General features: G+C 38.0%; 1 protein-coding gene across 1 annotated transcript; it reads left to right on the forward strand.

The window, feature by feature from the left end:
* The first annotated feature begins 21,494 nt into the window (after nt 1-21,494).
* On the forward strand, nt 21,495-110,673 carry LRRC4C (leucine rich repeat containing 4C). The gene is made up of 2 exons (XM_083353755.1): nt 21,495-21,597; nt 108,642-110,673. Exon 2 carries the CDS (start codon nt 108,684-108,686, stop codon nt 110,592-110,594), a length of 1,911 nt encoding a protein of 636 aa, XP_083209881.1. The 5' UTR covers nt 21,495-21,597; nt 108,642-108,683; the 3' UTR covers nt 110,595-110,673.
* Nucleotides 110,674-144,179: the final 33,506 nt, after the last annotated feature.

A 144,179-nucleotide genomic window follows, 5' to 3' on the forward strand; every position in this document is an offset into this window, starting at 1 on the left:
TCTTCTTATCTCTTGTAAACTACCCATTATTATATATGATTTTTAAAGATAAGTTATAGTAACAACAATAGCAACATAATTCTCTTGTCCTGTTTGGATGCGAGTAGTAAATGAATGACTCTAGAGTAGGCTCTGCATAATCTAGCAATGGATGCAGCTGAATTTTAAGCAGTCTTCAACTCAAACATTACTTCTGGAAGCAAAACCTGAAAGCAGCAGTCCCCAACCTTTACAGCTCTGTAGACCGGTGATGGTGATGGCGGTGGCAGGCAGGAGGGAGAGGGGAAAGAATTGTATGGTTGCAGCTTAGTGTGCTCACCCACCATTTGTCTGGCCTGGTTCCCAGTGGGCCATGGGCCATTATTGCCCAGTAATGGGCTGTGGACCGGAGTTGGGGACTCCTACTCTAGAGCTTCAAGCTCAGATCGACTCTCATAATTCCTGTTTTTTGTCTGAATTATGTTTATAGTCAGTATATAGCAGTGGTGGCGAACCTATGGCATGCATGTCAGAGGCGGCACCCAGAGCCCTCTTTGTGGGCACGCATGTTATGCCCTGGAGATGGCAACTGTCCCTCTTTAACCAACTGCCCGAAGTCCCACATGGCCAGATGCATCCCAGCATGGCTGTTTTCTCTCCCCCTCCCCACCCCTCGTCCCATCCCTCCTGGCCTCGCACACTCTTTTTTTCCTCTGAACTGCTGGCGGTGGGCTGCGGAGCCCCAGAGTGCACCAGTCGAGGAGCTGGCAGGCTGTGGTTGCTGACGGACACCGTCAGCCCCCATGCGCTCGCTGGCCTCTGTGTGTGGAGGCCGATAATAATAATAATAATAATAATAATAATAATAATAATAATAATAATAATAATAATAATAATAATAATAATAATAATAATAATAATTTTATTTGTATACCGCCCTTCTCCGGAAGGACTCAGGGTGGTGAACAGGGCAAACATATAAAAGTACAAGAATACAAACATTAAAAAAGAATTAAACGAGATGCCCAAGTTACAACAATAGATTAAAATACATTTAAAACAACAATAAAATCCAAACCCATCCCCCATCAGGCCAGGCCGGCTTGTTCGAACAAATAAGTCTTCAGATCGCGTCGGAAGGAGCGAAGGTCGGGCACCATCCGGAGCTCAACCGGCAAATGATTCCATAAATCCGGGGCGCCCACAGAGAAGGACCTCCCCCGGGGGCCACCAGACGACATTCTCTGACCGGTGGCACCCTGAGGAGGCCCTCTCTGTGGGAACACACAGGGCGGAGGGAAGTTGACGCCGGCAGCAGGTGATCCCTAAGGTACTCTGGACCCATGCCATGTAGGGCCTTGAAAACCATTACCAGAACCTTGAATCTCACCCGGAAGACAACTGGGAGCCAATGCAGCTCACGGAGCAGAGGTGTAACATGGGAGTATCGGGAGACTCCCAACACAACTCTCGCGGCTGCATTCTGTACCAGTTGGAGCCTCCGGGTGGTCTTCAAGGGCAGCCCCATGTAGAGAGCGTTGCAGTACTCCAGACGAGAGGTCACGAGTGCATGAGTGACCGTACGCAGGGCATTCCGGTCTAGATAGGGCCGCAACTGGCGCACCAGGCGAATCTGGGCGAAGGCCCCCCTAGTCACAGTTATTATGTAGTCTTCCAAAGAAAGCTGTTAATCTAGGAGGACTCCCAAGTTGCGAGCCCTCAAGGGCAGCCCCATGTAGAGAGAATTGGAGTAGTCTAAACGAGAGGTCACGAGTGCATGAGTGACCGTACACAGGGCATTCCGGTCTAGATAGGGCCGCAACTGGCGCACCAGGCGAATCTGGGCGAAGGCCCCCCTAGTCACAGTTATTATGTAGTCTTCCAAAGAAAGCTGTTAATCTAGGAGGACTCCCAAGTTGCGAGCCCTCAAGGGCAGCCCCATGTAGAGAGAATTGGAGTAGTCTAAACGAGAGGTCACGAGTGCATGAGTGACCGTACGCAGGGCATTCCGGTCTAGATAGGGCCGCAACTGGCGCACCAGGCGAATCTGGTCGAAGGCCCCCCTAGTCACAGTTATTATGTAGTCTTCCAAAGAAAGCTGTTAATCTAGGAGGACTCCCAAGTTGCGAGCCCTATCTACGGAGGGTAATAGCTCACCCTCCATAGAAAGAGATGGAATGTTCTGAATATCCCGAGATGCCGGTACGCACAGCCACTCAGTCTTGTCAGGGTTGAGTTGAAGCCTGTTCCTCCCCATCCAGACCTGAATCGCTTCCAGGCAATGGGACATCACGTAGAGGGCATCACTGTGGTGATTTGGGGTCGAAATAAAAAGCTGGGTATCATCAGCATACTGATGATACCCAACTCCAAAACCACGAATGATCTCACCCAGCGGTTTCATGTAGATGTTGAACAGGAGAGGCGAGAGGACCGACCCCTGAGGAACTCCACAAGCGAGAGGCCTCGAGGTCGACCCCTGCCAACACCGACTGTGAACGTCCCAGGAGATAGGAGGAGAACCACTGAAAAATCGTGCCTCCCACTCCCAATCCCCTGAGACGCTGCAGCAGGATACCATGGTCGATGGTATCTAAAGCCGCTGAGAGGTCTAATAGGACTAGGACAGAGGAATATTCCCTGTCCCGGGCCCTCCAGAGATCATTCACCAGAGCGACCAATGCCATCTCCGTGCTGTTCCCGGGTCTGAAATCCGATTGGTACGGGTCTAGATAATCCACTTCATCCAGAACCAGAGGGAGCTGATGCGCCACCACACTCTCAACAACCTTTGCAAGAAAGCGAAGGTTGGAGACCGGACGAAAGTTATTTAACACAGCTGGGTCCAAGGCAGGCGTCTTGAGGAGAGGTCTCACCACTGCCTCCTTTAAGAAGGCGGGGAAACTACCCTCACTCAAAGACGCAGATATAACCGCCTGGAACCAGCCTCATGTCCCCTCCCGAGCCGCATAAACCAGTCAGGAAGGGCACGGGTCCAATAAACATGTGGTGGATCTCAACCTCCCCATATTCCTGTCCACTTCCTCCGGAGTCACAGGATCAAACTCCTCCCAGATAACATCGACAAGACCACCCATGTCCTGATCGTCAGACTCTGCCCAGTCAATGGTATCAGGCAGCAGCTGTCCTAGGCCCTGCCTCACCTTGCCCCATGGCAATGGCACCCCCGCCCTGCCTTGCCTCACCCAGCAGGACGAGCCTCCTGCCCACCGCCCCACCTGCCAGAGACCCCCTGGATCTCCCTCAACTCTGCCCGGCCCCCACAGGCATCCCTCCCCATGAACAACATCAAGGTGGCCATGCCCACTTTGGCCACACCCACCCAGTCTTCCATGTCTACCTCAGCCAAGCCTACCCAGTGGGGCATGTCCCACCTGGCACCCGTCAATAAATAAGTGGGTTTTGGGTTGCAGTTTGGGAACTCGGTCTCTAAAAGGTTTGCTGTCACTGGTATATAGCATCTCTTATAAGCCTACATTTATATAGAATGTTATTACCTATGGTATTAGAAAGAGAAGGAAAAAAAATAAAAAGATTCCATCTGAAGGCAGAATTAACTTTAAAAAAAAAGATGCACCCATGTATTTTAATCTATTTCCCCCTAAGTCACGGTTTTCCAAACTATGAGGTGTACCTCCCTTGGGTTGGTGCAGGCTGAATCCAGACAGAGTCCAAAGAATGTGTGAAAAATCCTTTATCTGTACCTTGTTATGATAAATCCACCTTTCTCTAAATACTATTTTCAATAAATACTATTTTCAATAAAACGATAGGGCAGACGCGCAATCTTTCATTGTTCCTTTTTATGTCTTTGTAGCTTAATTGCGTTGTTTATTTATTTATTGAGTTAATAAAGTTGAATTACATTGTTTACATTGTTGATTTCGATGTTTGGATTTTTAGGGAAGGTTTGTGTACATTAAGATTTCACTAAAGGAGATGTGATGACAAAAGGCTTAGGAAACCATGCCCTAAATTATTTAGCAAGGCTCTCAGCAGTCTTCCTGCTTGTGGAAAGTACCTTCAGAAAATGCCTTTTCAAATCATATTTTATGAAGTATTACACTGAAATAAGAATAAGTGATGATGAGGTGTCCCTAACAATATAGTGGGACTCTAACATAGCTTCCAGAAGATGTTTGATCTGAATGCCAAATCTATACTTTTGAAATATCTGAAGCAATAAAAGGAGATCTAACTTTCAGTTTTATTTATTTTTATTGAATGATCAATAGATGGTGCTCAAAGCATAAAAGTAAAATAATAGAATTAAAATTAATGAAAATTTTCGTTAAAATAATTAAAATTCATTAATGAAAATCCACTTGAATGCCCACATGAATAAAGCCTCTGCTTGCTGACATAAAAAAGGAGGAAGTGTGACTTCCTTTGGTAGGTTGGCATTTCCATCCAATTCACCAATATGCTGATGAACCCTAGCTGTACATACATCTCCAACTCTGGTTGGAGAATCAGTGCTATAGAAGTGTTTACCCAGTACTTGGAGTGCCCTTGGTGTTTATGCCCCCCCCCCAATTCTGGAGCCATTACAACAATAGTTTTAAATAGGGTTACACTCCTCAGCTAGAGTTGGTGTGCAGAGTGGTTTTTCTGGACTTAACAACTCATTCTTCAGAAGCAGGTGGAAGTCATTACCAGGAAAGTCTTCCCATAGATCCATTTTGGGCACTATGCCCATTCCTGTTACAGGGGGTTCCTCCTACTCATGCCTTAGTCACTTACTGTCTAGATTACTACAGCACACTCTATAGCAGAGGTCTCCAACCTTGGCAACTTTAAGATTTGTGGATTTCAATTTCCAGACGTCTTCAGCCAGCAAAGCTGGCTGAGAAATTCTGGCAGTTAAAGTCCACAAGTCTTAAAGTTGCCAAGGTTGAGGACCCCTGCTCTATAGTACGTGCATTCAGAAACTTCAACTGGTCAAGACTAAGACAACAAATACATTGTTGGGTGCACCAAGGTTTCTCTAAGCTGCATTGGCGTCTATAGTGGTACTGAAAAGTTAGTGAGTCCATTTGAATTTTCAATTTTTCTGCATAAGTATGATCTAAAACAGGATCTGTTTTCTACATAAGTCCTAAACTAGGTAAAGAGATTCCAATTAAGCACATCTATTAAAAACATTTCTTATTGTCCTTTGAATGTAGTGTCTACAATCCATAAATAAGCTAAGGTTATGCAAATGTTTTGTGTTAGGAAATGTTGATAAAGGAAGAGGGTGAAAAAAAAACATTCAGAAAAATTTCATTCTTCAGATGCAAAAGTGTACCATTCTTGGTAGGGAATAATTAGTGTTGTGGATAATTTGATGCACCTCTTGGAGAATAATTGACAGATGTTATTAGATTGTAGACTGTGATTATGAGATTTCCCCCAGTGATTCTGTAGCAACTAAACATGGTTAAATGACATGAATGCTAGTGTACCTAATTTATATATAATTTGTATAATGCTCTGTGGATTGAAGCTCTAAATTTAGATCTACCCTATTTGGGCTGCAAAATTCTAGACAATTAACTAGGCAGCAAGCAAGACATGCCCAAGAGACTAACTTTTTGCTTCCAATAAACAGGACTGACATGGTTCCAATAAGCTCAGGATTGACATGTGGAGTCCTTAATGCTCTTTGAGCATGATTATTTGCTTGCAGACATTTCATTACTTATTGAAGGTGTTACCTAGGTAGGTAGTGAAACATCTGCAAGCAACCAACCAAGCTCAGAGAGCATCAAAAATATTCTGTTGCCATCTAGTGGTCAGTGTTTTTCTCTGACTGATTTTGCCTCAGAGAGGCAATAAAATTATTCCCACCTATTTTCTATTCTGGTTTATTTTTAAAAAAATAAAAATAAAAATGTAGTTATTCTTTCACATGATACATTTGATGCTTTATTTGACCGCTTCCCACAGAATATCTGCTAGGACACCTATATGAATAGAGTGATTCAGTATATGCATAGATGCTACATTCCGGCTTTACAAAGTTCAAATTCTATCTCTTTTGTATTAGTCGTCCAATTGTGTATCTAGTAAAAATTACGACTACTACTACTACTACAAACAGAGCTACCATATTTAGACCACAAAAATCCAGACAACCACTCAATGGGTATGTGTGTATGTGTGTGTGTTTGTGTTTGTGTGTGTGTGTTTAGCAATCCCGATGGGCTAGCCCTATCGACAAGTATATTCTAAAAATCTGAGATATTTCCATTCTCTTTTAGATATTGAATGCGATTTTTAAATTGCTGTTGGAAAACTAATTTTGTTTCTTGGTTATTGTGGTTCAAAATTATTTTACAGAGTAAATAGATATATCTAAAATTGGCATACATAATTAATTATTGGTAATGGTAATACTAGAAGAAGTTTCTGTCAAAGAAAAGCCAAGATTTTACAGTTACTAAATGGAATCTTGAATACCGATAGCCTGAGCTGTAAAATTAGTGCAAATTATTCCTAGGTGTCCTCTGATGGTGAGATGTTTGAAAGCATACGTTTCTTTTTTTAGCCTCTTCCCTTGTGAAATCCAGAGAGTAGATTATGTAGCATCATTTCAATTATCCATGCATCTGTAACAGTAGAAATGTTTTATAGATAATTGTGACTTTACTCTTGGCAATTCCAAGTCTTCCAATTTTTTTTATGGAATATAATTTGAAGAAAGAAAGAACTAGGAGTGTTTGTAACAATCGCTCGCTGGCTATTTATTGTGCCTTAAGCGAACCAGTGTAGTATAGTAGTTAAAAGTGCTGGATTTGGTTCATGTCCTCAATCAATATTCATTCAGTTAAATTTAGAGATGATCCAACCCTCAGCAAGTCTGGGAAGCTTACATTTATTGACAATAGAAATAGTAAAATGAATGGGGGGAAAAAGACATGGACATCTACAGTAGAACAATCTAATGCATCCAGAGAAAACTAAGAGGGGCTTGGTAGTTACCTTAAGCCCAGCCTGAGAGCAAAGCTAGGTTTTCAAAGATTTGAAGAACAACTAAAGAGTGGAATGCTTTATGGATCTGCAAGAGGATACTATTCCAGAGGGCAAGCACTGTGACAGAGAATGCATGTCTTTTTGGTTCTGATAAATGTCACTATTTCATAGAAGGGACCTAAAGGACAAGATCTTATTGGGATGGCAAAACTATTGGAGGAAGGTGGCCTTAAAATAAAAAGACCCTGTGCATAGCCAGCACCTTGAATTGCACCTGGCAGGCAACTGGTGAAGCTCATGAAGCAACACATGGGTATAATATGGTGCATCCTTCATCCTCCATACCATTGCATTCTGGACCAGCTGTAGATTCTCAGTGGACTTCAAAGAGCAGCTCCAGGTAAAATGTGCTTGTGTAGTCTGTTGTGAACTTCCCTTTGGAAACTTGGTTCAGTCATTCTCTTTCAGTTTAATGCAGCCCACAGTATTGTTAATGTAGGGATAAAATAGTGGGAGACTCTCCTTCCTCCCAAAGTAAGACAACTTGAAAGTAAGACATCTTGATTGCTTAAAAGTCAGCTAAAATACAACAAATAAATAATTATGTCAACTGCAAGGCATTTTTAAATGCATTTTCCCTTTCTCTTAGTTTTCCTTGGTTATAAGACAACTTCAATAAGTCTATGAGAAATGAGGAGAAATAAAAAAAGTAAGTACGGAAATAAATATCGTAGCTAGGATCAAGAAAGATGATAAAGTGAGAGATGATAAAGAAGGAACTGTTAAATGTATGTTAGGATAAAAACAAACAAACAAAATAGCAGCCTCTCTGACTTAGTGCTTTCCAAATCTGCTGGATCTTAAATTCCAACAGACTTTGATTCTATTCATAAAACTGCTGATGGAACAGAGATGATTTCTGGGTTTCACACAGGCTGCATTGATAAGTAGCCACATAAGAAAGCAGACATAATTTATACAGCTGTGGGTAGGGAACATTTACAGAACCAGCGTGCATTCTATTGCATAGGCCTGAATTTATCCAGAGATCAGCATTCAGTGTATTTTATACTGGGTTTTTACATCCTATAGATTGTAGCACTCAACATGACAATTAATCCCTATCTCTAAATTATGTGATTATAAATGAACTTCCTTCTGGAAAGGGGGGCAAGAGGGAGCTAAAGCAGCATGTTCCTTCTGAAATTTAAAATTATGAGGGACTACAGCTGGTATATTAGATTTTCAGTGATATATAATCCAGTCTGATATAATTTTGTTTCATTTATTTGCAGACATTGGATTGTACTTTGCTTTATCCATAAAGAGGTTTATAATGAATATAAAAGTGATAGCCAATTATATCCAGTAAAATAACAAAGTAGCTGAAACACAGTAGGGCTATTTTATGAAAGTATTTCCCCCCCCTAAATAGTCTTTTCAAAGGCTTGGCAGAAGGAAAGAGAGAAAGAGAAAGAGAAAAGTCAGCTTTTGAAAAGGAGTCAATAATGGTGACTATGAGCATGCTCCCTTAGACAAGGTATTTCAGATTAACAGGGCAATTTCCAGGATTTCTGGATTCAGAGTCCCTAATCCACCAAAGAGTATATCTTGTCAGATTTAAAGCGAAAGGTAAGAATAAAGAAAGACAACCTTTGAGATATTCATGCCACAAACCATTTAGAGCTTCAATGAGACTTATTCTCAAGTAAGCCATGTACACTTTACTGCCTTGCTTAAGTATAGATTCTCTCATAATCATATATAGATTCCATTATATGAAAGTTTAAGATTGATTCATGTTTGTGAAAAATCCACTGATAAATGTAGAAGCACACATTAATGAAAAAGGAAGTGTATTACTATTCTTAAAACATCAGTCATACCATTAACTTATTCATCCAGATTCATTATGTTTGTTCGACAGAATTGTCCATCTACAGGGAATACATCAGATTTGGCAGCAATTTATTTAAAGCAGGAGTCCTCAGTCGCTAGTACTTGTTCATGGCTGTTAGAAACCGGACTGCACATTTGGAGGTGAGCAGCAGATGAGCGAGTGAAGCTTCATCTGTATTTGTTACTGCTCCCCATTGGAAGCATTACTGCCTCAGATCGCCAGGGCTCGTTGCCTTGGAAGAGTGAGGAAGATTCTCAGGGATGACTCACACCCTGGACGGTATCTCTTTACTCTCCTACCATCCGGTAGGATATATAGGAACATAGCAAGCCGTACCAGCAGGCTGAAAAATAGCTTTTATCCGTGGGCTGTTAGGCTTTTAAATGGGACATAATCTTATGCAGAATTGACTTGGGAGGCCGGTGTGTGGTGTAGTTGGTTCACATGGTGTGGTAGGATGGAGGGTTTGTTGTCACTGTGTGTTGGGGGGAGCGAGCATGGGGGGAGGCTCAGCTAATCTCATTGTACACATTTTGTACGTTGACAATAAAGGTTTATTATTATCATCAGGCATTAGATTCTCATAGGAACATGAATGAACCCTATTGTAAACTCTGCATGCGAGGGATCTAGATTGCACGCTTCTCCTTCCCCTTCCTCCCAGGTTCATGGAAAACTGGTCCCTGGTGCCAAGAATGTTGGGGAACACTGATTTAAAACATACTATATGTTTTGGTTTAGTACTTTAAAGCTACTTTTGGTCCAGTGGAAGCAGTTGGGTTTAACTACAGAATGTGCACTGGCAGCTTGACTTGTCTATTCTAAAATGTTTCTGCATAAGTCTCTTACTCTGAGATTACTTTACTTAAATGAGAAAGTTATGTAGAGTCCAGGTAGCATATTCATCTACTTATGTCCTGTACCTTGGAGGAGGATGAGAGGAGATGAGAACGATATAACTTTGTGGTGATTGAAACTTCTAGGAGTCACATTTAAAGGCCAGTTCAGCTGCAGTGGCTTGGGAGACACAACATGAGAATTATGTTGTAGATTATTTTGTCAGCTTTCATTTCTGTAAGAATAGTAGTACTCAAGAAGGACCAGCTTGGATTAGACAAAACCTCTATTTATTCCAACATTCCATTCCCATGAAGGCTGACTAGATGCATGCAAGCACAGGGTAAGTACAAAAGCAGGCTTGTGCTTGGATTTTCCATCAAGTTTTATTGAAATGTCTTCTCTCTACTCAGTTTTTTTTAATTTTCAGATTCATAAATTAATATATTTACTCATTGCAGAGTAGCCTTCTAAGTCACAGAGATGCATGTCATTGTGGCTTGCCAGAGGGTTGTCATCTGGCAGAGATTTTATTGTAACACTGTAAAATACATATGAAAACTGCATATAATTTGGTGTGTTAGTAGCAGGGCATGTGAGCAAGGACCACAGACTAAAACGGAGTGGTTATTTACAGAATTTACTGGATGCAAGACATAGAATGTGATATGAAGTATAGCAAGGTTCCAGATTTAGTCAGCTTTGAGCCATCGTATCCCAGCCATATTTAAAAAACATAATCCATGGAAAGTTTACATATAAACTTGGAGATGGGTGTAACTCAGAGGAGAGGTTTTTCAGTAGAACGTGTTGTTGCAGAAAAGACTGCATGAAATGGCAACCTGTAAGAACTTACATACAGTAGAGAGCAATCACTCCCCTTAAAACATATGTTCTTGAAAATATTCTTCAAACTACTTTGATCTCAAGTTTTTAGGACTTCATGCATCAATATTAACATTTTGAACCTCACTTGATAGCAGACTAGAAGCCTATGCTCATTTTATTATGTTAAATTGATTTCGGTTGTCTTGAACTGTTCTGTACATTCATTAATTGGTGCCAAAGGAATGCAGTGTTTAGCAAAACTGTACATGAATTGAGAGTTTTTGTTTAGCTGTGTTCTTAAATCAGCTTGGTTTGCCACTGACTCCAATAGATCCAGCTTCTGATTTTGTTAGTCTCTACTCCTAATTACACCAAATTCCATCTCTGCAGTTTTATTTAAGGGGACATGTTAAATAAGATTTTTTTTAAGTAATCATTCCAAATATCAATTTCTCAATATAAGTATCTTGGAGAATGATTGTTTTATTTTTATTTTTTGTCTAACTCTTCTATTTCCCTAGCTTTTGTGTCACTATTGCTGCTCATTGCAAATCTGCACTTTGCAATGCTCATTAAATAACAGCTTTCTTGTATTATGTGTATTATGAGCATAGCAACTCATAGGAAAAACAGTAGTATGGGAAATATATAGTAAAGTGGAAGAACACTATTTCAGTGTGTACTAGAAGAATCAAAGAAGCAGTAAAAAGTTGTATTTTCACAGCTGACTCACACAGCCTGTTTACTGAGTTCTAATGGCAAAGGTAAAGGTTCCCCCACACATGCGTGCTAGTCGTTTCCGACTCTAGGGGCCGGTACTCATCTCCGTTTCAAAGCCGAAGAGCCAGCGCTTGTCCGAGGACGTCTCTGTGGTCATGTGGCTGGCATGACTAGATGCCAAAGGCACACGGAACGCTGTTACCTTCCCACCATAGTGGTCCCTATTTTTCTACTTGCATTTTTACATGCTTTTGAACTGCTAGGTTGGCAGAAGCTGGGATGAGTAACAGGCACTCACTCTGTTACGCGGCACTCGGGATTTGACCCACCAAATTGCCGACCTTCTGATCGACAAGCTCAGCGTCCTAACCCACAGAGCCACCACGTCCCTTTACTGAGTTCTAGAGGAATGTTAAAGAAGTTAGTCTAGCATAAAAAGAGAGGAGAAAGAAACAAATCCATGTAGCCTTAAGTCATGAAACATTTAGCAGGATTTCTTCATATGTGCAAATGTTTACCTTCTTTTCCTTAAGGGAGGAAACTATGCATGTCATAAAGAAATACAAAATCAAGGAAGTTGCATTATACCATCTTAATAAAGTGTTTCTAAATGCTTTCTGTTGGTTTGGTGTCATCAGATTGTGACACATGTTCTCTGCCTTTGCACAATAAAGTTTTATTAAGATTTTTTTTAATATTAAAATTAAGCATACCGTGGAATTCTTGGAGTTCCCTCCTCTTTGATTTAATCCAGTTCCAAGCTACCTGTACAAAGACAAATTCCATTATGTGTTATTTCATTTTGGAAAATGTGATGTCAGCTTCTCTGTGAATGAATTGACTGAACAGGAAAAAGAGTGCCCCTACAGTTGTTTCTCTTTGTTTCCTCTACGTAGAACTCTGTGGTATGTGAAGAAGGGTGTATTTTATGCCGCATGAATGTTTGCTGTTCTCATCCTGATAATCAATGAGATGTAAAATTGCAGCAATTCCATGCTGCCTAAAGCCTCTGCTGATAAACCTCATTTGGTTTGTCAGAAGGCATAAACCACTCATTAGACCACATCATTAGCTAAGCTTGCCTTTAATGTGAAGGAAATGTGAATGAGGCCTTTTTTCTCCCTCAAGACAAAGTTTTACTGTTATAACTTTAAAGAAAGTGCATTGAGAAGCTGCCTTCTGCATTCAAAATACAGTGTAAGATGGTGCATGTGTACCCAAATTTTTTTTCTTTGTCCTTCCAACAGCCTTTACTAGCAGGTAAAGTCAGTCAAATATGTGAACAACCGGTTCTCTGTGTGGACGCCACTTCCGGAAGTCCATTCTGGGCCTGGGCAACAAAAAAATTAGCTACTGTTTGTGCAGAACTGGTGTGAAGTGGCTGAATCCCACCACTGGGTAAAGTCTAGGAAGAATGTGAACATGTTCCTGGGATGCTGGCTACAGCTAATAGTATGACAAGAACTGACTTGCAATTTCCTGAAAAATTTCTTTTTTTTTAAAGCTGTGTAAAAGACATCTATTTCTCCTCCTTGTTTTCGGATGCTTTAGAATTTCTTTCTGCAGTCTCAGTAACATCTCTCATTTTCTGATCAGAGTGGGGGGAAAAGATTCATAGGAGGAATTTCCGTAAAATTCAGTTCACGTCTGAGCAGGAAAAAGGCTGCAAAGTGTAGGACAGGTGATTGCTCAGTGAAACACAAAATCTATTAGTACCCTTTTTAATGACTGAGCCATTGCACCACTTGTAACAAAGGGGAGTGTAAGAACCTTTTCTGTTGAGGGAGGGGATGGCTATTTTTTTCCTCCTCCTTTCTGTTAAAGAGTTGAAAAAAATGCAAAAAGCAAATTGGAAGAGCAGGAAGAGTATGTTGCAGTTTAACTGCCTCTCTCCCCCCCCTTAATTTTTTTTTAAAACACATTGTATTTGACACAATCACAATCTTGTCTTCCAAAGATTAGAACACATACTATAACTCTTATTCCCTTGGCTGTTAATATGCTCCTGGATTGGATTCACATGTTCCATTGTATTTTCTTCAGATATTCCCATTGATGTTTTCTAGGAGGTGGTGCAGTGCTCAGTGATCAAGAAGCTGGGTTTGCCAGCTGGAAACTGACAAACCCAGGTTCAAGGGCCAAGGATCACATGATAGGGTGAATTCCTTTCATCGTCCTACCTCTTGCCAACCTAACAGTTCAAAAGCATGCAAATGCAATTAGATAAATATGTACCACTTCAGTGGGCAAGGTAACAGCGCTATGCAACGTCATGCTGGCCACATGACCACGGAAACAATTTTGGACAGCCCTGCCTCAATGGCCCTTGAAACAGAGATGAGCACTATCCCCTAAAGCAGGGGTAGGCAACCTTGGCTCTTTTATGACTCGTGGACTTCAACTCCCAGAATTCCTGAACCAGCTGTGCTCAGGAATTCTGGGAGTTGAAGTCCATGAGTCATAAAAGAGCTAAGGTTGCCTACCCCTGCCCTAAAGTCAGCAACGACTAGCAGAGTAAAATCCATAGAGGCTCATTTATCTTTGCTTTCTTTTATTTCCATCTCTGTTTCTAGAAGGATGGATATGGCAAGAAATCAAAGTGATCTGGGACTGTTTGAGTCCCCTCAAGGGCTAAGCTGTATTGGACCCTAGGTTATAAACCGAACATAAGACAATATTCACTGAGTCTCTGAGGAGAACCTAATGTTCCGTTTAAAAAGCTGAGAAGTGACTAATCACACACAGTCAATCACTGTTTTCCATAAGTTATAAGCGTTCATCAAATTATTCATGAATTCATGAATCATTATGAGTGAGGAAAAATGTTTGGATATTAACAGATTATTTCGTGGAAATATATCAGCTGGGGCAAATAGCTGAATCCCCTGCATAAATACTTGGATAATTTCATTCAGACTATTGATGCAGAATGATATATAAAGATGTTCAGGCATATGGAGAAACACTTTTGATCTTCAGTACCTGGGAATTGATTGTGGTTTCGATGGGTAATTTTTCATAATTTGTTTTACTTCTTACAGCCTTTGTCTTCTTGTCTGTTGCTTCGCTGTTACAGAGTATATTGAGGGTTATTTGGTAGCAGTTTCTAACAAAAAAAGATTTAACCTTTGCTTTCTTGATCCTCCCTGAAGCACTTCTTTCTTGCTTTGCACAAAGCAAGCTATTGTATAGTGCTACTGAAATACTGAAGTTTTTACTGCTGCTATTTATTTTAATAAGAACAATATGTTTCATCTTTTTTGTTGTTGTTGTCCCTAACCTACTTGAATGGACTAGTTGCATTTTGATGATGAATTACCTGCAGTCTGTAACTCTAAACACATTTACCAGGAAATAAATCCCACATAGATTGTACAAACTGCTCCTTAGGACAAACCATTCATTCATTTTCTGAGGTGAAGAAAAATTGATCCAGTTTTTGAATCGGGATATTTTTTGGAACACCCTACATTTTTTTCTTGGAAGGGAGCAAATATGTTTAAATGTATAGTTTTACTGGGACTAACCTCATATTCTTGTAGCAGTTTGAGATAGTAGTTAAGGCATCAGGCTAAAAAGCAGCAGACCGTGTGTTCAAGTTCTGCTTTAGTCAGGAAAGCCAACTGGCTGACTCACTCAGTCACTGGCCAGTCACTCTCTCTAGCCCAACTCACCTCACGTGGTGGTTTTCATGAGGAAAAAAGGAGGAAGGTGTGTTGGATATGTTCACTACCTTAGGTTATTCTTAAAAATAGTAAAGGCAGGATTCAAATAAATAAATACTATAAACCTTTTCTGGACCTGATCACTAGCAGGGTACAGCACTAGCCAATGGTGGGATTCAAATATGTGAACAAACAACCAATTCTCTGTGTGGATGCCACTTCCAGAAGTCTGTTCTGGGCCTGGGCAACAAAAAATTAGCTACCGGTTCTGCCGAACTAGTACAAACCAGCTAAATCCCACCACTGCACAGAATCCAGCTTGCTTAGGGCTTGGATAGATAGAAGAGCTCCACTCTCCCATATACCACTCCTCTAGGCTTGTTTGGAAAGTCCAAAAGCATCTTAAGAAGAAAGCTGGGGCAAATCACTTCTGACAAGATGCCAAGAAAATATCCGGACACCTCCATAAAGTCACCAGAAGTTGAGTTGAATTGAAAGGGACCTTAATTTTTTAGTTTTACTGGAAAAAATGTTGCTATAAGTTCATCTTTGCATTACGGAGCTCTCTGTTAACTACATTGATGCCCAAAGTGACTTGTGAATTGCAAAAGCTATTCATGGCCTATAAAACCCTTCATGGGATAGGGACGGGTTATTTGTGAGACCATCTATTTCAAATTGTTTTGCCCACAGAGAATGGTGTACATGTGCGCTCCCACAGAGAGGGCCTCCTCAGGGTGCCGCCGATCAAAGAATGCCGATTGGTGACCCCCAGGGGGAGAGCATTCTCTCTGGGCGCGCCAGACCTCTGGAACCGCTTACCGGTTGAGCTCCGGACGGCCCCCGACCTTCGCTCTTCCGGCGCGATCTTAAAACATTCTTTTTCGAACAAGCTGGCCTGGTCTGACGGGATGGGGTTGGGTTTTTAAAATTAGTTTTTAACTTAATATGTATTGATTTTATGGGCATGATGTTTAATGGTTTTTTAATGGTTTTTTAATTTTTGTATTTGATTTTTATTGTGTATTGCCCTGTTCACCGCCCTGAGTCCTTCGGGAGAAGGGCGGTATAGAAATCAAATTATTAAATTAAATTAAATTAAATATCATGCGCACTCTCCGGTGATTCTCGAAGTCCTTCAAGCCTGGTTCTGTTCTCATTTGGGAACAGGGTTAGTGTGTTTGTGAACCCCGTGTTCTAAGTTTTTTTTTTAATTATTATGGTTGTTCTTTTTAAGGTAGGTGGTTCTGTTTTTAACAATTTTAGCTGTATAATCCAATACTATAAGGTGAACAGAGCATTTTAGAATGGGTGATTATAAAGTTTTTATAAATATTATTATAATTATAATAGCAAGCGGTACCTTGGGTGCATTGCCAAAACAACTGGAGCACCACTTGAACAACATTAGCATTAGCAAATTCACTATCAGTCAATTGTAAAAGGCAACTTTGTTTGCAATAGCATACATCCTGCAACAATACTTAACACCATCAGACATCAACATCTGCCTATCACGGATCCTTAGAAAGGACTCAATAGGTGGATAAAAAATTATTTATTTATTTTATTAATGGGACTTATATCCCACCCTATCTCCCGAGGGACTCAGGGCGGCTAACAACAACAAAAAGTAAAGGTCTCTGTACAGTAAATTAAAATTTAAAATTGAAATAAATTAAAGATTAGAGTTAAAATTGTAAACATAATTAAAATCCCTGTCAGTCCAGGTCAGCCAGGTGGAAAAGGAGTGTTTTGAGGCCGCGGCGAAAGGACCGGAGATCTTGGGCCATCCAAAGCTCAGGGGGGAGCTGGTTCCACAGGGCTGGTGCTCCCACAGAGAAGGCCCTCCCCCTGGGGGTCGCAAGCCGACATTGTCTAGCCGACGGTACCCTGAGGAGGCCTTCTCTGTGTGAGCGTACTGGGCGATGGGAATTTGTTCCTGGTAGCAGATGGTCCTGCAAGTATCCCGGGCCTAAGCCATGTAGGGCTTTAAAGGTAAGTACCAGCACCTTAAATCTCACCCAGAGGGCAACTGGTAGCCAATGCAGCTCGCACAGGAGGGGTGTAATATGGGAGTATCGGGGTGCTCCCATCACTACCCGTGCAGCTGCACTCTGCACCAGTTGAAGCCTCCAGGTGGTCTTCAAGGGCAGCCCCATGTAGAGAGCATTGCAGTAGTCTATACGGGAGGTAACGAGTGCATGGGTGACTGTACGTAGGGCATCTCGGTTCAGAAATGGGCGCAACTGGTGTACCAGGCGAATCTGGGCAAATGCCCCCCTAGCCACGACTCCAATATGATCTTCAAAACTGAGTCATGAATCCAGGAGGACGCCCAGGTTGCGTGCTCTATCAACGGGAGGTAATATCTCTCCTATAATCAAAGATGGAACCTCTTGGACTAAACGAGATATCGGTATGTAAAGCCACTCAGTCTTGGCCGGGTTGAGCCAGAGCCTGTTCTTTCCCATCCAAATCTGTACCGCTTCCAGGCAACGGGACATCACATCGAGGGCATCACTGGGTTGGTTCGGGGTGGAGATGAAAAGCTGGGTATCGTCAGCATATTGATGATACTTCACCCCGAAGCCACGGATGATCTCTCCCAGCGGCTTCATATAGATGTTGAACAGGAGGGGCGAGAGCACCGATCCCTGAGGCACCCCACAACTAAGGGGCCTAGGGGTTGACCTCTGCCCCCCTGCCAACACCGTCTGCGAATGGCCCGAGAGGTAGGAGGAGAACCATCGTAGAACGGTGCCTCCCACTCCCAACCCCTCAAGACGATGCAGCAAGTGGTCGATGGTATGAAAAGCCACTGAGAGATCTAATAGGACCAGGACAGAGGAGTAACCCCTATCTCAGGCCCGCCAGAGATCATTCACCAGTGCGACCAATGCCGTCTCCATGCTGTACCTGGGCCTGAAACCCGATTGGTACGGATCCAGATACTCAGTTTCCTCCAGGACCAAAGGGAGCTGCCGTGCCACCACGCTCTCAACGACTTTCGCAAGAAAGCGAAGGTTGGAGACAGGATGGAAGTTGTTTAAAATAGCTGGTTCCAATGCAGGTTTCTTAAGGAGGGGCCTTACTACCGCCTCTTTCAAGGCGGCAGGGAAGTACCCTTCACTCAGTGAGGCATTGATAACTGCTAGGAGCTGTTGTGATTCAGGGTCAGCCTGTGGGTTCGGCAGTTGGGTCGGACGACTCAGAGGAGGAGGAGGGGGGTGCTGAAGAGTTTGCTGAGGGGATTGGACAGCTTGATGAGAGCCCCCAGCAAGGCCCCTCTCATCTGGTCACGATGCAGACCCAGCTGTGTGAGCCTGACAGCGTGGATGAAGATGACCCACAGCTGGCCCTGTTCAAGGACGCCCGACGCAGGAGGCAGTCAGTCAGGAGTAAACAGAGGGAGGCAATGGGGCACCTCGGAAGGAGGCACAGAGAGGCCACGCCCTGAACTGTATTTAAGGGGAATGTGTGGGAGGGCTGGTTTGCTGAAGGCAACCGCTTGGATTGTTCCTGCTTCTTAGCTCGTGTTTTATGGTTGGTGTCTTGTCTTGCTGTGTTTTATGTGAATAAATTTGGCAGGCGTAATTTCAGCCTCTTTCCGTTTGTAGAGGGGTTGTCCCTGCCTTTTCTGCAGGGCCAGTAGCAGGCTGGTATAGAACAGGAGCCAGCCTTGTGTAACCTCTCGAGACGCATTGACCAGCCACGAGGGACACGGGTCCAACAAACACGTGGCGGCACTTAATTTCCCCATGATCCTGTCCACTTCATCCGGAGTCACAGGATCAAACTCTTCCCAAGTGTTCTCGGCCAAACTCATCGTTTTCCTCTCGTCAGATACTGCCCAGTCAGAGTCCAGACCAGCCCGAATCTGAGCAATTTTGTCCACCAGATATTTACTAAATTCCTCGGCCTGTCCTCGTAAGGGGTCCTCTCCTATCCCTTGATTTAAAAGGGAGCGGACCACTCTAAACAGGGCGGCTGGGCGGTTGTCTGCGGACGCAATGAGGGTGGTGAAGTAAGTGCGCTTTGCCACCTCCATTGCCACAAGATAAGATCTAGAAAAGGATCTTAACTGTGTTCGGTCAGACTCGGACCGACTGGCTCTCTAGGCTCTCTAGGCTCCTTCTCCGGCGTTTCATCTCCCGCAGGTCCTTGGAGAACCAAGGAGCGAGTCGGGACCTGCACCGGATCAGAGGCCGCAAAGGCACAATGCGGTCGAGAGCCTCCGAAGCAGCCTGTTGCGAGGCATTAACTAAGGACTCGACCGGGCTGTGGGAGAGGGAGGTAGGAATCAATCCAAGCGCCATCTGGAACCTATCTGGGTCCATCAGGCGCCTGGGGCGGAACTATCTGGTCAGTTCCACCTCCTGACAGCGGGGGGTGACGTGACGGAGGCCCAACTGCAGGAGATAATGGTCTGTCCATGAATGGGGTTGAGATGTTGGAGTAACCCCACCCAGTCCGTTAAGCCACTGCCCAGAGATAAAAATAAGATCAGGCGTGTTTTCCCCCTCGTGAGTCGGGTCCTGAATAATTTGGGTCAGGTCCATGGCCGTCATGGAAGCCATGAACTCTCGGGCCACCTCCGATGTGCTGCCCAGGGAAGGCAGATTAAAATCTCCCAGAACCATAAGTCTGGGAAATTCAACTGCCAGTCCTGAGAGGGCATCAAGTAGCTTGGGTAGAACCGTTGCTACGCAGCTTGGAGAGAGGTATACCAGCAGTAGGCCCAACTGACCACCAGGACCCCACCTTAAGAGGAGGGATTCACATCCGTCTATCTGAGGGGCAGTGGTCTCCCGTGGATGGAGGGTCTCTTTGATAACGACCGCCATGCCACCTCCCCTACCCTGAGCCCAAGGTTGATGCAGCACACGGAAACCTGGAGGGCATAAATCAATCAGAGGGCATAAATCAATCATAAATCAAAAATGCTGATGCAGTCTAAACATCTGTGCAATAAACCATAATAATGAATAATGAAAATGGTCCTTGATACTAGTGGAGGAGACAGAAACCTCACATTCATATTATTTGACATGAAATACCTAAATATCCTTACAATAAGATAAATTATTAAATAATAGTTTGATTTTCATTCATGGATTAACTGAATTCATTTCTTGGATGAAAAAGGATTATTATTATTATTATTTAAAAAAGATAACTAATTCTTTGACTTACAGACTTCATTTTTTAAAATGTGTGTCATTGATTTTTAATTAGAACCCATGCCATAAAGGGAATGTTCAGATTTTAAATCCATTGGTTCACTGTGATGGTGGTACTGGGGCTGACATGATGATAGTAGTGATTGATGAAAACTTAATTGTGTTTTGAGTAGACACATTTAAACTGATTTAATTTTGCTAATAATTTTAAGTTTGCTAGTTATTAACTTAGTCCAAATTATTTCAATGAATTTAGTGTAGCATTTCTTTTGAATTTGCCTGCTTTGCAGTTTAATGAAAACTGCACTTCTACACAAAATATTCAATTTTTTCCAATTTTTGAAACGTATCTTAGATATAAAAATGTGTACAAACATGTATTTGCTAGGAAACTGGAATTCTACAACAACCCTATCCTGTATCTATTCTTAACTGCATCTATTTACCAGATTTCAAGCTTTTCTTAACTGTAAAGAACAGCTGATAATGGTCAAAGGTTTTTTTCTGGTTATCTGAGAAAAGCTTTTTTTGTTGTTCTTAGTGCACATGATTTCAATGTGGTTTCTAATACAAGAATGGACAATAAGCATGGACGATAAGCTATTTGTATGCAACTGCTTTCATATTAGGTGTGATTTTTTGAATTTTTGTGGTTGTAATTTTCTTAGAGAAGAAAAGAGATACCTAATAGAATAAGATTAATGTCCCCCTATTAAACTGTGCATCTTAAATTTACCAAAGATTAATATGCTAATTTTGTTTTATATAAGCCAGTTTTGCTTTTATGACATGCAGTATTCTGTTAATCACTTTATCCTTCCTTTTTTTATTGAAGTTTTACAATAGATTTTTGAATACAAAACCCCCCCTTCCCTCTCCCCAACCCCTCCCTCCCCTCCCCCCTCCCCGACTTCCCAGAGCTGAATACAGGGTATAAAAATACAAACAAGCATAATCTAAAATATGCTAGCAACCATAAAACATTAGATTCTATCGCACTTTAACTCTCCATCATCAAAATATTAATAAAATAACTACTAACTACTTATACATCATATAGATCCACTACTTATTCAAATGCTAAATGAAACTTTTTAGTCCCATATTTATTCTGGATATAATCAATCCATCTCCTCCATTCCACAATGTATCTCTGTTGCGATTGGTCTTTCAAATACGCTGAAATCTTTGCCATCTCCGCCAAGTTAGAAACTTCCTCCTTCCTTGATCAAATACAAATATAATTCAGTCTTTATGGATTCTTATACAATTTGCAGTGAATATTATTTTGTACACAATATTGAACTCAATATTCTCTTCCTGTTTCAAACAGATTAAGACTATGAAGAAAGACTGGCACTTTGACACAAGCGGGTTGGCTTCAGTCTTGCTAGTCCCCCCAAAAGAAGTCCTTTGTGTGTGTGACTCAAGCAAGTAGAATTACTTCTAGAATACCTGCTTTACGGGCCAGGAATTAAGAAGGGTAGAAGATGGACTAAGTATTCTGGTAGGTTGTTTGCTTACTCTAGCAATTTCTATGAAATCTCTTGTTTAATTGCCGTACATAATATAATGTCCCAACTTTATCATACCGGTTGTATAGACATATATAAATCATTTACTCATATTATGAGAGAGCCCCTGCCCATCCTAATTTAGTGGCAATTTGGCATTAAGGAAAAAAAATGTTCTTAATGCTTCTCTCTCTCTCTCTCTCTCTCTCTCTCTCTCTCTCTCTCTCTCTCTCTCTCTCTCTCTCTCTCTCTCTCTCTCTCTCTCTCTCTCTCTCCTCCCTCCCTCCCTCCCCCCTCTCTCTCTACACACACACACGCACACGCAATAAAACAAAACAGTGTAGTTTTGTAGCTACATTGTTTATTTGGAAGAAAACCTTACTGAGCCCAGTTTTGACTAGAATATGACATATTTTGAAATTCAGTAAGCATTTGAAGCAAGTATTATATGTTGCTTCATATGAAGCCAATCCTTAGTGATGTGATTGTTCAGCCACTGAAATATAAGGCGTAAGGAGTAACAATACAGGGATCATCAAAGCTTAGAATTGACATCCTGTGGATCTGACACAAGTCTCTGAGATGGACTCTGAAATGATGTTGTTAAGAAATGAGAAACAAAACCTCTGCAATTGATGCTACTTTCTCCTCTTGAATCATCTACTCTGGTGGCAGTGATTTCAGCATCTGCATCTTTATGTATTTCAGTATGATCTCTAGTTTTTGAATTCTTCCTGGAAAGCAGACAAGAAAACCACGCCAACAGAAAACTCTGTCTCTGTGTGTGTGTGTGCTTGTGTATGCATGCACATTAGATGGCTTTTATCTGAAGCAGATGCTAGCATGGAATGCACATTAAACGGGAACAGAAATCTGTAGAGAATACTGACAGATTTGGTTGATGATCTCTTAGAGAAACTAGCATTTTATGTTGTAGCATTTACATGCTCCTTTATCTCATCCTCAGATTAGTGTCATTGATAATAGGTCCAACTTTATTTGTTTGTTTGTTTATATTTCGTGTTTCTTAGCTGCCCATCTCCCTCAAGAGGGTGATGTACCACAGTACATGTTTTTATGAAAAAAGATTCTAAGATTCTAGCATCTCTATGAAAAATTGAGGGGGAAAATTGCATGCTGAAAATTACTGATAATGGTAATTTATTGGTAATGCAGGGCTAGATGAACTAAAGGTCTTCATCTAAACCTTATGTTGTGTTCAGTTGTCCTTGTTCCTTGGCCCCTCCTTCAATAGAAAAACCTCATTATGTTGTACAAGCCTATCAGGAGTGGAAAAAGTGAACATTTCTGTTTGTTTGCATCATCAATATATTTATGCAAGAATGAACATTCTTGAGGGTACACAAGAACAAAATCGAATTAAAGATGGAGGAAGGAGATGATCAAGGAAGGAGTAACATTAAAGGAGGATATGGCTGAAGGATCTGACCTCCTTTATATTGTTTCGAGGACCTGAATAGGTTGAGAGTTGTTGTGCCTAAATGTAAAACCAATATGCTCAAGTGGAGGCTCTTAGCAGATAGCAACATGCTATATGAATGTACAGAGCATGGAGCCCAGGCAATGTGCTGATAGCTCAGCTATTACCAGAAACATGTACTGATAATTACTTACTTTTGGCCAATGACAAAGCCAAGAAGGTGGCTTCATTCTGGCAGTTTAAAGTTTGATTTAGACAAGAAAGAAGAAGAATCAGTGTATTTACATCAATAAATATGTCTGCACTACCAACCCTTTTGAGTAAAAACAGGCTTCTGTATCTACTTTGTCATATACTTGGGAGGAAGCAAATGTTATTACCACTGATTTGGTTTTGGTCAATTAATAACTTCAAAATAATTCAGCCCTAAGGTTTATACTTATAGACAAAGATAGTCTCCTTTTCCTGAGCTTCCCTTTAATTTTCTGGAAAGCCTGCTAAATGTGTATTATCAGCAGTCTGACTTATGAAGAAGAATACTCCCCAAGCAATGCAAAAGGATAAATTAACTCAGATTCCAAATTAGTACATTTATTAAAGGATCCAGCAAAGAGGCACTACAAATGTTTAGCAGCTTTTTAAATTAAAAAAAACACAACATTGATTCTGCAAACTAAAACTCAACTAATATTTATTATGAGCTATAACTTTTAAGGATCTTTGCAAGGTAAGAACATGAGTTTTACTGCTTTTTAGTGTAACAATAGTGAAATTATCTTGAGATATGGATTCATGTATAACCCTGGATATATGTTTCTTTAGAAAAATTATTTAGCAAGTGGCTAAAGAAGTCTGGGTTATTCATGTATATGGATTACATAGGTATCGAGCTGATCCATTTTGAATACTTACATTTTTCAATGATAATGATCTTACAAGAGCAAAGAAAAAGAGACTCAAGATTTTAAATTGGTATCCTTCATAATATTCATAAAACATCTAGAACCCATATGCCAGCCTCCCTACCTGGCTGTTGCTATGCATAAGAATCAATAACAATTCGATGGAATCAATCAATCAATCAATCATATGACCATCTTCCTCTAAGCCTTCACAATCTTTGCTCAGAGTAAGCAACCTGAGGCTTTCTATATATATTGCTGAATTATAACTAAGAAGCATGGCCAAAAGCAAGAATTATTAAAAACTGTCATTCATTAATATATGGTATACCATACCATATTCCTACTACTCTATGTTGCTTCTATGAATAGTTAACCAAATCTGCCTCCCACCACTAGAGTTGTAAATGTAGGATCAGTAAACATAGATTTGCCTTGTGTCAAGATTAGTACCTTGACTGAGGTGCTGCTGATTTTGTAGTCATGGTCCTATACAAAGTCATCTCAGTGGACGTTGGGTTCCTATTCAACAGTATTGGTTTAAGGAGGAAGAATTCACAGATGTTTAACTGTTTCTTTTTTATTTAAAACATGGAATTTTTTTTAAAAAAAGTACTGAACAACAGGGTTTTTTTTTCCTTTCAAGTTACAACATGCTTGGTTATTATCAAAAGTTCAAAGATTTCTTGAGAAACAGCAGATATGAGATGTGTTCTTGCCATCAAAGTTTAATTTCAGTACCTTTTACTAGCGCTGAAACCCAGCAAGGGCCAGCATAAAACAAAAGTTGTCTCTCTTGCTCTTTCCTTATAATTATAATTCTCATCACTTCTTGATTGGAGATCACAGCATAATGTATGTCCCAAGCTTTCCTATTCTTGGAGATTGTGCAGCATAGTTTTTACTTCATAAAAATAAAATAAAGTCCCCTCATAATCTGTACTTTAGAATTTACTTCATTGCTCAGATTCAGAGAACTAAATTCAGGAAGAAGCACAGATCCTTCATATCCATTCTTTTTAATAGATATATAAGGTCTTAGTATTGGATTATCCCGTGGATATTTCTGTCTATTTAATGGGCGAACCTAATAAAAATGTAAAGTTTCAGTAGAGAATTGCCCCATGGATATTTCATTTTGGCAATAGGTGAACATTCCACATATTAAATCAATGGGTGGAGATGTGATTATGTGTGTTAATGTATTTGAGTTGAATTCCATTATTATTTATTTAGCATATGGTGATATCACATTATCCAGGAGACTACAGTGTTAATACATAGTAGTTGTTTCACTGCTAATGGCTGCTAGTTCATTCAGTTTACTCTGACCATGGTATCCAGAGTGTACCACAGGAGTTGAACTAGCTCCACACTTAGGAAGGTTTATCGGCCTTCAGCAGTGTCATCTGGGGCTTCTCCAAAGTCAACTTGCATTCAGGTGTCGCCTTTAGGCAGATCCAGCCCCTGTTGAATTCAAACTGCCACTTGAGGTGCCATTTTCCCCACCAAGTATCTATTTATCTACTTGCATATAACATTCCTTCAAACTGCTAGGTTGGCAGAAGTTGAGACAAGTAATGGGAGCTCAGTCTGTCACATAATGCTAGAATGTAAACCACCAGAGTACAGACCTTCTCTAAGCCCCCATGCCCCTTCTGTCAAACTCTATGATATAAAGCTATAGTTTTTATCACAATTAGTGTTTTTCTCCTTTTTTGTGTGTGGTGCATTTGCCCAGGTTCACCTGGTGCGCCAGTTGCGCCCTTATCTGGACCGAGATGCCCTATGTACGGTCACTCACGCACTCATTACCTCCCATATAGATTACTGCAATGCTCTCTACATGGGGCTGCCCTTGAAGACCACCCGGAGGCTCCAGCTGGTGCAGAATGCGGCCACGCGGGTAGTGATGGGAGCATCCCGATACTTCCATATTACACCCCTCCTGCGTGAGCTGCATTGGTTACCAGTTGCCCTCCGGGTGAGATTTAAGGTGTTGGTACTTACCTTTAAAGCCCTACGTGGCCTAGGCCCAGGATATTTGCAGGACCGTCTACTGCCGGGAACGACTTCCCATCGCCCAGTGCACTCACACGGGGAGGGCCTCCTCAGGGTGCCGTTGGCTAGACAATGTCGGCTGGCGACCCCCAGGGGGAGGGCCTTCTCTGTGGGAGCGCCAGCCCTGTGGAACCAACTTACCCTTGAGCTCCGGATGGCCCCGGATCTCCGGTCCTTTCGCCGCGGCCTTAAAACATTCCTTTTCCATCAGGCTGACCTGGACTGACAGGGATTTTTAAAATGTTTTTAACTTATTATTGGGGCTGCTATTTTAATTCTTTTTTAACTTTTGTATTATTGTATTTTTATTGTTGTTAGCCGCCCTGAGTCCTTCGGGAGATAGGGCGGCATATAAGTCCCAAAAATAAAAAAAATAAAAAAAATATTGTTGAGTTTGTCAAACAATATCAGTCTATAAATGCTATAGTGAGATTAGGTCCCATTTTAATAAGAAAAGAATGTGACAGTCGGTATAGGGTCTCCTGCTTGACAGGGGGTTGGACTGGAAGACCTCCAAGGTCCCTTCCAATTCTGATGTTCTGTATAATGCATATTGAAGTAGTGATTCAGTTACTTAACCAAGCCAACATCCTGTCAGCCCTTTGAGGTAGGCCATGTCAATAGCACATGCAGCAGAGATTCCAAAAATGCTACTTTATCATTATAGACCATATTAACAGAATCTTAGAATTAAGTCCAAAATCTTTCTTTCCCTTTTTAAGAACAACAAGATTAAGGGGGTAGGGGAAGGGAGAGGCTATTCTGAGGTGTTGTTTTTTTTCCCCCTCACATGTTCAAATCTCTCAGGGCTGAGCAACAGTTTCTTCTCTCCCAGCGTCTTCACAAGACAGATCTAAATTTCTTTTACCATCCCATCTAACAACAGGAGTTCTGAGCAATTGCAGATTATATCTCTTAATCCCCAGAATGATACGAACTGATTTGCATTTTCTTAGTTTTATATCAGGATCCATAAACCAAAGCTAACTGGAAGAATTTGTACCAAACCATGACTGTTGTAGTAAGGACGAAAACATGAGAGATGTCAGAGTTAATTTACATATGAAACTTTGGATAGTCAGTGAAGGAATATCATGAATTGTCTTCAACAGCTTGAAAAAAAGAGCAGGAGAAATGCCCCCACCCCCATACTTGTATAGATAAGATATTTATGTGTGCTATGTCTGTGCAATATATTCTCTGTAAAATTTATATAAGATCTTTGTTTTCACTATTTCCTGTCTGTTCCTAATTTGCAAGTGAATGTTTTCTAAATCTCTTTTTTTTTAAAAAAAAAAAAGTATGGTCCTCCCAAATGGGCTGAATTCTTCAGATTTTTTCCATTTTTTTACAGTGCTGTGGTAACTGTATGCAACAATTACTCTTGCTGTGGCAGTAAAATATCTTCAGCATCTGTACCAGGGGTAGGCAACCTTGGCTCTTTTATGACTCGTGAACTTCAACTCCCAGAATTCCTGAGCCAGCTGGCTCAGGAATTCTGGGAGCTGAAGTCCACGAGTCATAAAAGAGCCAAGGTTGCCTACCCCTGATCTGTACATTTCTGAACTAACTATTAACTGAAAAGCAGTTAAAACAGTAATTTCATTGATTTCCATTTCCAGTTTGCTGTTAAATATTACTTACATAACTACTTCAATTCTCGCTTGCCTTGTTTGCATGGGAAAATCAGTTTTAGATTCTTCCATCACCATACATGCAAATAACTGAGTGATGTTCAGTTCAGCGTCTGTATTATAGAATCCTAGAGATGAAAATATTGTATATAGGTCATCAGTGCAGGAATCTAAATTAAATTAAAAGATGAAAGATCGCTATATAGTCTCTGCTTGAACATACCCTGTATAAGGGAGCCCACTGCTTCCCTGGGTAATTGATTCCAATGTTCCAATGTTTCTCATTTAATCAGAATCTCCTTCCTGTAATTTACATCCATTAATCCATGTCTTCCACTCAGAGATCATTATGACCTTCTTTGTGGCATCTTTTATTTATTTGATGAATGCTATCATATCATCCCATGGTCTTTTCTTCTCAAGGCCAAGTATGCTAAAATCCTTCCATCTGTCTTCCTAGAATTTAATTTGTAATCCTCTGCTTATCTCCTCTTTTTTTTATTTGAACCTATTCCAGTTTCTCTAAAACCTTGCTAGAGTGGTCAGATACTCACTCAAGTCTGACCAAAGAATGGTGAACTGGAACAATCAGTTCCTATTATTTAGAAACCAATCTCCAAAAGTAGAAATTATTTCCAGAGAATCATGTCCTGTTCTTTCACCACAATACCTCTTTCAGTTTCTATATATGGCAGCGGTGTGATATTACTCTGTCCATCTTTCCCAGTGGCTTATAATGATCTAGTGTGACTCCTGCTTTCTTCCATTTTTTTGTTGCTTTTCATATTGAAACAAAAGTAAAAGATCTCTAATTGAAGCTGAATTCTTGGTAACTTCAAGGACACAGACATGTAGCTTTCTGGGCAACAATTTGGAAGGGATTTGCCATTGCATCCCTTTGAGATATTTTTTTTCACATCCCCAGTTTAGCCTACAGCTTTCTTAATGCCTAGGGATCTCCCATCCTAACCTAACCCTGCTAGTATTTATGCCCTGACATTTAGTATCTTGATTTCAACAAAATGCATTTTCTCCATGAGACAGCACACCCTTTTAAGAAAAGCATCTGAATGAATATTCTGAACCATCTTCTGCATGCATGCGTAACTTTTTATACTTCGGAATCGTTGTGTCACATTGGACAGAAAATGCGTGCCCTTTTTAAATGCAAACTGGGGGGGGGGGTTGTGCAAGAGCCAATATATTTATATGCAAGGGAAAAGCTCTCCAGATCAATTACAGTTCAAAATTTATTTTCTAATTAGCTGTTTCATTGTGACTAACACTTATCACTGGCCTTCATAAGCAAATTAACGGCAGTTCCACCCAACCTTACAGAAGGTAGGATTTCTCCACATTTCTCAGTGTGAACCCATGTTTTTTAGTCTCATGGGGTGGGCCTGAGGAGAGAACAAGATTGCATTTTTTGGCCCTGCCTTCACAATGCCTTTCCTTTCACCCCTATCTAATGAGGCAAGGCAATTGCTGCACTCTATTAATAGCCATGCTTCACACTGCCATGAAAGCTTGGTATCTCCCTGCTTAAAGGCTGCAGGGAAAAATCCTGGGGGAGAGGAGAAGGATGGAAACAGAGGAGACAGCATTGTGCAGGTCTTGAATGCTTTCCCCACACTTCCTTCTGTGTTTTTGCCAGATGGTATCATCCTAGCCTTCCCCATCTCTTGTTTCACTCTGGATTTATCTGTACCCCAAGAATCTCTTTCCCATTCCCCCAAAGGACAGTCCCTTTTGATGAAAAGGCAGAATCAAAATAAAGCTCTAGGCTTTTCTCCCTTACACCTTGCGCACGATGCAGGATCTGCCGGTGAGTCAGTGATGCGGCATAATCTCTCACCCTCTCCCTCATTCCCTCTCCCCAATGCCTATTACTCAGGAACTGCATGACGACTTGGAAGCAATAACAAAGCACAAGATATTCCAAGATAATGAAAAGTCCTCAGCTGAAATCAAGTGCTCTAAAAAGGGCAAGTCTTATTTCCAGATGAGGCAGTGGCAAGCCATAAATGGGACAGAAAACCAGAATATTATCCTAATAGAGTATGGGCACCAAAAAAGTAATGGGGGTGTCAACCTTTTCAGATCCCCAGCAAATAGAAAGTAGCTGGTATTGCTATTGGCAATGCACTGTTGGGTTGTTTTTTTTTAAAGAGGGGCAGTAAAATACACAGGGTCCAATGTTAAAAGGTGAAGAACAAACACTTCTTTCTTCTTGCAGAAAAGCAACAACAGAAAAGCCAAATCTGTTATAGGCTTTCCAAAAGGAGAGAGGCTGTGGTAGGGATAAAATTCCTCTAGAATAAATATAGACTAAGAAAGCTCTGTGGAGGTTGCTAAGCAGCAGTGGCCAAAGAAGCAGAAAGCAGGCAAAGCTTTGAAGCAAAATTGGTGACATCTGGGTTAACTGAAGTCAGTGCATACTCTCTTGTCTTCTGTTGGAAGCAGGAGATACAGGACAGAGGGTGTTTTCCAAGTTTGATATATCACCCCGGTCCCTCGCTCACACATTCTTTCCTTAGGGAATTGAAGATTATACATGGGATTTTGTGTTTGTTTGTGTGTGTGTGTGTGTGTGTCTGTGTGTGTTAGGTTGAACTTACATATTCATACATGATTTGCCTAATAGTACATCTTACTCAAGTGGCTTCAGATTTTATTCCTCAGATTTGCTGCTGCTGCTGCTGCTTCTGTTGATATTGTCAGATGTATTTCCATAGAGAAAATTCCTATCTTATACTCTCCACATCCATTACTTATAAAGTAACCATCACTTCAGACCTTAGGGACTGAGGCCATGAAATCCAGTCCGAAAGATAAGAACAATTATCTTTGCATAAATCTCTCTGGTGAGCCAGTTGTATTGTTCCTAGACTGAGAGGCCCTTCAAACAATCACTCATGCTCTAGTCACTCCCCAAATGCTACACATGGGACTGTCCTTGAATATTACTCAAAAGCTATAGCCAGTTCAAAATGCAGAGGCACAGGCAGTGATGGGCATGCTATGGTATATCCATAGCATGCCCGCACTATTGCTGCAGTGTGAGATGTGCTGGTTACCAACTTGCTTGTGGGTACAATTCAACATGCTGGTTGTTACCTATAAAGTCCTTCAGAACCTATGGCCTGGTTATTTGAGGGGACCACTTATCTCCAATAACGGTAGTTTATGCTCATCTAGTAAGATTGGATAGAGTGGGCACATTCCAACTACCTTTGATTATACAATACCATTTATTGGGACCTAAGAAACATGCTTGTCTGTGGTCGGACCTGCCCTCTGGAACATCAGTCCCCCACAATTTCTGCATTGCTCTTACCCTGATGAAATTCCAAAGGCCTTTGCCTTCCCAGACCAGCTGATGGGATGGCTATGAAGCACCCATCAGATTGTTTTTGGTAATATTCTTGTTTTTTTTATTTGTTTTGCTTTTTGCTGAATGTTCCTCCTCCTCTTCCTCCTCCTCCTCCTCCTCCTCCTCCTCCTCCTCCTCCTCCTCCTCCTCCTCCTCCAGAATTGCATGAGTTGGGCAGCTTCTAAATTTAAATGCTAGAAATATAGACCTTAATGGTTTTCCTTGAGTTAATAAAATGTAATCATCATAGCATCAGACCCTGAAGAAATAGGGTTACTCCTTATACAGTATGGCTTCTCTTGAGAATTATTTCAGTATGTTGTGGTCCCTTGGACTATTTTCTACTTTTTGCAGGTCTCATTTGTATGAATTAAAGATCTTCATTTTTAAAAAGGAATGTATACCATGTAAGGCAGGGGTGTCAAACTCGCCGTATCACGTGACGTGTTGTGACATACCGTGACTTTTTTCCCCTTACTGGCACGGCTTCCATGAGATGCATCCGGCCCATGGGCCGGCAGTTTGACACCCCTGACTTAAGGTATTCAGTAATATATAATAAGCTAATTGTTGATTTGGCTTCTTTATATATGAAATTTAGGCATTTAAATTTGTCCTAAAATGGGATAATATAAGAGGCTGGAGAGATACTAGAAATAAAAACTTTTCTTCTGGGTAGCAAAAACTAAAACCTTAGCAGACAAAATTGATATAAGGCTAAAAAAAAATCCTTAGCAGACTATACAAAGACCCATCAATGATACACGTTCTTTCAGAAACTGGGAACTTTCAGTTCAATTTCTATTTAATTTCCATGGAGCTAAGAAGTATGAGAAGGGAGCCAAATCTAATCCCCACCCCTGTGCCAAATGAGCCACATTGGAAGAAAAAGACAAACTTCATAGAAATACCAATGGGGTGCAAATTTATTTATTATTTATTTATTAATTTAATTTGTATACCGCCCTTCTCCCGAAGGACTCAGGGCGGTGAACAGGGCAATACATATTAAAAAACAAGATACAAAAATTAAAAATGATTAAACAACAATGCCCATGAATAAGTTAGAACACATTAAAAAGGTTAAAACAAATTTATAAAACCCAACCCCATCCCATCAGGCCAGGCCGGCTTGTTCAAAAAGGTGGGTTTTAAGATCGCGCCGGAAGGAGCGGAGGTCAGGCGCCATCCGGAGCTCGACCGGAAGATGGATCCATAAATCTGGCGCGCCCACAAAGAACGCCCTCCCCCTGGGGGCCACCAGTCGACATTCTTTGACTGGTGGCACCCTGAGGTGGCCCTCTCTGTGGGAGCGTACTGGGCGGAGGGAAGTTGACGCCGGCCGCAGGTACTCCCCAAGGTATTGGTGGCACTATCCAAGAAAAAGAGAGATCACACTAGAAAGCTGACTGAAAGAATCATATTAGTGTGTGGCATCATTGGACAATATAAATATGACATTAATAATTAAGAAAATGTATAAAATAAAACAATGCCATGATGTTTGTTTGGTTTAAAAAAAACAAAAAGTTACCAAAAAAGTTCTAATAACTCAGTTTTGGGGGAAAAAAATCATGTAGAACTGAACAAAAGAGAGGAAAGGGAAATGAACATTTTGGTGAGAGAAAAGTTCGCTGAGGGTGGACTCCAGCACGAAATCTCAGAAGACTAAACCTCTTGCCCCAGTGACTGACCCCAGATTGGATCCTGCAGAAATGATATTAGCATGTAGGTTGGATTGCCACCAACTGATTGTGGTGAAGTTTTTTTTTAAGAATTGACTGTACAAATTAAATTTATTTTGATGACAAGCTATGGAATTTCTTTCTGATAGAGGTGATATATATTCTTGGCTTATTTAGTTGGCTAAACTAAACTGTTTGTTTGTTTGTTTCTCTGATATTGAGCTATAACAGAAATACGCTGTGTGTGACCTTCTAAAAATGCTATTGAAGTCCAGACCCAATTAATCATACCAGTAAATGTGTGGAATGTAGAAAACAAAACCTCTGCACTTACTTATCTCTGAAAGTTGTGGGTTTTGTTAGATTAGATATTAGATTAGATATTTCTTCTCTATAGCTAATGTGATTTTAGCAAGTGAGTTACTGTCTTTCTATCTGGAGCTGTCATTATCACCTGTTAAGGAGTAGTCCACTCTGCCGGTTGTGGTTAAAATTGAAGGATTGATAATTACGATAATGTGGCATTTCTCCAAGATAGTTCATGAGGCAAAAGTAAGAGCAGAATATTGGGCACAGAAATGTATTTATACAGTAAAATGTAGATTTTTTTGTTTTGTTCCACCTGATGTTAAGGTGGTATCCTGAATTTTAATGCACATTTTCTATATTGTTTGTTTTATTGAAAAACCAGTCATATTTTCAGGTTATGTTTGTAAGTGTGTATGGAATCTGAGAACCTGATTGAACACCAATCTCTACATTATTGTTTTAAAAATACCAATGACTGTATATTCCTCCTTCCTTTTGTTTTACTCTAAAGTTAAAAGTGTAGATTTGAACTACAATAGGGCACGACAGATGTAAAAGTAAAAAGTTGACGTTGTAAGGTTGCTATCTTATACTGTGCTAAAAAGAGTCAGAAGTCAACACCTTTTTCTTTCTTCCCTTGTACCTCATATTTTCTTTCTCCCTTTCTTTCTCCCCCCTTAATTTCTTATTTTTATTTTTCTTTGTATTTTATAAATTGATAAAACAATAAAAGTTATACATAGACAGATAACACTCCTTGTCCTTATCATCTTTACAGTTTCTTTCAATAGTTCTTATTTTGGATCAGTATTGAAACAGGTAGCAAAAAATGTTACTATCCCTTGTCCTAAAATCCTATCTTTAGTATAAATGATCTAGCTGGAACAGAGAATGGAGCAATATTTTCATATGAATGGTCTTACATTTAGCTCTTCCATTGCCTGGCTTTTTGGAGATGATTTTTGAAAACTTTAGACTGAAGAAGAGCAACAAAGATGATTAGGGGACTGGAGGCTAAAACATATAAGAAACGGTTGCTGGAATTGGATATGTCTAGTTTAATGAAGAGAAGGACCAGCGGTGACATGATAGCAGTGTTCCAATATCTCAGGGGTGCCACATAGAAGAGGGAATCAAGCTATTCTCCAACGCACCTGAAGGCAGGACAAGAAGCAATGGATGGAAACTTATCAAGGAGAGAAGCAACCTAAAACTAAAGAGAAATTTCCTGACAGTTAGAAAAAATAATCAGTGGAACAACCTGCCTCCAGAGGTTGTGAATGCTCCAACACTGGAAGTTTTTAAGAAGAGACTAAACAGCCATTCATCTGAAATGGGATAAGGTTTCCTGCCTGAGCAGGGGGTTGGACTAAAAGACTCCAAGGTCCCTTCCAACTCTGTTATTCCTATTCTATTCTATTCTATTCTATTCTATTCTATTCTATTCTATTCTATTCTATTCTATTCTATTCTATTCTATTCTATTCTATTCTATTCTATTCTATTCTATTCTATTCTAGAGAACTACTTCCAGCATGTATTGATATTACTTGATTGGATCAAATGTTCAGAGTTCTGACTTAATGTAAGTTAATGTTCTCGTGCGACTTTTTATCGAAGGACAGGTTGGACCATTCCTAAGTGCTGGGGAGGCATGGTGGGAAGGGACGATTGCTTGGAGACACATGGACAGACCCTCCTAGCAATTATTTTATTAAGATCAGCAATCAATCAATATTTATGTGGGATGGATTCTACCTCTAAGATAAACAAAAAAGTTTGACTTTTGTATGAGGGCCTTAGATATCTACATAACAGTACTCCAGTCCAGGCCAAAGTAGATAGTCTTTTATGTGGTACTTACATGATGTTAAAAGTATAACTAGAGACAATCTAGGAAGGAGGAACAATTGTACTATAAAAAAGAATGGGAGACTTGACTCTTATCATTTTGGATAGCTGGATTCCATATTCTCTGCTTCAGTGGAGAGCACTTCTTGAGGGTCTCTGAGCAGAGGTTATTTGCTTTCCTACATCTCATAACCCAACTCAGTAATATCATCTGCGAATGAGTGTGGAGTTTGTTGCCAATTTATATGTAGTAGCTTGCCTTGCCAGCAGTTATCTCCTTCACTTCAGCCAGGCTTTTATCAAGTCCCAAAGTGTGAGAAACACACTCAGCTTCCAAGAATTTGACAGAGTCATTAGGTGAAGCAGCAAGCAGTTTATTGAAAATACGTTCTTGCAAGAGTGGGTGGCTAGCAAGTAGGAGCACCCAAAGATAGATTTCAACAGCATTTTATTCCTTTGGCCCGAAGTGCAAGTCCCTCCCATGTCATCCCATTTGATGAGGATCACATAGTTCACAATCTTTCCGGAACACCTAGTTCCCCCCTTTGGGGAATTTCCCTACCTTTACAGTCCTTCCCACACCTTACCTACTCCCCCCCTTTTGACATTATCTTTGCCCTTTAAGTTAGTTTTTCTAGTAGCAATACATGCGATTTTGCTTAATCCACAGTTCCTGCTTTCCTGAATTTAATGCATAAGCATAAACCGAAACAAGCAGTTTTGTGTGAATTCTTGTGGTTAAAACTGCTAGCTAGCCTGACTTTGGGGCTGCAAAGATGTATAAATCTAAGCCCTATTACATTTCTTAGAGAGGGTCCCTTCAAATGTATGATTTTTGCAAAGACAACATCTAGCTATTATTGCTTTTTCTTACAAAAGTAATCAAGATAAGCAAACATCAGTTATGGAAAGGACTGATAACATTTTTCCTAGCTCTTTATTCAGGACCTTAGGCTGCAAGAACTAAAAATAATTAAAGAAATAAGTATTAGATTGGTGAGAGGAGGAAAGTGGTATGTCTATAAAGAAATGTTTAACTGTACTGATCTCAAAGCGTTGGTTGCAAATAATGTTTTCTTGAATAGCAAATCATAGCAAATAAATGGTAAAACATATTTAACTGAACATATTCCATAATGTATAGAAATTACTAACTCAAAATATACAGATAGCTGTAAACCTGGATAGCAAATAAAGAGGAATACACAAAATAATTCTCTGATTTTGAAACTAAGCAAATTTACAATTAAAAATATTGGTGACATATCTTCCATTCAGAGAACAATATTATTCTATTCAGCAGAAACTGAATTTAGATATGTTGTGCTTTAAATCCTTAGTTTCATTAAATAGTTTCTATATTTTAAAAAGATCTAATTCCTTTCTCAAAACTATCAGAAGAAATGATGCCTTATTTATATATAAGACCGAAATGGAACTGCTACATTAAATACTACAAAAAACATAAAGTGAAACAAAATAGATATTTTATATAATGTATGCTTTTCTCTATACAACAGCTTGGTTTTATTTGTTCCCTTTGAAATACATCAGTGTTGATGTCTTAATTTAATAACATTTATTGGTTTCTGTATTTTTTATTGCAAGAGTATCAGCATATATATGAAACATTTAAGTATATTTATTCAATACATAGCACCTCTAAGAGATTTTTTAAAAATAAAATACACTAGTACAGAATAAACAATACCTGGATCAAGAAGGCGGAAATTTAATTGATCTTCAAATTTATTCAAGCACTTCTAAGTATATTGCTTGGAAGAAAGAGTCCTTGAAATAACCATGACAACTTTTAAGTAACACTTCAGAATAATTGAATAATAATTAACATATAGAATCGGCTTTAGAACTGACATTTGAAAGATTCTCTTTTTCCCCCCATGACTGCTGTACTGCAGATGGCTGCAGAACCTACTTCTGTGGTTAGATTAAATTTATGTTATAGTTTATCTAGTTCCAGAAGTAATCAAGTGATTGGGAATTATTTACAACAGACCTGGTAGCAGGATAAATCAGGGTTGCATCTCCGCTACAGAATTGTAGTGCTGTTATTTGTGACAGTGGCTATAGCATCCCTTCCTTCATTCTTGCTTGCATGCTTGTATTTTTGTGTACAGATTTGTTTCTACAGACCACAAATGACATTCCCAATTGTCTACCAAAATTTCAAGCAGATAAATCAGGAGGGCCACTTCCTTTTCATTTCTCCAAGAGAAATGTGCTACACCGGCCACGGGCTCAGGGTAGGGGCGGAGGGGTGGCGGTGGTTATCAGGGAGACTTTATGTCCGCGGGAGACCACCATTGTCCAAACTGGCAGGAGTGAGACCCTCCTCCTGAGATGGGGCCCTTGGGTTCAGATGGGCTTGTTGCTCACATACCTGGCACCCAGCTGTGTGGCAACAGCCCTGCCCGAGCTGCTCAACACCCTCTCAGGGTTGGCGGTGGAGTTCCCCAGGCTTATGGTGCTGGGTGACTTCAACCTGCCTTCACTGGGAGGGTCGTCGGAGTTAGCTCAGGAGTTCATGGCTTCCATGACAGCCATGGGCCTGACCCAAGTAATTCAGGACCCGACCCATGTGGGGGGTCACACTCTCGACCTGGTGTTCCTGTCCGGACAGTGGTTGGATGATCTGGGAGGGGCTTCACTGGTCATTGTTCCCCTGTCATGGTCCGAGCATTATCTCCTGCGGCTGGTCTTCCGTTATGCTACCCCCGGCTGCTGGACTGCAGAACCGACCAGGTGGTTCCGCCCCAGGCACCTAATGGACCCAGAACGGTTCCAGATGGCGCTTGGGTCTATACCCATCGCCCTCACTCACAGCCCAGTTGATGCCTTGGTTGATGCCTGGGATAGGGCGGCCACTGAGGCACTCGACTGTGTTGTACCCTTGTGACCCCTGACCCGGCACAGATCCCATTGGGCTCCATGGTTTTCTGTGGAGCTCCGGGAGATGAAGCGTCGGAGACGGGGTCTAGAGAGCTGTTGGAGATCCACCCGATCTGAATCTGACCAATTGCAGTTAAGAATCTTTATAAGGTCTTGCGGCAATGAGGACGGCGAAGGCTAATTACTTTGCTGCCCTCATCGCGTCCGCAGATAATTGACTGGCCGCCCTGTTTAGGGTGACTCACTCCCTTCTTAACCAGGAGGTGAGGGAGGATCCCTTGCAGGGGCGAGCCGAGGAGTTTAGTCATCATCTGACGGACAAAATCGCTCAGATCTGGGCCGGTTTGGACTCTGACTGGGCAGAGTCTGACGTGGACGAATCGGACGGTGTTGAGCATGTTATCTGGACTGAGTTCGATCCTCTCATTTGTGAAGTTCCTCAGGGGTCGGTTCTCTCGCCCCTCCTGTTCAACATCTATATGAAGCCGCTGGGCGAGATCATTCATGGTTTCGGGGTGGGGTATCATCAGTATGCTGATGATACCCAACTTTTTTTCTCCACCCCGAACCAACCCAGTGATGCCCTCGCCGTGATGTCCCGTTGCCTGGAAGCGGTCCGGGTCTGGATGGGGAAAAACAGGCTTCATCTCAATCCCGCCAAGACTGAGTGGCTGTGCATGCCGGCATCTCGGGTCAACCAGATTATTCCATCTCTAACGATGGGGGGGTGAGGTGTTACCCCCCCGTTGATAGGGCTCGCAACTTGGGCATCCTCCTGGATTCACGGCTCAATTTTGAAGATCACATAGGAGCCGTGACCAGGGGGGCTTTTGCCCAGGTTCGCCTGGTGTGCCAGTTGCGACCCTATCTGGACCAAAATGCCCTATGCACAGTCACTCATGTGCTCGTGACCTCCCGTTTAGACTACTGCAACGCTCTCTACATGGGGCTGCCCTTGAGGACCACCTGGAGGCTTCAGCTGGTGCAGAATGCGGCCGCATGAGTTGTGATGGGGGTTTCCCGATACTCCCATGTAACACCTCTACTCCGCGAGCTGCATTGGCTTCCGGTTGCCCTTCGGGTGAGATTCAAGGTGCTGGTGATGACCTACAAAGCCCTAAATGGCGAGGGTCCGGGATATCTGAGGGAACACCTGCTGCTAACATCAAGCTCCCTTCGTCCAGTGCGCTCCCACAGGGAGGGTCTTCTCAGGGTGCCGCTGGTTAAAGATTGCCGGCGGACTTCTCTGTGGGTGCGCCGGCCCTTTGGAACCAGCTGCCTGTAGAGCTTAGGACTGCCCTTGACCTTCGCTCATTCCGCCGGGACCTGAAGACCTGGCTCTTCGAGCTTTCTGGCCCAGGCTGAGAATTTTTTAACTTTAACTGGAGTTTTTATTTTTTCTCAGGGAATGATGTAATCTTTTAAAATTGTTTTTAGCTTTTGTATTGATTTTCTTTTAAATATCCTGTAAACCGCCCTGAATCCTTCGGGAAAGGGCGGTATATAAATCTAAATAAATAAATAAAATAAAATAAACAAATTACTCAGCAATTTTTCATTGGTAAGATTTACCATTAGCATCACTGATGAAAAAGCCAAACTGAAGAATTTCCTGTAATGCCTTCTCTTGAGAGCCAAGGTCGGGAAACACAAGTGGTTGCAGCCTGCTGAATATATGATTATGCAATGAAACTGAAAGAAAACAGAATGAGAGAGAACAAAAACACATGAGGAAAAAAATTCTATACCCCTCTTTACCTTGTATGGAACAAAGTTCTGGACTGGTATCACATTGCCCAGAGTTCAGTATCTTTGGACACTTCCTGAATTTCACTTCATGCCATGGTCATCCTGAAAAAGTTTGGCAGATAGAAAAATGTGGCAAATTCTCTTGGCTGCGGACTAATCAGGGAATTCTAGAAAAAAAAAGGTACTGTGTTTTGAAACGTTTTCATATTCACTGCAACAAGAATGTTGAGTTTAAAAAAAATGGAAAGGAAAAGCAGGAAAATTGATGCATGAACAAAGGGAATAAAAGTAATCTTGTTTAATATGAATTTTAGTTCACAGTAACTATTGAAACACAACCAAAACTGAGTGGTAGGACTTTAAAACTGCAATCAACACTGATATTTTCAGTTTTTATACACACACACACACACACACACACACGTGTGTGTGTGTGTGTGTGTGTGTAAATTTTAGATTGCTAACAAAGAATTAAAGGGAGACTGATATGCATTTCAAACTTATTTGTTTTCATCAGTCAACCATACCCTTCTGAGATTCGAACCTGGGCTGATTGCACATTAGGCAGTTCTTTTAACCTCTAGGCAACAAGCTCTATCTTACTTTTGGAACAATTTTTCTATGTTTAAATCCTTATTTACATCTTTTAAATATGATTAAATTAGTAGCTTCCTAGATCAATGAGCTTAGGAGTCCTAATGAAGTATTTAGTGCCAATGAACTATTTTACCTGTTACTGTCCCTCCTGTTCTATGTCTAGGTTTCCAGGCAAACAGTGGCTGCCAAAAGTAATTGAAAGACTGGATATGTGCTTTGGTAGAAAGCTACAAACAACTGTGCTAAGATTGACCAAATTCATTTTATTCATTGGTCTTTATTAAGCCATACAATTGACTGAATCTCCAGAGCTGAAAGCTTTAAACTGTACTTTTTAGAGCAAGAAGAACAATTTTGGATCCACTTGGCTTCTTGTAAATGAGGTTTCAGTTTGATGTGGATCAGTCTGGACAATGGGATTTCTCAAAATGCCAGCTACCCCTGAACAGCATTTGCAACGATAAATACAAAAAAACAAAAATGCCTTACTCTCCTTCACAACACCAATTGTTCATTTCAGTGAATATTGTTAGGGATTTTAGTAAAACAAATGTGCTTCTTGGAAAAAGAAAATTTATTGGATTGATAAAGTCTTGCATTTAAGTGTCTAGGTGTCTGGACAATTGCTAGAATTTGTGTTCTACAATATCTTGTTTTTATATTTTGCCTTATTTGCCACTGACTTTATTTATTTATTTATTTTTTGCTTCCTCCCAATCCATAGCACTTACGCTGTTTTCTTGACATAAAACAATGATGTTTTATTTAATATTATAAGCCGCTCTGAGTCATCTTGTGACAAGATGGGCAGCAAACAAATTGAATAAATAAATAAATAATCAATTTTATAAGTCATATTTCTATACATATTTGTTATCAGTTCAATTCATATCTAATATTTAACGTGAAGAAATTCTTGCAGAATTTCCTACTTTGGGAATGTGTCGTTTATATGAGTTTATATTTGCAGTTAGCAAGTTCCCGTATTCCTTGAAAGCAGAAGTTGCAAATAATCATGGAAAGTCACCTCCAGCATGTCTTGTTTTTGCTTGATCAAATTGAACATTGAAGTGAAGTATTGCTGTAAGATAGCAAATCCAAGTATGTTTTTACAAGTATGAGTAAGTATTCCTGAGTATGTAGGACATATGGCAGCTGACAAGGATTTTAGTCAAGTTCTAATCATGGGCAAATACATAGGGACAACAAAATAAGCAATAATGCTTTCGAGTGTGTCAGTAGGAAGAAAGAGGCATTCACTTAACACAGCAGATGCTTAGAAATTGGAATGCAGCTTTCTGCTATAGAGCCCTCTAACTGTACCAACTAATTTATTCCCCTCCAGTTTGGTGTAGCAGTTAAGGGACCAAGCTAGAAATCAGGAAACCGTCAGATCTAGTATTACTTCAGGCACAAAGCCAGCAGGTTGACTTTGACCCAACATCTCTCTGCCACTCTTAGAATTAAAAAGGTAAAGTTTCCCCCACACATGCGTGCTAGTCGTTTCCAACTCTAGGGGCCGGTGCTCATCTCCGTTTCAAAGCCGAAGAGCCAGTGCTTGTCCGAGGATGTCTCCATGGTCATGTGGCTGGCATGACTAGATGCCAAAGGCTCACGGAACGCTGTTACCTTCCCACCATAGTGGTCCCTATTTTTCTACTTGCATTTTTATGTGCTTTCGAACTGCTAGGTTGGCAGAAGCTGGGACGAGTAACAGGCGCTCACTCTGTTACGCAGCACTTGGGATTTGACCCACCAAACTGCTGACCTTCTGATCAACAAGCTCAGCATCCTAACCCACTCAGCCACCGCGTCCCTACTCCTAGAATTAGGCAATAGCAAATCCCTTGAAAAATTCTTACAAAGAAAGCTGCAAGGACTAGTCCTTACAATTGCCAGGAGTCACCCATAGAAAATAGTGATAATATTATTCCATTTTCAGGATTGAAATCATCTGGATGGATTCTATGTCTGCAACAGAGCAGATAAGGGAATAAGAGTTCTAGCCCCTGCCATTGGGCTGCCTGCTGCTACCAATGAAATTATTTTGGTTACAGGTTACATTGCAATTTTGAGCACTATTTCACCTTCTCTGGAGTAGGAGTATATGCATTGGTGGCTGTGCTTCATTCTTCATCATTTTCTCTAATTCTTCATTATAATTCTAATCTAACGGATTAGATGTGAATGGCCATTATTTTTCATAGCAATGAGAATGTGTACCACAAGGAACATTAACTTCCTTATCGGCTAAAAGAGGAATAGGCAGCTTTGGTATTCAGAGCTCCAGTCTACAATTTGGCAGTTGTGTCAAGAAATCTACCAAGCTTTTGTTTTTATAAGCACTACCTTTAGTGTTCCAATCAGTAACAATTTGTTGAAAAGAAAATGCTGTTGAATTTGTTCTTGACTTGGTAAGAATACCATTGCAATATAGTAGAAAATTCTACTGCATTCTTGCATTTAATTACACCAATTAAATATTGATTCAGTTCTTCATGACAACTAATCATACAAGGAAAACTCCTTATTCAAAGAGGAGAGTTTCTTTATTAATTCACATCTGGAAAGATGTTGTTCCAAGAATAAAAGAAAAAACATTTTTTTTTCACCAACCTTTGATTATACCTACCCCATGACATTCTTTTTTACAAGAGATCAAACTAAATATGTTCTACTGAAGCTTAAGTCAAAGTTCATACTATCCAAGGCTGGACAAGGTCTTTAAAATCTAACATCTTATTATGGTTGATTTTCAATCAAGAGGGCTTCCAATCTCAATAAAGTATTTAAATCAAATGTTTTAACTTTTTCCAGAATTTAAGCTACTTGGTAAATAGACACCAAATGCTCTAAGGATAATACGTTGTACACTTCCAACTTATTTTCATGGCATTTCATGATTATGTGAATTCTTATGAAAAAGTAATATTGTACATTAAAATGTCTGTGCTAAAATCAGCTGTAGATTATGTTTTTTATTTTGCAATTTTCACATTAGCTCTTCCTACATTATTTAAACCTAACTGTCCAAAGTATAGAACTGATATTCCATCCATGATAGATGGGTGGGAGTAAAATGTGTCCAATGTAGATGATTGCATAGCTTTATCCAATTCACCAATATGAGGAGAATGTATGCCAAGTATTTCAAGCTTCAGATTTTCTCTGCTAAAAATGGTAATTACTTAATTCATAACCTCTATTTCTTTTTCTTCCCTAATGTCACTCTCACATGGTTTTCTTCAAAAGTACCTTTTTATTTAAACCTAATATTATTTCCACAACTTGAAAGGAAGATTTATTATCTTTCCATTGATTCTCTCTCTGATCTGTGAAATTTGTACTCTTGATCTCCTTTGATACTCTCTCTCTTTCTCAATAAACATTAATAAATGTTGATGTATTCATTTGCTTCTTTAGATCTGTGTTTCCTTGAATTTGTAACTCATCATATTTATATCCTTTGAAAGCATTTACATTTGCATTCATTTTGTTCCCCTTGCTTTTGTATTCTTACAAGTCATAGGTCCTTATCCCTGATGCTGCTTTAAATAAAGACTGGAAGTTTATAAATACTTTTGTTCCACTTTATTATTCCATTGTCTTGTCATTTCAAAAAGATACTGAGTTAGCTATGGGTTCTTCTGGAGGGCTTCACACACACACCCAAGAGTCATCCTAAAGAAAGAATAAGTGAAGTCAGATTGGATGATACCAAAGACATGTAGGACACCACTTTACAGATATGCACACATATTCAAGCATCCCATTTACATACCATTTTGTTGCTTTGTCCTGATTCCAGTGAAGTGGTGATAAAAGCATAAATGCAATGCTGTGCCACTAGCAAACAGATGACTGGAGTGTGAGGCATTGTGACTCACTTCTAGTCCCAAATGGCTCACAAAATTCCAGAAAATGTAACAATCAACTCTCACAAGTTAGCTCTAGCATGCCACTTCTTATTCTACACAATACATATATATTCATATTTACTCACTTTTGCAATAAGCAATATCATTCATAGTGCAGAAAAGTAGTAAGAAATTGGAAGACACAATTAAAACACAGGATAAAAAATAAGAAAGATTGTTATTGCACATCATCACTAGTCATTATTTTCCATTATATTATACATTTTATTCTTTAAGCTTCTGTTTTCTCTTTTGTGGGATATCATCCATTTCACTCAAGTATTGATTGCATTTTCAATCTTATCCTTTCACTTGGGATGAACCCACCCACCCACACACTTTCTACACATTTGTTTTGAAATTGACTTTTCATATGTTTATTTTTGCAATTCAAAAGTTATTATTCTCATTCATTTTTACACAACTGCTTCTCTGTATTCCGCTGTGTCATTCCCACTCTTCCATTCAGATAACAGAATAATTCCGCCATTTCTCCATTTGAATTGTGCGTTGCATATTTTCCCAAAATCTCGTATGTTTTCCCCCATTATTTTTATTCAATAGACTCTATTATCCATCTATTACTATTATATTTTCATATGAGGTCATAATTTCTAGCATACATTTAACTGCTCTTTTCCATAATGCAATTTACAGCTTCAGTTCCCTATAGGTATTCATCAATTTTACTCCACAGCTTTCAGATTTATTCAGATATATTACATCCTTTAGTTTTTGTCTCTGTAGTTTCCTGTAACACATCAAGGTATTTGTCTTTCATTTTATATGCTAATTTATTGTGGGCACTTGAGGGCACTCCTTTTACCTTAACCTTTTAGCCTTCTGAATTTTTTTAACTTTGATTTTCACTTTTAAATTATACGTTTGTCCATAACTCTGTGTTTTTTACCCATGAGTTTATATTGTTTCATTATGTCCTTGTAAACCACCCAGAGTCACTTAGGTGGTTTGGTCAATCAGGTTTTTTATGAAGCACTTCTTGATAACTTGAAAAATGGACCGTTTAAATTATCTTAATTGCCTCTTGGCATATGCAGCGTTCTTTATAAACAGAAAAGAATATTCCCCACCAATTTAGATACATTCTGCTCAGTATGTCTTACCTGCAAGCAAACCTTGTTTATCCCAAGCAAGTTCCTGCTATGCCATGCAAATTAATCTCTAACCCAAAGACTACCTTAGAAGTTATAAGTTAGTTGTTATTCAATCAACACAGTCCATATACTATATACTCATGATGCCTCTTTTCCAGTTTAACAATATACTCAAATCATTCGAGAAGTCATTTTAGATTTGCATACAAATAATTATTTCCATATGCATAGCTCATGCAGCATTAATTGGTGCATATAGCTCATTAATCATTTCTATTTTACCCACATTAAGCATAGAAAAGTGATATTTTGGAAAGTTGAACTTTTGTAAACATTAGAAATATTTTCTTGGGAGGAAAAATAATGGGTGTTTTTTTTTTCCTTCCAGGCTTCCTAGTCAAATCATACAGTTTTTTTTTACAAAGATTAACAAGCAAGGCATGTTTTAAAAATGCTTGTAAAATAATAGTGGTGCCAGATATATTAAAAAAAACAGAAACATCTTTTGTACTTTGCATTAAAGAAGTTATTTTGTATAGATGTTCTAGCCTTAAATTGATTTGATTGATTTATTGTGTGCCATCTAGTGACTGCATAGATAGAATTTGTCCATGACAATCTATCCCGAACCTGCTATTTCAAGTCTTCCAATGGTGCACTCATTGCCACCATAAATGAACCCATGCAGCTTGCTGCTACTTGTCCTCTTTCCCTCTTTCCTCCCATCTTTCCCAGTATTAGGGCTTTCTCCTGAAAAGGAGAAAAGTCCTTGCATAAAATGTCTGAAGTAGGATAATATGGGTTTGGTAATTTATTCCTCAAATGAAAATTGGATTGATTTTTTCAATAAACTATTAGTTTGTTTTCTTGGCTTTCTACAGTTTGCTCAGAAGTTTTATAAGAAGTCTTATTATAATTTGCAAATATGAATATAACAGAGTAATAAAAATTATGAAAATTTTAAAAAATAAAAAGTGCAACAAAAAAGAAAATTAAAGAGATCGCTCCTCTCTCCTTCTCATACAGCTATTGTTGTTGTTGTTGTTAGCTGCGAAGTCGTGTCCGACCGATCGCGACCCTATGGACAACGTTTCTCCAGGCCTTCTTGTCCTCTACCATCTTCTGGAGTCCATTTAAGCTCACGCCTACTGCTTCAGTGACTCCATCCAGCCACCTCATTCTCTGTCGTCCCCTTCTTCTAGTGCCCTCAATCTTTCCCAGCATTAGGCTCTTCTCCAGTGAGTCATTCCTTCTCATTAGGTGGCCAAAGTATTTGAGTTTTAGTTTCAGGATCTTGCCTTCTAAAGAGCAGTCAGGGTTGATCTCCTCTAGGACTGACCGGTTTGATTGCCTTGTAGTCCAAGGGACTCGCAGGAGTCTTCTCCAGCACCAGAGTTCAAAGGCCTCAATTCTTTGGCGCTCAGCCTTTTTTATGGTCCAACTTTCACTGCCATTCATTGCAACTGGGAAGACCATAGCCTTGACTATACGCACTTTTGTTGACAGGGTGATGTCTCTGCTTTTTAGTGTGCTGTCTGGATTTGACATGGCTTTCCTCCCGAGGAGCAAGCATCTTTTAATTTCTTGGCTACAGTCCCCATCTGCAGTGATCTTGGAGCCCAGGAAAATAAAATCTGTCACTACCTCCATCTCTTCCCCATCTATTTGCCAGGAATTGAGAGGGCCGGAAGCCATGATCTTGGTTTTCTTAATGTTTAGTTTCAACCCAACTTTTGCACTCTCCTTCTTCACTCGCAACAAGAGACTCTTCAGTTCCTCTTCACTTTCTGCCATTAGAGTGGTATCATCTGCATATCTTAGGTTGTTGATATTTCTTCCAGCAATCTTAATTCCAACTTTTGATTCATCTAGCCCTGCCTTTCTCATGATGTGCTCTGCATATAATTTAAATAGGCAGGGCGACAGTATACAGCCTTGCCGGACTCCTTTCCCAATTTTGAACCAATCAGTTGTTCCGTGCACAGTTCTCACTGTTGCTTCTTGGCCTGCATATAGGTTTCTCAAGAGACAAATAAGATGGTCTGGTACGCCCATCTCTTTAAGAACTTGCCACGGTTTGTTATGATCCACACAATCAAAGGCTTTAACATAATCAATGAAGCTTCTTGTTGCAAAGTTTAGGCTTAAACTGAAGAAAGTAGGGAAAAGCACTAGGCCAGTCAGGTATGAATTAAATCATATCCCTGTTGAATATACAGTAGAGGTGACAAATTATTATTATTATTATTTATTAAATTTATATACCGCCCTTCTCCCGAGGGACTCAGGGAGGTGAACAGGGCATATATAAATAGCAAATACAAAAATTAAAAAGAGAATTAAATAATCGCCCAGTAAAACAATACAGTATAAAAACCCATTAAAAGCCCTAAAATCCCCCCATCAGGCCAGGCCAGCCAAATAGATTTAAGGAATTAGATCTGATAGACAGAGTGCCTGAAGAACTATGGATGGAGGTTCGCAACATTGTACAACAGGTAGCAACCAAAACCATCCCAAAGAAAAAGAAATGCAAGAAAGCAAAATGGCTGTCTGAGGAAGCTTTGCAAATAGCTGAGGAAAGGAGGGAAGCGAAAGGCAAGGGAGAAAAAGAAAGATATGCCCAATTGAATGCAGAATTCCAGAGAATAGCTAGAAGACATAAGAATGCCTTCTTAAATGAACAGTGCAAAGAAATAGAAGAAAACAATAGAATAGGGAGGACCAGAGAGCTTTTCAAGAAAATTGGAGAGATGAAGGGAACGTTCAATGCAAAAATGGGCATGATAAAGGACCAAAATGGCAGGGACCTAACAGAGGCAGAAGAGATTAAGAAGAGGTGGCAAAATTACACAGAAGAACTATACAAGAATGAGCTTAACGTCCCTGATAATCACAATGAGGTGGTCACTGACCTTGAGCCAGACATCCTAGAATGTGAAGTGAAGTGGGCCTTAGATAAGCTGAGCAACAACAAAGCTAGTGGAGGTGACAGTATTCCAGCTGAGCTATTCAAAATCTTAAAAGACGATGCAGTAAAAGTGCTACACTCAATTTGCCAGCAAATTTGGAAAACTCAACAGTGGCCACAGGATTGGAAAAGATCAGTTTACATTCCAATTCCAAAGAAAGGCAGTGCCAAAGAATGTTCAAACTATTGCACCATTACACTCATTTCTCATGCTAGTAAAGTTATGCTTAAAATCCTACAAGCTAGACTCCAGCAGTATGTGGATCGAGAACTACCAGAAGTACAGGCAGGATTTCAAAGAGGCAGAGGAACTAGAGATCAAATTGCCAACATACGCTGGATCATGGAGAAAGCTAGAGAGTTCCAGAAAAACATCTACTTCTGCTTCATTGACTATGCTAAAGCCTTTGATTGTGTGGATCATAACAAACTGTGGCAAGTCCTTAAAGAGATGGGAGTACCAGACCATCTTATTTGTCTCTTGAGAAACCTATATGCAGGCCAAGAAGCAACAGTGAGAACTGGACACGGAACCACTGATTGGTTCAAAATTGGGAAAGGAGTCCGGCAAGGCTGTATACTGTCGCCTTGCCTATTTAACTTATACGCAGAGCACATCATGAGAAAGGCAGGGCTAGATGAATCAAAAGTTGGAATTAAGATTGCTGGAAGAAATATCAACAACCTAAGATATGCAGATGATACCACTCTAATGGCAAAAAGTGAAGAGGAACTGAAGAGTCTCTTGTTGCGAGTGAAGAAGGAGAGTGCAAAAGTTGGGTTGAAACTAAACATTAAGAAAACCAAGATCATGGCATCCGGCCCTCTCAATTCCTGGCAAATAGATGGGGAAGAAATGGAGGTAGTGACAGATTTTATTTTCCTGGGCTCCAAGATCACTGCAGATGGGGACTGTAGCCAAGAAATTAAAAGACGCTTGCTCCTCGGGAGGAAAGCCATGGCAAATCTAGACAGCACACTAAAAAGCAGAGACATCACCCTGTCAACAAAAGTGCGTATAGTCAAGGCTATGGTCTTCCCAGTTGCAATGTATGACAGTGAAAGTTGGACCATAAGAAAGGCTGAGTGCCAAAGAATTGAGGCCTTTGAACTCTGGTGCTGGAGAAGACTCCTGCGAGTTCCTTGGACTGCAAGGCGATCAAACCGGTCAGTCCTAGAGGAGATCAACCCTGACTGCTCTTTAGAAGGCCAGATCCTGAAGCTAAAACTCAAATACTTTGGCCACCTAATGAGAAGGAAGGACTCACTGGAGAAGAGCCTAATGCTGGGAAAGATTGAGGGCAAGAGAAGAATGGGACGACAGAGAATGAGGTGGCTGGATGGAGTTACTGAAGCAGTAGGCATGAGCTTAAATGGACTGCAGAAGATGGTAGAGGACAGGAAAGCCTGGAGGAACGTTGTCCGTAGGGTCGCGATGGGTTGGACACGACTTCGCAACTAACAACAACAACAATCAAGAAATAAAGCAAAAGAAATCTCTCCCCTCTTATATACAAATCTTTAAACAGTTATCATCCAGTCCTGTTTTTTTAAAAAAACCTTCCATTGGTAGCTATCAAAAACCACAATTTATATATTTTTTCCTTCCATATATCTTTTTAAAGTCCATCAATTAATCTCATCAAATTATGTCTCGTGTGTTAATTTCTTATCATTTTCTCTTTGCCTCCTCTCAGGAATATCTTCACTACGTTCCTTTTATAAATCCAATATAAGAAAGCTTTCAAAGTTATTCTTCTGATTTATTATTTTTATGTCCCTCTTAGTTATTAAGACAGCTGGTTTCATTTGTGAATCCATTGTGGCATCTTTTTCCCTCATAATCTGGCATTTTCAAAACCACAGCATATTTTCCCCTATCTCTCTTGTATTCTGGCTTTTTTTAAAAAAAAATCCCATTTTCAAATTCACATTGAAGTCATCCTCAGTCTCTATTTTGTCCAATAAAATCTGTCTACTTCTATAGCTTCTGTTAATTCCATTGTTATAGTGGCAGACAATCTTGAAAGAAATTTCTGAGTACATTGTTCTCAGTCAGTCTTAATTTATTCTATAGTCAAATAATATTGTTCCATTTTATTAATAGCTTTCTTGTCCTCTAATTGTTTGATAGTTCTGTCTGGTTCCTCTGGTTAACCTTCAAAGTTCCCTCTTATCTTATGCTTATTTTCCAACCAGCAAAACTTTCCCACTGGGGGATTTCTTACAATTAATTTCAAAATCTTCATACACACTTTTATAAAATATTCCAATATCTAAGAGGCTGCCACAAAGAAGAGAGGATCAATCTATTCTCCAAAGATAAGGAGCAACGGATGGAAACTAATCAAAGAGAGAAGCAACCTGTCAGGAGAAATTTCCTGACAGATAGAACAATTAATCAGTGCAACGACCTGCCTCCAGAAGTAGCTCCAACACTGGAGATTTTTAAGAAGAGACTGGACAGCCATTTGTTTGAAATGGTATAGGGTTTCCTGCTTAGCAAGGGATTGGACCAGAAGACCTCCAAGGTCCCCTCCAAATATTTTTTCAAGTCCCATCTGGCTCCCAAATTGAGGCTAGAATCAACATTTTAGTCTCCCCTTTGCTGATTTCAAAAATCAAAAATGTTCTTATTAATGTGTAAATATAAACTTTAGAAATTTCTTAATGTTTAAAAAATCGGGAACAAAACATTTCCTAAGGTGCTTAAGAAAGGAAGTGGATGAATCCAGTGTCCAAATGAAGGCACTGAACTGTAGCTGAGGCAGAATAATTTTCCTCCAGCTCCCAGAGCAAACATGTGCACAATCCTAATTTTCTCCTTGAGGAGAGGAGTTCTGAGGAGATGATCCCTTCACCGGCACCTCTTTTCACTACAGCCATTGGATCTGTTCTCAAGGGTCTTTTGAGAACCACACTATAAAAATGCTTTCAAAAGCAGTTTGATATTAGATCTAAGGCATAAGTGCATGCTTTGTTTATTCTGGGTGTGAGTGGTTTCAAAGGATTGTGCATGTAATTTAACACAGTCATTAATCCCCAGCATTAATTAACTGCAGCTAATGCAATATATGTAATATTCATTTTTTATTGATTATAGTTATTTCAGATCCCCCTTTAAAATAATTTGCTACTCCTCCCATCTGTAAAAAATCTGTGATTTTTTCACCTGCAGAAGATACAGCCTCTTCCTCTTATTTTACCAACTAACCAACCACATTCCCTGAATGCAAAAGTCAGAGTGCTTGTACTGGAAGGATCTGCGGAGATTTCTGGAAGTGGATGCTTTGTCGTCTTTTCTCAGAAAAAGTCAGGAAATTGGACCTAAAAATTAGAGAAAATAAGAATTAGGAAAAGTGGGGGAAGCAACCACTAATGGTGTGGGGGGAAAACTGAAGGCTGTAGTATAAAGAAGGACAGAAGGAAGAAATAGAACACCAATGCCTGAGCAAATATGTCAAGCACAAACCTTCACATCCAGTAACTGAAACTAAGCAGGATCTGTTTATATCAGGGGTGTCAAACTCAATTTAATTGAGGGCTGCATCAGCATTGCGGTTGCCCTCAGCATGGCCTACTGGGTGGGCGTGGCTAAAGTGTGTATGGCCTACTGGGTGGGCATGGCCAGCTCTACATCGTTCGCATCAAGGGTGCCTATGGGGCCCTGGGCAGGAGTGGGACATATCTGAGGGTCTCTGGCAGAAGAAGGGTCTCTGGGCCAGGGCCAAGGCAGTGGGGGCCGTTCCCTCACTCTTTTCAGGATGGCTTCACGGGCCACATGAAACCACTTTGTGGGCCGGATCCGGCCCCCGGGCCTTGTGTTTGACATGTCTGGTTTATATCTTTCTCACACAAAAATAATATATGTCCTTAATCAAAATATATGTCTGAAAAGTAGTGACTAGACTCATTCTGATTTTTGGCTACCATGCAGACTAACATTCTTCCCTTCCACAATACATGATACGCCAGTAAAAAGGTAAAATCTTGTTGATAATATATTTCTGAACTTCTATTTTTCAAATAGCTTTAAACTATGGAACCTGAGGTACTGTAAAAACCATTTGAATAAATGAGCTTGTTCTATATATGATTATAGATGCTTTATTAGACAAATATGTCATATGGTGTTTGCAAGAAGCATTTAGGAACTTTGAGCAACTAAACAGAGAGTTGAATGAAACCACCAAACATCTATATTATATTCAGAATTCAGTTAAGTGTGTGGATAAAATGCATTTTATTTGCTTAGTTATTTACATACTTATACATTTTTAATGCCACCTATTTCAGTGCTGCTCCTATGAACATTGTAATTTTAATGGTTATCGCATATTGTGTCAGCATAAAACAGAATTTGTTAATTATTCTATGTTTAAGTTTATAGCAGAGTTTAATCCTGGAAATCATGTTAATGAAAGCTGCAAATAGGGGTGACTATATTCCCCGAGATGCTAGAGAATGTAGTATGATCTAGAACAGATCTAACTTTTCTGAACTCCACTTTTCTTTGCTCAGAATGAATTCAGATTCAGACTAATACAGAAACTTGATCTGTAGATGTATACTACACATTTTTGCTAACTTGGTTCAACAAGATTACAGGATAGAAATTGGCACTCATCTTTTTATTTCTCTTCAAGACTGGAATTTTTAATAGGAATAAAGTCCATTCATTGATATATACATTTGCAATTTACCTTTATCAACTGCTATGCATTCAGTCTCAACCTGCAAGTGTTTATTTGCTTATTTGGTTTTTTATGTTGCTCATTTCACTGTTCAAAACAATGTTGGCATGATTTGAACTATTGATTTTTTTTTAAAACAACAACAACAAAAACATTCTCTTACTATCTCCCTTTCTCCCAATTCAAAATGAACAAAAATATAGCACAGGATTTTATAATTTTACAAAATATAGAATATTTTTATTCTATGAAAGGAGTATTACTTTAAAAGGGGGAAAGATAGCCATATCTTGACTTGCAAAATATATATTATACACTGGAACTGTATTTAAAAATGTACATATCTGGGTTTGTGTGTGATACATTCTGTAATGGCTTCTATGTTTTTTGTAATCGTTATTGTTTCTGGCTATTTTCTCTATTTCTCTATTTTGGTTCATCCTTCTATTATGAATTTTGTGATTTTTTTAAAGATTCTCTTGATGTTTCAAGCTAATCTGGGATATGGCAATAAGTATAATAACATTTTTATTTTATCCAGCTAAATGTTTTAAATCTATAGCTATGGTCTGAAAGAAAGTGAATCCAATCCAGATAAGAACTTTGCAACAAGAGATCCTTTGTTCCAATTTAGAACTGTTTTTGCCAGCTTCAGTCAAATCATAACCAAACTGGCCAGATAATGGGATTCATTGTTGGCTTTGTTCTGTAACTGAAAAAAAATGCCTCTAAGGAAGCACTTTTAAGTGTCTTCCTTCCAATGAAAGGATAGAAGTAACCCACTGTATTAAAAACTCTTTTTGCATTTGTGCATTCTTTGCTTTGGATTTTTGAGCAATGGGTTGTCAGCCCTGCATGCCTTTAATGGCCTTGCTGCCTAAAGCTTTCCTTGTCGCTCTTAGCAGCAGGCATTCTGCTCATGTAGCAGCTACTAGTTTTATTCCTTTGTTCTTTCCTGTTGGATGTTACTATTCTTTGGGCTGCTTAATGGCAATTTTACTACAACACTCTATAGGGAAACATATCTCCCAACACTTCTTTAGCCTTGTGCAGGGGAAAAAAAAACAAATTTAAGAGTGTTTTTTTCCCCTCCACGTTTGCCCAGTAGGAGTTTCCTGCTTGCTTTGTATGTCCCAGCTAATTCCCACATATTCAGGGTATGACTTGATTTCCAGGAGTCTACCTAATGAGCCATCACATGGAGAAGCTAATAGCAAAGCAGCCTTATGGCCTTTGCCTGTTGGTGTGCTCTCACTTTTGTACTTGCCGGCCTTGGACTGGGACGGAATAGGATAGCATTCTTCAAAGAGTTGAAAGGAGGTTATGGAGAGAGAGAGAGAGATGGAGACATATTTACTATTTTTCCACATGGCAGGAAATGGAACAATAGATTTAAACTACAGCAAGACAGAGTCCGATTCAGTGTCGAGGGAAAACCCTTTCCAAATAGTGAGAACCATTCAGTAATGGAACCAATTACAACTACTTACTCAAAAGACTGGGTTTGTTAATTATTGGACAACTATGTATTACATACTACGTATTATGTACATTATGTATTTTGTATTATGTAAGTGTTAATTTGGATGTTTGTAGCAAGCAGGGAGTGAAACTGAGTGGTTTTAATGGCTCCTCCCCACTTTACGAATCTGTGATTCCAGCTTTGATTTTACATAACTAAAGTGCATGTTTAGCCATCTGTCAGAACTTGTCTGCCTCTCTTTCATCTATCATTTCTCCCTGCTTGAGCATCGGCTAACAGCTGGAACAATAGCCCGCAGCTCAAACTTACATATAGCATTATATTGTGTGGTTAGTTCATTTTTAAGTGGAGTGCTAAATTCATTGTCTTTGGGATATCCTAGTCAATGTTGGAAAGAAGCCCAAAGCAGACCTGAGAAGCAGTGCACGTGTGTGTGTGTGAGAGGGTGTGCAACTGAGCCCGAGAGAGAGATGTTACTCTGTCTGCTCTAGGCTATTCAGGATGATTCAGATCTTCAAATAGGGTTTGAGTTTGGGGGTTGGCTCAAAAAATCTGGTGGATACATGGCAAGAATCTGCTTGAAAGATCACAATTCTGTCCCTCTGTCCCAAAGAGAATGTCCCTGAAGGACAGTATCCAGTGACTGGAGGATAAGGGGCCTCTCCGCCCCAACCTAAAATAATCAATAGGCTGACCACACTCCCTAGGGATTATTTCACTGTGACACAGAACAAATAGTTAATGAATTGTAACACTTAGTGGCAGCAAAACCATGTTAGAATCCCAACATTTTTATAATATTTGTCCAGATTTTGGTATCACAAGTATCATAAACTAGTCTCGTGACTGTTTCTTTGCCACCGTAGAAATAGGTGAGAGGCCCATGAGAATCTCCTCACCAATTCCTCAGTCTTCCCAGCAACACTAAAATAGCTTTCTACCATTGTGACTGTGTAATAAACACACATTGTTATGTAAACCAACATAGTTTTGTTCTACCTCAATTTTTATTGTGACTGCTGTATCAGATAACACAGGGGTGTCAAACTCAATTTCATTGAGGGCCGCATCAGCATTGCGGTTGCCCGCAGGGGGCGGGGTGGGTATGGCCAGGGTGGGCGTGGCCTACTGGGTGGGGATGGCTAGAGTGCATATGGCCTACCAGGTGAGCATGGCCAGCTCTACATCATTCGCATCAAGGGTGCCTATGGGGGCCTGGGCAGGAGTGGGACAGATCTGAGGGTCTCTGGTGGAAGGAGGGTCTCTGGGCCAGGGCCAAGGCAGTGGGGGCCATTCCCTCACTGTTTCCAGGATGGCTTCGCGGGCCACATGAAACCACTTCGCGGGCTGGATCCGGCCCCCGGGCCTTGTGTTTGACATGTCTGAGATAACAGCACAGTTAACTACTTTTCTTGTTCTGTGTGACTTCATCAACATTCATAAATGAAAAGTATTCATAACTTATTCAGGAATCTCTGCCCATAATAGCCAGTCAGGGAATGCCATAAGCAGGACAAAATTTAACCGGACTTCCTACTCATGTATTCAGAATTACAAGAATTTGTGGAGATGAAATCATTATGACTAGGGGCTGGTCATTTCTTTATTCTCTGGATTTTCCATTATGTAAACTGATCTGACATCATACTGCAAAATCCTGTTTCTTTGACAGCATTCTATAAGTTCTTAAATCTCAAAGTAATTAGATTCATGATGGTAACCAATCTGAAAAATGGAAGAAAATATCTACAACACCTTTCAGAAAAACTTAGAAATAAAATTTGAATTGAAATCACATACATTTTCCTTAGTAACAACTCCAGAAAATGTCCAGCAGAAATGGCTCCTCTATGTAGGATACATCAAACAACAGGGCATGTTTATATATTTGGAATAGAATTCCTAAACCAAAGAATTAAGACAGTAATGAAAAACAATAGACAAATCTATTAGAGAGAAGCCATAATCTCCAATATTTAAAAAGTACAAATACTTAAAGCAGTTAGTCATTGTGAACAGTGGAGGAAAAGTGTCTGCAGAGATTATTAATCATCCAAATCACGGTTGTCCCAAAGGTACTTTTTTCAAAAGGCAACTGGATTTTCTTGGGTTTTTTTTTCTTTGAAAATATTTTGCTTCTCACCCTAGAAGCTTCTTCAAGTCTCCATTCAAACTTCTTGGATGCAAAACATTTTCAAAAGGAAAGAAAAACGAAAAAAAAGTCCAGTTGCCTTTTGAAAAAGCACCTTTGGGACACTGCAAGGGAAGAAGAAAATGTGTTGTTGAAAGTTTCTCCTAATGATGTTTTAATGTTTTGTTGTTGTGGCTTTTAGCATTGTATTCTTTTCTATCAATATTATTTATCTTTTATCATTGGCTTAAAGCAGATTTTCCCAACCTTTCCAGGTTGGCGGCCTGGGGGTGCGGGAGTGGTAGAAAAAAGGGGATGGTTTTGTGGGAGGGGCAGGCATGTATGCGTGTGCACAAGAGAAGCCTCATGCAAGAGAAGCCGTGAACAGCCACAAAAGTGGGGCCCCGAGCCCCCATGATGCTGGTGCAAATGAGGCCCTGAGTGCCTGTGGCGCTCACAAGTGGGGCTGCACACTTGCACACACCAGCCAGTCATTCATGCAGCCCAGCTGTGGACCAGTAGTGGGCCACGTCCCACAGGTTGGGGACCCCTGGCTGAAAGAATGTACACTGGCTATATGCTTGTCATAAAGATTTTTCAACACCAACAATGAAATACAATTGGACTTACTTTCATTCCTTTTTCACAATATTCTCCTTACCTGGAGAGACTGTGTGTTCTTGGATTCATACTCAAGCATATTTGAAGATGTGTAGCATCTGTAAATACAATTTAATAAACTACATTGAAGCAGTTACTTGGAACTGTATAGTGTAATTCATTATTAATTGCTTAAAGCTGAGTTCTATAAAATTGCAAAAGTTTTTGAGATAATTTATTTTCTGTAATGGTGATTTGTCATGTTTTATCACACATATTTTGGTGTCACTCTGTTGCACATTATCTATAAGTCTGAACATGAATACACATAAAAATATAAGTCCAGGTTCTAAAGGTTTATATAATGGGTTTTATTTTTCTTTCTCCTTTTCTACCTAGTCAAATTATCCTTCTACTAAGAACTCCAAATTATGTAACAGACTAATTTTAAAATTGAAATTGGCTTTCTCAAGAATGCACACAAACTATTGCAAGATCTTTAATTTGCTGAGCACCATTATGTCTAATGCAAGCTGGCTAGTTTTCTTTAATATTAACAAGAGTCAAAGGTGGCTAGAAAAGCAAAATAATACCAAATAATAATACAAAACCCAACCAAATGAATTCCATTTTATAGTTGTGTAATATCAATGTGTAATATTTTCCTTAAAATTAAAAAATACACTAATTATAGTCTGAATTACAATATTTAAATTGTTCTCAGAAAATATGTAGACTAAAAACTCCAATAAGTGTAAGCAATACTCCAGATTTCAGGTCAACATCTCTTTCTGTAATTATTATGACAATATTCTAAATAGGTTTTCAGATTTAGGGAATTTTAAAAAGCAACTCTTCAGTTAAGTGAGTAAGGATGTTTGAAGAAAAACTGATAGAAGTGCCTTTTGGGCATTGTAGACACAAATATATACAAGAAATAATGAGAGAAGGAACATTTAGTTACTATAATTCAAGAAACGCTGCTTGGATACCTTTAAGTATTATTTCCAATGGGTTTTGCATAGACCAAGAATGTCCTATCAAGGGCTCTATTTAACACAATTCTAAATCCATTAAAACTGTAAAATTTCTATTCTATGGAACTTTAGCATAAAAACTCAATAAAATAACCATAGTATGTCTCATGCATTGTCTTAATTAAATCTAGAGTTTCTCCTTTGCTTATTAATGTCGCCATGTAACGCCCATATATACACAAGTTCTTGCTTTCTATGTACTTTCTATATAGTTTTATAGAATGTGAACCTTGAAAGCTTTACATCCAAAATGTCCCAGTCCCAAAGGCCCAGATGATCTTTCCTGGAAACTTCATGTAGACATCTCAAAATACATGACAATTTTCCCCTTAAGTTCTAGACAGAGCACTACGGCCTCAGCAAGCTGTTGGTGATGGTTTGTTCCCCAAGCTTTACTATTTGGCTTCCAAACATTTTGGCACCAGGCTAGGTAACATCCTCAGCAGAACATCTGTTGAAGCGTCTTGTTTCAGTTCTCCTTTGCCACCCCAGCTCCAAATATTTTCCATAACCTCAGCAAGCTCTCCTGTGAACGTTTCATGTAATTTTCACTCAACTCATAATAAAAGAGTGTCTTCAAACCTTATGTTAGCTAAGTGTCAGCATCATGGTGTATCTGATCAAGAATTTTGAAAGGATGGGTCAGATTGAGAATAAATGAAGTTTTATGGTGGATAAAAATTCAGATTTTCTCAGAGAAAACTAGTAAAAGAGCTTGAATGCCTTTGGTTCAAAATGAGGGATGAGGCAGAGTATGAACAAGAACTGAGAAACTGAGACCCACAGAACGGATGGATGGAGTCATGAAGAAAACAAAGACAGAGTCACTTGCAAGACTTAATTGCAACTCTTTCCGTACGTGTGGTTTTCCTTTGATAATTCATGTCAGAATGCAGTTCTTCAGTCCATTTTGAAAATGATGTCTATCCTTCTTAAAAATAACATTAATCCAATCCAATAAAACGTTGGAGTACAATTATGCAATGGACTACATTTGTCTGTGATAGGACCTGAAATTCTTCCAGTACACATCTTTCTTTCTCCCTTTAATTTGGATAAATATGGAGATATCTTCTACTTACAGCAACCTTAGAACAATCCTTTTTTTAAAAAAAAGCATCATTATAATCCAATTTTCCATCTCATGATAAAGAAAAAAACAACACACACACACACACACACAAATATAAATAAATAATTAAACATGGCTTCTGGTATGAGTTGGCCTAAATGAAGAATCTGAATGTTTTCCACTGCTTACTAATCAAGCTGAATCTTCATTCCCCTTGATGAAGACAATCTCATGGACCCAGTTAAATGATACACTGTTCTTATGTAGCTGTGTTTTGATTAGGCACAGATCCATTTAATTAACAGTTTGTTTGATCAATTAGAAAATGAACCCTAAAGTCACCTACTTTCTTAGATCTGCTTTGAACAAGGATTTTAATCTTAGTGATGGCTCTTAAAGAAATGAAGAGGAAAGAATGTAATTAAACCATTAATGGATGAGGGAGGGGAAAAGTACTAGCTAGGTATGAAACAAGGCAAGCAAAGTAGACTTACAACCTAAATATATAGATTTCTAAATAAAGCAGAGATCCAAATGGCTCATGAGGTTTGAGCCTCTAAACTGAACCTCTACTATTAGTCTTCCAGTAACTATTTTTTTTACAATTACAAAGAATTGATTGTTTCCTTTTAATGAAATCACTGGTGAAACTCCCATTGACTTCATCATTGGAGCAGAGTTAGTTGCTAATGAAAAACATTATGCAAACTTTATTCTTGACCCCAAATATTTTCACTCTCTGTGACCTCTCTCTCTCTCTCTCTCTCTCTCTCTCTCTCTCTTCATGTGTGTGGTGCATTTTTAACTTAGGCATTGAGATAAAATAATTTTGTTTTCTTCCCTGAATATGTACCAATACATGTACTAAACGTTGTCTCAAGCCATGCTTTCTTTTTTATTAAAAAAATAAAATCAAGAGAAGCAGTGTGTGATTCCAATTAGCTTCAGTATGAAATGTGTGGTAATGAAGCACTGAAAAAGAAAAGGGAAGAACTATAAACTTTTCTAAATCAAGCAGATTTTATCTTTTATTTAGTCCAATGTACACAAGGCTTCATTCCGGAAAGGCACAAAAAATGTTCTTAGGCACTTGCAGCAAATATCTCCTTTGAGTGCAAAAAACCTGTGTAATTAGTTGTCATGCTTAAGGTTTTTTTTACCACTTGCATTCTATATTTACTTAATTCAACGCATTGTCTGGGTCAGGTTCTAGCTTGCTAAAGCTTTTGGATGCTCATACTGTGACAAAGAAAGCCCGTGATGAAGACAGAAGTTCTTGATGGCAATTTTCCACTTGTGAAATCTCGAGTTATGATTGTAATGGAGCCTGCCCATTCCATTCATAAGTCAAAAACTCATGGGAGTGAATCTCGTACCTCGAACGAGATTACTCCCCGTTTGTTAAGATGCATGTGGCTCGTTAAGTGCACATGAGGTGGGGAAGGCCATGGAGGGCCTAATGTTGGAACACTAACACACTAACACACACACCACACACACACACACATATACATATACATACATACATACATACATACATATATAGTTATATATAATATACATATATAGTTATATATAATATAACTTTGTACCCTTTTGAATGTTTGGAGGTTCTGATCTTTGCTACTAAAGCTTATCAAAGCTTCATGTGGGCCCTACAGGAGTCTACATGAATAAATAACACAGATGTGTTGTTTATTTCATATACATATACAAATGAGTAGTGAATACCATGCAATTTCATTTTCAAAGCAATGTACAGATAATGCAGTTTCCATTAAAGTGCAATGAAATTGTACAATGTTGCATAGGATTTTAATCTAAGAACTACGTGTATTTTCTTTGAAAGCATCGCTGAAGAGTTTATACTCATTTGCCATCTTCGAGTTATGGAGTTATTACTATGGCACATGTAACAGGAATGTCGAAAGACTATATCAGCTATTTTAAAGCTACACCAAAAATCTTGTTGAAAAATTGAGAATGATCCATTTTAGAAGCAGAAGAAAATAATTTGTACCTGAAAATTCCTTGCTGAGGTGTATTCACACTCTTTTTATAGGATGCATGTACAGTATATCTGGAAACACACTTTTTTTTCTCCCCAACTTATTGTGGCCTTGACACTGATACAACCAATCTTTTTTTTAAGGAGTCCAGTGTAATATTGCCTACTGTTTGCCTGTAGTGTTGGAGCATTTTATTAAGCTGGTATTTTTATTTTCCCGGAAAGTGATATTGGCAGGTTCTAGAATTCCCTTCCCACAGGCTATCTGCAAAGAATGCTCTTTGCTGTGCCTGAAACTATGTCTTGAATAAGTGCTTCTTTATGCACCGCTGGGAAGGGCTTCCTGTTACCAAGCTGAGACAGGAGAAGCACTCAGCTCAGAGTCAAAATTAAAGGCATGAAAGGAAACACCATTTTGACTTTGAAACATTGGGGCCTCCGGACAACCATTTTGAGTATTTTGATCATGCAACAAAACACGTTGGCTAGGAGAGTGTAAATTAGAGATGAACAAAGAAATGGATATGTTCCTAGAATTTTGTCTCAAGGCCAGATACTGTTTTATTCCAGGTGTGAATCAAATTTTGTGGGTGTTTTTTTTAAGACATAAGGTTTCTAAGTCTGACTATTCTGACTTTCTATTCTGTTGTCAGGGGCCACTTCAAGGTTTCTAAGAAAAACTGGTTACATACAACCAAAGGTAATTGTCTAGAAGTGTTTTATCTGTACATCACTACAGCCTACAGCAATTAGTATTACTAATTGGAAGTAATATTAATCAGAGAGTAACCCCTGACTCTGTTATGCTAGCTATGGTCATTTTTTTCAAGACATGAGGCTTGGGTTTAATCTTTTTTAATTTTTGTATTGTCTTTTTTATATATGCCCTGTGAACCGCCCTGAGTCCCTACCAAGGAGAAGGGCGGTATACAAATTAAATAAAAATAAAAATAAAACTAAACTAAGTCTGACTTTCTGAGTATTGTAATTGGGCTGTTGTCTTCTGGCTTATGATTGGATTGCTTTCCCTTCCTTCCCTGTCCCCAATCTTACCTAATAAATATTTTTGTTCCTAATGCCATTTGTTTAGATGGGATGGTATTGGTAGCAGAGGTATCTAGTAGAGTGGAGTGAAGAGGGGAAAAAAGTTGGCAGTCACAGCCACGTGATTGAAACCTCAACCTTTTTCTCAAAACACTTAAGAAGTGGGACTTCAACTGTCATAGCCACCATGTTGATTTTTTTTTAATCCTCCCATTTGGAAAATCTTGTGTGGGAGTGGGGCGTGCAGATAAAAGCTGTCATGACCAGACAAAAAAAGAAGACGTCAGTTACTGCCTTTTAAAACATTGTTTTGGGATAGTTAGATTTCATGAGAGTAGATTCCATATGTGTTGCAAAAGAAGCACTAGTCTAATTGCATTTTGTTGTACTGTTTGGCTTTTATATGTGTTCTGTTTGGTCCTGTTAATATTGAATTTCAGGCTACATGTAAAAAATGCAAAACTTCTCATTTGTGAATATTTGTTGGGCTTTAATATGTTTTCGCAAATCCTTGTGTTTTGATATTCTTTTGATATTCTTGTGTTCTGTGCATGTGTCTTGATGTCACACCAGCCTTTTTTTTCCTGACAGTAGACACTTCTGTATGCAAGCCAAGCCATCAGCAAAGAGCAACATAGCTGTTTTGCTGCATTGTGCTTAGTAGACAGGCTGCAACACCAACACAGAGATATCAAATCTGTTGCTTTAATCTTGCTAAGTAAGTGAGGTGTCAGTGCCTACAGAAAAATTGGCCAAGGAGGTTATATTTATTTTTATTTAATTTATAGCACTGGAAAATATCACGAGAACAGGAGAAAGTACAATTTGTGTCTGCCTGCTTGCTAGCCTGGCTTTTTTTTTCCCCCAAGCCAGAACTTGTTTCTCTTCAGATCAGGATATGTTCTGATTAAAATAAAACTTTAAAAGATTAGCTAGTTTCTTTGAATCTTAATCTGTTGAATGAACAGTGCAGAAGGTTTATTTAAAGGATTTTAGAAGACCTCTGTTTTCTTTTGAAAAGAGGAGGAGATTTCTGATCATAGGCTCCAATCGAAAGAGTAGACACATTTTTCACCAGTTAAGTAGAACGTTATGTGTTCCATTGTAGCTTATGGTGATTTATTTTAATGTTTTAAAGAATGCTTTTAAATAATTCCATTAGACATGATCTCTGCAATCGGGGTAATGAGTACACTATATGGCCAGCAAGCATTTTGAGTGTGATTTCAACTCATTTTGAGTAATTAATTAGAGTTGACCATATATATAAAAGTTGGGATAATTATTACTATTATTGGCATGATACACAGTCATCCAGATGTTCAAAATGGATTTAGCATTTTTATCCACCTATCCAGTGCTTCCCAAGGACCTGGGATAGGCAAATGTGAATCTTTGAGGATTTTAAAGGTTTTGCCATAGGATGTAAGCTATTCCGAGTAAAGCACCTATTAGTATTGGTACCATCTTTGCTTTCTTTTGAAACAGTGATTCGATTTCTATTTGAAAGTCTTGCATTTTGTTCTCTTTTCTTCTATTCTGCTTTCTTCGGGTATTAAAATATTTCAGCACTAAGAATGAGCTTATTTTATTCTAACCTAATAACAAATGTTTCCTAATTTTTGTGCATCCTTACTGTATACCTTAACTGGGCAGGGCCACATTTGAGAATATCTTTGGATAAGGCTTAATCTTAACAGACGTACAACAGGCTTTAAGAGATGAATGCAAATAAGTATTATAAATAGCTTTTTTTCAAAACAATCTCTCATTTTCCACACCTGTGTATAACTTGCAATTTAATCTTTACATGATATTAACTGCTTGACAGCATAAATGTTATAATTATATGGTATTACTGCAAATAAAATGCATTACCACTGTTACTTTTGTAACTACTGTAGTAGACAGGATTTTGAGATGTACCTTTGCTGGGCTGGTCTTTTTAAAACTACAATAAAACTGACTGATTGACAGGAAAAAAAAAATCAAAATTAACCTCCTTATCTTATATATCTTCAGTGCACAGCATGTTCACTCACTTTAGCATTTGTCAGGGGCCATCTCAAGGTTTCTAAGAAAAACTGATTACATACAACCAAACTCTACAAAACCATTATACACTAATGAAATCCTGTTATCAAACAGTACAGATGGGAAACTTCTGGACAGCTCTAGAAACCTTGAATAAAAACAAAGAAATGAAGCTGAAATGTTATATTCACGGAGAGGCCAAGATATTTGCTCTTATATTTTTTTCATTGCCTACGTAGTTTCAATGCCCTACACTGAAATCTCTGATGGCCATATAGGTTTTTTTAAAGCAGCTTTGGAAAGCCTACCATTCTCATTTGTTTCTGAGAAATAAATATTCAAGCAAGCAAACAAACAAGCTTACATCTCCCGATTATTCCACCAGAGTTGCAAAATCAGGAAAAGAACTTAAAACTGTTCCTATCAGAATGTTAAAAATCTTTGCCAGCGTAATGAGGGGATTTGCATAATCAGGCACCTCTACATGCTTTTAGGATTATAGAATGCTCAATATTCATGGTTGCTTTGAATGAATTTCACATATATTGAATTTCCAAGAACCTGTTCCTTCTTTCTTTCTCCTATTTCTGTTAACTTTATTGTGAAATAAAATAACAATATAGACAAGAATTCAGATAATTCAGTAAATCTTCTCCAGGTCCTTTGTGTAAATACTGTATAACCAATATATAAAATATTTATTCTGTCTGTCTTTCTACTTAGCTATCTTAAAATGCCTGTGCTATATTATCTATATAAATGTCCTCTCCAGGTCCATTATAAATCTAATGCCCTTTGATATTATCTCCATCTAATAATGTCTGTATTATGCTATCTATATAAGTTTAGGTCATTTATTTTTAGTAACACCCAATACAATTAGCAACCTGTTTTAGAAGCATCAGAAGTAAGAACAGAAGTAGATGGATTTAGAATGGGGGAAAAATCATGTAATTTTAAGCGAAAGTAAGAGGTTAGAGTAAATATGTTGTTTAGAGATGGAATAAAAAATGCTTTGCATCTTCATGAACAACATACAAATTTTAGAGTGCTAAATTATTTAAAATTTCTACCTTTCCAAATATTGTAACATAATTTCAGATAAAAAATTCATACAGAAAACAATACATTAAGGCACAAAGATCAAAACTATCATCAGGGTGGGAAATTGTGATAGAGCAAACACCTCCCCCAAAATATCTAAAACAAAACAAAAAACTAACAATCTAAATCCCCCAAAACCCCACCCCCCAAAAAACCCAAATTGAGAAATTTTCCCATGCATATGCTGATGTATAAGTCTTCAGAGTGTATTATTTTAAACATTGAATGCAACATTTTCCTCAGGTGTGCAGCTTACCAATCAGAAAAGAGTCACAAGGCTTATTTTCATAATTCCTCAAGAGAAATTTGGCTTCATCAATAAATGAAGTAAATGTAATTATGTCTATTATGACCAAGGCCTACAAGCTGCAACTGGCAAAAAAAGAGTAGCTTCTATCCTATTAGATCCCACTGGTGATCCCACTAGCTCCACAATCTATCCCACCAGACATTTGGCTTGTTTCCAAACCAGCCACTCAGCTACCCAAGCTTTCCACAAAAGATACTGCTGCATGGGGGCCTGTTGCAGCTTGTAGGCCTTGGTCCACTCCCCATTCAGCCACCCAAGGGTTTTGTGGGACTCAGCCCACAAACTCCATAAAAAAAGGTGACTCCTTAAAAAAAGCAGTGCACTTACAGGCTAGCGACAATAGTAGCTGCTTGCAGAACAACACAAGGTTTCCATGAGGTAGCCTCTGTAGGAAAGCTGAGCCTCCTATTGCATTGTATTAGCCAGGCCTCTCTACCAAAAATAAAAAATTAAAAAAAAATGGGTACTGCTGTGCTCTAGTACTAGGGAGTACTTGTGGTGAGTGCTGCAAGTCCCAACCTGTAACAGGACCTTGCCCGCTGGTAGCTTCTGGGTAGAGATAGATAGATACAGTGATGGGACTCAAATATGTGAAGAACCGGTTCAAAAAATTAGCTACTGGTTCTGGCAAAGTGGTGCAAACTGGCTGAATCCCATCACTGGGTGGACAAATAGACGGACAGATGGATGGATGATGGATGGGCAGCAGACAGACACATGACAGATAACAGATACAATTTTGTTATTCTGTGTATGAGAATGTTCGTATGTACACACATATGACACAATGTACTTGGAATCATACCCTGAATTAGGGCATAAATAAATGATAATTGATCGCCTTGCAGGACAGCCTTGCAAGCTTGAAGCTTACGAGTATCTTGCAAATTAAGGACCCTCAGGATTGCTGCAGCAGTTTTGAAGATAATGGAACACTTTTGTTTTTTAATGCTCAGCATCTACCGTTGTTTTTTTTTTTTTACATTGGCTTCTGTTAGACTATGTCAGCTGGAAAAACACTGCAAAACACAGAAGCATCATAAATAACTAGTGTAACCGCTTCAGGGTCTATGTTAGGAATATTGCTTCATTTCTCATAAGAATAACAGATCTTGTTACAATAGAAAGAAAACACAGAAGTGTTCAGTAAAGGTAAAGAGATGAAGAATGGACATAGTATTTCTGACAACAACTATAATTTTGCCTTCTAAGTAGAGATCTCTATACTAATACTTCATAGGAAAACAGTGATAAAAAACCCCTCTGTTTAACTTTGCTGTTTAATACATGTTCAGTAATGCATCAGCAAAAGCCTTATTCATTTAATGCAGAATCATATTTCTTCTTCCCCAGGGGGCTAAGAGTAGGATGTTAAATATTAAGTAAGATGGTTTTGAGATGAAAACATTGTCTACTAACTCAAAATTCATCCCGAACTTAATCTTACTCAATCTGAACTTGCCGCTATATCAAGACTGGCTAACATTATTTCTGTGTAAAATAGGGAAAAAACCCACACATGTCTGTTAAATACTCTGTTCCATAGGTTCTCATGTCATGTAGAAGCAAACACAGGTTGTGTATAACCTTTCATAGTAAATGGCAATGAATTCTCATGTTGTGTATGTAGGCAAAGGTTTGCTGTTATTTTGTTTTGTTTTGTTTTTTATTTTGCAACTGAAAAATATCCCTATGAGAACCTGAATGAAAGAGCATATTGTACAAATAAATGACTTCCTTTACCAATCAGGGATCTGCAGAACCTTCTGCACTCTCCTTTGAATGAAAGCAATTTCACTGCATAATAAAATTCATGCAGCTTCAAACAATCTTTATATAAATATCTTGCATAGGAGCAATCTTGTGCCTGGAAAAAAGGAAGACTGTGAATTAGCCTTATGACTTCTGCTTATTTTGCTCCTCGGTTATATTGTCATAACAATCCTGTGATTAGGAAAATGTGTGTATCTCTGATATTTCCTAAATAGTAATGTTTCCATGCCAAAGTCTAAGCTTTTTATAAACAATACAGATAGGTGTCCCCATTCTGAATGACCTCAGCCTAGAATGCATTTTTCCCTTGCTTGCTTGATCTACCAATTTATTATTTTCATTATTTCTTGCATCACAGAGATATCCTTTGACACACAGGAGAAATTAATAGTTTGTGACTGCTCTTTTAATGTCCTTTCATCACCACTCAGTCTAGTTTTATTGTCCTTGCTGTAAAAAGAAAGGGATCACGCAAGGTATGGATTGGCAGATAGCCAGCTTTCCTTCCTTCCATCTTGCCGAGTGGGGATTTCCAGCCTTTTGAACATGTATGCATCCCAACTGATCTGTTATCATCTTCAGTACATACCATAAATCCCTGAATCAGTTGTATCATTACACAGAATACAATTTGCACTGCAGCAACTGGTAACAACACATAAAGATTTTACTGGATTTTGCATAGGAGGCTAAATTTTCTTGCATTGGATCAGTCCAGTGTACCATTAAGTCTTACTGTATAAATTGTCTTTGGCCGTAGCCAAACATTGTTGGTTTGAACGAATAAATACAAATACATAGCTTATATGCAACATTTAGGGAACTACTTCTAACACCATTAATACACAGCTTCTAATAAAATTGGAATTATACACAGCATAAATGTAAGTATGCATGAGTGACTGGATGAGAACTGACAGTGTCTATGAAGATTCTCAGTCATCCAGATCATAGTTGGCTTTTTTCAAAAGGCAACTGGACTTTCTTTGTTTTTCCTTGAAGACGTTTTGCTTCTCATCAAAGAAGCTTCTTCCGTTCTGACAGAAGCATATGGCTGAGTGTTAGGAATGTGACATGTGTTGTATGCATATTTTCCAAGTACATATTGGTGTTTAATCTGCAAACAGCAGTCTCTTATTATTTAAAAATCTTTGAAATCAACAGTTCTTTTCTCTCTCTCCAATCTTACTATGTCTGATTAAAGAGTCCTCCTCAAATGAGAAAGACCTCCAATCATGTAATTATCACAGATAGTCTCAGCCATAGCAACATTTATGCGGCATCCAAATCTGATACAGCTGACTCTGGCACTTTGAACCAGATTCATGTTTATCCAGAGCATAGGAGATCACTAACTCCATGTCAAAAGGAAGGAACTAGAGGAATATTGTTACAAAAGGAAGCATCTAACCCAGGCCACTTTCTTGAAAGCTTGAGACTGAAGCTGGAAATTTGGATTAATCAGTGCCACTTGTACTCAAGCAGAAGATAAAGACTTCCTCTAGTCAAGTTGCCACTTAGATGCAGCCAGATGTTAGAATCACTCTTTGAACAATCCAATCTTCTATTTTGTTTTAAACTACCATGCAGGTTGTTATAAAGTTTTCTTGTCCCTGGAGATTTAATCCCTTCGAAGTAAATAGATGTTCTTGGATCAGTCTTACCTCTTCATCCTTCTCCTGGGTCAATACCTCTCCTCTTACCTAAGCTACAGTGGGAGATGAATAGTCAACCATTCACAATAATTTGTATGCTATCTACTCATCAGCCTTAAGGCCAAAACATATTTCAAAGACCCTACCAAAGACAGCTGTTTTTACTCTCCTTTTGAAAGATAAATGAGTGTACAGGTGAAACTCGAAAAATTAGAATATCGTGCAAAAGTTCATTTATTTCAGTAATGCAACTTAAAAGGGGAAACTAATATATGAGATAGACTCATTACATGCAAAGCAAGATAGTTCAAGCTGTGATTTGTCATAATTGTGATGATTATGGCTTACAGCTCATGAAAATCCCAAATCCACAATCTCAGAAAATTAGAATATTATAGTACATGCAATCAATAAAACAAGGAGTGTACATAGAACAATATTGGACCTCCGAAAAGTATAAACATGCATATGTACTCAGTACTTGGTTTGGGCCCCTTTTGCAGCAATTACTGCCTCAATGCAGCGTGGCATGGAAGCCATCAGCCTGTGGCACTGCTGAGGTGTTATGGAAGACCAGGATGCTTCAATAGCGGCCTTCAGCTCTTCTGCATTGTACAGTCTCATGTCTCTCATCTTTCTCTTGGCAATGCCCCATAGATTCTCTATGGCAGGGGTGTCAAACTGCCGGCCCATGGGCCGGAGCATCACGGAGAAACCGCGCCCATGCCATTTTCGGCAATTTTTTTAAAAAATCCCATTTATATCCCGCCCTTCTCCGAAGACTCAGGGCGGCTTACAATCTAAGCACAAATCAATGTGCTTAGCAATAGGAAAAAGCAATGGGAAAAAGTTCTGATACATCGCATGACGTCACGTGACATCGTGAGTTTGACATGCCTGCTCTATGGGGTTCAGGTCAGGTGAGTTTGCTGGCCAATCAAGCACAGTAATCCCACGGTCATTGAACCAGGTTTTGGTGCTTTTGGCAGGGTTGGCAGGTGCCAGGTCCTGCTGGAAAATGAAGTCAGCATCCCCATAAAGCTCGTCTGCAAAAGGAAGCATGAAGTGCTCCAAAATCTCCTGGTAGACGGCTGCGTTGACCCTGGACTTAATGAAGCACAGTGGACCAACACCAGCAGATGACATGGCTCCCCAAATCAACACAGACTGGAAACTTCACACTGGACTTCAAGCATCTTGCAGTGTGTGCCTCTCCATTCTTCCTCCAGACTCTGGGTCCTTGGTTTCCAAATGAGATGCAAAAGTTGCTCTCATCAGAAAAGAGGACTTTGGACCACCGAGCAACAGACCAGGTCTGTTTTTCTTTAGCCCAGGTAAGACGCTTCTGACGTTGTTGTTCAGAAGCAGCTTGACAAGAGGAATACGACATTTGAAGCCCATGTCCAGGATCTCTCTCTGTGTGGTGGCTCTTGATGCACTGACTCCAGCCTCAGTCCACTCCCTGTGAAAGTCCCCAACACTTTTGAATGGCCTTTTCCTGACAATCCTCTCCAGGCTGCGGTCATCCCTGCTGCTTGTGCACCTTTTTCTTCCACACTTTTCCCTTCCACATAACTTTCTATTAATGTGCTTTGATACAGCACTTTGGGAACATCCAACTTCTTTTGCAATTACCTTTTGAGGCTTTCCCTCCTTATGGACGGTATCAATGATGGTTTCCGGCACAACTATCAGGTCAGCAGTCTTCCCCATGATTGTGATTCCTACTGAACCAGACTGAGAGACCATTTAAAGGCTCAGGAACCTTTTGCAGGTGTTATGGCTTAATTAGCTGATTAGAGTGGGACACTTTGAGCCTAGAATATTGCACCTTTTCACAATATTCTAATTTTCTGAGATTGTGGATTTGGGGCTTTCATGAGCTGTAAGCCATAAACATCAGAATTATGACAAATCACGGCTTGAACTATCTTGCTTTGCATGTAATGAGTCTATCTCATATATTAGTTTCCCCTTTTAAGTTGCATTACTGAAATAAATGAACTTTTGCACGATATTCTAATTTTTTGAGTTTCACCTGTATGTAAGAATTTACAGGTATGTTATACTAGTGATTTGAATTAGGCCTTGAAGCTTGCCAGCAACCAATGCAGCTCCTGAAAGACAGGTGTTATTGTGCTATACAGGCTGAAGCTGATCAACAAGCCACATTCTGTGCTAGCTTCAACTTAGAAGTCATTTTCAGGGGCAACTCTATGTGGAACAAATTGTAGTAATCTAATCAGGGTTTGACAAGGATGCAACATAAAGTCTTTAACGTTTCCTAGTGTAGGAAAGAACACAAGCAGAAGACTCACAGAAGCTTTCTTGGCCATATTCTGTACTTATTGCTTTAGCCTTGAGTGCATATTTATCATTACTCTGAGTTTAAAACCTACATTTTTGAATTTCAAAATACATATTCAACTACACACAGCTTTGGTTTCCCTTAAAAGCAAAGACTGCAGCATTAAATGATAGTTTGATATTGTAATGTTCATACTATTTCATTTCTTCAAATAACATGAGAGTTTGTATTTTAATGGATGTCAATATAATTAATCTCCCCTACATGGAATCCAGTGGAACCCATAACATTACAGTGAACTAAAGAAAAATGACATGAATATTATTATGGCACTACTTAAGGACTCTATTTACTAATACTACTCATGTCAACTGTACCCGAACACACACACACACACCCTTACATCATACAGCTTTCTTTCAACAAATATTTGATTGATGATAACAGTAGGTACCAACATAAATATTTATTCATTTCTCCATTTTTTAAATACAGATGCTTTCTTAACTGATGAAGTTCAGTCACTTAGCTTTCTAAGCAGGACTAGATACCTTTAATACAGACTAAATAATTCAGAGGAAATTTCATTTATCTATTTGGATGACTGTGGTATTGGATAATGGAGGGAGTAGGAGAATAATTGTGCAAGCATCATTCAGCTATAGCTATGGCATTTTATCTGCATTGATGATATTTCTGCACTGCTATAGGCATTATAACCTACTTGAATGGAATATAGAGGAATAAAAAATCCGGATTCAAATTCACAAGCTAAAATTCATTCACTGATTACATTCCCAACATATATAAATGCAGACTTTCTCTTGAGGTTTATGTTGCAGGAAGTTTCTGAATATAAAATGAGTACATCTCTAGGATAAGCTTATGAGATCTTCACCAACAAATTACCCAATTTTTGCACCCTTGTGCCTAGATGAACAGTTGGATACATTATAATTGGATAGTACTTGTAGGTGAATGTGTTTATATTCTTAGTAGATTGGACACAGTGAACTCCATCTTTTATGGAGCCTTTATGGTAATATTATTATAGATAATCGTGCAGGAGAAGGCACTCAAATGCAGCAATTAATGTCCAATTTCCTTTTTAGCAGCCCAAGGCAGATCTGTTATGGTTGTAATAAGTGCTTCAGAAACAAAAAAAAGTCCTCTGATTTTTATTTTTTATTTTTTGCTTTTATAAGGGGCATCTTAGCAATCTTTGCAGTTGCCATCACACTATAAAGGAACTAAAATAATAGAAAGATATAGAACCAGGGATAAGCTAAGAAACTGTTTTTAGAAGGATGACATACCACAGCATTGAAACACTTTGCTACCAAACGACAAGTGGAAATGATTACCGATATCCATATAGTAAATACCCCAATTAAGTAAGATGAAGACAGCTGACTAGGAATGGTCTAATATAGCTTTATAAATGGCTTAATATCAGGCTTTGAACACTATGTTGGCAAAACTGAGGTGAGATATAAATTGGAAAGATCTTATTCCTTAATTATTTCACAAGATATAAAATTATCTGAAGATTTATTGTTTTTAACTTTTATATATAACCTCTTTTTTATGTAATTGCCAGTAAAGAACCATCTCTATTTTGGGAATATTCCAGTGGCATTCTTTTCTTGGTCCCTTTGAAAACTATTTCATTTCTATGTAACAGTTCTGATGAGGTGGCTATAAGAGTGCATACACAATTGCTGGTGTTAAGAAAGGAGAATCTCTTCTGTAATTAAAATCTTAGATAATTACATGATTATTGTGCAGCTACAACAACACTTCTCCAAAATATTTTGCATCAAACCTTAATTTGGTGAAATTAATTATAGTACTTGGTTAACAGTTTCCTACAGATCATGGAAGCAGATCAGCCCATCATCATATAAGCATAGTTGCCTCTGTATAGCTTCAAGAGGTAAAAAAATCTTTTATTGTTCAAATATTTTTTTAACCACATTTAATCCTGGAGCACCAGGGAACTAACAGGACTATAAAAGAAATGATGTGGTTTCAATTTTCAAAAAGAGGGGAAAAATGGATCCAGGAAGCTACAGACCAATCAGCTTGACATCAATACCTGGGAAAGTCCTGGAAAAGGTAATCAAGTAGCAGATTTGTACCTAGAAACAAACAAAGCTATCACTGGAAGCCAACATGGGCTTGTTAAAAACAGATCATGCCAGACAAATCTGATTGCCTTCTTTGACAAAGTGATTAAATTAGTGGATCAGAAAAATGTTCTTGACATAGTTTAAAAAGGCATTTAACAAAGCCTATTTCTTGATTAGATAGAAAAATGTGGAATAGACAGCATCACCACTTAATGGATTTGAAATTCACTGTCCAATTGGTCTCAATATGTACTTCTTAATGGAACTACCTTTAAACGGAGGGAAGCATGCAATGTGGTACTTTAAGTTCTCTTAGGCCAAGTAGTCTTCAATATCTTCATAAACGATTTACGTGAGGGAATAGAACGGGAACTCAACAAATTTGCAGACAATACCAAGCTGGAGGGAATAGCCAACACTTTAGAAGACACACTCAGAATAAAGAAGGATTTTGACAAACTTGAACAATGCACAGGTATAGAATAAGTGGCACCGGGTTCATCATTAATGACAGTAGAGGAATTTAGGTGTCCTCATGACCATTTAAGTATGAGCCAGTGGTATACTGCAGCTTCCAAAAAAGCTATTGCACTCTCAGGGTGCATCAACAGAGGGATAGTCTCAATATCATGTGAAGTGATAGTACTGCTTTATATTGCACTGGTAAGACCACATTTGGAATACTGCATCCAATTCTGGTCATCATGATATCAAAAAGATGCTGAGACTCTAGAAAGAGCACAGAGAAAAACAACAAAGATGATAAGGAATCTGGAGGCTAAACAGGATCTAGGCATGTCTAGTCTAATGAAGAGAAGGACTAAGAGTGATATGATGTCTTCCAATACACATGAATCAAGTAGGTGTGAATATAGGGAAGGAAGAGATATGCCACACTAATATTTTGTTACATATTCTTTGTATACAATTGGATTTCAGATTTGAATTCAAAATACATCTCTTTCCACCTGGTTCCTATTGTGCCCACTATGACAATATTCTGTTTGAGATACCTATGTGTTTAGATTTCTCCTTTGGACTTTCGACTTACTACCAGATCTGTTGCATGCATATGACTTGTTTATAGTGTTTATGTCGCATTCAAAGCAATATACTTAATAGCTGCCATTTGCTGACAAGTTTCTAACTTTATAGCAAATACAGGGGTTAAACTGCCATATAACTGGCAAATGAAGTTGTAAGATACAGCCCAAAGATAAAAGCATTCACATTAACAGCAACAAAAAACCCTTTGATTTTCACATACCTTCTACAATTTCTCAGTCTAGATTTTTAGAAAAGGCTATGAGCTGAAAGTTTAGAGAAAGTTGCAAAGAGCAGATTCCAAAGATGTCCTCGGTTCTTGCTTAAGCCCTTTGCTGACTAAAAGCAGGTGCTATTTTTTATAAAACTTCTTTTTTAATGGAAACTTTTTATACAACTTTTTGTCCTAAAGTTTTTGCAAGATTTTATTTGTTCTGCATAGAAATTGTTAGTGTCCTTTTTGATTTCTGTGACTATAAATTCCTCCATTCAAGCCAGCTATATTGATTATAAATTCTATATTGCAAAGGAGGAATTATTGTAAATTGTAGGAAGTTGTTGAATTATTAGAGGATATCTATATTATATACCCCCCCTCTCTCCTGTCTGTCTGTCTGTCTGTCTGTCTACCTACCCAGAAACTACCACTGTGCAGCACTCTTGGGACTTGCAACACTCAGCTACTCCCCAGTACTGCCAGGGCACAGCAGCACCTAACTTTTTTTTTTTTTTTAGAGAGAGAGTTCTAACTAATATGATGCAATATGATACTCAGCTTTTCTACAAAGGGTGTCTCATGGAAATCTTGTGTTGTTCTGCAAGCAGGTACTACTGTCGCTAGCCTGTTCAAGAGACACCATTTGTTTATGGACTTCGAGGGCAGAGTCCTACAAAACCCTTGGGTGGTTGAGTGGGGAGTGGATCAAGGCCTACAAGCTGTAACAGCCTCTGTCTGTCTATATCTATCTATCTGTCTATCTATCTATCTATATATCTATCTGAATTGCCTTATGAACAATTTTAAAAGTGGTGTTTTTGTTTTCTTGAAAAACTTTCATTGAGAAGATACACAGTGCTAAGATAGTTAGGGGAACATTCTTTGTTTTAAAGTGTAATTGGTTTCAAATTAGATAAAGCTGGTATCAATATATATATATATATATATATATATATATATATATATATATGTAGTGGGTTTGAGTCAAGAAATATAAAATGAAGGGGAAACTGCCCTCCCCTATTTTTTGAAATATTCTAAGATACATGTTAAGTTTTGTTCTAAGATATAATTTGAAGTCTGGCATACTTATGATCTCTTAATGTAGATTCATTATTTCTTATTGCTGATTGCAAGCCCCATGGTATGGAATCTTTGTTGTTCAGATAATGCATTTCTGAAGGAGCAATTTATGGAAACTGCAGAACTCTGATAAGGATATACATGTTTAAAATAATGTAATGGGTTGTAACAGAAGTGTCCATCCTGAGGCTATTCTTGGAAACTGATAGCATATTTCTACAGTCATAAATGGTGGGTATTATGACAGCATTTCAGCCTTCCTTACTGTGGTTAAGGAAGACTTGCTATTACGGAGTTTCTTGTAAAAAAAATTAACCTGTACTCCAATGTCTTCCCATTTTAGATTTTTTATTAATGATCTATTTTAGGGGATGGGGGAAACACAAAATAGACATTTCTCTTTTGGGAAGAGTCTTGAAAGTCCATTCCAAAAATCTGTTTCAATAATAAATTAGAGGCTTTAAAAAGTCAATCAACATTTTAAAGAATTATTTTAACCATCAATTTCCTACTTTGTTGGATTGTTTTTTTCTTTCTTAAGCAGCATAAATATAGTAGCATGTAGCTATATCCACAAGTACTGGAGACTGTGTAAATGTAGTCTATAATTTTATTTCACTGTTACAACCTGCAGTTGTAAACATTTGGTCCATCTTATTAACTAATGAAGACAAACAGGATCTACACCTGAAAATAATGGTAGCAAATGACACAGGGAGTTCTTGGTTAAGAGTTATCTTGTTTAGCAACTGTTTGAAATTACAACAGCACAAAGCAAATGTAGCTTCACAGCCGGATTCTGAAAGGCAAAATCAATAGAGAAGTTGGCAGTAACTGATGTAAATCTGGTGTAGTCCTATGATTTTTCATTGAATGACTGTGTTACTTAGTGACTGAGTTGTCAGTCCCAGTTGCAGTCATAAGATGAGAACTAACTGTTTTTTAAGTGCTTGGAGTATATTTAACTACAGCCTCAAGTCCTAAAATGCCAGTCATGTGACTTTGAGACCCGAAGAGGTCTCTTTCCATTCCAAGTGAAATATTCCAGGGAATCTCTTAAAATTTAACACACAAGTCATTCCCAATACCTGCATTGTTCACCACTAGCAAGGAAGAAGGCTCCAACTTTTAACTGCTGAATTCTTTCCAATAGTTCTTCTCCATATCATAAGGAAGGCTTATGGTGGGGCTTCCAGAGGAAGAAATGGTATCTGCAGCAAAGAATGAAGATCCAGTGGATAGACCATCTCTTTGTAATTCCTCACCAAACAAGCCTTTTACAAATGGTCCGTACATTTGCACCTTGTGAAGAGACTACAAGGCAGTGGTCTCTGGTGGGTTTAAAGTTCTGGGAGAGAAGGGGTTATCTGATAAGATCAAGATGGAGTCAAAAGTGGATTTAGAAATGACAGGTTATATTTTCTTTTCAAAAGAAACAAAGTTTTAAAGACTTGTAAAAGGAAGGAATATAAAATTGGTTCATTTGATCAAAGTTGAAATAGATATGTTATTTCTGGTAATTCTTAATGGACTTTTACTGACACTGGCACTATAAAATGACAATTCTTTACAAATTTGTTTATAGATGAGATCATTTGTTGCATTTTAAGACAAGATGAAAAGTTACTAAAGTTGTTTATATTTTCTTGTGTAAAGGCAAAAACCACTATATTTTTACTTTCTGTTCTTTTATCTTTCTTTTTTCCCTCACCTGCTGCTCTTTCTTTCTATTCTTTTAATTTGTATTAGTTTTTACTATTGTGATTATAATCATTAATAAAATTACTGTTTAAAAGGAAAGGGTTATAATTTGCAAACTAATTGGCACTATTCCTTTCTATGACTATAATATTTTCCCAACAGTAAAATGTCCACTTTTATAGGTAGAAGATAGAAGTGGCACTTGCTGGATGGCGGAGATTTTTTGATGGAGCTATTTAATGTTAGTGGACTTGTATATAAAATTTTAACATTTGCTTTCTGTTTCCTCCAAGGAGAAACCAAATCATATGTTTCTCATTAACTAATCCAGGAGTAGACAACGTTTCAAGAACAGCTATTTCTGCATCTTCTGATTGGATTGATATCACCTTAGTTGAGTTGGGCTTAGATTGCTGAGGAGAGCAGTTAAGACAATCATACACTTTGCTTTTTTGGGTTATTTGTTATTTAAAAATGAACTGATGGCAATCCTATTATAAGATTATTTTCTACCAAATTTTGATGGGACAATTTGTGTGAGTGTGTGTGGGGGAAATAGAGATTTGCTTAAAGGACTTTGGGAAAAGCGTATGACCTTTGGGCTGTAGATTTCTCAGCTGTGGATTAAATTTCAGATTCTATTTTCTTCTTTCTCTCTAGAAAAGTATATCACTGGAGACAAAAATGAACCTACAGGTTTTTTTTTCTTAAATGTTCAGATTGTATGTTATATTCATTTTACGGTGTGGATGTATGTGCTTCCTATAGTCAAAACAATGGCAGCACATTTGCATTATCAGGATACTGTTACAGAAGGAGGAGGCATTTTGTTTTGTCAAGAGTGATTGAATTTTTAACGTTGCTCAGATATCAGCTACTTCACTGGGGCCAAAATGCCATTAAACACATTGTCTGAGGCAGTAAAACAGATGAACTTGCTTTTTCTGATACCAATCAGCTTCAGTAACTAAATCTGTGAGCTAATTGCTTCATTTCTTAAAACAACCATTTGTCAATCACTTACCGCAAAAATTAAATACACTGTTTAAAGATTTTGATGCTACCTGGGGATTGAATGGAATTCTTCCCTTATGCAGTATCACTAATTAGAAACGTGCTCTTTTAGTTCACTCTGCTGAGATTAATTTAATTTCAGGGAAGACATAATGCTGTTCCTTTGATTTAAAAATTGTTAATACAGATGTTTCTGCAGAGAAAAATATTCTAAAATATCTCCTGGCTGCAAGGTTCTCTGAATTTGTGCTTAGCAGGGCAGCATGACTACATTTTATAATGAAATATAAATTATATATGTATATTTATATTTATATGTATATCCATATGTATATTTATACATATAAATTATATATATATATATAAATATATATATAAATCGTGTGGGAAAGACCTTATGAGATTAGGCGAAGAGATGTTGCCAAAGGAAGAGTCAGATAAGAGACAGCATAGTTTACAACTGGATAGTAGGTGGGGAAATAGGCATGGAAGACACTCTCCCTAGTTTTTCAACCTGTAAAGCAGATGTGGGGGGAGGTAGAGAACATTGTACTTTGAGAGTTGCAAGATGGATGTTGTCCTTGCAGGGTAAACCAGATTGGAATCATAACCAGAGGAGCTAATTTTACATTATTGTAAAGCTACATTGAAATGATTTTTCAAGTCTGAAAGTACAATTCTCCTCAACACACACACACACACACACACACACACAGAGAGAGAGAGAGAGAGAGAGAGAGAGAGAGAGAGAGAGAGAGAGAGAGAGAGAGAGAGAGAGAATCCTGCCTGCTTTGCAGTCTGAGAAAGTAGAAAAGAGTCTTTTCTGAGCCTGTTGCCACACCCACCTTTCAGTTTCAGGCTGTGCTGTCTCTCACCTGACCATTCCCTTGGCAGTGTCTCTCTTCATCACTATGTCATATGACAGTCCTAAAACAAATTGGAACTTTTAGTGACTCGGTCAGCAAGTCGCTTCCCCTTTCAAAGCTTTGTTCATAACCCTGTAGATTGTATTTATCTTGCAATATAAGCATATAAAAATGTTTCAGAATATGTTAACTCATGAAATCAATCACGGAAGATTAGATTATATATGCTTTTGGATGACCTGTTTCAAATCTTGTCCTTTGGGATCCAGACATTTTTTTTAAAATCATAATTACAAGGAAGGGGGCTGGGATTTGACAATTAGTTCAGCAATTGCCCCACTTTTGCATTTTCAAGTGCTTGACCTATTTTTTTTAATCAGTATACCGTAATCATTGATAAGAATTTCTGCTGTTATCAGTTGCTCTTTTTAAAATAAATAATCCTAATTTAATTTCTGATATGTTCTCTTTTATCCCTTTTATATGAATTACTGTCACTACCTTGAAATTAAGGTTGCTAAGGCTAGGAGAAGATGCCTCTCTGTCATGACCTCTGTTTTGTGGAATAGCCTCCTGTAGGAGGTTTGAGCTTTTCCAGCCCTGCTGACTTTTCGGAAGTTGGTCACAAGGGAACACTTCTGAGTGTTCTTAATGTATTAATATAGCATTGTTGCAGTTGCTAATTGTTATCAAGGTACTATTTTAATTTTACGTTAATGATAATGTTGTTATGTTTCTACTATGTGCTTTATATTGCTGTACTGCTGATGTTTTAGTTTTGTAACCCAATAATAGTCCTACGATTGCTATACCCTAAAGTCTAATGAAAATAACTGTGTAGCTAGCTATCCAACTAACTGCACAAAAAATCAAATTCCATACAGAAATGTCCCATTTCCTCTTCAGAACAGTAATTTTTTGAGCTACAAACTGGATTTTTGGGATCAAGATGTTTCACTGTTAAAACTGTGCACCTTTAGTTGTTAAGAAAAGTTTGATGTTGCAAAAATATTTAGAGCAGTGGTACATGGAATGTCAGAAAAATGTGAAAACTGTGAACCAAGACAAAGTGATACTGTCAAAGACAAAATGTTAAAACTGAATGTTGACATTCTTGGAATTAGTGAACTAAGGCAGAGTTGGAATGGTTTACTTCACATTGAAGAGCACCAAATGATCTAATGCTACTTAATTATTGCTAAAAATTCACCTTTTGAAATAAAATAAAATAAAATAAAATAAAATCTATAAGATCATTTTTGGGGGCCTGTGATGCTGAGATATGTGGCTAGGAAAATAATTCCTTTCTTTCCCTTCTTTTTTCAGAAGAAAAAAAGAAAAAGGAAAAGGAAAGAGAGAGCGAGAAAGAAAGAGAAAGAAAGAAAGAAAGAAAGAAAGAAAGAAAGAAAGAAAGAGGGAGGATTCAATGGTGAAGAAGATAGATGTTTAAATTATACTTCATGACATAAAAGGATTTATAAAAACAATACAGAAATAAATAGAAGATTCTGGGCAGAACCACATGACAATATTGGTCTCTACTCATAATTTAGAGTCAATTCTTCTCTAAACTGGTTTCAAGTTGCATAAGGCACAGCATTATTGATCATATAAGAAAGTGAAGATATAAGCAACAAAATAAGCTTATTATGGTGACTTCAGAGACAGATCATCATAACTGTATATACCACAGAACTCAGTTCAGATGATAGTCCTGCTGAAGAGTCTCTCCTGAGGTTTTAACAGAGTTGGAATATAGGTTTCTATATTTAAAACTTCTATTATTCCATTTAAGCTGGATATTTCTGAACTGCTAAAATCAGAAATATTAATACATCTTAATTTTTGCACAGTTCCTATAAGGATTTAGCAGAGGAATGGACAGTGTATTGGCATTCAAGCTTCTGTGCCAAACCAATATTTTAAATGTGGGTCTGAGCAGAAAAAAGTGAGTAAAAGCAAAGATGAGAGATGTTTATACTAAAGGAGGAAAAAGAAAAAATAAACTTTTTCTAGAATAAGATATAATCAAATCAATCAAACAAACAAGCAAGACAGAATAAATAATCAGCTGAATGATTTGCCTCCAGAAGTTGTGGTGTTCCAACATAGCAGGTTTTTAAGAAGAGATTGGACAGCTCTTTGCCTGAAATGGTATAGGGTTTCCTGCTCGAGTAGGGGGTTGGACTAGTAGAGGGGGATCAAACTCGCAACATCACATGATGTGTCGCGACGTATCATGACTTTTTATCCATTGCTGGCAATGGGGTGGCCACGGTTTCAGCATGACACATCCAGCCCGTGGATCGGCAGTTTGACACCCCTGGACTAGTAGATCTCCAAGGTCTCTTCCAACTTTGTTATTCTGTTATTCCATTAAAATAAGTATTCTGATTTTAGAGATGGCCAGACAGACGTTTCTAACAAACTTCCAAGAATGTATTTATGTCTTAGGAGACATACTGGTCTACTCCTAATTTGGAGTCAACTCATCTCTAAAGTGGTTTCACATTGGCACAGCATTTTGATCTTGTAAGAAAGCAAAGGTACAAACAACAAAATGTTGGACTGAAGTACAATTTAATTTATTTTTTAACTAGCCGTCGGCTAGACAATGTCGGCTGGCGACCCCCAGCGGGAGGGCCTTCTCTGTGGGAGCGCCGGCCCTGTGGAATCAACTTCCCCTTGAGCTCCGGATGGCCCCGGATCTCCGGTCTTTTCGTCGCGGCCTTAAAACATTTCTCTTCCATCAGGCTGACCTGGACTGACAATAGGCATTTTTAAATAGAATATTTTTAATATTTTATCATTGGGGCTTGTTAGTTTAATCTTTTTTAACACTTGTATTATTGTGTTTTATTGTTGTTAGCCGCCCTGAGTCCTTCAGGAGATAGGGCGGCATATAAGTCCCAAAAATAAATAAATAATAAATAAATAAATAAATAAAATAAAAATTAACCTTATATAACTCTAACTATTTTAATCCATCCTTTCAGAGATAGCTCTTCATATATTCATATATTACTTTAATCTGAGACTTATTCCTCCAGACGCCTGGAATTAGTTAATTTTGATGTTGCTTTTAGATGAAATGAACTCAAGGTCACTTCTCATCTTTTGTCTTTATTTTAATAAGACAAAGTTTTTCTCTTTAATAGAAAGGGAGAGTGGGTATGTGTGTGTATCCCTGCATGTAAAGCATCCCCAGCTATGCCTTAGTCATCTGTGTATGGAAGTTCAAATGTATTTGGCTACCCACAAATGTAGGATTGCCTCTCTGTTCATTGGAATATTATATAAATGCAGTTTTTATTCACTAGATCTGCAGACTGTGTATTAGATACCATGAAAGATGAAAGAAAATTCTGAGCATATTGCTGTGAAACATCTAATAGTCTAAATTTATCCTTGACTTATTATATTGTGTGGGAGCATTCTGCAGTTGTTGTTGTTGCTTTAATTGCAGTGGCACTGTAGAAATTATTGTGCCTGTTCTTTGCATGATGAGAGGGCTAATTTGGTTGTGAGTATAGGTAAAGTGTGAAATTAAAGACAAAAGATAGCTTCAGTTACAACATCCAAACCAAACTGAAACAACAGGAATATATTCTCAGATTCTAAAAACAATACAATCTCAAATCCTTTTTTTAAAAAAAAAACAGCTCTTTTATTCTCTTCACATTTGGAATAAACGACTTCCATGAAAGGGAGAAATTAATAATCTCTTTAGAATGATGCTATTATTCTGAATAAACTTAAAACAATGGAAAAGTATTAACCACCTCTTGCTAGAGTGATAAATCAGTTCAACAATGCATGAGTGATAGTTCTTCACTCCCTCACAAAAGACTAAATAACAAAGAAAGGAACAAAATAAGAATTTATAAAGTCAGCCAGAATTATCTAGAGACTACTGTGTTTTTCTATACATCTAAGAGACACATAGACTTTCCTATTGTGAAAATGTACATGGTATTCTAAAATGCTTCACTAAGCACGCTACTACAAATTTCCACAGTTTTTTAATATTTAATACAAGCAACAACAAAGGTGCTTTCACAGCCTTAGAATTTTGCAAAGACACGATTGGTTCAATTTTTTGAGAAGGTGTGGTTTGTTCCCATTAACACAACTCTTCCCTATGTTAAAATGATAAATTTATCAGGCATTAAAATCAAATGGAGGAAGACCCTCGCACAGCTTAGTATCATATCATTATTACATGTTTTATCAAGCTTGAACACAATTTATTCTATGTTCTATTTATTCTTCTTGCTACAAGTGACAAGGTTGTAGGTAAGTGTGACGGCTCCCTCCGACAACAAGGAAGAGCCAGTTCTGAGGACATGAGAGACAGACTATGGGGAGCACCAGGGGACATGGAAGGCTCTTTGGATGGATGGTTGAGGCAAATCTATGCTGGGGAAATCAGAGAGAGTGGCTGGATTAACAGCTTGCTGTACAGGCTAGAGAAGAGGCTTATCTGTAGTTGGTCAGCACAGAAGAGGAAGAGTTGCTGTACCCATCTGATCTCAGGCTGCACAGAGCTGAGCAGAGGGAGGTGCGACAGAGGTCAGTGAAGGTACTCACAAAGAGGCAACCGTACCCCTCCTAATGAGGTGCATCGGTTGGCACCTATTTAACTCAGCACTTGGAACCTGATGGCTGTCAGAGACAAACATTTGTAATCCATACATCTATGAATGCTTGCCTTGATCTCATTGAGACTGTGTTGTGCCTTGCTCCCATTGAAGTCAAGTTACTGTCATCATGCTTGAACCTGTGGGATTGTGTGGCCTTTGTCATGCCTTGAAGCCAAGTTGCCTTCCCCATGCCCGGAGTCCGAAGAGTTGTGGTTGCTTTCGTTGGGCCTTGAAATTGGCAGTAGGTGTCATCCTGCTTGGAGTTTATTAGTTCACCTTGCTGTCATCCTGTCTAAAGCTCATTGATTCACTTTGCTGTCGTGTTGCTGGAAGTTCTGAGTTCGTCTTAATGGTGTTGTCCCTGTGCCTTAGGTGGAGAAGAGTCTGTGGTTTGTCTTGCTCCCATTACTTTTGCTATGTCTGGTTAGTGTTTTGGGAGAGATCGTTTGGATCTGACTCTAAGGATACACACAGAGAGTTGGACCAGGATAAGGATTATGGGGTTGCTTGTGTGGAATAAACATGCTTAATCCCACTTGCACTCTGTGTGGGAATCTGGACAAGGCAATACCCAAGACAAGCAGTAATAGTCAGTTTATTTACATACCTGCCTATCTTCCTATAAGATAGCCACCAAATACAGTTGTTGGTCTTACACAAATGTTACAGTGGTAAACTAATGAATTCTGGGTTAATATTACTGTAAGCAAGTGTCTGAGAATATTTTATATTGCTTAACTTTAAAGTCATTTCTTGTTGCAATGGTCTTCACCTGGTTGTAATCTGTAATTTGCGGATGATACTCCAGGAATTGTAACTGATGGGTTTTTTGGCCAGCTATCAATAGAGAGAAGAGCGAGCACGGGGAAATAACATGAAGGGGGAAGAAGTTGAATCAGCCTATATTTTGTAATTAGTGTGATCTAGTTAATGAAATAGACTGGTACAGTTTGTGTTCCACTAAAAGATAAGATACACATATGGTAGTATGTGAAAATAAATGTGAGGATAAAGAGTCACTTTTCAGAATGAGATGTGTAGCATGTAAGTCTAATAAATAAATAAAATTAGACAAATAAGAAATTATGTTTATTTTGATGCCAATCTCAAGGCTATTATTGCTCCCCCAACCCTTCTACAGTGTGTTTCAAGTTGCTCTATTTTCTTACAGCATGATATTGTTTCTGTGTTTGCTTTTTATATCAAGCTTTAGATAAAATAGATCAGAACTTTATCTTTTATGGTGATAGAAGTCAGCAAACTTAATCTTATGTTAGTTGGGTCAATAAACTTATTTATGCTATTTTAAATTGGTTTATTTTTAGGTAGGCTTTCCAATCACATCTACTACTTGTACTGTAACTACAATGACAATATCAGTATGAAAATTGGGAGGAAAAAATACTTACAGTACATGAAACTGAAAAGGATCTGAAGAATGAAACTCTAGTTCCCATTTTGTCCCTCTTCTGAATAGTGTTTCCTATTTAAAACCCACAGGATTCAGTAAAAGTATAGCAGACTTAGGAGTAAGCTGGTCAATCAAATCGACCCTGACATCTGGTATTTACAGGAATAAATACCTGCTACTTTCTTGGCAACATTTTCACAAAGGGCATTCATAGAATCATAGGGCTGGAAGAGACTTTGAAGGTCTTCTAGTCCAAGTCCCTCTCTATGGCAGGAGACCTTATATCATCCCAGACAAATAGTTGCCAAGTCTTTTCTTGAAAACCTTCAGCAACTCAGAGAGGCAAGCTGTTCCATTGGTTAATTGATCTCACTGTCAGGAACTTTTTCCTTAGTTCTAGGTTGGTTTTCTCTTTAACAAACTTCCACCCATTGCTTCTTGTCCTATCCTCAGCAGCTTTGGAGGAATACGTTTGCCCCCACCTCTCTTTGGCAGCCCCTCGTGTACTGAAAGACATCTATCATGTCACTTCTAATTCTTGTCTTCATTAGGCTAGACATACCTAGTTCCCTTAACTGTTGCTCATAGAATTTCTCCTGCAGACCCCTTATCATCATCTCTGCAGACCTGTCTAGGGCTAAGAGAGAGTGACTAGGCTAAAGCCACACAGCTGAATTCATGCCTAAGGCAGAACTAGAATTACTGTTCCCATTTAGACACAAAACTCACTTGTTTTATAGTACTGACTGAGTGTTTTAGGAGTATCCATGTGTAACTGAGTGTTTCTGTGCACATCCAAGGACATTTTTTAAAAAACAGAAAATGGAAGGTTAAAAAACATGTATCTTAGCAAACAGATGAAATCTAAGAGCATAACATGTAGACAATTAGGGTCTTCAATTGGTACTGGCCTTGCAGTTAAACTTTAGCTGATTCTGATGGCTTAAACAGCCTGTTAACAAGGGTTCTACTTCATTCATAATTATTAAGCAGCATTTTGTTCGATATAATCAGTAAGTTCATGAAGGTTTTACCAGGAATGTTTTCCACATAAGCAATTGGCTATAATGACTCAGCTTTACTTTAATAATTAACTGTAAGTGGCTTATTTTCCATCTCCCCCTGACCTTTTATAGAGGAGGGCTATTAAACAGGGGGAGGGAATCTTTACAGTACAACTAATTTATCTTCTGATGCAGTTCAAAATCCTACTGTAATCAGATGTGAACTTGGGAAATCCAATGTCAGGTAGAATTAAGAATTGCACAGTTAGAAAGAACCAATGACCATCTGGCCCACCTCCTCTTGGTGAGCATAACTTATTGCTACAGAATTTGTCCTCTAAGAAATCTGATCAGTGGAGAATCTATCACAGCCATTATATTTCATTGCTAGTCCTTTTCTCATTTATTATTTGTTCAAAGCAGAATAAGGTTTTTATAGTTTTATTTTTGCATTATGTATATTCTTTTTCCAGTGAAGCAATTTAAAATAGCATTGTTTGTTTGTTGAAGTCCAGGCATGATAATGTTGGCCTGTGTGTAACTTGTGGTCTATGAAGACCTGTGTTATATAAAGAACTTAAAACTTCAAAATATTTCTACTTTTTGGTTTTATATCTTAATTGATATAAAATAAAAATTCAAACATGTTAAGGGCTGTGTGTTTTTATAGAAACTAGCTTGAATTACAATTTTGGGATTAAGATACGGCTAAAACATTTTAATTTGCATCTTGCAGTTATGCAAGTATCCCATAATTCATCTCCTACACATACACAAATAATATTTCAATTCTAGTATCAGCAAAATGTCCAAACAGAGTTCTCAATTTTTTATAGAAAAAAAAAAGTCTTGTTTTATTCTTGGTCAAATAAACCAACTTTTTACTCCTTCCTTTTGCTTCTCTCTATCTTAATCTTTAATTCATTCAAATGTTCTTATAGTATTTGATTCTTCTCAGTTTTACTTTTTTCCCATCTCAAGGCTTTAGCAAATGTATTTGGTAAATCCAATAAGGAATAATTATCCAGGCCATTCTTTTAGCTCATCATTTGTATTTGTATTTTACTGTAATCTCTTTTATAATATACATTTTTTTAAAAAAAATCCATTATTTCTAACAATTTTTCTTTTTATTCTTTCTACAATAAATCAAATGAAGTTAGTTTCAGCTCTGTAGATCTTTCAAGGTATTCTCTTTCACATCTGTCATTGTTTAATTGACATCTTTTTGTACAAAGTCCTGTCATAAAAACAGACATCATTGCTGACAGTACAAATGGTACTTTCTGTCCCTATTTTTCAAATATCTCCTGGAATATTTTGGATGTCATACCATTTTCTACCATTTTGTCCAATGCTGACCAAAGACAATCCCCTTTCCCTGTTTCTTTTGCTTTTATGCTCAAATGTCTGAAGAAGGTTCTTGGATGAAAAGCAAAATGTCTTCAAAGAAAAACAAGAAAGTCCAGTTGCCTTATGAAAAAGTTGGGATCTCAAATGTCTGTTACAACAATTTGGTCCACATAAAGAAACCATTTATTTATACACTTATTTCCAAGAATGTCACTTATGATTCAGTAGACATAGGACATGCCAAAATTCTTATTTGTATTTTTAAAGAAGAAAAGATACGTTGATGAGTATTGATAAGGAAAAGCCACAATTTTGGGGTAGATTACATTCCTATGATAATACCTAAATAGGTTGAAACTAATATTCTCCAGAGTTTAAGCATGAAAAATAGGAGTAGAAGACTTTTAGTATTCATGGTATTTTTAATTTCATTTCTTTATTAAAGATCCCAAATTGATTGTGAAAATCTCAAAAGGTGCTTGAGATATATTTTAAGTATTATAACCTTGGAGCATCAAGATATTTCCCTAAAGCCTAAAGTCATAGTTAATCAACACAAATTAATGTGCTTTAATATTCTCTGGGCCTAATTAATAATTTGTTTCAGAGAAGAAAATGTCAGATATTGATCCATGGAAATTCATATGTTACTTTCATGTGTACTATTAACTTTAACTACTGTTAGAATGGTAGACTTTTGCAAATAATAAGAGAGGAAAGTGAAATTGTCAAAATGGCTTAGCCTTTTCACTTCAATGCTATTCAAGTTTGCAAGAAAATAATTGCAGCTAAATTAATAGGTAATTGGAAATTTGATGTTAAAAATTTATCATGGCAATAATATATGAACTCCCCATTCTGTTGTTATCCAATAAAATGAATTTAATTAAAGTTTTGCTACTAAAAACACATTCTGCAATTTTCCTGAAGTTAATTTCTTAATTGTACATTTGTTTTCTGTTTTTCAATGCTGTTTTTAATTGCTGTGAGCCACCCAGAGTCACTTAGGTGAGATGGGTGGATACACAAATTGAATAAGTAGCATAAAATAGCATAAATTAAAATAAAATACCATTCACGTTTTCTGTTCACACTAAATTCAGTGGAACTTTTAACTCGGATAAAAGAGCTTAAGATTTTAATTGTACTCTGCAGAATTAGTTTAGATTCACAATCTTTCAGTTTCTCCTGTGAGTAAAGAGATTGAAGCATGAAAGTTTGAATTTATTGTATTATAAATGCAGTCCTGGTTTCTTTGTGTACTTTGTTCTAGCTGATTTGATGTGTACTCAGTCTCTCCATTGCTAACTCATCTATGAGATTAAACTCTTACACTCAAGAGAATGATAACAGTGAGATATAGAACATTACCTGGAGAGAATTAGTTCCTTATGTTAGATGAGTTTTAATCATCACTCTTCAGAGGTTTCTCCAGGGTTTACCCTAAGCTGGTACCCAAAGAGATATAGGAGCAGGTTGTAACACAAAACAAATATATATTTGATTACAGTGTAGTTTAAAAGCTTCCAGGTTATTTAAATCACACAAATGTATCCCAGAAGTCTTTATCTGCCAATCATACTTTGGCAAATGAAGAAACTTATACAAGAATATCTGTACATCTCAAAAATAGAGTGCCTTCTTCTAAATGGTATGTCATCAATTTAAGTTGTGAAAATAATTGCTATGGCTTCCCATATTCTTTTTTTTTCCTTCACAAGCCCTGTATAACAATTATAGTACTTAAACCCTATGTTATGATAAACCTATTCAGTGACTAATTCTGCTTGCACATGTCCCAAGTTTCTTTCCCCTATATATAACAAGGAAAAAATTAGATGACTAATCATCAGCATCACAAATTTGATAAAAGAAGACATGGTCAATAGCAGAACTGTTAAATCCTTGATAGGAATATGTGCAATATCATCCAATCCTGAGATATTTTATTCTGGAGTCTCCAAAGATCAGCCTTGACTCAGATAAAATAAATAAGCTAGAGATGAGATGACTAAATTAGACCTAAGCTGGGCAATGCATTGCTTGCAGAAAATCTATTGCTTTAATAGAATTTGACAAAAATAATAACCAGAAATATGTCATTTTTGTTTAAATGCATTTTGGCAAATACTAAGGCCAAGGGTATAGTATTTCAGATTCATGTATTTTGATTGAAGAAAAGATATGGGGGGGAATCTAGAAAACAGCAAGCAATTGTTTTTAGGCAATTACAGTTTGGTGAGGGGACAGGCTTTCTCAAGAGTTATGGCCAGTGCCATAATAACGCTACCAAAATGGGGAGAACATAAGTATCAGCACTTTCCTGTGATGGGCGGGAGAGAATATGGGAAAGGATTGTAGGAGATTAAGGGCCAAAATAGGTTCACTGTTTAATCATTTGTTTATTTGTTTAGCTATCAACCTAAACACTTCTTGTGGGTTAAAATCAGTAGATTTGCTGCTAAATTTCAGTCACTTGGTCCAAAAATACTTTGAAGTTACAGAATAAAGATTTGGCAACTGAAATATACACTATTAATGGAATATGTGTAACTCACTACTGATCTAGGGTCCGTTTAGGAAATTTTCAGATTTACTTGTGTAAAAATGTACATCCCTTCTCATGAAATGAAGGGACTGATATACATTAACATTCACCTCTATAGAAGTAAAGACTAGCAATGTAACCTATATGTGTGACTATTTACAAATATGTGAATATTTGATGTTAAGAAGTGAAAGGAGGGAACTCCAAAAACTATGCCATATAATTTTTAAAAAATCCCATAAATGGTTGAAAAGTTATTTTGGGTGACTTTCAATTTTGTTTTCAACAGACATGCTTCCAGTCAATCCATATATCCAAATCAGAGCAAACACACACACACACTCAATTCAACTAGCAACAAAAGTGGCCTTATGTTTTATTTATTGTATTAAGCATTTAAAAAGTGGCAGCAATGCGATAAAAAACAGGCAGCCATTTAAATTATCTGTATCTATCAAATGAACATAAAATTTCCACAACTGCAAAAAAATAAAAATGAATGTTTAGCATGGATAGTCCCAAAGAGTGTATTTTTTATTATTCCAGCTTTAACCCTTTTATGTACAAAATAGAGATGGAAAATAGGATACTGGGTAATTCCTCCTCTATTATGCCCCATGTTACACCACTCCTGCACGAGCTACATTGGCTTCCGGTTACCCTCCGAGTGTGAATCAAGGTGCTGGTAATAACCTTTAAAACCCTGCATGGCTTAGGCCCGGTGTACTTGCAAGACCACCTGCTGCCATTGTCAACCTCCCATCACCCGGTTCGCTCCCACAGAGTCGGCCTCCTCAGGGTTCCGTCGGCCAGGCAATGCCAGCCGGCGACCCCCAGGGGTAGAGCCTTCTCTGTGGGCATGCCGACCCTCTGGAATGAGTTGCCTCCGGAGCTGTGGACGGCCCCTGACCTTCGGTCCTTCCGCCGTGACCTGAAGACGTGGTTGTTCCAACAAGTGGGCCTGGACTGACTACGATTTTTAATTAGGCTTTTACTGGGTTAAATTGTTTTGTAATTTTGTATTTATTGTTTGATTCTCTTTTAAATTTTTTACTCTGTGTTTTTAAATTTTTATTGTGAGCCGCCCTGAGTCCTCAGGGAGAAGGGCGGCATATAAATTTAATAAAATGAAATGAAATGAATGTATGGGAATTATGCAGCAAATGCATATCATACATTAATTACAGCTTTCTCACTTGAATTAATGTTCCTTCTATTTATTTTGAACACATTGTTTGAAATTTTGATTCCTACTCTTTAGAATCCTAGAGTTATGAATTATTCAGATGAAAGTGGGTGAATGTTCCAGAATAGGAAAGGAAAATTAAAAATAAGTGTTAACCAAACAATCTAGAATGATATCTTGTGATTTTCTTAGGATGGGAAATACTAATTCCTCATGTTTCCCTTTTTTATCACTTCTAAATATAAATAGAAAAGAAAGAAAGAAATGTGACAGGTTTTCTGTACTAAGCTCTTTTACCATTCTCAGCTGATATTTGTTAAATTTAATTAAAAAGGAACCTTTTTTTAGAATTTGTGCAAGCAAACATGGAATAAAGCATCCTGAATCATTTCTGTAGAGCTTTTTGGCACTGTACAATTTTAAAATAGCTAAGCAATCTGTAGAGTGTTTAAAGTAAAAAAAAATGTAATGAAGCTGACAACTTGGACAGCAAACCGAAGGTAAATGCAATTTAAAACAGCAGATTTAATATCCTGGTTTTGGAGAGGGGGGAATGAGGTTTTAGATTGGAAATGCTTGGCATATCATTAATTAAACTGAAAGGTGCATTCCTGTAGTACTCTAATACCTTATAGAAAACCCACTGAATTTATGTGAGTATAGAAATTGGTAAATGTTTGTAGCTAATGGTTTCTGGCTCATTATTGCTTAGAACTCCTGAAAGTTCTTGTTTGGTTTGGTTGGAAAGCTTGCTTTCTGTTCAGAGGAAATCCAAAGTAATGTTCCTGTTGTAGAAGGAAAAGTCTTCATCATGGTTCAATCCAAGCCGGGAATAAATAACATGGTGACTGCTTTAGAAAGAAGGTTGCAATTTATTGAAGAAGAGAGAGAGAGCACATGTAGGGAGTGGGTTTTATACCCTCTTGGGCTTTTGTTTGGAGTTGTTTCCAGTTCCAGTATGAGGCTTTGTATTTCCTGTCTCATGTACTTTGACCTGAGTCTAAGTGTGTCCCTTTAGCATCTGTGGGTTAATCCTATTATGTCCTGTCTTAGAGTTTGGGTGGGGTAGCTAGATTTTAAGGTTCTTTGTCTTCCTAAGCTTCTAGCTGGAGGGTTACAACCTTCCTGAATGGATTATTAATCTGCATTTCTACAGAGCTGGTTTCTGCTTGTGGGAGGGAGACTTGGGGCTATTAAGAAAAAACAGGGCATGCTTTTCTGCCTCTTTAAGATCCTTTGAGGAAATATAATTTTCTGCCTTTTTAATATTTCCTTCTCGGGGGGGGTTGACTTCCCACACATAATATTCTTATAGCTAAGGGGCAGCACTTGTTATTAAATCAAGGTTCATATCAGATTATAGTTGTTGGCTTTTATTATTATTTTTACTTCAGTGGCCAAGGATGGAGAGATGACTGTATGGTATCATGCCAGCAGGCAAGGCTGGGATTTCTCTCTCTCTCTCTCTCTCTCTCTCTCTCTCTCTCTCTCTCTCTCTGTGTGTGTGTGTGTGTGTGTGTGTGTGTGTGTGTATGCACGTGCTACATGCTTATATTCTTTTTTTCCTCTTCTTCTCCAAACTAAGTATGAAATTGTGTTGGTGATGTTTGGCAGTTTTCCCCTTGACATTTGGCAGTGCTACCTCCCAGGACTCCAGGAGCCAGAAAAAAAATACTGTAGGGGCACATGCATGTTACTAATTGTCTAGCTGAGCTTGGTATCTATCAATACGTATAACATAAACTACTGCTGGAGGCATTGGGAGCTGTTATTTTCATACAGAAGCGGTCAAGTACATAGGACCCAAAATTATGGTGTTTCGTTTTTTTATTCTTTGCTTACCTAAAAAGAGAGCGCATGAGTTCTTACAAATGAAAGCGTTTGGGTGTTGGTGACATCTTCTCTTCCAATCCAATATGATTTTTAATACAACCATTAATCCATATATGGTGTGATAACAGAGATGCCACACAATTTATCTTCACTCGTGATAAAGAGATGGTCTAACCAAGAAAGCTCACTTCCAGCTAAACCCGATCTCCCCATTTCATGAATACAAATGCCATAATAGCAAGGTTCAGATGTCAAGAGTCATTGTAGCTACAGATAGATAGATTAGGTATCACTGTATGTTCATGTTACTCTTGTTCTCATGTAATAGAATTGTGGACATACGACCTTGAATCCTGATATTGTTATTTGGCTTATAATGAACTGCAGCATTATGTCTGATCAGCACTTGGAAATCACAATGTGCAGAGGAATACAAAGAATTGCAGGAAATAATGTTTTGATTCATTAAGTGCTGCTTCCCCACCTCTTTTAATTAGCCAGGGCTACAGCTTAAAGCCAAAGGACACTGTACCATTTGAAGGACTTCTTTGATATGAGACCCCAAGGCAGCATCTTTAACACTTCAGGTCATCAATATTTTTTGTGAAAATTTATATTTTTAATCAAGTCCTACCATGCTGTTATATTTTCCTTAGTTGCTAATATTAATCTTTTCCCAGGAGACAGGTGCTTTTTAAAGAAGGGGTAACATGATACACACGTTATATCTAACCTAAATAAAAGCTTATGAAATTCCTTTGGGAGGTTTTCAGATTAAAAATGAAAAGCAATTCCCCCCCACACATGGACATTATTGCTCTGTTGTTGTAACTATCTTACCTTAAAAAACTATCTTACCTTAAAAAAGAAGTGTGCAGGGTTTTTTTCAGGCTAAATACCACAATTGGCCTTTAGGTAATGGGTCATGAGACATCCTAAAAAATTAAACAAACAAGGAGGCAGTATAACCAAGAGTTAGAACAAAAAACTGGATTTAATTTGAATGTCATTTAAATTGTTTAATATAGTTAAAAACTATTACTAACAATAGATTAATAATTTTCTCTTCTGGTCTTCCTCCTATGGAATAGGGAAATCTGCCTGCAAAGACTTTTATTCTGTTTTGTTTTGTTTTTAGTACTTTATTTCAGCATAGTTCTTGGTGGCACTATTTTTCAGATTCACAGCCTGTCAGTGTCCAATAGTTTCATAGCATGAAATTCTAAAATTGTGCTTAGCACCCTGCAATTTTGCCAGTCCAGAGATGCTGGCCATGAAGCTCCTGAATCACACAGCATCCAGTTTAGGGACCTAGCTGGCACTGTCTCCTTGTTCCTTGGTATGCCCTTTATTGGGTCCAGCTGATTGTTCCATGGTGCCATGCTAGGACCATGAAAACTTGACAGATTTATGATAATTGATTCCTGCACTTATATTTTTCTTAACTAAAATTCTAGTACCTGTTTTTGTGAACCTCGTTAATATCTTAATTGATGAAGCTGCGTTAGCTAAAATCCCAGAATGTTACATATATTCCGGAGTGCTGGGAGTATTATAAACAGTAGCAGGATTGCTTGCTAGATCTTTTTTCCCCCTTGAAAGGGATTATGAGAAGGAAATGGTCAGGATATACATTAAAGCTGAGAAAAATAAGTTAATGAAGAAGAGCCAATTCATCTAATCTACCACGGGGAGGATGGACCCAGGTGCAGACCGAATTGTTAATTCTGTTAAAACAACACGCAATGATGAACATACTTAGCTGGAGTCTTCATGTTCTACAAGGCACTGAACACTATTTATTCCACCATGATTTTTATTCTGATAGATCCTAGGTGGCCATTATAATTAACACCTATTTATTTTGTATTTTATTACTGCTTTTATTCTGTTCCTTTATTGATATTTGTTGCAAATTGCCCAGAAACATGGATTGCCATTTAAAAGACAGTTCATCTCAAAAGAACCTTCAGATAAATTATCTGAAAAGAAATACATGGTAGTAGGAAGCACATTAAAGTAGTGAAAGCATATGGAAACTAATCAAAGAGAGAAGCAACCTAGAACTAAGGAAAAATTTCCTGACAGAACAATTAGTCAGTGGAACAACTGGCTTCCAGAAGTTGTGAATGCTCCAACACTGGAAGTTTTTAAGAAGAGACTGGACAGCCATTTGTCTGAAATGGTATAGATGATCTCCAAGGTCCCTTCCAACTTTTTATTGTTATTATTATTGATCATCACACAGTCAGCCAGATGTTCAGACTGGATTTGGCATTTTTGTCTACCTATTGAGTCCTTACCAAGGACCTGGGATAGGCAAATGTGGATGTTTGATGGTATTATAGATATTGTTGCAGGATGGAACCAGTTCTTAGTAAGGACGCCTTTTGCAATTGACTAATGCCGAATTTGTTGATGCCATTGGTGTTCAAGTGGTGCTCCAGTTGTTTTGGGATTGCATCCAAGGCACCTATTACTATTGGTACTACCCCTTGCTTTCCTTTGCCACTGTCTTTCCATTTCTATTTGTAGGTCTTTGTATTTTGTTATCTTCTCCAGTTCTTTCTCATCTGTTCTGCTGTCTCCAGACACTGCCACATCCACTATCCAGACTTTTTTGTCTTTCTTATCAACAGTTGTTAAATCCGGGGTGTTATGTTGCAGGTGTTTGTCTTTTTGAATTCCCAGAGCAGTTTAACTTTCTATTTTATGATCCCACCAGTTCTTGTTTACAGGCAAATGATATTTCTTGCAGATCTTCCAATGTACCATTGTTGCTACTTTGTCATGCCACTGCTTGTAGTCAGTCTGTGCAATCTTCTTGCAGCAGCTTACCAGGTGGTCCACTGTTTCTTCAGCTTCTTTGCATAAGCGGCACTTCTCAATTTTGACTTTGTATGCATTTGTCCTTAAGGCTTGGTGTTGTGCAGCCAGAATTAGTCCTTTGGTCTCTTTCTTCAACTTTCCTGCTCTTAGTCATTGCCAGGTTTTGTTATTATCTGCTTTCCCAGATATTCTTTTAATGTACTGGCTATGTAGTGCTTTGTCTTCCAATGCCTCTATTCTGTTCTTCATTTGGTCTTTCTTGTAGGCCAGTTTGGTCTCTCCAGTAGTCAGTAAGCCTTCCTGATATACTAATTTCAATGCATCTTCATCATTGTCCTTCAGATATTCTTCCAAAGCCATTTTTTCTTCTTCAACCATCTGATGTACTTGCAGCATTCCACGTATACCTGTTTGCCTCGGTATACAGAGTCTGTCGATGTCACTGCGTGGATGAAGGGCATGATTCATTGTCATTATTTTTCTGCTCTTCCTATCCATTGCTTTTAGTTCTGCTTGAGTCCAGTCCACTATTCCAGCTATGTATCTAATGACTGGAATTGGCCAGGTGTTGATTGCCTTCACAGTATTTCCTCCATTGAGCTTGGACTTTAAGGTCTTCTTCACTCTCATGATGTATTCACCTCTAATCTTTTTCTTGACTTCACTGTGCTTGATGTTGTCAGCTTGAAGGATACCCAAGTATTTAAACTGATAAGAACAGATACTACACTTGATCTTAGCCAAAAGGCCGAGAAGTATTTGTAGTAATCTTCCTCATCCAGACTCTTAATGTTATTTTCGTGGGCCATCTTGATTCCTTCAGTTTTCACTATTTTTCCTTGTTTGAGAGTAAGTGTGGCACATTTGTCCAAGTCAAACTCCATTGCAATATTTTGGCTATAGATACGGACAGTGTTCAGCAGCAATTCTATTTCAGATGATGTTTTTCCATACAGCTTCAGATCATCCATGTAAAGGAGGTGGGATAGTCTGGCAGATGTTTTTTGATGTTTGATAGCCATCTCCTGAGTTATTCAATATTGTTAACAGAGGAAACAGTGCAATAAGAAATAGTAGTGGTGATAATGAATCTCCTTGAAATATTCCTCTCTTGATATTAACCTCTCTCAGTCTTTCACCATTGACCTGCAACTGTGTCTTCCATTGTGCCATCATTCTTTGCACAAATTTTCTGATGTTTCTACTGACTCCTGTTATTTCTAAACACTTGATTATCCAATCATGTGGCAGAGAATCAGATGCCTTTTTGTAGTCAGATGCCTTTTTGATCTTTTGTTCCTCTGCTATTCGGGCGGTTTCCTTTCTGCTCAGGTGGAAAGAGATTGTTTTCAACTAGATGTTGTTGTATTGCATCAGCTGCCACACCAGTTAGCAATTTGAAAGTTGTTGGTAAGCAGCTAATTGGCCTGTAGTTCCCTGGTGCTGCCCCTTTTGCTGGATTTTTCATTATTAGGTAGGTTTTCCCAGTTAGCCACTTTTCAATTTCTCCTCCTTGTAGTATATTGTTGAACTGCTTGGCAGTGAGTGGGTATATAACAGTTAGATGTTTCAACCAAACCCCATGCAGTTCATCTTCACCTGGTGCTGACCAATTTTTGATCTTCCTTGCTCTTTTTTCTACCATTTTTGTTGTTATTACTAGTTCTATAATTTCAACTTCTGTTTTATTTGCAGCCACCTCTTTTAACCAAGCCACATCCTTGTTGTATTTATTTATTTTATTTTATTTTATTTTATTTTATTTTATTTTATTTTATTTTATTTTATTTTATTTTATTTTATTTTATTTTATTTATTTTATTTTATTTTATTTTATTTTATTTATTTTATTTTATTTTATTTTATTTTATTTTATTTTATTTTATTTTATTTTATTTTATTTTATTTGTTTACCGCCCTTCTCCCGAAGGACTCAGTAGGGTGAACACGGCAATAAATACTAAAATACAGAAATACAAAAATTAAGAAGAGATTAAACCATAATGCCCAATAAAACAGATAAATTACATAAAAACATGATAAAATCCCAAAACCCATCAGACCAGGCTGGCTTGTTCAAACAAATAGGTCTTTAGATCACGTCAGAAGGAGTGAAGGTCGGGGGCCATCCGGAGCTCAACCGGTAAACGGTTCCACAGATCCGACGCACCCACAGAGAACGCCCTCCCCCTGGGGGCCACCAGTCGGCACTCTCTGACCAGTGGCACCCTGAGGAGGCCCTCTCTGTGGGAGCGCACTGGGCGGAGGGAAGTTGATGCCGGCAGCAGGTGCTCCCTAAGGTACTCCAGACCCATGCCATGTAGGGCTTTAAAGGTCATTACCAGCACCTTGAATCTCACCCAGAAGACAACTGGAAGCCAATGCAGCTCATGGAGCAGAGGTGTAACATGGGAGTATCGGGAGACCCCCAACACAACTCTCGCGGCTACATTCTGCACCAGTTGGAGCCTCCGAGTGGTCCTCAAGGGCAGCCCCATGTAGAGAGTGTTGCAGTAGTCTAACCGAGAAGTCACGAGTGCATGAGTGACTGTACGCAAGGCATCCCGGTCTAGATAGGGCCGCAACTGGTGCACCAGGCGAACCTGGGCGAAGGCCCCCCTAGTCACAGTTACTATATGATCTTCTAAAGAAAGCTGTGAGTCTAGGAGGACTCCCAAGTTGCGGGCCCTATCTACGGCGGGTAATAACTCACCCCCCATAGTAAGAGATGGGATAATCTGAGTTTCCCGAGATGCCGGCACATACAGCCACTCAGTCTTGTCAGGGTTGAGCCGAAGCCTGTTCCTCCCCATCCAGACCCAAACTGCCTCCAGGCAATGGGACATCACGTCAAGGGCATCACTGGGGTGGTTTGGGGTCAAAATAAAAAGCTGGTTATCATCAGCATACTGATGATACCCAACTCCAAAACCACGAATGATCTCACCCAGAGGCTTCATGTAGATGTTGAACAGGAGAGGCGAGAGGACCGACCCCTGAGGAACTCTGCAAACGAGAGGCCTCGAGGTCAACCTCTGTCCCCCTGCCAACACCGACTGCGAACGTCCCAGGAGGTAGGAGGAGAACCACTGAAGAACCGTGCCTCCCACTCCCAATCCCCTGAGACACCACAGCAAGATACCATGGTTGATGGTATCAAAAGCCGCTGAGAGGTCTAATAGGACTAGGACAGAGGAACATCCCCTGTCCTGAGCCCTCCAGAGATCATTCACCAGAGCGACCAATGCCGTCTCCGTGCTGTACCCGGGCCTGAAACCCGATTGGTACGGGTCTAGATAATCAGCTTCATCCAGGACCAAAGGGAGCTGATGCGCCACCACGCTCTCAACAACCTTCGCAAGAAAGCAAAGGTTGGAGACCGGACGAAAGTTGTTTAATACAGCTGGGTCCCAGGCAGGCTTCTTGAGGAGAGGTCTCACCACCGCCTCCTTCAAGGCAGTGGGGAAACTACACTCACTCAAAGATGCAGATATCACTGCCTGGATCCAGCCTCGTGTCCCTTCCCGAGCTGCATAAACCAGCCAGGAAGGGTACGGGTCAAATAAACACGTGGTGGAGCTCAGCTTCCCAATAATCCTGTCCACTTCCTCCGGAGTCACAGGATCGAATTCCTCCCAGATAACATCGACAAGACCACCCATGTCCTGATCGTCAGACTCTGCCCAGTCGGAGTCCAAACCGGTCTGAATCCGAGCGATTTTGTCCGACAGATGTTGGCTAAACTCCTCGGCACGACCCTGCAAGGGATCCTCTCTCACCTCCTGGTTAAGGAGGGAGCGGGTCACCCTAAACAGGGCGGCTGGGCTATTATTTGCGAATGCGATGAGGGTAGCGAAGTAATTAGACCTCGCCATCCTCATCGCCGCGAGATAAGACCTAGTAAAGGATCTTAGTCACAATCGGTCGGATTCAGACCAGCTGGATCTCAAACAGCTCTCTAGGCCCCGTCTCCGACGCTTCATCTCCCGGAGCTCCGCAGAAAACCATGGAGCACACTGGGATCTGCACCGGGTCAGGGGCCGCAAGGGTACAACTCGGTCAAGTGCCTCCGTGGCTGCCTTTTCCCAGGCTTCCACTAAGGCATCTGCCAAGCTGTGAGCAGAGGAGGCAAGTGGGGACCCCAGAGCTGCCTGGAACCTCTCAGGGTCCATTAAGTGCCTGGGGCGGAACCATCTAGTTGGTTCAACAAGCCCACGGTGGGGAGTGGTAAAACGGAAGACCAGCTGCAGGAGATCATGATCGGTCCATGACAGGGGCAAAACAATTGGGAAACCCCCACCGAGATCATCTAACCACCGTCCAGATAGAAAAACCAAATCAAGGGTGTGGCCCCCCACATGAGCCGGTCCCTGAATTACTTGTGTCAGGTCCATGGCCGTCATAAAAGCCATGAACTCCTGAGCTAACTCAGATGATCCTCCCAGGGATGGTAGATTGAAGTCACCCAAAACCATAAGTTTGGGGAACTCAATCACCAGGTTATCCCATATCTGCTTCCAGAACTGCACTGTTTCTTCCTTGTCAGGTACTGACTGATTCATTGCAATTTCTCCATTGATGGATTGGTAGAAATGTTTCTGATTGGATTGAAATTAGAGGTTCTGCCTATAATTTGCAATTTGAGCTTCGTATCTACTGATTTTCCTGGCTATAGCTCTTATTTGCTGCTTTATTATTTCCAGTGCTTCCTTGATCTTCCTTGTTTCTAAGTGGTATTTCTTGATTACTTCTTTGGTCTTCTTGTTCTTCAGCTTCTTTTCTTTCATCTGTTCTAGCTTGCTTATATGTGATCTTAACTTGCTGATCTTATTTTCTAGTATAGACTTCCATTTTTGTGGTGCACTGTTTGTTTGTTTTTCTTCTTTGTTGATTTTGCATCCTAGATATTCAGTTATAATTGCAGCTGTGCTGTACATTAGTTGGTTTGTTTCTTGCAGTGAATTGGTGCTTATACTTGATATTGCAGTATTTGCATCTTTTAATGCTTGTGCTAGCTGTTTCTTTGGAGCAAGCTTCAATGCAGGCAGCCTTATTCTGTTGTTTTTATGCTGTTCTAGATGCTCAGTTATTCTTTGTTTCGATTCTTTTATTTCTTTAGAGGGCTTTGTTCTTCCTGAGGAAGAGGTGCCTGGTTTCCAAATGAGAACAGTTGTATATCTCTGCTGGATTCCTTCACTGCCAACTCCCCCTGGCTTGCCTCTACATTCTGAATTACATCTGGCAAGGCTTTTATTTCTTTGCCCTGGGTAAACCTTTGCAATTCGTCCAATTCTGTTTCTGTAAATACTTTATTTCGTATTATAAATTGGCGTTGATCTGCTAGTCTCTGTTCTGTTATTTCTGATTTTGGATGTGGTTCTTTCCAGAACTGGTGCATTCGTTTTAGATATCCCCTTTTGTTGGACTTGATCTGTAATAACAGATCATTATTCTTTGTTTTCAATCACATGTTGTTGTTATTATCATCATCATCTGAAATATTCCCAATACAACAGTATCCATGAGGTAAAAAAGGTAGAAAAAGTAGACAATAAACTGAAGATTAAAGTTTGAACATTCAGTCTGAATGTGATTCAGTCAATTTCTTCCTTTAACTTGGCTTCAAAGTGATTGTATAGTGATATGCTGATTCAACTGGGTGTTTTTAGAATGCATCAACAATTTATAGCATGTATGTGTATGGAAAACAACACCTTTTAATGAACTAAATCAATAATTTAAATCAAAGCTATGCAATTCTAAGATTCACAATGATAATTGGATTTGAGTGGACTCCTTGCCAAACCAACAATCTGAATCCATATTAGATTTCATTTAACTTGTTATCAAATCAAAATTGTGAATCAAATATTGGCACACAGCCTTAGCATTTAGCACAAATAAAGTTGAGTCAAGGAAGTTCATTTTGGCATGAAGCTAGAATATAGTATACTGGTTAAGATATTGTATTGGTTACGGGATCAGACTGAATGGATAACCTGGGGCCAGTATCTATCATTCATACTAAAATCTCACAAAATGATTGTTGTGGGGTTAAAATGAGGAGACCCATCTTCCCTAAACAATCTTAATAACTCAGAAAGCAGGTAGGATAGAAATGTACTAATAAATGAGAGAGTGCAATTAAATATGTAGACAGCCACTTTAATGAAATAATATCTTTCTAGTAATGGCTATCACCAGGTTTCATTCAAATCTTATTTTCAAGATTCTCTTCAAGGAAATCTTAATAACAATTTTTAGGCAAGTCCTAAGAGTTTGATAAGATTACTGAATTCTTTTTGGGAATTTTTGCAAAAAACTATAGAAGGATCAGGCATGTCTTTAAAAAAACAGTGTATATATTTCTTTCTCATGCAAATAGTTTATAAATGAATCATTATTTATACATCAAAGTCTAGAAAAAATATATTTTGTTGATATTCCAAAATTCTGAGATACAGCATGGGATTGTGAGGACAGGAGCAAAATAAAATACCATTGATTATATTTGTAGATGATAGATGATAATGCTAGATAAGATAACTTTTATTGTCATTTTGTTTTACTGTGGGCCCAATGGCACACATCAAAAATAAAAAAAATGTTTGCCTGCTCTCAAAGTGGAACACATACATGACACACACCTAACCATACTATATACTCATATGTATAGATCCACACCTCTACATATACATAACAAATAAATATTAAATACTGTTCATCTTGAATATATAATGGAAGGAGGAAACTTGAGAGTTCACAAGGTTAATGCTGTAGGGAATGAAACTATGGCTGAATCTGGATGTTCTGCGGATATCACAAAGCCTCCTCCCATAAGGTAACAAGGAAAACAGGTCGTGAAGAGGACCAGGTCGTGTAGTGTCCCAGATAATCTTATGGACCCTGCTCAAGCAATGTTTCTGTGCTATGTCCTGGATGGGAAGGAGGGAACTGCCAATAATCTTTTCGGCCATCCTCACAACTCTCTGCACTGCCTTCCTGTCTGAAGCAGTGATGCTTCCAAACCAGAGTGTGATGCTGTATGAAAGGATGCTCTTGAGTGGTCAGGACAGGGGAAGGAAGATGTGCTTTTCTCATGCGACTCAGAAAATGCAGCCGCTGCTGTGCCCGCTTCACCAGTTTCTCACTGTTGAGCGACCAAGCCAAGCTACAATTTTAATTGTTGAAATTATACACTAATTGGAAATGTATCCTCAAATAATAACAATGAACCTCAATCATGATTATTCCTTCAGCATTCTTTGAGAACTTATGAGCATAAAAAACAAATGCAATTGAACACAAATTTTTATTATACATAAATTCTGTGGCTTTACTTTACAGTAAAGTAAAGTGGCTATATTTAACACTATATAGTAGTAATATTGATTGTATAAACATCAGAGAGTATGACCATCAGTTAGTGGGGAAACAACAGGTTTTACCTAATAAATGTGATCCTTCTTGCCCCCATTAATCAACAAACATTTCATTTAAACATATTGCCATTGTTTCTTATGAGATGTTCAGTCCTACATTCACAAAGTCATTTATGAATGTTGATCAAGAAAAAAAATAGAATTTGGATATAATTTCAGTCCCCAACTTCTTAGACTTGGGCCTCCTTTCATATTACTGTAGTGTTGACATTTTCCGATGAGATAAAAATGACTTCCTTTATTAGAATCCAAATTTAAGATGATTTAATTTTCATTAAAATAAATGGGATGCACTTTGCAGGATTAGAATTATTTTTTTTGTATTTACTTTAGTGAAAACTCAAACATTTCCCCTCCCCCTTCTTTTTAATGGGAAAATTGTTTAAAAGGCTTTGAAACTCATCAAATTTAGTACACAATGCATTTTGACACAAACTTTTTTATCCCAGTATTCATCATTTGTGTGGTACTTGACTCACAAGCTAGAACTTGTCAATGTCAGCTGCCTTGTGACGCACTACATTATTCCTTGTGGGAAATGTTGTTTGGTACTCATTGTTTTTGGCCTCATTGTGCCTCCTGGAATCAATTACCAATCAGTACTGAGGTACGACAACATATCCTTTGGCACAGAAATCCATATTTGATATTATTCCAAACATTATTTCTCAAGAAGCTAAATTGTAAGGAAAGTTGTAAACTTTTCTAGTGATGGTTAGATAAACTGAAAATTTGTTATCAGTACATTATTTAGGGAGACTACCTTGATCATTTTCATTAGAAATTAAGTATATATATTAAAGCCCCTCTATGATAGGAATTTGAGAATGAGATATGATTAAAAAAAAAGCTAAAATCAACAATGTAAAAGACAACAGGTTAATAAAACATAAAAAACATTAAGAATTTAATTAAAATGTTTTGTTTATAAAAAGAATTATGTGGCCTTTCTATGAATCGTAGTGGTCTCCAAGAAATGGACACAAAACTATTGATCAAAAAAAGGGCAACACTAATTAGAATATGGATTTCCCTTTTTTAATATGATCAGTGAAGATCCTTATCTTCAACCACACATCTTTGGATCCATCAGTAGTATTATGTATTGTCATCCACCCCAATTTTGAGAGCCACCATCTTTAAATATGCTTTTTTTTGCGGGTTCATTTTCTGATGCTTCACGATCCCTTCTTTCTGATTTTCTTAGTAATTCTAATTTCATTTTCTTTGCCCATGTAAACTCTTCGGATGAATTAATGTACTGTACTCACCGGCAATAATCTAATATCATAAGTTGGAACAGATTTGGCCCCCTTACTAATCCAGGCATTGAATAGTCTTTCAATGTTATATTAAAATTTCTTCTCCTGTGAAAAGATATCTGAAATATCTTAGTAAGTAGCTCTGGCTACAAATCTACAGTGGAGATTTGCATTATCTCATTACAGAGATCCAAATTGAATTGATATCCATGTTGCTGTAGCATAATTTCTGTCACTTAGAGAAAGTTAACTGGCATTTTACCAGTTGTTCCTTCAACCTTTGTACAAGAATCTTTGACATCTATGCTAAGGCCTTTGGCGGGCTTTTCTAACTCCCAAAGAATGTCTCCAGCTTATTCAACCAGCAGTCGGTAGGGTTTCTTCTGAGTTATCACATAGCTTTGATCTTAATTTTATGTCACTTGTTTCCTCAGCTTTTTATGTGGTAATAATCACACGTGTTCACATATAATATGGAGAAGTGCCTGTAAGCTATTCATTGCTCAGCAGTGATAATATCTGTTGATAATGTGCTTGCAGTTCTCACTGTGCTGTACTTTGCAACACCCGGAGTTTAATTGAAAATACACTCTGACCTTGGTTTTCTTCACTGGGCACAGAAAGGACATAATTGCTGTGAAGCTACTGAGAGACATTATTCCAAAATGTTATATTGCTAATTTTAGCAGTAGAAGTCCCTCCTACTAAAAGAAAAATCCCAAAATCCAAATATAAATATGCAATGTGTCACTGTTCTGTATTGATAAAACAAGTATTTTTTTAAAAGAAAAAAATATCTTATTTCTCTGAACCACTTTGTTGTTTTCAAAATGCCATGGGAGTGTATGCATTTCTTTTAGTGATCTATTCCTCATTTATTATTACATAAACAGCTTGTACACTGCAGACCACAAAAATATCTACTCCATTTTACCTTCAAAAGGTTTCCATAGATACAAAGGACAAGATTATAATTAACATTTGCTGGACAGAGGATTCTTAACAGCATTTCCACTTTCATACATAATTGTGATTTTCCTCCCAAATATATTCTGTCGGATAAACTGTGATTTTAATGAATTTTCTATATGTGATTTTAATGGATTTTCTATACTGCTCTGTGAATATGTAGAATGTTTCTATTACTGGAGGTTTTAGAATTCCATGATTAGTTTTCTTACTTTATTTCCTTCATGTATGAATGGTTAGGCATCTAAAACAGTAGAAAGACTTCAGAAGATCAATGCCCTTTCAAAAACTACTGAAATGAGGATTAGATAGGCCAAGGATCAACCATCTATTAGTATAATGAAACAGCTGCTTTGTAACTCTCCCTAATCAGTAGAGATTACAAGTTTACAAGACCTGATTTAAAATGTCTTGCAATGAGGTGGAAAAGTAAGTTATTTTCCAAAGGTCAAAGTAAGAGATACCGGTTAGTTTTGTTGATGACAGTGTTTACTCAATTTTTCAATAGAAGTAAAATCTAAGCAACATATCTGATATTCCTATATAAATTCATAAGTTAATTATTTTTTCTAAATGGATTGCTATCTGAACAGTAATATATTTTCCCCTATTTTTCAAAGTACAAGATTTCTCCCACTGATATAAAATTAAACTGTTTGAAGCTTTAAAGGAAAGTCTTCAGCAGATAATATTTTTGTTCTACTAAACATGTGTATTGTATATCTGTACACTCTGGGTAAGTAATGTGCTTAGAGTTGCTGTAATTTATAAGACTTCACTTTGGGCTGATTTATAGGAAATTTCATTAATCTCTACAGCACAGGGACCTTGCAGTGAGCAATAGATTCAAAATGAATCCAGAGCTGGGTTTAGGTACAATCACAAATGAATCAGCACTCAGAGACTTTGAATAGTAATAATAATTTGTAAGTTGAAAAGTGAAATAACTGAAAGAAGTAATTTTGGAAGGTAACTTTGAAATTGCCAACCCTTTATTTTTGCATTTGGGACACATTAGTAATGACAGTTTCTGTCCTGCAGTGGTCAAAATATGAGGATTGGGGAAAATGTGTAATCACTTCAAACTTTTTCATATCTGTTTTCTGAAGTAAGCAAACAATAAGTATTCTGTCAGCAGATGTATTCAAGAAATAAAAGCGTTTGGACATCCCGTGGCATAAATAATTAAAGACATTTTCCTCCTTGGAGGAAAGATTTGCAAACCTAATCTGATTCATAGAAGAATTTTTCCCCTAAAACAATTTTTTTGGGGTAACTTAACCCACCTCTCAAAACTTCTGAAGAGTACCAGCGTGGGGAAGTATGATATACTAAGTACTTAAATTACATATAAAAGTGGAGTGTATATTAAAAAAATGCAGAATGAAGACTGCATTTAAACCTGCTTTTTTATTTTTTACTTTTGGTCATTTTGTGGCTTAATGAACTAGAGTTAAAAACATCACAACACATTTAAAAATCATATATACAATCAATCTCTTAAACTCTATTTCCCTTTATGTATGGTTTTGCCTATCGGTAATTGCTAAAAAGATTTCAAACCTAAGCATGCATGGTAAGGGTTTTATATTTGTGTGCTTTAGGGCTATGCTTTGTTACTTTTGCATGTGCAAAATGGCATGCTGGCTTTGGCATACACTTGATCATGCATAAAAAGTACACTTGTCAAGGTCTTATTAGACTGATTCATCATTTCTGAATGTTAGGCCGGTATGGAACTTCTGCAATAAGGCTATTATAAGCTATTTGCTCATATTTTTCATTTATCTTGCATCCAAATGTTTAAACAAAGAAAAACTGGTCAGATATTTTATTTTTGGCGGGCATGGACAGTTTGTATGCTAGACTGCTTTACTTGAAATTCTTGCCAAACCCTAGATGAAAAATATAAATCTCATTTTGACAATTCAGTCATCATTTTATCCTTATCCAAAGGTTAATGTTATGGATCTCCATCTTCAGTTTTAGAAGTTCTGCTAAGAATGGGTATTAGTTTCCAATGACCTGTACATCCAATAATTAAAAATCTCTAAAAATAAATTCCAGATAAAGGTTCTGAATATTCTTCTTTAAGTAATGTGATTACAGTAGTGAATTATCCAATAATATACTGTTGTCTTTAAGTTAATTATAAATGTTTTAACAGCCTTTTAAATGGTGTTATAATTAGACTTAGATTTATTAAAATGAATAATTTAATTCTGATAATTTAGCTTAATTTTCAGATTGATTTTATAAGTGGATAATTCAATCTTTGGCTGGTTACCTTCAGATGTGTTGGACTCTTTTTCTTAATTCCCAGCCAACATAATAGTGGTTGAGAATTGGATCAGAAAAGTTCAGTATATCTGGAATGTCTGTTAAAAACAGTGAATTGGCTTAAAGTAATGTTCATAGTTTTGTAATCTTGGCCAAAACAGTAGTTTCAGTAGGCATGTTCCTTAATTGTTAGAATTAAATTTAATTATACACTTTATTTTCTTTTACAAGATATTTTTTACACGCAAAAGAAAAACCTATATTGACCAAAGGGTAATTTTAATTGTCAACTTATATTAATAGTTAATCCCTGAGAAGTTTGTTTCTAGGTAGTTGTATATACTGCTTATGTGTAAACATATTTTTTAAACAAATCTGTGAATACACAATTTTAAATATGAAATCAAAATGCAATATTTGATACTAATATTGCTGTTTTCTTTTTTCTTTAGACTATTGGAACTCCTGAAGGACCAACTCCAAATAAATTATGAATGTTGAACAAGATGAGCTTACATCCACAGCAGATAATGATAGGTCCTAGGTTTAACAGGGCCCTATTTGACCCATTGCTTGTGGTGCTACTGGCTCTTCAACTTCTCGTGGTTGCTGGTTTGGTCAGAGCTCAGACTTGCCCTTCTGTCTGTTCCTGTAGCAATCAGTTTAGCAAAGTAATTTGTGTGAGAAAGAATCTGAGAGAGGTACCTGATGCTATATCTACTAATACTCGGTTATTGAATCTCCATGAGAACCAAATTCAAATAATCAAAGTGAATAGCTTCAAACACCTGAGGCATCTAGAAGTCTTGCAACTGAGCAGGAATCACATTAGAACAATTGAAATTGGGGCCTTCAATGGTCTGGCTAATCTCAATACTCTGGAACTCTTTGACAATCGTCTTAGCACCATTCCTAATGGGGCATTTGTGTACTTGTCAAAATTGAAGGAGCTTTGGTTGCGAAACAACCCCATTGAAAGTATACCTTCTTATGCTTTTAATAGAATCCCTTCCCTGAGGAGGTTAGATCTGGGAGAATTAAAAAGGCTTTCATATATCTCTGAAGGTGCCTTTGAAGGTCTATCTAATTTGAGGTATTTGAACCTTGCTATGTGCAACCTTCGGGAAATTCCTAACCTCACACCCCTTGTAAAACTGGATGAGCTAGATCTTTCTGGGAACCACTTAACTGTTATCAAGCCAGGGTCTTTTCAAGGATTAATGCACCTGCAGAAATTGTGGCTGATCCAATCCCAGATTCAGGTGATTGAAAGGAATGCCTTTGATAACCTTCAGTCACTGGTAGAGATCAATCTGGCCCACAACAATCTAACACTACTGCCTCATGACCTCTTCACACCTCTCCGTCTGGAAAGAATCCACCTGCATCATAACCCTTGGAATTGCAACTGTGACATCCTATGGCTCAGCTGGTGGATTAAAGACAAAGCACCCTCCAACACTGCATGCTGTGCCCGTTGCAACACACCTCCCAGCTTGAAGGGAAGATACATTGGCGAGTTGGACCTAAACTACTTCACATGCTATGCTCCTGTGATTGTGGAGCCCCCAACAGACCTCAATGTCACCGAAGGCATGGCTGCTGAGCTTAAATGCCGAGCATCAACATCCCTGACCTCTATATCTTGGATTACTCCAAATGGATCTGTTATAACACACGGGGCTTATAGGGTTCGGATTTCTGTGCTCAGTGATGGCACATTAAATTTTACAAGGGTGACCGCGCAAGACACAGGCTTGTATACATGCTTGGTGAGTAACTCTGTGGGGAATACAACAGCTTCTGCAACTCTTAATGTAACAGCACAGGAGTGTATTACTTATTTTTCAACCATCACAGTAGAAACTGTGGAACCTTCTCAGGATGAGGCACGGACCACAGAACAGGTTTGGCCCACACCAGTTATTGATTGGGACACCACTAATGCGACAACCTCTCTCGCACCACAGAGCACAAGGTCAATGGAAAAAGCATTCACAATTCCTGTGACAGATTTAATCAATGGGATCCCAGGAATAGATGAGGTTATGAAGACTACCAAAATCATAATTGGTTGTTTTGTGGCAATCACTCTTATGGCTGCTGTGATGTTGGTCATTTTTTACAAAATGAGAAAACAACATCACCGGCAAAATCATCATGCTCCAACACGGACTGTAGAAATCATTAATGTGGATGATGAACTTACAGGTGATACACCTATAGAAAGTCATTTGCCCATGCCTGCAATAGAGCATGAGCACTTAAACCACTATAACTCTTATAAATCTCCTTTCAACCACACAACAACAGTTAACACAATAAATTCCATACACAGTTCAGTGCATGAACCATTATTGATCCGAATGAACTCTAAAGACAATGTACAAGAGACTCAAATCTAAACCATTTACAGATTTAAGGGGGAATTTAAAACAAAAAAAGACAGTTTATTAAAAAAAATGACACAGATGACTGGGCTAAATCTACTGTTTCAAAAAAAGTGTCTTTACAAAAAAAGAAATTTATTTATTAAAAATTCTATTGTGAGCGAAAGCAGACAAAATTATGTGTATTCCTCAGAACCTCTTTTTGCTGCATTTATTTACCCTACTCCTAATTTCCCTTTCCTTCTTTCCCATACCTTCCCTTCTATTCCATTTGCCATATTTTTCATAGAACAACTTGATTCACTAAAGAACTGGTCTAGGAATTTTTGTAAGAATTCTGTTAATGCTTTGGGAATTTTTATGGTGAATTCTAGTGGTGAGATTCGGTCTATTTTGTCTTTTTTTATTTCATTTTCTTCTCATTCCCTTTTTGAAATGGTTCAGAGGGGAAATGGATGTTAGCAGTAGATTTACGAGAACAATCAAGGAACAGAAACAAACAAAACAAAATATTTTTCTTTTTCTTTTATTTTTTCACATTTCTGTATTTCCTGAAGGGACAATTCTGTGAAAGGGGAAAAAAATCCAAGAAATTAATTTTAATGTGAGCATCTATAAAACCCATGATCTTTTAAACAACTCTAGAACCAGGATTTGTAGTTCAAACACTAAAATAAGATTATAAATAAAATATTGTTGGTTTTTTTCTGTACTCATTTTTAGTGTGATGTTAAAATGTCAAAAGGTCGTTCCACATTTTACATTTTTTTTCATTCATCATTCCATGGCTTTCCTTCAAAAACATTCAAAATAATGGTAACAAAAATACTATAATAACATTTTGAATTTTAACTGAAAGTAATAATATACTTTTTTTACTTAATAACCAGCATACCATGCCTAAAAGTTAATGATCACAGACAATAATTCAGGAAAATTACTGGGGTTAAATAAATGAAATGAATTGATTGATGAAATGAATGAAATTTATCTTCACATTTGATCAGAATTTTTTATTAGAAAAGTCATTTTCTCTGTGGAATGCTCTAAAAATTCTTCCTCAAAATTTTGGTTGAGCAATTTGTTCTTGATTGGACACCATAGGATTTGCTTATCTTGTTAACAAAAATATGTGTGGGGGAGCATCCATTTTATATGTAAAGGTAAGAAGAAAAAGGAAGGAAGGAAGGAAGGAAGGAAGGAAGGAAGGAAGGAAGGAAGGAGAAAGAAGAAAGAAAGAAAAAGAAAGGAAGGAAAGAAAGAAAGAAAGAAAGAAAGAAAGAAAGAAAGAAAGAAAGAAAGAAAGAAAGAAAGAAAAGGAAGGAAGGAAGGAAGGAAGAGAATTGAAATGGCATTTTCTATCCAAAGTTCTAAAACCAGTGGTCCAAATAATTTGATCCAGCACTAATCTTAACTATGTGTTGGAGTGTGGCCTTAATTTGTAAATAAAGGTTATAATTAATCACAAGTATTTATCCAACTTTTTCTGGCTTTGTTGGTGTCTTCTATAGCAAGTCAAGGACATCAGCAAAGGGTTCAGATTTCACAAGGCTTGTTTGAGAATATATTATTAACCTATAGTTCTAGCCAACTTTTTGTTAGTGTTCATATGAAATGAAGTTTTCATTTATTTATTTTGATTGCATGAAAACGCAGCTGCAAATATGGATGTTGTTTGCTATTTAGCTCAACTGAAATATGGTTGAGCAAGATAAGCTAACAGATAAAATTGTGACACTGAAAACATCCAGGAACAGTATTCAACAACAGGAATTAATGGGGGTGAAAAAACAGATTCCCTTAATTCTTTTTCCTTTTATCTGATGTAGACCAATGATAAGTATAAGAAATTCAAGTGAGAAGTAAACCTCAATAGGAATTTTCAGCCATGAACTGAATTCCTTAATTAAAACAATATGAAGTGTGTTTCAGAAGATCCATTGAAATTGTTCTACCCAGAAGATCCATTCAAGATCATGCTTTTCCATGCCATTAATGAAGCAGTTATTATTTTTCACAGTTATGATGCAGAAACAAAATCAAAACCCAAGCCACTACAATCCAAATCTCTGAACTCACCAAGGTTTGTCTTAACTCATCAAGGTTCATCCCAACATTTCTTATAGATTAGACCTCAGCTTGGACAGAAAATTGGCATTTCATTAAACCCTTGAAAAGCTGATCTCTGTTTTCCTTTCTCCCTTTGACAAAAATGTTTAAAGGAGGAGAAAAATATGGATATCCATGTAACCAATAATCAAACTTGTGTTAATAATTAACATAAATATGTTTTTAAAAGCTAATCATTTTTTTAAAAAAATGTTCAAATGTTGGGCTTTATGGCTATTCTCATTTGAAAATAGTTGTGGCTGAGTTACAGTACAATAATTTCTCCTCTACAATATCCTTAAATAATACACCTGACTTGGGTAATGGAAAACAAGTATATATTAAAGTTCCTTATAGTAACTGTAAATCTCATATCATATAATAATTTGTTCTTCAGCAAAGTTTGGAAATTTACTTGTGAACTTTTCAAATCTTGTACCAAATAAGATGAGCCTTTAAAAGGCTGAATGTACCTGAAGCATTTATTGTTTTCCTCCCTATTGCACCCTTAAGAACCTTCCTCTACAAGTCATCAAATTTGCCAACGCTTTTTCCTTAAATTTATTGTTTCAGGCAAGAAGAGCAAGTGGAGAGCATGAAATAAAAGAAGCTTTTTTCCTGTTGTCTCTCCCCTCCCCATGACACCAGTATTTTATGTTCATTGGCATATTACAAATTTCCCTTTATTCTTAAGTGAAATTACATCTCCAGGAAAAATTGTTCTTAAACATTGGTTGTGTGTGTGTATATATATATATATTTGTGGCCAATTCATGGCATGGAAAATAGTGGTTAAGGTATTGGAATGGAACTGGGAGAAAACAGTTCAAATCTGCCTTCAGCCATAAAAGCTCTCTGAATGACTTTGAGCCAGTCACTCTCTCTAAGCCCAGTCAACCTCACCTGCTTTTTTGCTGTGAGAACTATGAATGTCACTTTGCACTGCTAAACAAAAGACAGGATAAAAATCAATCAAATCAATTCAAGTGGTTTCAAAATAGAATAACTTATTTAGAAAGTAAGCAGCCACAAGCCAGGCAGACAAAGAAGCGCACTGACAAGGGTAGTGATTTTGTTTTTCTTTGTTCTCGTATTTGAATATGGTCAACAGAATCAAACTAACCACAAGCAAAAAAAAACAAAAATATTCTAAGAAACTTCAGTTCTGCAAAGGAATCCAGATCACTTTAGTTTCAGCATGGATTCTGTTATGGGATTTTCCAAAAATGAACTTTAATGTCTGTATCCTAAATTAACTGTTCAATTCGGCTTAATAACATAGTTGTGTGACTTGCTCCAAAAACCTAATTTGCACCATATCAAGGACTGTTTTGCATCCAACAATTCCAACGTGGTTCATCCATTTGCATCTTTACACAAACCCAGAAGGTCAGTCATAAGCCTAATATTATCAGATACTTGATGTCCTTTAATGAAACTGAATTGTCTAAGGTTTGAAAGATTTCTTGTGAGCCTCTGGCTAGCAGAATGGCTGGCATGCTTTCCTTATATTCTTATGCCACTGAGGAAATTCCAACTGTCCTGGGGACTGCTGAGAGGGGGGAGCAGGGGCTTTCCAAATTTTTTGTTACAGTGACGTCAAATAGTTCAAGGTGCAGCTAACTCTTTTGAGAGAACAAGATCTCTGGAAGATTTTATTCTATCTGAAAAATCATTTTTCTCAATGAGCATGCTTACATTTCTGGAATATAAAGTTTTATTATACTTCAGAAACAGAAAGCTAATTTTGTTGTTGTCTCTGAATTATTCCTCCAAAATCTCTTATTGTGGATATAATCATACTTTGTTTGATTCAATTGTTTTGGATAAGAAGCTAATAGTTTACCAGAATTTTTTTCCTTGTTCCCAATAGAACTATTTAATATACTTTAATATGTATTTAGTATTTAAGAGACCTAATCGATCAAGTTCTAATTTAAACAATCTAACAGGGGGATATGCTTCCAAAGTATGCTTTCTACAGTACATATTAAAAGTTTTATGTCTGTTTCCAGTATTTTACAATATGAGACTTTTATTTTTATCTTTCAAGAGGCATTATTTATTGTCTAATGCTGTACAAATGCTTTAAAATTGGCATTACACCATTCCATCCACCTACCCTAATGATAATGGACTTGTAGTGAAATATCTTACTGGAAAGACCAAATACATTAATCATTTTAATCTTTTGTTTATCTTCCAACCAACCAATTATTTATTGATTTTTTGCCTAGTATGTGGAGAAAATCCATTGGAAATCCAGCTGAAAGTACAGGAACGAAGTCCAGGAATATAATTTCTATCTTCAGCTACAGGACTATATGTTTTCTTAAAATTTCAGTTGAAATACATCTTAATCCCTTCAAGAAAGTAAATCAAAAATCATTTCAAGGAATTTCAAAGTTGGGTTTGTTCCACTGCAATGAAAGCAATATATTCAGTTGCTGGAAATCAACATCTACAAATAACAACATTCAAAATGTGGCCTTGTTATTTACAATAAATTTTCTGTCTTCATTGATTTTCATTATTATGATTCTCATCATCACAGAAGTAGGTTTTTATGTAAAAGGTGAATGTGAGAAAGCCTTATGTTTAGAAATATGAATCTAACATTCCTTTTATTGAAATCAAGTGAAGAATGATTGGATCTATGCCGAGATGACATATAAGGAGAAAATATGAACAATACAGTATAAGCCTGATTGAATCTCTAGGTAAATCAATATATTTCAGTAAGCAGTAAATTGTGGCAATCAAATCTAGTAATCCAAATAATGATGATGATTTCAATGATTTCAAATCTAAAGTTGATTTCAAATTGTTTTATTTTCATCAGTTTAATTTGAATTTCACACAGGTGCTTTAAGAAGAACAGAAATATAACAGAACACACCTATTTTTATTTATTTATTTACTAACTTACTTGCCTATTTACTTTGTATGAGGAGTCATTTGTCAAGGCTGTCTGCCAGAATTGTAAATCTGAAGGTGACAAATCTCATCTGGTACATGATGTCTTTATTAAATGGTCACTCATAAGCTCAGACAATAACTAGCTTTTGTGGACCCCAGATCTAATCAAAAATGCAAAAAAAAAGTCTCTTAAACCTTATAATTTAGTTACATGTATCTAAATCTTCTTGAGCAAGCAGCTATGGTATGTTTTTGAGGTGTGGCTATGAAAATTGTCACAACACAACCAATCTTGAGCATTAGCAAAACCAGCATTTAATAGAAAAAGTTCATCTGCTTGTAATTCAGCAGAAATTTTATGGAATATGTAATTCTGATAATCTGTGATATGAAATGTGTTGCTTCTATAATAAACAGAAATTCAAGTCTGAAAAGGAAGGTAAGTATGAACTATCCTGTACAATAACATAACAACAGATGTTTCAATAGTTTCGTAGAATTTTTCATTTATTCTTGAAAACTAACTTAAATTCCAAGGATTTTAATTTCTGAATAAGTGTACTGAAATCTTTAAGCACAATAATTTCTCTATTTCCTGTATAAGCAATATGTTTATTTTCCTTTCCCACTCATATCATAAAAACACATTCATGGTCCTGCTCAGCAACTGCTTATTCATTCATTTCAGGACTCTTGCTTCTCCAAATAACTAATGCAACTCATATATTCTGAAATCAGTTCCAAAGTTGTTGTCTAAACTAAAATATTACTTTTTTTAAATACTGTGACTTGTTTCTTATTTTCATTACCAATTTTTCTTCTGATTTTACTATTTTGATGTTTCCTTAACATTTAGATTACCCATGTGTAAATTGGTACTATTAGTTTTATTTTTATTGTTGTTATGACCTGCACATTATATAATATGATATAGTATAGTTATAGGCACCTTAAAAAATACAAGTGTTAAGAAAGGAAAGCATTACTGTATCCATAAAAAGATAGCACATCATATGAAGTAACTATATTAGGCAAAATTCTGATCAATTCACTGCCTGGTGAACACTCTCCATAAAGCCAATACAATTGGATGAGATTACAGTTAATCTTGTGGAAGAAAGACAAAAGAACGGCTGGGGACAACCTCAGGAGACAGGTGGAAGGCCCACAGACTATATCACAGACAAACAAATTTATTTATTTGTTTTATTAGACTTATATACCGCCCTTCTCCCGTAGGACTCAGGGCGGTTCACAAGGTTTTTAAAAACAATATAAGAAGTTACAAAAATTAAAAACAATTAAAATAATTACACTAACCTTGAACTAAAAACCCCAATTACAATTAAAATACTATTAAAACCCCAGTTAATACTCTCAGTCCAGGCCAGAAAGCTCGAAGAGCCAGGTCTTCAGGTCCCGGCGGAATGAGCTAAGGTCAGGAGCAGTCCTAAGCTCTACAGGCAGCTGGTTCCAAAGGGCCGGCACACCCACAGAGAAGGCCCTCCCCCTGGGTATTGTCCGCCAGCAATCTTTTACCGGCGGTACCCTGAGAAGACCCTCCCTGTGGCAGCGCACAGGACGAAGGGAGCTTAATGCCGGCAGCAGGTGTTCCCTCAGATATCCCAGACCCAAGCCATTAAGGCCTTTATAGGTCATCACCAGCACCTTGAATCTCACCCAGAGGGCAACCAGAAGCCAATGCAGCTCACAGAGTAGAGGTGTTACATGGGAGTATCAGGAAACCCCCATCACAACGTGCGCGGCTGCATTCTGCACCAGCTGGAGCCTCTGAGTGGTCCTCAAGGGCAGCCCCATGTAGAGAGCGTTGCAGTAGTCCAATTGGGAGGTCATGAGTGCATGAGTGACTGTGCGCAGGGCATCTTAGTCCAGGTAGGGCCGCAACTGGCGCATCAGGTGAACCTGGGCAAAAGCCCCCCTGGTCACGGTTCTTATATGGTCTTCAAAACAGCCGCGAGTCCAGGAGAACGCCCAAGTTGCAAGCCCTATTGACGGGGGATAACACCTCACCCCCCATCGTTAAAGATGGAATGGACTGGTTAGTCCGAGATGCCGGTATGCACTCAGTCTTGGCAGGATTGAGACGAAGCCTGTTTCTCCCCATCCAGACCGCTTCCAGGCAACGGGACATCACAGTGAGGGCATCGCTGGGTTGGTTTGGGGTGGAGAAAAAAAAGTTGGGTATCATCAGCATACTGATGATACCCCACCCCAAAACCACGAATGATCTCGCCCAGCGGCTTCATATAGATGTTGAACAGGAGGGGAGAGAGAACCGACCCCTGAGGAACTCCACAAACGAGAGGCCTTGGGGCGGACCTCTGCCCTCCCGTCAACACTGATTGCGAGCGGCCCAGGAAATAGGAGGAGAACCACTGCAAGACAGTGCCTCCCACTCCCAACCCCCTGAGACGCCGCAATAGGATACCATGGTCGATGGTATCAAAAGCCGCTGAGAGATCTAATAGAACTAGGACAGAGGAGCAACCCCTGTCCCGAGCCCGCCAGAGATCATTCACCAGCGTGACCAATGCCGTCTCTGTGCTGTACCCAGGCCTGAAACCCGATTGGTATGGGTCCAGATAATCAGTTTCCTCCAGGAACAGAGGAAGCTGATGCGCCACCACACTCTCAACAACCTTCGCTGGCTCCAGGGCAGGCTTCTTGAGAAGGGGCCTCACCACTGCCTCCTTCAAAGCGGCGGGGAGACACCCTCACTCAAAGAGGCAGATATTACTGCCTGGAACCAGCTTCGTGTCTCCTCCCGAGCCGCATAAATTAGCCAAGAGGGATGTGGGTCCAATAAACAGGTGGTGGAACTCAGCCTCCCCATAATGGTAACAGCTTGCAGAGCTTGAGCCTTGGTGGAGCAGTGGGCTAATGCCTCCTTAAGTAACACCAGCTGCCTGCAATTAGTGCAGGTTCGCATCCCACCAGGCTCAAGGTTGACTCAGCCTTCCATCCTTCTGAGGTAGGAAAAATGAGGACCCATATTGTTGGGGGCAATAAGCTGACTTTGTAATAATGCCGCTTGGGGTGTGTGTGAAAGCCTTAATAAGCAGGCATATACATAGAATGAAGGCTACTGCTAAGCTTGTAAGCCGCCCTGAGTCTTTGGAGAAGGGCGGGATATAAATGGAATTAAAATAAAAATAAATAAATATGGCAAATGTCTCAGTAGGGACCCTCCATATTTTTTTGGACTGTAAAAGTGAGGCAAGAGAAAGAAAGATTCTGCTAATGTAACTTTACAATGAAGTTAATGACTAGAGAATGGGGAAGTCCAAGTTCCTATCAGAAATCAGAGAAGAATACATTATACAATTTTGTTTCTATATGAGAATAATTATTGTGTCCATAAGCATTAGCAACACAGAAACTCCTTTGGTTTTTGTCCATACATCCTCTCCATATCCATCCATTTGCAACAATCACCTGGATCATTACATTGCAAAATAATAATAATAATAATAAAGAATGGTAATGGGAAGCCCAAATACTGATTGGAATAACTTTTACTTCCTCCAGAAGAAATGGGAGGGGGACCCCACCTGGTTTGAAGGAGAACTTTACTAATTCTGGACCATTAATTTGGCTGTACATTAAAAAAGGAACAGGAAGTAGAAATGATGCAAATGATGTGATCTATTCTTCGATTCACAGTGTTCTGGCATATTAAAATATTATGCTTCAAGACAGAGAATTAGAATCAGAATCAGAATAGAACTGGAAGGGACTTTGAGGTCTTCTAGTCCAACCCCCTGCTCAAACAGGAGACCCTGTACTATTTCAGAGAAGTGACTGTCCAGTCTCTTGTTAAAAACTTCCAGTGATGAAGCGCCCATCTGGAGCTGGATCAATCTGGGAGCTGGATCAATGTAATATTTACAAGTTTGGGAAGCTTCTGAATCTCTTAAACTCTTTGAAATTTTGTTTCTGCCTAGCTGTCTATCACTATAAATGTATCTGGTGCTTTATAAAGTGAAAGGAGTTTGCAATGTAACTTATTATTCAGGGAGAAGAACAGATAAAAGAAGGTAACGAGAGACAGGGGTAAACAGAGAAGTAATGGGTTGTTTCTGATGTGTGCACACCAGCTTAATTACAATAGAACAGCTTCCTTACCTTTGACTACTGCCACACCACCATCTGTTTTATTTGTAATGCATTCCCATAGCACTTTAAAGCTAACCCATGTTTCCTCCACTTTATCTTTACCATGTGCAGATCCAAGGCACATTCTACATTGTATTGCCTTATGCTTCTAAGTCTTGAGCTCACAAAGGACACCATCAGCTGACACATCACTGACACAACAGGCAAAAGCTGAGCCTAGTAGGAAGTGAATTAGTTTCTAGAGCTCCCATTTGCACATATATAGGCAAGAGTCCATATTCTGGTGATTTGCAAAGAGACGCTGCCTGTAGATTGAGATCAATTTTAAAATCTAAAGGTTTGTAAAATACCTTTTCTGCTTGATGTAAAATGAACTGTACTAGAGGATGCCCCAAAGGTGGGAGAAGAACAAAGTCCAGTTGCATTTTGAAAAAGCACCTTTGGGACAACCATGACCTGGATGACTGAGAATCTCTATAGACATTTATATTAGAGGATGTTCCATACACTACCAGGGTAAAAGGAACATCTAACTTTTTACAAAAAGGGCAAGAAAACAAATAATTTGACAGTTTGCAGAATGTCATCATTGACTTGTTTTAGTAGTATATTTTGATGTATGCTAGATCTTGTATAAGCTGGGCTGAAATTACAGTGTCCCGATGTATTTGAAAAGCATCTGATGTAAAAAAGGCTATAGATTAAAATGGAGAATTTGAATGGAAATTTGTGTAGATTTGGGAAAGTAATATTTCTATTAAAATAATCATTAGCTATAGATTTTCTGTTACAAATAAGGGAGAATGGATTTTATTATGTAAAGTTCAGGCCTATGAATGCATTATTTGACAGTCAATAATAGCTATTACTAAGATGAAGACATCCTAAAGAGATAAAGCTAACCTTATTCTTTATCCATAGACTGGCTATCTTGATATTAGTGTTATGAGAGCTGAGAATTATAATTGAAAATAAGACTACACAGCCTTACCTATAGACCAGAAGGATTAAATTCTATTAACAAATATGAAAGGGAGATAAGGCTTCCTTTTCTGTCTGCTTTCTATTTAATTTTTACCTTGAATTTTCCATGGGCTTTCAAGGAATTTGATATAAGAATGCTAGTAACAGAAAAAGGCATGTGGATATGCTTGGAGTGATATACAAGAACAATTTATGTATCAGTGCAGTTTTACTCTTTTTTACTGGCAGAGCTTCCTTGGGTTACAGGCAGAGTCTTTTCTATTCCTTATTTCCAAGATCTTCTTGTGATGATGGCCAATGTTTAGGATATTCCTCACACAAACATGAAAGAAATATTATACATATGTGAATACTTATTTGAGTACTGTAGCTATAACTGTACGCTGCAAGTGAACTTGCTCTAATTGATACACATCTAACAGGATGTGTTAGATGTATATCAATTAGATGTATATCAACTCAACTGAGCAACTTATAATAGGAAGATTTCTGAGATTGTTTGCACCATTCAGGATCCTTCAGGAGCAAAAAATAGAAAATATAAAAATTATATCGGAGGGCATCATATTTTAACTTTGAGAATATCTATGAATGGTCAGATCCTTTTGGAGCTCATCTGATAAAACAGCAAATTCAACATTTGGGGGTAACATAATTCCATCTTTCTAGGAGATACTGTAGATATAGATATACATTAGATATACAGATGATAGATAGATAGATAGATAGATAGATAGATAGATAGATAGATAGATAGATAGATAGATAGATAGATAGATGATAGATAGATAGATAGACAGTCAGACATGTATGCATGCATGCATACAATAATAAACCAGTGAGTTACATGCATACTCCCTATGTCAGTGGAAAGCTTCATTTCCAAGCCTAAATTTGCCAGTGCATTTCCAAATTTTGCAGATGAATATCCATTGTTGCCAGATTAGCAGTGATTGGATTGTGCTTGTTCAGTGGAACATCTTAAAAAACTGATCCTGGACAGACATGTTAAGTGAACGCAAGCAGACAAAGGAATGGAGTAAGTCCAGAAAAACAAAACAGCTTATGAAAATTCCTAGTTGATACCATATTAAAATACTATTTTGATGGACACTGTATTTCAAAATGATATAGGATCTATAAACCATATAAGGCAGCGTGCTTCTGTGGCACAATTTCATGGACCATCTTAAGAGGGACACCTAACATGACATTGGAGTAGAGTTCAATAGGAAGAAAATTATGATCTTAGACACTAGTCAATTAGAAAGATGAAGAGAGAATTTCCTAAATATATTTTGAACAAAAGGATTCTTTCCTGAGAATAAATTATGGGGTTTTTTTAGATGCTTGACTGCTTCTTGCTGAGTAGCAGACACTGCTGTAGGGACTGTGGGGGAATATAAGACATCAGTTTCCAAGTGGCAAGCTCGTTGAGTGACTGAAGAGGGAGATCTAAGAAAGTTTGGAAATACAGTTTGTCTGGGGAATTAAAAGGAATAAATTCCCTCTAATATAAAGAGCACTCAGCTAATCAGATTCCCTAATAAGAAAACAAGAATAAGTAAAGGTCTTTCAATTGTTGCCTTAATAAAGATGATTTGAGTTTGTAGGTCAGAAAGGTGAATATAATTCAACAGATATAAAGGAGAACTGACACAATGTCTTATGTAAATGCTGAAGCTAGCAAGCCAAAAATAGAGTCTTAGGTCACAGAGGTCTGTTATCAAAACATTGCAAGTTCCTTCAACCTCCAAAGCTGAAGACGGGAACAAAAGAATTGTTTTGCTTGTTTTGTTTCAAAACACAGGAAAAGAGTTTTCTCCTTCTCGCAGTACACACTCAGGAGGAATGAAACTCTGGTTTGCCCAAAGAAGAAATGGAAATCAGTTCTCCTGAACAAGCAGGAGAAAGGATGACCAGAAAATCCAAAGGTGGGGAAACTCTGGACTTGTCCACATTGCCCAGTGGCACAATGATTAGCATTTATTTTTTGAAAGCAACAATGAGTGACATTGTCCTTGATTAATCCTACACTCCCAAAACAACCCCAAGCACATTTTTTTCTATTTCTCTTGAGTACTTGACCATCTTATATTCTTCAAATGCTCTTGAACAGAAGACATCAGTTTCTTGCTGGCTAACTCCAGCACTTCTTTGCAAAGGAAGGAATGCTTCCTCAGCTGTGTCAATGCTGTACATATTTTGGAATAGCTTTTGGAGTTACATAAATAGCATGGTGTCTCTAGCTATTGCCTTGTAAATTGAAAGTTGGTGGTTTAAATGCTGACAAAAATGTGTGGGGTTGTTCACTTAAGGAAGAAGGGTTTCACCTTCAGCTCCCAGATAACTCATGGGAAACTCATGAAAGCCTTCTACCTTGACTGGAAAAATGATGTAACTGCACCAATGAAAATATATAGATATTTTAAAATAGTGCATAGAAAATGAAGTCAAGGGAAAGAAAGAAAAAATTGAAAAAGAGAAAATGATGGATTTCTAACCAGCAAGGTTTTACAGAGTGAGAGCCTGTTACTCATCCCAGCTTCTGCCAACTTAGCAGTTCGAAAGCACGTAAAAGTAGAAAAATAGGGACCACTACGGTGGGAAGGTAACAGCGTTCCGTGCACCTTTGGCGTCTAGTCATGCCGGCCACAAGACCACGGAGATGTCCTCGGACAAGCGCTGGCTCTTTGGCTTTGAAACAGAGATGAGCACCGGTCCCTAGAGTCGGAAACGACTAGCACGCATGTGCGGGGGAACCTTTACCTTTACCTTTAAAGAGTTAAAGCCATTGTGCTACTACAGGAGTAATGGAAAATGTATTTCTAAAAAACTATTTAGAAAGTAGTAAAAAGGGCATAAAATCTTGCTGTGCTTGCATTTTGCTGCTTTAATTCTGTTTTAACTACACACACACACACAAACAAACACAGAAATACAAAGACACCTACCTAAATAAAAATATAAATGGCTTTTCTACAGGTAACAAAGTGATTGCCTATTACTTGTAATAGAAAAAAGAGGGGAAAAGGCAGCAAGGACCTATTTTAAGACTGAATGTCTTGCAAACTGTTGTTAAATTCAATCCAGAAAGAATTTTTCTTAATCTAGTTTAGAATTGGCATGAATACTGAACAGAAGTAGCTTAATGGTAAGTGCTGATATGCTATTAAATGGTTGGAATTGATGGCTGGATGGAAAGAAAGGGTGAAATACAACCCTTTCCAATGTCCTTCTTCTATGACCAGTAAAACAAAAGCTCTAAGCTATGGGAGGAAAAGGGAAAAAATAATATGTAGGCTGAAGCTACAAAACTTAGAAGTAAAGGCTGAGACCCAACAAAACTACTGCTAAAATATGCAGAAATAACCTCATTTAAGGTTGAGAAAGGATATTAAAAAAACATTACTAGGTAAATTTAAATTTAATTTTTGTGGCTAGACTTAATTTAATTTATTTTAATTTTATATTGGATTGTTTTTAAATTTTGCCTTGTAAACCACCCTGAGTCCTTTGGGAATAGGGCGGTATATAAACTGAATAAATAAATAAATAATAAAATAAATAAATATGAGAGAAAAAGACACAAGCCTCAGGACTTAAAATATCAACAATAAAATCAACAGTAGCTGATCATACCATAGTGGAAAATTATTTATTTATTTATTTATTTATTTATTTATTTATTTATTTATTTATTTATTTATATCTTTAAATCTTCTGCTGCTAAGTTCATGACTCTGTGTTTGTGCAGTTAGAAGAATATTTATTTAATCTCTAATATCTCACGTGACTGAGATATATCATTTGAAGTACACATTTTTTGAGAAGAATAAAAGTAATAGAGGAGGAGGAGGATTGTTAAAAGTAGCTAAACACATTCCCAAAATCAAAGTGAATTTGGCAGTGCTACATGATGGTAAGATAAGTGGAGGAAGAAATAATAGTATCCATCCAACCAAAAAGAAAGTGTGGAATATATGTTGAGTTCTTGGTGCTCTATGAGCTAGCTTATTTGCTTAGAGATGTTTTATTAGCAGGATAGATAACATTATCAGTGTGCAAGAGAGTGAGGTTAGCTAGGCATTTATACTTGTATATATGCTTACCCTGACCGTCTTGGTTGGTATCTGTTTCCTTTACTATTATGATTATGATTATTATGACTTCCTTGATTAGGGTATTATTTCCTCCCTGGTTATTTATCTGGTGCTGCTTCCTGGTAATCTGGGTGTTGGTTATTAGGGGGGATGGGACGTGTTCTAGGCTAGTTGTTGTCCTCCTAAGCTTTTTTGATTGTGTCTTTTTCTCTTAAGTTTTTATTGATGGCTGATTTCTCTGAATGGCAACCTTCCAGAAATTACTTAGCTGTTTTGGATTATTTTTATTTATTTTTATTTTAATTCCATTTATATCCCGCCCTTCTCCAAAGACTCAGGGCGGCTTACAAACTTAGCAGTAGCCTTCATTCTATGTATATGCCTGCTTATTAGGGCTTTCACACACACCCCAAGCGGCATTATTACAAAGTCAGCTTAATTGCCCCCAACAATCTGGGTCCTCATTTTACCTACCTCGGAAGGATGGAAGGCTGAGTCAACCTTGAGCCTGGTGGGATGCGAACCTGCACTAACTGCAGGCAGCTGGTGTTACTTAAGGAGGCATTAGCCCACTGCTCCACCAAGGCTCTGTATATTTATATTTATAAATATTTATATTTATCTGAAATATTAACACTTACTGGTTTGTATACTACAATTTTTAAAATAATCTATTGATTGACTTTGAAGTGTTTTCAATGTATGGAAGAATTATCTTTCTCATATAACTTCTCTCAGGTTATAATAGTTGTGTTTCAGGGGGTTATGTAGTCATATATATTTGATAAAATTATGTGAGTATTTGTTATGTTGGAAGTCTTATTTCTGGCATTCCAGAATACTACTGTATGTGATTGTTGCAAACCCAAGAAGCTCATAAAATACAAATAATTTAACAGTTCAATCTTGAGCTACATATATTATCTTCAACTGGGTATAGATTATGTTTTCAAAACCAACCTGCAGTTATAAATAATTATAAAACAGTAATGACTGAGCAGCTTAATTATCCAAAATTTACTACCATCCCTACCACCACATGGAAACACAAACTTCTTTCTTGAACTTTTTGACTTCCCTTATAGACAAATTTTGCCTTCAGTGAATGAACGAAGAACAAGAGAATATGCCACTCTCAGTGGCAGAAAGCAATAGGGAAGAATTAATTAAATTAGTGAAAGTAGCATGGATATTACAGGAAAAGTATTCTGATGCCAGAGTTGCTGATTTTAAACAAAACTAAAGTTAAGTGAAGTTGAATGCATACAACAGCCTTTAGAAAAGTTGATTTTAAGAAACTTAGAACTAATTGGTAAAGAACTCAAATTGGGTAGGATGTATTTTTAAAAAAGAAATAGTAAAAGGACAATTAAAAACATTCCAATGAAGAAAAATAATGATTTCCCAATGAAGACATCATAAAAAGATAACATAGCTGCACACAAATTAGTGCAGGAACACCTGTAGAATGGACACATAAGACCCTGGGACTATAAAAGTAGTTACAGTTTATACTGTATATAAAAATAAAACTACCAGATCTGAAATACAACAATCCTATTTATTACTATATGAAACTAAGAAAACAGCCCTATGAAAGGACAAAAGCTCCAAATGAATGAAGGTTGGCAAAGAATGTCAAGAATAATGAAAAGGGGTTATTCAGAAGACAGATCTACTAATCTATTTTGGTTCTGCCTTTTTCCAACAAGAGGGCACCTCTTTCACCATGTGGCTTCTAATTTTGTACCTTATAATTTATATCATGTCTCACAGATCTGAACTGGACCATTGAGGGAAAAATAATGGCATCGATCCCCATCCTACAGATCAGAATGTTTGAAATTAGTCAAGTGAAGCAAGAAGGAGCTAATCAAAGAATACACACAGTAACTCTACTGTAGCAATCTTAGCATCACAAGTAGGGGAAAAATGGCATTACTTTCTGGAAAATGACTGGAAAGGATGTCTAACAATGTTAGACATAGTCACATATTTTAAAGCATTTGCAGAAAAAGAGAGGCTTATATGATTTTGAGCACATCAAGTGTGAAAATGCCCTATTTGCTAGGAACTTGTGATTCATGTTTATATTAGGTTCCAATTTCCTCTTGAGAGAATATTTAGTGGTATCATAAACAAGGACAGAGAAATGTGAATGTTTTTTAATGATTTGGATATATATATATACACTATGTAATTTACTCTGTTAAGTAACTGTGTTGGCTTCCCTGGTCTTTCTTGTAAATCTTGTAAATTTTACATAGTTATACGTAATCCTCTTGTTATATTTTTTTCTTCATTGGAGCATTATGTTCTTTTAAATTCAGTTGTTTTTACTGACTGTATTTTCATGACATGTTGAATCCAAAGTAGCCAACCTAGCTAAAATGCACATTGAACTTAGTTCCTATAGTTAATTTATGGTTCAGTGCTAGTGAATCCAAATACTGGGCTGATTTAGAAAACCTTGATTAGATAATACAAACACAGTCACTTCTAGGTTGATTTTATGGAATTACACTCAGAACAATATGGAAGGAAGGAAGGAAGGAAGGAAGGAAGGAAGGAAGGAAGGAAGGAAGGAAGGAAGGAAGGAATCTGCTCATTATAATCACATTTATTGTAATGTTCCCCTGTTTTCAATTAACATGTTGTATTGGGCTTGAATTTTGCTCATTCTAGAAGATAACTGATAACTTGCCTTAATCGTGTATAATATATTATGTTGACAATTCTATGGAGAGAAAATTTAAAACATAAGTCTGATGTTCTTATTTAGCTGGGAAATTATATAATCAAGTATCTTTGTTTCTGATCATAATAATACAATAATAATATTCATACATAACATAATAATACATAAGATATCTCTCTCTCTTCCCAACTTCAACAACCATTTGATACGCTAAGTGCTTCTACATTAAAGATATATTTAACAGCCTACACACAAATGTAAACTTTACTGAAAGAATAAAATAAAAAGTAATATTTTATTATTAGCATATGTTATTTTACACAGTTATATAAATATTAAAAAGATAGTATGTTCAATAAATTAAGCAGAAAGCAAAAATAACAGCTAACTCCTGTGTGACAATGACATATTTTGCAAAAACAACAACAACCAGGATTAATGATCAGAAAAAACATGCATACCTGTAGGTAGCACATACACTCAGTGATAAATACAACAATTATAACAATTGTATACGATATATATTTTCTTTTTGTTTTGTTTTTTTATAAAATTGCAAAAGCTAAGATTGACCTGTGAGGAAGTAGTACTCCATGGATATTACATGAACTGGATCTTTGCATCATTCAAAGCAGCTTTTTATCCTTCTATGTATCTATAGTACGTTTATGTTATTTCCATAGTAACACAGAGATCTCCCTTGAAAACACTCCCTCCTCTCCTATATGTATAAGCTTGTCCTGCTTTTTCAAAGATATGCACATGCTGAGGAAAAGAAGTATATTCAACTTCTACATTTCCCACTAACAAATGTGAGTCATTTCTCTCGTCTGACTTTCAGAAACAGTATTACTAAGCTGGAGGAGAAGAGATAAAAGATTTTTTTTCCTTGAAAGCCTAGTAATGCTAATGTTTAAATTGGAAAATTGTGTAATCTGCTTATTCAGAAACAATAAATGTGGATAAATAGAGATTGGACATAAGATGCTGGTATTTATGGGCATCTATGCTCCCAATGCAGTTTGAGCTATAATATATTTATTTACTTGTTTGAGAAAGCAGTTCTAAGCTGCTTTGAAAGAGTCAGTTTATGGTCTGGTGTCCTTCATTGCAATATTAAATGTAATTTCCTATTCTTTTCTCACTTCCAGGTGTTGTACCTTGCAAAGCAGTGCTATTATTTGTTTGAGAAAGTTTGTTGTTTGATAAAAGAAAAACATAAATCACTTCAAAGATTCAGCAATTCTCCCACTGAGGCATCATGCTTGTATAATAGGCCATGATTCCCATACTTCTCTGGTTTCTCCATAGCCAAATAACTTAATGGGGTTTCATGAGACATGATCTCGGTATATATTCTTAAATTAGGAATTTCACATTTGAGTGTTAGCCATACCCGTTCCCAAATAATACTGCATTATGTGTTCAAAAATTTACAGTTTGGTAGATTAGATTATCTCCCTTGAGACCATTCTTACCACTTTCAATTGCACATAAAGTCATTTACCCTTTTTCTTTATCTTCCTATTCATAGTCTCTCCTTTCTTCATGAAGTGATTTCTCATACTTGCCTTCATCAACTCTCAGAAAAACTTTGGTGCACAGGCTTGATGAATGAGCTGCAGACCAAATTTCCAAATTTAGATTAACGTTATCTGCAGGATGCAAATGATTCAACTTATATTATTTCCATTTATTTCCATCAATTATATTTGTATATATTGTGATATGTACAATATTGTGATATGTACAATATCAAAAATGACCTCTCCAGTGCTCTTTTTTGTGATTCAGTGGACATTACTTAATAACGGACTTCTCTTTGCCCCATTGGTCTGTCCATCAGTAGTGCCACTATATGAAAATAAAGCTTGGCTCTGAAGAAGCAAGCTAAAAAGATTACTGGAGCTTTTGAACTGTGATGTTGAAGAAGGCTCCTGAGAACACCATGAATACCAAAGGAAACAATTAAATGGATTGTAGAACAAATCAATCCAGAGTTTTCACTCAAGGCACAAATGACTAGACTCAAACAATCGTATTTTGAATACAATATGCAAAGATTGAACTCCCTTGTGAAGCACGTATGTATGTCTCTCTCTCTCTGTGTATACACATTTACCTGCATACACACATAGATACATAGATACATACATATATTTAAACACCTGGTATTTTACGGCCCATGTAAATGTCAATGTTTTATGACATACAGCTAGACTTTCTCAAGGTTAACATCTCAATCTGAAGATCTTCTTGAAGATGATCTCTCCCCCACGAAGCCTTCAGAACTTCCAATGATGCACCCTAAAATTATTAAAAAGTGATAATATATAATAAGATAATGTCTATAGATTTCCTCTAATAGGCTAGGATTTATGTTATTACTCATTTGTACAGGATTGCAAACTTACTGAGATATTGTATTTTACAACAATGTCCAGACTGATCGGTTACTGTTATGTTATACAGCCGTGGTGACACAGTGGTTAGAATGCAATATTACAGGCTAACTCTGCTCATATTGCCAGGAATTTGATTCCTTCAATCCTAACTGGTTCAAGGTTGACTCAGCCTTCCATCCTTCCAAGGTTGGTAAAATGAGCACTCAGATTGTTGGGGGCCCTATGCTGACTCTGCAAACCACTTAGACTCTGCAAAGCACTGTGAAGCGGTATATACGTCTAAGTGCTAAGTGCTATTGCTATTTCTAAACAAAACCTGATTCCTTATCATAGAAAGTACCAGCTTTCTGTGTATGTATTAGGCCTATTAGAAGTAACATGAAGGTGACATAACTCACTTTCTGAAATGGAGAAGCTGTCTAATTCAACTTGATGAAGCGGTTTGGGTGTCCCTGAAACATTTCAGATTAGTGCTTTGAAAAAGACTCCTTAATTTTTCCCCCCTCAGTGCTGTCTGAAATGCTTCTAGAACTGACAGCTTCAAGAATGTTTACTAATGCCTGAAAGACCTTCAATATGTGTAGCCTGGAAGATCTTTAGTAGGCAGATGACAGCAGAGGAGGGTGAATATTCCTCTCAGTATTTCATCTAGTGCTGGCTGAATGGTTTTATCTTGCATTTTCAATTACCCAAATTTTAGTTTTTGAACTATTGCAAAGGTAGCTTATTTTTTTTCTAGATAATACATCTTCCCCCACCGTTGTACACATTTATTATAGTGTTGTTAATAATGCAAATAATATCAACCAGATCTTGGAAGTATTTCTTCCCTTTTCCTCCTGCTTGTGGTTATCTGAATTACAAGATCTTCTCAGGTTTAATTTGATGAATGCTTCCAGATGAATTGCAAAATTGTAGGTGTGTAAAACAATGTAATGTAATTGTTTAGTGGACATATAATCAAGGGAATACAATTTGAAATTTAATTACACATGAAACATACTGCACAAAGCTGAACTAGTTACTAACTCTTAGTCTAATTCCCAGAATTGTACATATATTAGAGAGAGATGATGATGATGATGATAGATAGATAGATAGATAGATAGATAGATAAACATTAACCATTAACATCTAACATTTAGCCATTTATAACATCCATATAAATGATTTTATAACTAAAAGTAACTCAAAGTCAAATGGGTTAAAGACTGTACAAATTTCTTACTGGTATATTATTTATTTATTAATGATCAGATATCCACAAAGGTTTCTCTTTGGCCATAAATTATAGGTGCACAGACATACATACATAGATATGCATACATGATTATTAGGGATGGAGGGTATAATGTATTGGGCTTGTCTTGTTAAGGGAACACCATGTGGGTTAATTGATGGAAGGTTCCTTGAGCACGGGGGGAGGCTCAGCTAATCTCAATGTACACATGTTGTACTTTGACAATAAAGGTTTATTATTTCAGGGAAGCTGGCTAACGGCTCCCAGCTCCCCAGACAACCCATCTCCAGTGCTGCTATTGGTCGGCAATAAGTTGCTCCTGCAAGCAATAAACAATGATCTTTGCTGAACTCACTTGCCTCGTCTTCGTCATTGAGCAACGAACCCAATACACAACAGAGGGCATGATAATTATACATCCATGTAGCAATTATAAATAGGCAAGTGAAGAATTAAACTGTTCCATTCCTTTTGTTTTTGTCTTGAACTACTAAGAGCAATTAATGGCAAATTGCACTTATTTGGGTTTATTAGGGATAAAATAAAATACTTAAACCTATTACAGGTAGACTATCACCTACTCAGCAGATCTTAATAGTAGTCATTTTATTTTGTATTAATATAGCTTTTTCATTAACTACAGAATTTAAAATATGAAGTCCAAATTTATAAATTCTAATTATTGGTGGGCGTTTGCATGTCTAGCAACAGTTGAAATGAAGGGTGATATTATTTCCTTGATTGCTCTCTCTTTCAGATGGAAATAGCTCAGGAGGAAGGGGATAATAGATTTCAGCATACATGCTTTACAATGTAAAATGAACTGTATTCTAGACCAAAAGATGTGCAGACTTAAGCATACAGCAGAACCATGAATCTGGGTAGTTGTTGAATAGAAATTGTGTGAAATTCTGGAATAAATTCATAGCAGAATCAATACAGAAGAATCAATCACAAGCAAAGTTTTAATATTCATCTGAGCAGAGGTGAATAAAATAAGAACTGAAATAACAAGGATCTGTAAGCAGAAAAGTAAAGATACTACAGGCAGAAACTAGGAATATTAAACATAAACAGAAAACCTAATGAATCTGAGTTCTGATTTCAGTACTGCTTGGCGGTGCATTCTGGGTTTAGCTTAACATATTGTGTGAACTGAGAAATTGGGGTTTGAAAAATATGATTATGTTTTAATACAATGTGTAAGCTTAGTCATTTCAATCTAAACTTATTTATAGCCAAAGAACTGTTGAGCTACCTTGTAAGGAATTTTTCTTTTATACTTCAGTGGCCATAACAAAGCAAGTCACTGTACAGATAAGAAGGCGCTTGATTTTTTCTTAATCACTGATCCTGTGGCATGCTGTTTGATTTATTCATTTAAAAGCCTTTTGAAACAACAAGAAAATTAATTAATTGGATTTATATACTGCCCTTCTCCCGAAGGACTCGGGGCAGTGTACAGGGCAGTTAAAACACAATATACAAAGTTAAAAATAAATTAAATTAAATTAGCCCCAACAAATAAATTACATTCAAAAATTTAAAATTCCAATCCCTCAGTCCAGGCCAGCAAGCTCAAATAACCAAGTTTTCAGGTCGCAGCAAAAGGAGCGAAGGTTGGGAGCCATCCGGAGCTCAACAGGGAGCTGGTTCCAGAGGGCAGGTGTGCCCACAGAGAATGCTGTCCCCCTGGAGGCCGCCAGTTGGCATTCCCTGGCCGACGGCACCCTGAGGAGGCCCTCTCTGTGGAAGCGCACAGGACGATGGGAAATTAACACCGGCAGAAGGTGCTCCCGTAAATACAAGAAAACAGCCAGCATTCCTACCTAACTGTTGGTCTAACAATCCTAACAGTTAAGATAACCAAAATCCTGTATTTGAACACATACATACATGTGCATATAGTCATATGCTATATGTAGGTTCCAACACACATAAAATAGGCATATGTATGCATACATGCATGAGCGTGACATATAGATGCATACACATACACATATATGCATATATTCATATAGAGATGTCTGTCTGTATGGAAGTGGGGAGAGTACCCAAATAGTAGCCACTAGGAAGGTCTTCCTTTGCAGTTCTTTACTTTGCCCAAAGTTGGAGAATATACACATTTACTAAATAAATATATTTTTCTTGGAAGCACCAGTGATGGTGGTAAGTTGAACAGAAGCAAAATGCTAAAGAGATTATTATCAAATGATCGCAAATACATGTCTGGCTTTCTATCAACTAGAATGAGCTATGCAGAGTGGTAGTAAGTAGAATTGTGTGGTGGAATGTAATCTGGAGTCCTTGAAGGGAAGGGCTGCTTCCCAGAAGGAAAAGAGACAGTCCGATAGGTAGAGAGTTAAGCTAGCAGTTTACAAAATATATCTGTAGTTATGCAGATAGTTCCTTTAGTCCGGCAAGATTCTGTCTATGGGTGAACGATAATAAACTATTCAGAGAAACTCCTCATGTCATCAGTAGTTCTCTTGTTATTGTTCATCCGTAGACAGAATCTTGCCAGACTAAAGCAACTATCTGCATATCTATAGAAATACTCAGAACTGCTAGGATCACAGGCCTGACAAATTTCTCCCTCTATATTACCCCTATCAATTAGGATTCTGCATGATTAGGAAGAAGTGTTTCAGTCTTCATATGAACATATCCCTTTTCTGCTAATAATTAAAGCAGCTCTGTTATATTTCAGGTTGCTTTGCAGGTCTGAAAAAAAGATGCAGCTGCATTGATAGATCAGCTCCTTACAATTATTCTTAACCTATTCTTCTTTACTTTCTCCTCTTCTCTCCTTGGAAGTGAGATTAGCTCCATCCCTCTCAACATACCACAAGTTCCTCAAAACTAGACTATATAATCATAGCAGGGAGATTTTGTGATGACTCCCTTATGTGACTGATATCATACTTTCTTGTTTTGTATGCCTTTTTTACAGTTTTTTTTTAAATATGACTGTTTAAATATATTTACTAAACAGTCCATGCCCTACTGGGTAATTCGTTTAGAGTTATTTCCTTACCTAAATAGAGAAACAGAATCACCATATATGGACAAATAAGAAGTGGGAGCTGGAGTGAATTCTAAAATCCTGCCAGCTTTCCCAGTTGAATTTCCTTTAGGAAGAAGCATTGGAAATATCTTTCTCCCCTTCCCTTCCCAGCAGCAGACAGCTTAAGTGGCTGTTCCTGGGTCAGGGAGGGAGCAAGGGATTGCAAAACTGGCTAGGAAACTGTCACAGAACATTGAAAGTAAAAATCACATGTCTGCAGTAGCAATCCAGCAGCAGTCAATAGCATTGAAACAGCCACAACTTCCCAAAATTTCATTCCATTGGGAGTCATGGGTCCCTGAGTTTGGACACATTGTAACTTAGCTCATTTGAAGTACCTTGTTCAAAATCTGTTGCCTTAGGATACATTGTTTTGCCCAGTTAATGGTCATAACAACAAGGATTTTAGTAGTATTTAGATTTTTTAAAATTAAGTGCTATACATTGCCCATGTTCATGTGAGATGGGCAGCTATACAATTATGATAAATATTTGTTGTTGTTAGTTGCGAAGTCGTGTCCGACCCATCGCGACCCTATGGACAATGTTCCTCCAGGCCTTCCTGTCCTCTACCATCTTCTGGAGTCCATTTAAGCTCACGCCTACTGCTTCAGTGACTCCATCCAGCCACCTCATTCTCTGTCGTCCCCTTCTTCTATTGCCCTCAATCTTTCCCAGCATTAGGCTCTTCTCCAGTGAGTCCTTCCTTCTCATTAGGTGGCCAAAGTATTTGAGTTTTAGCTTCAGGATCTGGCCTTCTAAAGAGCAGTCAGGGTTGATCTCCTCTAGGACTGACCGGTTTGATCGCCTTGCAGTCCAAGGGACTCGCAAGAGTCTTCTCCAGCACCATAGTTCAAAGGCCTCAATTCTTTGGCGCTCAGCCTTTCTTATGGTCCAACTTTCACTGCCATACATTGCAACTGGGAAGACCATAGCCTTGACTATACGCACTTTTGTTGACAGGGTGATGTCTCTGCTTTTTAGTGTGCTGTCTAGATTTGCCATGGCTTTCCTCCCCAGGAGCAAGCGTCTTTTAATTTCTTGGCTGCAGCCCCCATCTGCAGTGATCTTGGAGCCCAGGAAAATAAAATCTGTCACTACCTCCATTTCTTCCCCATCTATTTGCCAGGAATTGAGAGGGCCAGATGCCATGATCTTGGTTTTCTTAATGTTTAGTTTCAACCCAACTTTTGCACTCTCCTTCTTCACTCGCAACAAGAGGCTCTTTAGTTCCTCTTCACTTTCTGCCATTAGAGTGGTATCATCTGCATATCTTAGGTTGTTGATGTTTCTTCCGGCAATCTTAATTCCAACTTTTGATTCATCTAGCCCTGCCTTTCTCATGATGTGCTCTGCATATAAGTTAAATAGGCAAGGCGACAGTATACAGCCTTGCCGGACTCCTTTCCCAATTTTGAACCAATCAGTGGTTCCGTGTTCAGTTCTCACTGTTGCTTCTTGGCCTGCATATAGGTTTCTCAAGAGACAAATAAGATGGTCTGGTATGCCCATCTCTTTAAGGACTTGCCAGAGTTTGTTATGATCCACACAATCAAAGGCTTTAGCATAGTCAATGAAGCAGAAGTAGATGTTTTTCTGGAACTCTCTAGCTTTCTCCATGATCCAGCGTATGTTAGCAATTTGATCTCTAGTTCCTCTGCCTCTTCGAAATCCTGCCTGTACATCTGGTAGTTCTCGATCCACATACTGCTGGAGTCTAGCTTGTAGAATTTTAAGCATAACTTTACTAGCATGAGAAATGAGTGCAATGGTGCGATAGTTTGAACATTCTTTGGCACTGCCTTTCTTTGGAATTGGAATGTAAACTGATCTTTTCCAATCCTGTGGCCACTGTTGAGTTTTCCAAATTTGCTGGCAAATTGAGTGTAGCACTTTTACTGCATCGTCTTTTAAGATTTTGAATAGCTCAGCTGGAATACTGTCACCTCCACTAGCTTTGTTGTTGCTCAGCTTTTCTAAGGCCCACTTCACTTCACATTCTAGGATGTCTGGCTGGAGGTCAGTGACCACCTCATTGTGATTATCAGGGACGTTAAGCTCATTCTTGTATAGTTCTTCTGTGTAATTTTGCCACCTCTTCTTAATCTCTTCTGCCTCTGTTAGGTCCCTGCCATTTTGGTCCTTTATCATGCCCATTTTTGCATTAAACGTTCCCTTCATCTCTCCAATTTTCTTGAAAAGATCTCTGGTCCTCCCTATTCTATTGTTTTTTCTATTTCTTTGCATTGTTCATTTAAGAAGGCATTCTTATCTCTTCTAGCTATTCTTTGGAATTCTACATTTAATTGGGCATATCTTTCTTTTTCTCCCTTGCCTTTCGCTTCCCTCCTTTCTTCAGCTATTTGCAAAGCTTCCTCAGACAGCCATTTTGCTTTCTTGCATTTCTTTTTCTTTGGGATGGTTTTGGTTGCTACCTGTTGTACAATGTTGCGAACCTCTGTCCATAGTTCTTCAGGCACTCTGTCTATCAGATCTAATTCCTTAAATCTATTTGTCACCTCTACTGTATATTGAACAGGGATATGATTTAATTCATACCTGACTGGCCTAGCACTTTTCCCTGCTTTCTTTAATTTAAGCCTAAACTTTGCAACAAGAAGCTCATGGTCTGAGCCACAGTCAGCTCCTGGTCTTGTTTTTACTGACTGTATAGAGCTTCTCCATCTTTGGCTGCAGAGCATATAGTCAATCTGATTTCTGTGTTGACCGTCTGGTGATGTCCATGTGTAAAGCCGTCTCTTGGGTTGTTGGAAAAGAGTGTTTGCTATGACCATCGTATTCTCTTGACAAAATTCTATCAGCCTGTGCCCTGCTTCATTTTGTACTCCAAGGCCAAACTTGCCTGTTATTCCAGTTATCTTTTGGCTTCCTACTTTAGCATTCCAATCTCCCATGATGATAAGGACATCATTTTTGGGTGTTAGTTCTATAAGGTGCTGTAGGGCTTCATAGAACCGGTCAATTTCATCCTCTTCAGCACTGGTGGTTGGGGCATAGACTTGGACTACTGTGATATTGAATGGTTTGCCTTGGATTCGAACTGAGATCATTCTGTCATTTTGAGGGTTGTATCCCAGTATTGCTTTTCCTACTCTTTTATTGACTATGAAGGCTACTCCATTTCTTCTGAGGGATTCTTGCCCGCAGTAGTATACCTGATGGTCGTCTGAATTAAATTCACCCATTCCTGTCCATTTTAGTTCGCTGATACCTAAGATGTCGATGTTTAGTCTTGTCATCTCTTGTTTGACCACGTCCAGCTTTCCTTGATTCATGGATCTTACATTCCAGGTTCCTATGGAGAAAGAATCTTTACAGCATCGGACTTTCCTTTCACCACCAGACATATCCACAGCTGAGCGTCCTTTCGGCTTTGGCCCAGTCACTTCATTCTTTCTGGTGCTACTAGTACTAGCCCTCTGCTCTTCCCCAGTAGCATATTGGACGCCTTCCAACCTGAGGGGCTCATCTTCCAGCGTCATATCGTTTTGCCTTTTGGTACTGTCCATAGGGTTTTCATGGCAAAGATACTGGAGTGGTTTGCCATTTCCTTCTCCAGTGGATCACGTTTTGTCAGAACTCTCTGCTATGACCTTTCCGTCTTGGGTGGCCCTGCATGGCATAGCTCATAGCTTCATTGAATTACGCAAGCCCCTTCGCCACGACAAGGCAGTAATCCATGAAGGGGATGATAAATATATATAAATATAAATAAAACATGGGCCTGCAGCAGGATTGTATAATCTTTAGGTTCCTTCCCCATCTCCCTTTATAGACCTTATTGAATCATAATTCATATTTTCAGATCAGATTTGCAAAGGGGGAATTAAGTACCAAAGACTTTTTATTTAGAATTTGTCATAAAGGTAAAGGTAAAGGTTCCCCCGCACATGCGTGCTAGTCGTTTCTGACTCTAGGGGCCAGTGTTCATCTCCGTTTCAAAGCTGAAGAGCCAGTGCTTGCCCGAGGACGTCTCCGTGGTCATGTGGCCAGCATGAATAGATGCCAAAGGCGCACAGAATGCTGTTACCTTCCCACTGTAGTGGTCCCTATTTTTCTACTTGCATTTTTACATGCTTTCAAACTGCTAGGTTGGCAGAAGCTGGGATGAGTAACAGGTGCTCACTCTGTTACGCGGCACTAGGGATTCAACCCGCCAAACTGCCAACCTTCTGATCAACAAGCTCAGCGTCCTAACCCACTGAGCCATCGCGTCCCTTAGAATTTGTCATCTTCCCCCTTATATAAAGCAAAAAAGGCTTTATAGACTTTGTGACTGTTTCTGGTTGCAGTCAGCCTAAAGGGGAAAACTCTTTAAACTAATGACACTGTTATATCTAACTACTGTGAACAAAATGTAGAGCCCCTATCAAGCCTGCATCACCACACAGATTAACTTCAATGGGGTGCTTTGTCTGTTTGGATCCTCTGGTTCTTGATGTATTCCATAATTGTCTGGGGTTGCATTTCCCCATTCAACAATTATCAACAATCTGGGAATTTTCTAACTCTCATTTTATGCTTGTAAAACAGGCAGAAGCTGGGTTCAAGTGGACTTTTGCACAGGTACATCAGCCTTTCTTGGATGGGAGGGGGCTATACACAGTCACTCATGCCCTAGTTACCTCACAAATGGATTATTGTGATGGACTTTACATAGGACTGCTCTTGAAGAAGCTACAGCTGATCTAGAATTAGACAAGATGGGAATGATGGATGCTCTGTATTATATGTATGTGTGATCCCACTGCTTTGTGAGCTACTGTTTGTCAGTTGACTGCTGAGTGCAATTCAAGTTGCACTCAAAGTTATCAAAGACTTTCACAGCATAGGGCCTGGCTTATCTTAGGTACCACAAATCTCTACTTGTTTGTGCGCATATAATTGGTCCAGCAATGTGGCTATGTTTCAAGTTTCATCAATTAAAAGATGCCATCTTGCAGAACACATTAGATATGCATACCTTATTCTTATTCCTGCCCTCCAACCAAAGATTTGTGTGCTTCTGAACCTTAAGACAATCAAGAAATTGTTGAAGACTTGGGTGTTGTAGCAGACAGGGTGATTGTGGCAACCTTTTTGATCTGGGTTTCATTTTCTTTTCTTTTGCTTTGGTTTGTGTTTATGTGTTGTTGTTTTAATTAGTTTTCGCACTTTACTCTTTTGGTCTTTTACATTTTTATTTTAATAAGTTGGTTTTTACTTACAAGGCTGATTATTAGCAGACAGCCAGAACATGCAAAAATGAAGTCTGGAAAGCAGAGGTTTAGAATGAACAAAGACTTGAAACAGAAATCAAGGATAATAAAAAAAAGTTTCTTTCAGCATATTAATAACAAGAAGAAAGTCAAGGAAACTGTAGGTCCACTAAAGAGAGAAGATGGCAAGGAAGTAACAAGCAATAGGGAGAAAGCAGAGCTGCTTAATGCATTCTTTGCATCAGTCTTCACACAAAAAGAAATTATAGCACAACATACCAAAAAAAAATACTGCAAAAGACAAACTAGAAACAAAAATTAAAATAAGCAAGAAAATAGTAAGAGAACACCTATCCAACCTTGAGAAATATAAATCACCAGGACATGACAGATTACATCCCAGAGTTCTGAAGGAGCTGGTAGATGTTATCTCAGAATCATTGCATCATATCTTTCAAAAATCCGGGAGCACTGAGGAAGTAACTGAGAATTGGAAAAGGGCTGATATGGTTTCCATCTTCAAGAAAGGGAAGAAAAAAACACTCAGGAAACTATTGAACAATCAGTCTAACATCAATAACTGGGAAGATTCTGGAAAAGATAGTAAAAAAACAGATCTGCGAACAACTGGAAGCAAGCAAAATTATAACTGGTAGCCAGAATGGGTTTGTTAAAAACAGATCATGCTAAACCACTCTTATTTCATTCTTTGATAAAGTGACCAAATTAGTAGATCAGAGAAATGCTGTGGACATAGTATACTTAGATTTCAGTAAGGCATTCGACAAAGTAGACTATAATCTACTGCTTTGTAAGCTAGAAAAAGGTGGGATAGACAACAACACCACCAGATGGATTTGTAGCTGGCTGACAAACCGTACTCATTGAGTAGTCCTCAATGGTACTACATCCACATGGAGAGAAGCAAGCAGTGGGGTACCACAAGGCTCTGTCTAAGGCCCAGTAGACTTAGATGAGGGAAATGAAGGGGAACTCATCAAATCTGCAGATGACACCAAACTGGCAGAAGTAGCACTCAGTATCCAAAAAGATCTTGACAAACTTGAACAATGGACTCTATCCAACAAAATGAGTTTCAATGTGGAGGATAGCAAAGTTTTAAATTTAGGCAGGAAAAATCAAAGGTACAAGTACAGATTAGGCAACACCTGGGTTAAAAACTGTAACTGTGAGACAAGCCTTGGAGTCCTAGTGGATGATCACTTAACCATGAGCCAGCAATGTGCAGCAGAGGCCAAAATAGCTAATACAATCCTGGGTTGTATAAACAGAGGCATAGAATCAAGATCACATGAAGTATTAGTACCGCTTTATAAAACTCTACTAAGACCACACCTGGAATACTGCAGCCAGTTTTGGTCACCATATCACAAAAAAAATGTTGAGAGTTTAGAGGAAATTCAGAGAAGAGCAACTAAGATGATCAAAGGATACAAAGAACGGCTGCAGGACTTGGGTTTGGCTAAGAAATATATGAGACATGGTAGCAGTGTTCTAGTATTTGAGGGGCTGCCACAAAGAAGAGTGGGTCATATTATTCTCCAAAGTACCAGAGGGCAGGACAAGAAACAGTTGGAAACTGATCAAAGAGAGAAGCAACCTGAAATTAAGAAGAAACTTCCTGACAGTGAGGATAATTAACCAGTGGAACAGCTTGCTTCCAGAAATCATGGGCCCTCCATCACTGGAGACTTTTAAGTCACTTGTCTGAGATGGTATATGTTTTCCTGCTTGAGCAGAGGGCTGGACTAGAAGACCTCCAAGTTCCTTCCAGCTCTATTCTATTCTATTCTATTCTATTCTATTCTATTCTATTCTATTCTATTCTATTCTATTCTATTCTATTCTATTCTATTCTATTCTATTCTATTCTATTCTATTCTATTCTATTCTATTCTATTCTATTCTACAAATTAATTTAGAATTAGTTGGCCTATACATTAAATAAATAAATGGTATCCTTCCCACCAAGATTTAGGTCACCTTAACCAGAGCTGCTGCAGCTATCAGCACACATTATAAGAACAGAAAAATATTGTTGTTTCACTGCAATATAATGAATAATCCCTGATGTGGATTATTTGTGATTGGTTGGTTCTTCCAAGTCTACCTCCAATAATGTCCTAAGCATCTCCTTTTGAACCTTATCTCCAAGAATTGGTCCTGCTCCTGATCTTTGGCCACTGCACTGACTCTAATACCACCACCATTTTTTCCCCTGCTCTCTTTGTTATTATTGGCCCTGCCTATTTCTGCAAGCTTCCTTTTCTGTCTAATGTCTCTATTGATAACATCCAGGCATCCAGTGGTGTCTGAGACTGCAAACACTTTGCAAGGGTCAATAAAAGCTACACTACCAGCCCCTGTACTCGGTAAAGCATCCCCAGGTATCCTCAAAGGAATCAATCTGCCCCCACCAACAAATCTCAAGAATCTCAAACCCCATACCCACTTTTGTCTGCCATTTTAGTTCTATGTTGAATATAGTCATGTTTAAAAGCCTTATAAATGCATTCATTAAAAGCCTTATAAATGCATCACTATCACCCTTGCATCCACAACGTGGGCCCTGTCTTTCCAGCCTGTTGAATGTGTACATACTAAGATACCTGTTTGGTTGCCGAACAGGAATAGTCTCAGAATTACCTTATTCCTAGAGCACAGATGCTCATATGAAGACACTTCCATACAGCTGATGGCCATTTCATTTTTTTTTATTTTTAGATTCATTGGTGTATTCCTTCATATTATAGATTTCCTTGTGTGCCTGCAATACAGCTGAATATGGTGAAAGTTAAACATTAGGTCTTCAGACTTTAGGATGAATTGAGATGCTGATCACAACATCAGAGCTGACCTTATGTAGACTGAATCAAATTGATCTGACCTCATTGCCTTGGGCTTTTCTCTACTGTCTAAATAATATAAATAGGTTGCCATAGTGCACACTATTCTGTGATATAACCATCATCTGTCTTCCAGACTCCTACAGCTCCTCTTTTGTCTGTGGGATTTATAACAGCTTTTCCTGCTTCTTAAAGTATCATAGTAAATTAACAAGAAAGGCCACCATGTGAAATTTTAGAACAAAGAAAACTGCAAACAAGGAGGAGACAGACAAGAAAGCCAAAACTGTTCTTCATAAAAGTTAAGTACCAAAGTTTCCTTTTGTCACTTGTAATTGTTGTTTCTTTATTTAACCAATATATATGGCCTCATTATGCTTGCATATTTTGATTTTCTGATACACTTAAATATTGCATTCCTGGACATATTTTAATTACATTTTATTCTCAAATAAATGTGCATAGAAATTTAAAAATAAATACATTAGAGAGCAAAAAACACAATTTCAAACATTTTTTAAGGTGGTTCTTTCATATTATTGTTCAGAATTCCTGTATGCACATATTTACTATATTTCATGTTTACTTCACTTTATCTACAAGTACGAGGAAGTTTATTATGTTCTAGTGAAATGTTCCTAAGAGGTAAATATTTTGAAATAAGACATATTCAGATTTAATACTATAAGGTTACTTTTTTATTTTTTTTAAATTCCATTTATATCCCGCCCTTCTCCGAAGACTCAGGGCGGCTTACAAGCTTAGCAGTAGCCTTCATTCTATGTATATGCCTGCTTATTAGGGCTTTCACACACACACCCCAAGCGGCATTATTACAAAGTCAGCTTAATTGCCCCCAACAATCTGGGTCCTCATTTTACCTACCTCGGAAGGATGGAAGGCTGAGTCAACCTTGAGCCTGGTGGGACTTGAACCTGCACTAATTGCAGGCAGATGGTGTTACTTAAGGAGGCATTAGCTCACTGCTAATAATTTCTTTTACTGTATAAAATAATTATATGCCATCTTCTACTTATAAATACAGAGATAAATAAATAAAAAACATAAAGGAGTGGATTTCATTTTTTTATTTTTTTTACTTGTTAATGCTCCAAGAAATTAGAAAGACATGTTGTGATGGCATGAGTAATCCATTGCTCAGTCTTTGAAAGTATTTTGTTATGTGACCTCTGAAATTGTTCAGTTTATAACTGCATGACTATTCAGTGCTTGAAAAATAATTCCCAACCATTTATTGCTGTTTTTTCTCTTAGGAGGTGATTAGAAACAGATACATTTCAAACATGCTATGTCTGGCTTGGCCTTTTTCCTCCTGTGTGATATGTGGAATTACAACAGAAGTACAGTTCTACTGACCTTCCAGAATTTAGAATTTACAGCAGTCCCCACCAGTGTGCCCATTGCTAAATATTACATTTCAAACATGGAAGAATACTTGTAATTAACCTGCAGACAAGGCAATCTGAGCAAACATGGGGTAATGTTTAAGGTTTTTGGCATCTTTCTATCACTTGGTGATTTATTTATTTATTTTGGATTTTCATAGATCAATTCTAATACTTCTAGATCAGAGGTGGAAAACTATGGGCCTTTTATGACTTGTGGACTTCAACTCCCATGCTGGCTTAGGAATTCTGGGAGTTGAAGTCCACAAGTCATAAAAGGGCCATAGTTCCCCACCCCTGCTCTAGACAAACTTAAAGCATGCTGTGAAAACAATGGAAAAACTAACTTTCAAAATACTTTAGTGAGATTTGAAACATTTTTAAACAAAGATTATAATGTGGAAAGGTAGACTCAGAGAGAACAGAAAGGATGATAGACAAACATG

The sequence above is a fragment of the Vipera ursinii genome (assembly GCF_947247035.1).
Source record: "Vipera ursinii genome assembly, chromosome: 1".
Lineage (NCBI taxonomy): Eukaryota > Metazoa > Chordata > Lepidosauria > Squamata > Viperidae > Vipera > Vipera ursinii.

Bases quoted from the DNA above. Each gene is read 5' to 3' on its own strand.
- LRRC4C (XM_083353755.1), top strand. From the start codon at position 108,684: ATGTTGAACAAGATGAGCTTACATCCACAGCAGATAATGATAGGTCCT.